At 42.7% G+C, this 144,179-nt stretch overlaps 1 protein-coding gene across 19 annotated transcripts; it reads left to right on the top strand.

The window, feature by feature from the left end:
- The first annotated feature begins 11,714 nt into the window (after positions 1–11,714).
- SPIN1 (spindlin 1) lies at positions 11,715–101,821 on the top strand. 19 transcript variants are annotated; one of them, XM_055350911.2, is made up of 8 exons: positions 12,681–12,801; positions 38,325–38,449; positions 40,757–40,930; positions 48,364–48,573; positions 72,080–72,128; positions 85,609–85,862; positions 91,477–91,710; positions 98,186–101,821. In XM_055350911.2, exons 4-8 carry the CDS (start codon positions 48,522–48,524, stop codon positions 98,383–98,385), a joined length of 789 nt encoding a protein of 262 aa, XP_055206886.1. In that variant the 5' UTR covers positions 12,681–12,801; positions 38,325–38,449; positions 40,757–40,930; positions 48,364–48,521; the 3' UTR covers positions 98,386–101,821. The 19 variants fall into 19 exon arrangements, with proteins under 19 accessions (XP_055206890.1, XP_063552603.1, XP_063552605.1 ...); XM_063696538.1 differs by having other exon boundaries at positions 12,698–12,801; positions 40,829–40,930; XM_063696536.1 differs by lacking the exon at positions 12,681–12,801 and adding an exon at positions 13,313–13,673.
- Positions 101,822–144,179: the final 42,358 nt, after the last annotated feature.

Genomic DNA, 144,179 nt, shown 5'->3' on the forward strand with positions numbered 1-144,179 from the left:
ATGAAGGTGGAAACCATCATTCTCAGCAAACTATTGCAAGGACAAAAAACCAAACACTGCATGTTCTCACTCATAGGTGGGAACTGAACAATGAGAACACTTGGACACAGGAAGGGGAACATCACACACCAGGGCCTGTTGTGGGGTGGGGGGAGGGGGGAGGGATAGCATTAGGAGATACACTTAATGTAAATGATGAGTTAATGGGTGCAGCACACCAACATGGCACATGTATACATATGTAACAAACCTGCACGTTGTGCACATGTACCCTAGAACTTAAAGTATAATTATATATATATATATATATATATATAGAGAGAGAGAGAGAGAGAGAGAGAGAGAGAGAGAGAGAGAGAGAGAGAGAGAGAGAGATCTAACCTAACTAGCTCCATCTTGCTTCTAACCTCCAAGCTGTCCTTGTTCATTCCTGGGGGTAGGCTGAACTAACTTTGGGAATAACTTAGTTTATAGTTTGAAGCAAAGATGTTAACAGCCCTTTCCCAAAACAAATTCTCTTCTTGCCTGGGAACTAGACTGTCTTTGTAGGACTAACGAATTAGTCAAAAGATTAGAAATTATGGTTTAGGAGTCATGCAGCTGGAGTCTACAAGATTCTGACCCTCCCCAGATTGCTCCTGGGGATAACAACACTATTGTAAAACCTAAGATCACTGCTTGAGATATTTTGCATATCCTGCACTTGATGGACCAGCCGGCACCACCCAGATTGATCAACTGGCTCATCTGATTTTGTGGCCTCCATTCAGGAACTGACTCAGCACAAGACTACAGCTTCAACTCCCTATGATTTCATCTCTGACCCAATCGGCACTCCCGAATCACTGGTGCCACCCCTCACTCATCAAATTATTCTTAAAAACTCTGATCCCCGGCTGGGTGCGGTGGCTCATGCCTGTAATCCCAGCACTTTGGGAGGCCGAGGCGGGTGGATCATGAGGTCAGGAGTTCGAGATCAGCCTGGCCAAGATGGTGAAACCCAGTCTCTACTAAAAATACAAAAATTAGCTGGGCATGGTGGCACACGCCTGTATTCCCAGCTACTTGGGAGGCTAAGGCAGGAGAATCGCTTGAACCCAGGAGGCGGAGGTTGCGGTGAGCCGAGATCATGCCATTGCATTCCAGCCTGGGCGACAAGAGTGAAACTATGTCTTAAAAAGAAAAAAAAAAAAAAAAGGCCGGGTGTGGTGGCTCATGCCTGTATTCCCAGCACTTTGACAGGCTGAGGCTGGCGGATCACGAGGTCGGGAGATCGAGACCATCCTGGCTAACACGGTGAAACGCCGTCTCTACTAAAAAAATACAAAAAAATTAGCCGGGTGCAGTGGCGGGCACCTGTAGTCCCAGCTACTCAGGAGGCTGAGGCAGGAGAATGGTGGGAATCCAGGAGGCGGAGCTTGCAGTGAGCTGAGATCGCGCCACTGCACTCCAGCCTGGGAGACAGAGGGAGACTCTATACCAAGAAAAAAAAAAAACAATTCTGATCCCCGAATACCTGGGGAGACTGATTTGAGTAATAATAAAATTCCCATCTCCGTACGGCTCTGTGTGAAATACTCTTTCTCTATTGCAATTCCCCTGTCTTGATAAATTGGCTCTGTCTAGTCAGCAGTCAAGGTAAACATTTTAGGTGGTTATACATTTATAAACATACACATTTTATAAACATTTATAAAATATCCTCCTTCTCAACATAACCATCATCCCACTCCCCAATAAAATAATTATCTGTGATCGTCAAGTACCCAGTTTACTTGCTGCTTGACAATTATTTTTGAGATGGAGTTTCACCGTTGTCACCCAGGTGGCGTGCAGTGGATGCTATCTCGGCTTACTGCAACCTCCACCTCCTGGGTTCAAGGGATTCTCCTGCCTCAGCCTCCTGAGTAGCTGGAATTGCAGGCGCCCGCCACCACGCCCAGCTAATTTTTGAATTTGTAGTAGAGGCGGGGTTTCACCATGTTGATCTCGAACTCCTGACCTCAGGGTGATCCACCGACCTAGGCTTCCGAAAGTGCTGGGATTACAGGTGTGAGCCACTGCACCCAGCCTGACAATTATTATTATGCTATCTTTTTCATGAGCACTCTATCAGGTCAAATCCTGTCCCCAAAAGTTTATTACAAGAGTCTTCTACATGGTCTCCTATCTCAAAATTCCTCCTCTACATTTTCCTCTAGACAGCACCAGATTGACTCAGCAAAGTTTACCCCACAAACCTGACCGAACAACTTAAATAGTTTCCAACTGTATGGTGAAACTCCTTTATAAAAGTGTAGTTCTGTATAGAACTTATTTTGATCCTTGACATAACTCTGTAAGAATGGGCAAGGAGAGTTTAAATTCCCCCAATATCCTGGCGCTTCACAACCCCAGTGTCCTAATAAATCCACATGACCCAGTATTCCCTGACCATGTCATGCGTTTATTCATAATAAAGTTGTTGAACCCTTACCGTGCTCTAGGAGTATACTGATAATGAAAACAAGAGTTTGTTGTGCCCTCTGGACTTGATAATGGGGTACGAGAACAGAGGATACACAAGTAAACAAACTGATACCTATGCAGTTACAAAAGGGATCTATGCTACAAGTAGAAACAATAAGGGTGTAAGTAAAAGGAAATAATAGTGGGCAATCTACTTGTGCGGGTGGTCAGGGGAGGCTTCTCTGAGGAGGTGACATTTAAAAGCATTTATTTGCCTGCTGTGCAGAAAATGACCTGTAGGGAGGTGGGGAGTCAGCCAAGGGAAATGGAAAGAAGCCTGGTAAGTTGACCAGATGGCTGAACTCTGCTCCTGCTGTTTCTCTCTTCAAGTTCTTCATTCAGTAAACATTTCCTGAGCACCATGTGATGTCTCTCCGCTCCCCGACCCTGTGACGTATAAATGTTCTTGTGGATATACACTTTGTGCCCCCTCCAGAGGCTAATGAATAATGATATCTGCTGAACCAGGGAATGGAAGGGCTGTTCTGGTTTTCTTTTCTTTCTTTCTTTCTTTTTTTTTGAACGGAGTTTCGCTCTTGTCACCCAGGCTGGAGTGCAATGGCGCGATCTTGGCTCACCGCAACCTCCACCTCCCAGGTTCAAGCGATTCTTCTGCCTCAGCCTCCCGAGTAGCTGGGATTACAGGCATGCACCACCACACCCAGCGAATTTTGTATTTTTAGTAGAGATGGGGTTTCTCCATGTTGGTCAGGCTGGTCTCGAACTCCCGACCTCAGGTGATCCGCCCGCCTCAGCCTCCCAAAGTGCTGGGATTACAGGTGTGAGCCACCGTGCCTGGCCTCTGTTTTTTCTTATACAGACAGGGACAGTTGTTTGAGAGAAGCCTGGAAGGGAATGGCACTACAATCTGTGATTTTGCTGAGGCTCCAGGAGCATGGCATTAAGCCACAGTATAAATGAGTATGGAAACGGGGTGCCTTCCGAGAGACACAGTTCCTGGATTCTGTTTGCCCCTTGTAGTCCCACAGCTGCCTGGCTTCCAGCGGACAGTGGCAGGCTAGTTCGGGGAAGAAAAAAATATTTTCCCTCAACCCTCTCTGAGTTCTTCGTTGAGATGGACTGCTAGAACAAAATACAGATTAACAAGAGAAAAGCAAACAAGTTTATTAACATGACTACCTGATAAATACAAGGGAGATAACTCAGAGAAATGAGACAATCTCAAGAGTAGATCTCAAAGAGGTAGCTTCAGACTTATGTACCATCATTCCCTGATACAAATAATGAAAGGTGTGGGCCAGACCACCCTCATCCTCTGCTAGGACTACCTGGCCAAGAGGTGCAGGGTAAACAAAAGCCAGGTTTGTGATGCAGATTGAGCTTGTGCTTTTTGCATTAGTAAGAGTTTCCAAGGCCGAGAATGGTGGCTCATGCCTGTAATCTCAGTACTTTGGGAGGCCGAGGCAGGCAGATCACCTGAGGTCAGGAGTTTGAGATCAGCCTGACCAACATGAAGAAACCCTGTCTCTACTTAAAAAAAAAACAACACAAAATTAACCGGGCGTGGTGGTGCATGTCTGTAATCCCAACTACTCGGGAGGCTGAGGCAGGAGAATTGCTTGAACCCAGGAGGCGGAGGTTGCGGTGAGCCGAGATCGTGCCATTACACTCCAGCCTGAGCAAAAAGAGCGAAACTCTGTCTAAATAAAATAAAATAAATAAAATAAGAGTTTGCAGTGATTTAGTCATCCTTTTCTTCCTGGCATAGAGAGGAAAACACCATTACAAACGCAGATTTTCTTTATAGAATAAGTTTCTCTTGCAAAAGGATAACTGTTGACCGTTTTCAGAGCTTCTCCTGTGTCTGCTGTTTCCCAAAATCACCAGTTGAAAGTAATCCTTTGTCAAAGAGGTTTATTTGGAATGGCAGTATACTGGTCTCCTACAGACATGTTTTGGGGTGGCATGTGCTGAACTCCACCATTGGCTCTCTCTCCCTTTAATAGAAATGTAAATAACATTTATAGGAGGCCATTGATTTCCACTGACCTCCCGCACCAGCTCCAACAGACCAAAGCAAGATGGAGTCCCTCCTGCTAAAGTTTGATGTCACCAAACTAAGTTAACTGACCTGAGAAATCAGGAGAGAGAGAGACAAAAGTCAGATTCCCAAACAGGCCAGTTTTAGCTGGCTTGATAAGGGAATCTCCTCTGCTTCAACCCTCACGAGGAAAGCAACTTTGAGTGTACCAATTTGCTTTTTGTTCTTTGTTTCTGCTTTCTTCATCCTTTTACCTAAGGATTAAGCTCTGATTTTTTTTATCTTGCCCAAATTCCTATCTAAGGGGTCTGCAGAATCATGCCCTACAAATCATATCAGATGGGTTTTATTTAACCCTGTATATCATGACTTACTTTCCAATCTGACTCTGGCATAACAAGGAAGAAAATCAAAATATTTTACCCCAAATCATGTTTCTCTGCCATATCTTGAAATGGCCCTGCCAAGCCATGTCTTATGGGAAACATCCACATTCTACAGAGAATCCCCTTTCCCCCTTTCCTTTATTTATTTATTTATTTATTTATTTTTTACCTTCCTTCCTTTCCAGATCCAGGAGATAATCCACTAAGAGCCAGGCACCCTTTTAGGTCCAGTAAGAAACATTTTACAACCTGCTCTCTCTGAATTCTACTATCTGAGAGCTTCTTCTGCACGATAAAACTTGGTCTCCACAATCCTTTATCTTAACCTGAACATTTCCTTTCTATTGATCCCAGGTCTTCAGATAAACTCAACCAATTGTCAACCAGAAAATGTTTAAATTTACCTATAGCCTGGAAGCCCCTTTTTTGAGTTGTCCCGTCTTTCAGAACCAAACCAATGTATTTCTTAAATGTATTTGATTGATGTCTCGTGCCTCCCTAAAATATATAAAATCAAGCTGTGCCCCGACCACCTTGGGCACATGTTCTCAGTGTTATAAAGTTTCAGTGCTGCAAAAGAAATAGCACTCGAATATTAAATTTTCTCTTAATTATCAGCAAGGCAAGGTACTTCTATAGAAGGGTGTGCCCTCACAGATGGAGCAATGGTGAGCACACACTTGGACAAGGGAGGGGAAGGGGTTCTTATTCCTGACACCTGCTGCTGTGTCGTTCCCCTATTGGCTAGGGTTAGACCGCATAGGCTAAACTAATTCCGACTGGCTAATTTAAAGAGAGTGACAGGGTGAGTGGTTTGGTGGGAAAAATGTTATCACAGAGCAGGTAATCGGAATGAGTCAGGGTGGAGCAGGTAATTGGAATGAGTCAGAGTGGAGTAGATAATCGGAATGAGTCAGGGTGGAGTAGGTAATCGAAAAAGGTTGATTTATGAGGAAGTTTAATTTTGTAAAAATACACAATTCACCGGGTGTGGTGGTGCACACCTGTAATCCCAGCTACTCGGGAGGCTGAGGCAGGAGAATCGCTTGAATCAAAAGGTTGATTTATGAGGAAGTTAATTTTAAAAGTAGAAGGCAAAGAATTGAACATACTGACATATTGACTGTTTGAAAAGAAATTTAGAACTCATATCTAACATCAAGACCACCTGAGGGCTGTGTCACTGGCCATGGTCACTCATATGCGGCTCAGAATAAATCTGTTAAAGGTTTATTCTCAACATATCCATCCAAAATACTCATTGCCCACATTGCGGAGATGAGCTCTCGAAACCCCTTCTTGTTCTGAGGGTTGCGTGATTGGTGAATTGTTCTTTGGTCAAATAAACTCTGTTAAACTTATCTTGTCTGATATTCTTCTTTATCAGGAAGAAGCTTTGGTGTCGAGTCCAGTAGTCTGAGGCTTCCTGAGAAGTAAACTAAACAGGCCCCCACCATTCAAGACTCACACTCTAGCAAGGTGATAGGATAGTGGGAGAAAGGGTCAGAGGATGGGGGCTGGGCCTAAGACTGGGTGTGGCTCCTCCACAGACCGCCTGGGTTTGTTTTTTTTAAATCAATTACTTCCCATGGAAGAATAACTTCTGTATTGAAGTTGTAGCGTGAACATGGGGAAGCCATCCACAGAGACTCTAAACCATCAATAAGCCCTGAGCCGGTATGGAACTTGCCCAAGCTGGTATGGAACTCCTGGGTTCAAACAATACTCCTGCCCAGGCCTCCCAAAGTGCTTGGGATTACAGGCGTGAGCCACAGTGCCCACCCTTATAGTGTCTTTATTGACCCCCTACTCTCACCAGACTTTTGTCTAGGCAGTGGAGATACGGCAGAGAATAGAGCAAAGGATGTATGCTCTGGGAGCTTACAAGACTATGATAATGTGACAGAGGGCTAGAGGAGGGATGGAGCATGCTCCCACCCTTGCCAGCCTCCTGGAACCCAGGTGAGCAGACAACACCCAGAGAGGCTCCCAGCAGGGCTGTGTGTGCTCAGTTTGTTTCTGACTCTGTCTCTGTTTGTGCTTTCCTTATTTGTTCCCCTCCTCTGGTCCTAATGCTGACCATCCAGGCAGGTGCTGGTGACTTCGGTTCTGACCGACAGCCTGGATGGACACCACACTTCCTCACGTGGAGTCTGTATCAGTTGTGGCTCTCAGTCAGAGATCTGGCCCCAGTGCCTCATCACATCCAACACAGAAGAGCTGTCTCTGTCTCAGTGAGGCCACCATCTTATCAGGATTCACATGTTAGGTGTCTTAGTCTATTTTCTGTTGCTTGAAACTGGGTAATTTATAAAGAAAGGAAGTTTCCTTTTTTCTTTTTTTTTGAGATGGAGTTTCACTTTGTTGCCTAGGCTGGAGTGCAGTGGCATGATCTCGACTCACTGCAACCTCCATCTCCCGGGTTCAAGCGATTCTCGTGCCTCAGACTCCCAAATAGCTGGGACTACAAGCATGTGCCACCATGCCCAGATAATTTTTGTTATTTTTAGTAGAGACGGGGTTTCACCATGTTGGTCAGGCTAGTCTCGAACTCCTGACCTCAGGTGATCCGCCCTCCTTCGCCTCTCAAAGTGCTGGGATTATAGGCATGAGCCAGCATGCCCGACCACAAGGGAAATTTATTTCTTACAGTTATGGAGGCTGGGAAGTCCAAGCTCAAGAGGGCCTTCTTGCTAGTGGGGACTCTGCAGAGTCCTGAGGCTGTGCAGGGCATCACATGGAGAGGGGGCTGAGTGCGCTCACTTGCTAGCTCAGGTCTCTCTTCCTCTTATAAAACCATCAGTTCCACTTTCATAATAACCCATTAATCCACTAATCCATGTATGGACTACACCTCTTAAAAGCCCCACCTCTCAATATTGCCACACTGGGGACTATATTTCAACATGAGTTTGGAGGAGATAAACATTCAAACCATAGCATTTAGAGCTGCCTAATCAGCACATCCATAAATCTATAGCCATGAGTGTGAGTGGGAGAACCAGCATGAACCTCAATCATATTAAGGGCCAACATGTTAATATTCACTCAACGGGAGAACCTAAGCAGTCCTAGCTCGATGACCGCTGCCTGACCCATCTGCGTATGACACAGACAACCACTGGGGAGACAGCATCCTTTCCTAAAGGTGGATCTTCAAGCTCACCCACCTAGAGGTTAAGCCAATCAAATAATTATCCATGTACTTGGGGTATATATTGGATATTGAATACTTTTCGCTGTGTTGAATAATTCTATAATAAATATACTAATTTGAAAAGGATCCCTAGGGTCAGTTTCCAGTTATTACATCAATGCCAGTGGGGTGAACATATCAAGGTTCACCGTAGATATAACCACCCCTCATGCCTTTGGTATCTCTTCCTTCTTCCACTCCAAATCACAAGCATATTCATCCTTGGGGCAGAAATCCTCCCAATTAGGAGCCCAGGAACCCAGAGTTAAAAGAGATATACATCTAGTATAGGCCAAGGCTTTTATTTATTTATTTATTTCTGAGATGGAGTTTGGCTCTTATTGCCCAGGCTGGAGTGCAACGGCGCGATCTCAGCTCACTGCAACCTCTGCCTCCCAGGTTCAAGCGATTCTTCTGTCTCAGCCTCCCGCGTAGCTGGGATTACAGGCGCCTGCCACCAAGCCCGGCTAAATTTTTTTGTATTTTTAGTAGAGAAGGGGTTTCACCATATTGGTCAGGCTGGTCTCGAACTCCTGACCTCAGGTGATCTGCCCACCTCTGCCTCCCAAAGTGTTGGGATTATAGGCATGAGCCACCGCGCCCAGCCGGCCAAGGTTTTTAACATGCCAATTTGTATTTAATAAGCTTGCTATAGGAGGAAAAATATATGTAGAACCTTTGATCCAATCTCTAGAAGTTGAGTATGGTTGAGAAACTGCAAAGAAATTAACTAAATGCCAGGGTTGGTGGTGCATGCTTGTAGCCCCAGCTATTCAGGAAGCCAAGGTGAAGGATGGACAGTTCAAGCCAGGCCTGGGCGAAATAGCAAGACTCCTTCTCCAAAATATAACAAAAGCAAAATAAAAGAAATTTGCTATATAGGTAAGTTTCTCAAAACATTTCATTAGCAAGTTGGAGGACAGCAGGAGCTGCCTGGCAAGTTGAATCAATGTGTCTTAGTATCCTAGAAATTCATAAATTAACTTGAATTCTATTTTTCCGATTTTTTATTTTGAAAAGTTCGTTTTCCAGAAAAGTTGAAAAAACTGCACAATACCACACCTAGACTCATCACTTAGATCCACCAACTATTAACAGTTTGTTACATTTGCTTTACCTCCATATAAAATACATCAGTCTCTGAGGCATTTATATGTCAGTTGTAGCCATCAGGTCTCTTGTCTAATGATTCAGCACTAACATCCTAAGAACTAGGGCATTCTTGTAAATAGCCACTGTCACACTGAAAAATCTAATGATGATACAATAATACTGTCTAATATATAGTCCATATATAACTACAAAGTTCCCCAGTTGTCCCTCAAATCTCTCTCAGTTTTTTTGCCTTCAATGCAGTGCTGCATCAGGGGTCACTTAATGGACCGACCCAGTTGTGTTATCTGTCTGGACCAATTCCCTAGCTTGACTTTTTTTAGAGTGTAGTGCAGGGAAATTGTTTTGCTGAATGTCTTCCAACCTGGATTTTTCTTTTTTTTTTTTTCCAACTTTGATTAGATTCACTTAAACATTTTTGGCAGCTATACATGGGTAATATAAAAACCCATTTGTGACATTCTAATGAGCTAATTAGCAAGGCCTTAGATGCAGCTGAGATATGTACCACTCTAGAGTGTGACCTTTACTGATATAGGGCTGGGTGACATTACTGGACTGTGCATTCTTTTATTTTTAATTTTTTTTTTTTTTGAGATGGAGTCTCACTCTTGTTGTCCAGGCTAGAGTGCAGTGGTGCAATCTCGGCTCACTGTAACCCCTGCCTCCTGGGTTCAAGCGATTCTCCTGCCTCAGCCTCCTAAATAGCTCGGATTACTGGTGCCTGCCACCACACGGCTGGCTAATTTTTATATTTTTAGTAGAAATAGGGTTTCACCATGTTGGCCAGGCTGGTCTAGAACTCTTGACATCAAGTGATCTGTCTGCCTCGGCCTCCCAAAGTGCTGGGATTACAGGCGTGAGCCATTGCACCTGGCCGGTCTTTTCTTAATTTTAAAAAAATTTATTTATTGATTGTACAGTTGGGGTCTTGCTATGTTGCCCAGGCTGGTCCTGAACTCCTGGGCTCAAGCCATCCTCCCACCTTGGCCTCCCAAAGTGCTGGTATTACAGGCATGAGCCACAATCCTGTGTATTTTTTTTTGAGATGGAGTTTGACTCTGTCACCCAGGCTGGAGTGCAGTGGCACAGTCTCGACTCACTGCAAACCCTGCCTCCTGGGTTCAAGCGATTCTCCTGCCTCAGTCTCTGGAGCAGCTGGGATTACAGGCGTGCACCACCACGCCTCCCTAATTTTTGTATTTTTAGCAGAGATGGGTTTTCACTGTGTTGGCCAGGCTGGTCTCAAACTCCTGACCTCAAGTGATCCACTTGCCTCGGCCTCCCAAAGTGCTGGGATTACAGGTGAGAGCCACTGTTCTTGTCCTTTTTAAAATTTTAAACAATTTTATTTATTTCAGAGTTGGGGTCTTGCTATGTTGCCCAGGCTGGTCTCGAACTCCCGGGCTCAAGCCATCCTCCAGCCTCAGCCTCCCAAAGTGTTGGGATTACAGGTGTAAACCACAGTCCTGTGTATTCTCAATAGCTCCCAATGTGATCATCACTAGTGGCAAATTTTAAATCAGGGGTTGGGGCATGGAGATGGAGGTGGGGCCACATATTTGACTTTGAAGACGTTTTCCGTGAATTTTGGAGGAGTGTCTGTGCTACTGGCATCTAGTGGGTGGAGGCCAGGGATGCTGTCAAACATCCTACAAAACATGGAACAGACCCCCCACATGAAAGGATTATCCCATCCCAAAAGCCAACACTGCTGAGGTGGAGAAACCCAGGGATCTCACCAATGAGATGAAATCTTCCAACCAGCAGACTTCTTGGCACCTACCTTCTTCCCATCCCTCTTTGTTTCGGAGATGACCCCACTATAAGACATTAAACAGGCCAGGCGCGGTGGCTCACGCCTGTAATCCTAGCACTTCAGGAGGCCGAGGCCAGCGGATTGCTGGAGGCCAGGAGTTTGAGACCGGCCTGGCCAACATGGCGAAACCCCGTCTCTACTAAAAATATTTTAAAAAATTAGCTGGACATGGTGGTGCGCGCCTGTAATCCCAGCTACTCGGGAGGCTGAAATGTGAGGATTGCTTGAACCCAGGAAGCGGAGGTTGCAGTGGGCCGAGATCATGCCACTGCACTGCAGCCTGGGGAACAGAGTGAGACTCCGTCTAAAAGAACAAAAAAGACATTAAATACACAAATGAAAGTGAGTAATTTCTCAACACTTGGTAACTTGTAAGTACAGCGATACACTTTTATATCTCAGTTTTGAAATTAGCCCTCTAGTTGGCCTGTGAACGTCCCATGCCTGCCAAGTGTGTCATCTGAGACAAGAACTTCAATTTGTTTGAGCAGGCATCTATCAATCTTATTTGTTAGAAAAGGTGCCAGTGAAACCCCAAAGAGTATTGCTAACTAATAACTGTGCTGCAGTTTAGAGTGTTCAAGGTGCTTTCCAGTAACATGTTCTGAAATTTGATCTGACAACGCTTTGGGAGGCGGTTTATTACGATGAGGCTGCGCTGTCGCACTCGAGGAACCGGGTCAGTGACCTGCTCCAGGACACGGGACTGGCGGGGAGGGGAGAGCGCCTGGACTCAGCCTCCAAGTCCCGCACTCGATTCTGCAGGAGTAAAAACTATTCTTGATCCTACCTCTCTCCCTTCTCCTGCAAACAAGCAACAAAATGCTTAAAAGGCATCTTAACTGAAACGGAAGTCAAATGAATTCGCGTGCGATCATGGGAATTTTTGGCTCCTAACCTTGCGAGTAGAGCTGGGTGAGTTCCATTTGTGGTGGGGGAGTGGAAACAGGTTTCTGGCCTTGCAGAAGCCACATCCCGTCCCCACACAACCTAGGCCAGGCCAGGTGTTTGTAGGTGAGGCTCCGGGGCTCCAGTTAACCTGAGCTACCTGGGCTGGGCTTTGTGCGGGGAGGCAGCAAGCGGGGTGAGCGGGCGACGACGCCGGCCTCTACGCAGTGCGGTGGTGAAGACGTCTCTTCCAGGGAGTCACAGGAAGCAAATCCATCCTTTTAAAGGGCTCGCGTCCCGCGGCCCTGAACCGGCGCGCTGGAGCAGTAATGCGACGTTCTCCGAGGTTCAAGGCTCACGGCCCAGCCCTGTGATCCAGTTTCCTCAGTCTTCGCGGTGTGCACCACTCTGGACGACTTGCGGCTTACGTCCAGGACAAAGGGGGCTTGTCCTTTCTTCAACGTCCTACTGCGCAAAAACGAAGCCCTTCTCAGGCTGCCTGCCTTCCGGGAAAAGCTGCGCCCCCTCAGGAACCTGTGCCCCGCGCGCCTGCCGCCGCCCATTGCCGGCGCGCACCTGGCAGTCCTCGGCTCGAGCCCCGCCCTGCCGCCAGCCAGGTGAGAAGGGCCAGGCCCCGCCCCCGCCGGCCCCGCCCCGCCCCACTGCGCCTGCGCAGTCGGCCGTCGGCGCCAGGCGCCGGGGCGGCGCGGCCGTCGCAGTTCGGCGGGCGCAGTGCGCGTGCGCCCTGACTGTTGGGGGGCGGGCGGCGTCCGCGGCGAGGGAGCGGGGGCGGGGAGGCGCCGTCTGGCTCAGGCTGGGGCCGGCGGGAGCGCGAACGAGCGACGGCGGAACCCGTGGGCCTGTGGACTGCAACCTCGGCGGTCAGCAGGTGAGGCCCGCGCAGGGCGGGCGTGGGTCGTGAGGGGGTGCGGGCTGCGGGTGGGCCAGCGGTTCGGCGGTCTGCCCGGGGGCGCAGGTGAGCGCGGCCCGCGCGGGGCCCGGCGGAGCATTGTCCAGCGGGCGGCGCCCGCATAGCGCCCCCTGCCGGCCGGGCCGCGGCGGGGACCCGGGCTGGGCGGGCCTGGGCCTCGGGGCGGGCGCGCGCTCCTTTGTTCGCCGGCCCCCACTCCTCCGTCCCCCCATCCCCGCCGCCCCCCGCCAACATGGCCGCCACCCTCCCGTCCCCAGTTCCCCGGCCACCGCCGGCCCCTTAGCGCGCGCTTTGTTTGGAGCCGGGCGGGGAGGCCGGCGGGCAGGGGGCGGCGGCGCTGCGCAGTCGGGCGCGGGGAGGGGGCGCTGCGCCAGAATGCAGGCGGGGAGGGGGAACGTTGCATAATCCCGGGCCGGCGACGGGGGCGGGGCGGGGGGAGGGGCGGGACCCCGGCGCGGCGGGTCGGGTCACTCCGGGGACGCGGGCCTGCCCTGGGGCCACCCCTCCCAGGCCCGGGGGATGGCCGCGGACCTTGTAAGTTGCAGGCTCCGCGGTTCGCGGCGCCGGAACGCCCACCGGCCAGTCCTCGCGCCCGCGCAGCCCCTTTCCTGATGCGCCGTCTCTTCGCCGCCCTCCGTGGGGGCGCGGCGAACGGGTTGCGTGCTCTGGAGAGAGACAGGCACTTTTCCACTCCGTCGTGAGTGACCTTGGGTGTATTCGTCAAGGAATGTGTTGAAACGAATTGTGCGATGCGGGAACTGCGCAGCGCCTCGGGTTTGGCTTTCTCGAGCATCTTATTGCATTGATTGTGCGTTCTCGATTTTACAGAGGTTCGTTTTGAGTAATGGCTTCAGTAATGTCATCGTATACGCATTTCAAAGTTTGTTTATGCAATTGTTTTTACATTTATTCTCTTTTTACTTATAATTTTTGAATCAGATTTTGTGTTTTGGAGAGATTTTCCGTACGTGGTGGAAGTGTTTTCACTCATGATAAATATGGATTGTTTGGCAGTTTTATCACGTTAATCACAAAACAATACCAGGAACATTTAAATGTCTTAAAGGATTTCACTCTACATGACTTGTGCCAGAGACGACACACGTACCAAAAGGCGAATACCTGTCTTAACTTTTTTTCTATTGGAATTTTCTGGAAGGAATTCTATGCAATCCGAAAGGATTGATGGAGGGTACAGTAATTGCTTTCTACATCGCTTTTGTTAAGCACTGAAAATTAAACTTGGAGATTTATACCTGGATATACTGAGTTTTTTTAACACTCTTTTGAAGTGAAATTTTGGAAAGGGCAGGTGAAATGAGGCTTCTTCCAACCTCCCCACTCTCCCCCCTCAGCTTTAGTTAAAAGGCAAACACCAAAATATTGTAGTACCTGGTAATTTACAGAACGTTCGTTATCAGATTTGATAATTATATATTAAGGTTGTAAAGAATGTGTATGCCAGAATTATACGTAGTAGATCCTAGATGCTTACGAAAAATAGAGTTTCTTTATAATCTTTTGAGTAGCGAAATGGTTACTTTTACAATGGTTATGAATTGGGTCAAGGCAAAAGGGCCAGTATATGTCTTCAGTCATCTTTTTATGCCTGAAATCCAGGAAACAGTGAAAATGGATGTTCCCTGGAACATCCATTGCGATGCCATATGTTGGTCATTGGTGTCCTTACAGTGTATCTCAGATAATTGTGTGTCTCCCTTACTTGTGAACTGACGGGTCACAATATTGATGTGCCTGATGTGTGCCCCTCTGCATTTCGTGGGTAGTGTCTCAAATTTGGCTATCATATTGATGAGAGTTATTAATTTGGTTTTAACTGCCAGAAGTTTAGGTGGTTTTCACTTCCAGTGACTTACCTGATTGCACATAGTTACAACGTTACTGGTTGCACTCCTTAATTGCTAGCATCTTTTTTCTAGTATATTCGATATACATTCTTTTGGTTTATCCTTTAAAATATTTGCTGAGAAAGCATTTAAATGTTAATGCTGTATTTATATTTGTTGGATGCTTAATTCAATGTGTCTTCTTTCCCTTTCCATGAATGAAAAGAAATTGGAAGAAGAGAATCAACTATTTCGTGCAAGTATTTTGTTCAGTTTAGAAGATATTATGGTATTGTGAAAACAATATTCTGGAGTTAGACATGGAGTCACAATGGCCTTCCAAGTCAGAACAGTCTGGGTTGAAATTGACTCCTTACTGGTCCAAAGCCACATAACTGATTCATCATGCAGCCTTTTTTTAAAAAAAAGTTTTTTTTTTAAAGCTACTCAAATATGTCAGTTTTATTTTCTCTATACACACATTTGTTACTGAAAATTGCAAAAACAGCACATTGAAGGTCCTCTTATTGGAGTTCACATTTTTGAAAACCAGAAAATTTAATAATTATGCTCTTGCCAAACTACCCATTGTTTTCTTTATATTCTTGCCCCACAAGTTGCTTTACTTGAATTCTTGGGTTGGGCTTCATCTCACTGACTTCAGGCTTCTAACACACATAGGACACTTAGGACCTACTGGCTCTTTGGGTCACATCAGGGAGGAGAGCTGAAGTATGTTGAAGTTACTCAGATACATTCAAGCTACATAGATCTCTGATAAATTATTGGTATCATGGTAGAAATGAAAATATACCCAAAAAAATCACAGAACTGTTTATCAAAATTATTGGTATACAGGCTGTTCTAACATAGATTAGCTTTCTCAACCTAATACATAAAATTACCAGCAAGAAAAAAAAGTACAAGAATGACAGTTTATGGTTGAATTGGCTTGGTGTCATGATTCCCTGTTCTAGCATTCTCAGGCTATCTATGATAACAGAAACTGCAGCCACATTTGAATGGTTCCCTTCTTGATTCATTCTGAACTCTCCCTTTGGCCCAGTGTCTACTAGTTTTTCAAGCCAAGAACATCTGTTGAGTAACAGGTATCTCAATTTTGCCATACTTCCTTTCTGCATAGGTAGCAGCGTTCTTACTTCTACTCCTAAGGCAAGCCATCTCTGATGTCCTGGAAGGTCGTTTCTCTTCTATCCAGTTGTTGGGATGAATCTTCTGGTAGAAGGAAAGGGAATTTGGTACTAGGGGTGAAAGTCACGCTACTGAAGTTCTTTATTGACATCTCTGAGCAGAAGAGAGGCCCGAATCGTCCTGGGGATTTTCTTCACTGAGCATTTGTGAAGATTCTGGGGTCAAGGTTGGGTTAAACTTTTGTGGTGGGTCCATCCGCGGTCTAGTCAACAGTACTAAGCTCTTCCTGCATCTTTGGGACCCAGCGGAAGGTGATGCCAGCTCTCAAATTGCTACAGGGTATCCTGGAAAGAAATCTATGACCCAGAAAGAGCCTGAAAACCCAAACTCCAGCAAATATTGGTGAAAGAGCCAACCCGCAAAGCCTTTTAAAACCTTGAATTCCTTAGCTATAAACTGGGATAAAACCTATGGTGTAAGTCTGTTCTGAGAATTACATGAAATGGATTTATAGAGTTCTCAGTACAGTTCCTGAAATACAGCAGCTGACGCCAGTAGATGTTGATTTCCTTCTCCTTTCTACTTTTGAACTTAGCTGTAGTTATTAGCATTTTTTTAATGTTGAGGTTAACAGTTGGCTTAGTTGTGCATCAGTATTCAGTCCAATTTAATGTTAAATTATGTCTTTACTGGGAGCCTGTTCATGACCTTAAAATTGCCGTAAACCCTTTATAGAACAAGTCGTGTTTGGCTAAATATATAAACACAGATGTATCCTTACAGACTTTATAGTCTGATAGAGGAGATACACATGCATATAATGAGGGAATTCTGTGCTGAAGGGTATCTGGGAAGAGAAGGTGATTCTATAGATTATCAGAATGGGAGAAGAAAGACATCTGGATGGAGGGGAAAGCAGGAACAGAGGCATGAGAGGAGTTAAGGAGGCCATCGGCGATTTCAATCCCAGCCAAAAGTTAGCCCCTTGTTACCTGTCTCCTCTCCTCTCCTCTCCTCTCCTTCCTTCCCTCCTTCCTTCCTTCTTTCCTTCCTTCCTTCCTCTTTCTTTTTCTACCTACCTACCTACTATCTTCTATCTGTCCTCCTTTGTGAGTGTGTTTATGTATAGCAGGGGACGAGAACACCTACCTCATCAGGGGTGAGCTTAAATGAAGTAAAATGATTCATAGGCTCCTGGTATACAGTAAAGGCCCAGTTGATATTGATGATGATGTCACCACTGCCTACACCACCTGTAGTTTCTTTCCTATGGCTCATCTGTCTAGGGATGAATTTGGGGGCCACCTTTTAAATTCTGCATGTAACATTAAGGTGGTTGGTGTTGAATTTGTAGGTAGAGGGAAACCATTGAAAGCAGGGGGCAGGATTGGACCTGTGTTTTAGAACAGTATGAAAGGTGAATTGGAGGAATCTGCCCATGTAGGGTCTTTAATCTCCAGAGTCTAGCCTGTTAGAGAAGCTGGTGAAGTCATTTAAGGCATGGGGTATTGGTCTGAACTCAGAATATTTAATGTTATGTTAAATGTGCTTTTTTTTTTTCCCTGAAGGGAGGGGAGGAGGAAGAATTTACTCAATGTAAATATTATTTTATCCAAATGGTGAGAGAATACATGAAAAGACTAGTAAGGCATCTTTATACCATTTGAGATGTTATAGTAGCGTGTTAACAAAATAGGCAAATTTTTTTTTTTAAAACTAGGTTGTATTTCTTTGTAGTTGTTTATGCTTGGGCCTGTCTGCAAATGATTTAACAAATCATATCATATATTTGAATTACTGTTACTTAACCTGACACAGGCAATAAGGAGAGAAAAGAATGTCCTTTTTCTTGCTTTTGGGTTTTTTTTTTTTTTGGGACGGAGTCTCCCTCTGTCACCAGGCTGGAGTGCAGTGGCGCAGCCTCAGCTCACTGCACCCTCCACCTCCCGGGAGTCAAGCGATTCTCCTGCCTCAGCCTCCTGAATAGCTGGGTCTACAGGCATGTGCCACCACACCTAGCTAATTTTTGTATTTTTAGTAGAGACGGGGGTTTCATCATGTTGGCCAGGATGGTCTCGATCTCTTGACATTGTGATCTGCCCGCCTCGGCCTCCCAGAGTGTTGGGATTACAGGCGTCAGCCATCTCTCCAGACCTGATTTTTTTTGGAGGGAGGGGTTTGAATTACTTTTTTCTTTCTCTCTTTAGCATCATTGTAGACCCATGGATTTTTATGTATCCAATGTGTGTTTTTGGTTTTTTAAATTTTGAGACAGTCTTGCTCTGTCACCCAGGCTGGAGTGCAGTGGTGTGACCTTGGCTTACTACAACCTCCGCCTCCCGGGTTCAAGCTATTCTCCTGGCTCAGCCTCCCAAGCAGCTGGGATTACAGGCATGCACCACCATGCCTGGCAGATTTTTTGTATTTTTAGTAGAGATGGGGTTTTTACCTTGTTGGTCCAGCTGGTCTCAAACTCCCGAGCTCAAGTGATCCTCTCACCTCGGCCTCCCAGAGTGCTGGGATTACAGGTGTGAGCCACCATGTGTGGCTTTATCCAGTGTGTTTTAATCAAATACTCACTGTTTTTCCTTAGCTTTTCACAACTTGGACATGTTGAGGTCCTTTCAACCTGGTTCTCTTTCCTTTGACATGACACGTAGTCTCTGAAGCTTTTCTTGCTTTCTGACACAAGATGTCTAAGGTTCACTTTGTGCTTTTCCTGCCAAATACCTATCAACCGAGTCTTTCAGCTTGCTTTATTGAGGAGTATAATTTAGATACAGAAATCTGGGTGTTATATGTTCTTACTGTTAGAATGCCCATGCTTTTATTGGACAGCCATGGGAAGCATACAGATTTTGATTTTTATATTGGTATTTCCAGTTCGAATTTAACATCACAGAGTTTTTACTATGAGCTTATCCTTTTTTCTCTAACGCTGAAAATTTACATTCTTAGCAACATTAATATAATTGCATTATCTTACAGTATAAATGTAGTTTGAAAATAACACTAATAACAAGCAACTGTAGGTTTATGTTTGGTTATGATTTTTTCCTTAAAATATATCCACATAAGCATGTACAGTTGACATTCTAATTTGGAAGGCCATTTGAAAAGATCTTCTCTGATTATGTTATATGTTTGATAATTAATTTGGTTTGTTTGCCTGAAATTCTTCCTTTAAGAATTGCTTTAGTTTTTTATTTAATGTATTTTTTTTTTTGAGACAGAGTCTTGCTCTGTCGCCCAGGCTGGAGTCCAGTGGTGCGATCTCGGCTCACTGCAAACTCCGCCTCCCGGGTTCACGCCATTCTCCTGCCTCAGCCTCCTGAGTAGCTGGGACTACAGGCGCCCGCCACCACGCCCGGCTAATTTTTGTATTTTTAGTAGAGACGGGGTTTCACTATGTTAGCCAGGATGGTCTCGATCTCCTGACCTCGTGATCTGTCCACCTCGGCCTGCCAAAGTGCTGGGATTACAGGTGTGAGCCACCGCACCTGGCCTATTTAATGTATTTTTTAACATGTAGAACATTTATGTGAACATTTATGTAGTTAAAAAATCTGATCTGTGTTAAAAAGTTATGTTCACAGCTTCACTTTAATTCTGTTCCTCCACGAATTTCTCTCCTGCCCCAGTTGTTTCTGCTTTATTTTTCTGATATTTCATTTTTGCAAATGTAAGCATATGTGTATATTTTTGTTTCCCTTTCTTACACAATAGGCAGCGTTCTGTGCACACTGCTCTGCCGTTCTATGCACACTGCTCCCTTTTACTTAATTTATTCTGGAGAGCGCTTCATTGAAGTGCGTGCTTGCAACTCATCTCCTAATTATGAACATTTGGGTTTATATTCTCTTGGCTGTTATAAATATTGCGGCAATGAATAACCTTGTGGGTATATTGTTTTTTTATTTCTGCAGATACAGCTTTAAGATAGATGTGGGGTGAAAGGTAAACACATTTTTAGTTTTGTTAGTGTCAAAATGTTACATTTTCTTTTTAAAACTTTTTAATTTTTTGTAGAGATGAGGTCTCACAGTGTTGCCCAGGATGATCTTGAACTCCTGACCCCAAGCAGTTCTTTTACCTGGGCTTCCCAAAAATCTTGGGATTACAGGCGTCAGGCATCAATACAGCCTAAAAAAATTATATTTTCAGGCTGAGTGTGGTGGCTCACACCTGTAATCCCAGCACTTTGGGAGGCTGAGGTGGGCCGATCATGAGGTCAGGAGTTCAAGAACAGCCTGACCAACATGGTGAAACCCCATCTTTGCTAAAAATACAAAAATTAGCCTGGCGTGGTGGCACGTGCCTGTAATCCCAGCTACTCGGGAGGCTGAGGCAAGAGAATCACTTGAACCTGGGAGGCAGAGACTGCAGTGAGCTGAGATTGCGCCACTGCACTCCAGCCTGGGCGACAGAGGGAGACTCCATCTCAAAAACAACAGCAACAACAACAAAAAAACCCGTCTCTACTAAGAATACAAAAATTGGCCAGGCATGGTGGCCTGCGCCTGTAATCCCAGCTACTTCTCATGAGAGTCACTTGAACTTGGGAGGTGGAGGTTGCAGTGAGCTGAGATCGCGCCATTGTACTTCAGCCTGGGTGACAGAGTGAGACTCCATCTCAAACAAAAAAAAAATTACATTTTTAAAAGGCAGATCTGACCATGTCAGCTTTTTACTTCAAACTCTAAATGGTGGCCAGGTGGGTGCGGTGGCTTACACCTGTACTGTACTCCCAGCACTTTGGGAGGCCGAGGTGGGCGGATTACCTGAAGCTAGGAGTTTGAGGCCAGCCTGGCCAACATGGTGAAACCCCGTGTCTACTAAAAATACAAAAATTAGCCAGGTGTGGTGGCGCATGCCTGTAATCCCAGCTACTCAGGAGGCTGAGGCAGGAGAATTGCTTGAACCTGGGAGGCGGAGGCTGCAGTGAGCCGAGATCACACCCCTGCACTCCAGACTGGGCAACAGAGTGAGACTCCGTCTCAGAAAACAAAACAAAAAAACTCTAAATGGCTTTCCAGTGCCTTAAGGACAAAAGTTTATAACGTAGCCTCAAGGGTATGCATATAGTTGGTGTACATATAGCTTTACATCCCTTAACAATGGGATACATTCAGAGAACCTCGTTGTGTACCTCATAGAGTATACTTACACAAACCTATATGGGACAACCTACTAGGCACCTAGGCTATGTAATATGGCTTAATACTCCTAGGCTACAAACCTGTACAGCATATGACTGAACTGAATACTGTAGACTATTGGAACACAGTGCTGTGTAGGTATTTATGTATCTAAACATATCTAAGGACAGAGAAAGTACAGTAGAAACGTGGTATAAAAGATAAATGGCATGCCTGTGTAGGGCACTTAACCATGAATGGAGCTGTCAGGACTGGAAGTTGCTCTGGGTTGAGTCTGTGAGTGAGTGGTGAGTGAATGTGAAGGCCTAGAACATTACTGTACACTACCGTAGACTGTATGTAAACACTACAGTTAGGCTACACTAAATTTATAAAAAGTTTCTTCAGTAATTAACCTTAGCTTACTGTAATTTTTTAACTTAATAAGCTTTTTAACTTTTTTTTTTAACTTTCTGTCTTTTTAAATAACACGTAGCTTAAAACAGCCTCATAATATGGATCCACTGTGGTATATGTGGTCTGCTGTGTTGACAGAAACGTCATTAGGTGGTGCATGACTAATTACTTTTGGGCCTCAGCCTCATCTTGTACTGTTTTTCCCCTTGCTTTCTTTGCTCCAGCTGTGTGGGGCCTCCTTTATTCTCCTGTGCTCACCATCTTCTCCACCAGGAATCTTGGCACTTGTTCTTTTCCTCTGCCTGGAATGCCTTTCTTTGTTAACAGTTATTCCTGGTCTTTAGAGTTTGGCTCAAGCATCACTTTTAATGAAATTTTCTGTGTGCGTGCTTGCACATTTTCATAAGATAAAGAGATTGGACTGTACTGATATTCATCACCGACTCCAACAAGCATCAGTTGTCTGAAGTGTTTTTTTTTTCCCCAGACAGTCTTGCTCTGTCTCCCAGGCTGGAGTGCAGTGGTGCGGTCTCAGCTCACTGCAGTCTCCACCTCCCAGGTTCTAGCAATTCTCACTCCTCAGTCTCCCAAGTAGCTGGGAGTACAGGTGCGTGCCACCATGCCTGGCTAATTTTTTTGTATTTTTAGTAGAGACACGGTTTCACCATGTTGGCCAGACTGGTCGCCATCTCCTGACCTCAAGTGATCTGCCCTCCTCTGCCTCCCAAAGTGCTGAGATTACAGGTGTGAGCCACCGTGCCCGGCCTGAAGTTGTTTTTTTGAGACAAGGTCTCACTCCAGTTGCCTAGGCTGTAGTGCAGTGGCACAGTTTTGGCTCGTTGCAGCCTCGACCTTCCCGGGCTCGGGTGATCTTCCCATCTCAGCCTCCCGCGTAGCTGAGACTACAGGCATGTGCCACCATGCCTGGCTAGTTTATTTTTGTATTTTTAGTAGAGACGGGATTTTGCCTTGTTGCCCAGGCTGGTCTCGAGCTCCTGAACTCAAGCAGTCTACCTGCCTCAGCCTCCCAAAGTGCTGCCTCAGCCTCCCACCTGTGCCACTGCACTACAGGCATGAGTCACTGTGCCCGGCTGTCTGAAGTTCTTGAATTTTTTTCTTGACCTTTCTGCAGTCAAGTCCTCTTGGTGCTTATCAGAATTACAGTGTTATATTAGTTTATGTGATTTAATTAATTTTAGTTTTCCCACAAAGGCTGAGTTTCATGAAAGCAGAGCCATTCCTGTTTTTGCCTGTAATTACTTTTCTGGTATCTAGCTCAGTGTCTGAATTGTGAGGGCTCAAGCTACCCTGTGCAGTAGCTAGAATTAAATAATAAGGAAATTGAGGGTGTCCGGTTGGTTAAATGCCTTGTCTGCACAGGTGTTTGTCATACAGTGATTATTAACAATTTGTTGACTTTTATTTATTTATTTTGAGACAGAGTTTCGCTCTTGTTGCCCAGGCTGGAGTGCAGTGGCGCGATGTTGGCTCATCGCAACCTCCGCCTCGTGGGATCAAGCAATTCTCCTGCCTCAGCCTCCTGAGTAGCTGGGATTACAGGCATGCACCACCACACCTGGCTAATTTTGTATTTTCAGTAGAAACGGGTTTCTCCATGTTGGTCAGGCTGGTCTCGAACTCCCCACCTCAGGTGATCCGCCTGCCTTGGCCTCCCTGGGATTACAGGCGTGAGCTACCGTGCCGGCCTTGTTGACTTTTAATTGTAATATTTTTTTCAGGATCACATAACATTTAGAAAAATGAAACCCCTAGGATGGATAAAGAAAAACGTGTATGGGATATGTGTGTGTATGTATTAAGGCATTTGTTACAGTGATTTGAGTTCACACAGTGTAGGAGGAGCTGGCTTAAGCAGTTTCTGTTTTTTTGAGACAGAGTCTCCCTCTGTTGCCCAGGCTGGAGTGCAGTGGCACAATCTTGGCTCACTGCAACCTTCACCTCCTGGGTTCAAGCGATTCTCCTGCCTCAGCCTCCCGAGTAGCTGGGACTACAGGCGTGTGCCACCATGCCCGGCTAGTTTTTTTGTATTTTTAGTAGAGACGGGGTTTCACCATGTTGGCCAGGCTGGTCTTGAACTCCTGACCTCGTGATCCACCCGCCTCGGCCTCCCAAAGTGCTGGGATTACAGGTGTGAGCCACCGTGCCCAGCTGTTAAGCAGTTTCTGTCAGGCTGTTGTCTTTGTGATTGATGCTGGAGTTTGAAGTCCACAGGGCAGTCATTTGAGAAAGGAAGATGGATGTAAAGTGGGGAAGAAGAGGACACAGGAAGCTACAGGCAAGGTACATGGAAACCATGCTAGTTCTAGTTGCCTTTGTTCCTGCTTGTGTGGGTGGCCTGTAAGAGTTGGATCCTTGGCAACTCCCAAAGTGCTGAGATTACAGGTGTGAGCCACCGTGCCCAGCCTGAAGTTGTTTTTTTGAGACAAGGTCTCACTCCAGTTGCCTAGGCTGTAGCCCAGGAGGCAGAGAAGCTTAAGGAGAGCCCAGAGGAAGGTGGAGTGGATGCAGCTGCAATTCTAGGCCAACCACTGCCTCACACGAATGGGGTGAGTCAGAAGATGAGCAGCAACAGTGTGTGCAAGCTGCAGGGTGGTTGCTTTATCTTCTGCACCCTTCAGTTGCTGCACAAGAATCTCTTGTGAGCCATGCACGTTGGAAACATAAAGGAAAGGAAATTCTGGGGAATGTAGTTCAGCTCAGCCAAGTTCAAACCATACAAAGCAGAATGATCAGCTCAGGCTTTTAAATTTTTAGCTCAGGTTACACGTAAGGGACCCGAAGGTTTCTGTGACTGCTCTAAAAATGCAAATGTAATTCCTAATTTGTGGGTGAGACCATTGATTGGTAGGAATGGAATCCTGAAAATTGGATTGGAGGCATATGGTCAGATTCTGTTTAAGCTGGAGACCTTAAATCCTTAAATGCTGCTCTGCTGCCTTTCCCGGAGAAGCAGCCTTTCCAACCCTTCCCAGAGGAACTTAATCTCCGTTTGCCTGAAAAACCTGTAATTGGCCTCCCTTTGGGTAGTTGCCGAGCACGGTACTGTCTTCCTCAGAATCTGCCCTGTAATCCTTCTTTCTTGTAGATCTGTGGCTGGACTATAGTTGCAGCAGGCCCCAGAGAGTGAGGTGACCCATGAGAAAGGTATGCTACACTCTAAAAGATTGTATAGTTTTGCCACTGTGTAGTCAGGAGCCTGGAGGAGTATTTGATTTGTGGCAATGGATCTTAGGGGTATAGTATAACAGTGGAAGGAACATAAAGTTGGATCAGGCAGAATTTATTGATATGGGCTCACTAAGCAGAGATTCTGGGTTCAGCGTTATAGTTCAAGGGGATAGAAAGGACTCTTAACAGTTGGGTTAATTGACTGAGGCCCGTCCACAAGGCCTGATGCCTCAGTTAGATTTTTTCTGGCCTAACAAGGAACTCCACTGACCATTCACTCACCTTCTATGAGAGTCTATATTTGGCCTGGCATGATGGATAATACCTGTAATCCCAGCACTTTGGGAGGCCAAGGCAGGAGGATCACCTGAGGTAAGGAGTTTGAGACCAGCCTGGCCAGCATGGCGATACCTCATCTCTACTAAAAATACAAAAATTAAGCGGATATCATGGTCCATGCCTTAATCCCAGCTACTCGGCAGGCTGAGGCAGGAGAATCGCTTGAGCCCAGGAGGCAGAGGTTGCAGTGAGCCAAGATCATGCCACTGCACTCTAGCTGGGGTGACAGAGCGAGACTCCGCCTCAAAAAAAAAAAAAAAATTAGCCGGGTGTGGTGGCTTGTGCCTGTAGTTTTAGTTACTCAGGAGGCTGAGGTGGGAGGATCAGTTGAGCTGGGGAAGTCGAGGCTGCGGTGAGCCATGATCGTGCAACTTCACTCCAGCCTGGGCAACAGAGTGAGACTCTAATAAAATATTAGTTCATAAGGAAAGGTTCACCTAAATGCATAGCCCTTAAATAACTTGCATTGTTGGTGGAACTGTACTTTGCTAGGACCTTTTTGGAGGATGGCTTCACTAAAACAGAATTTAAAATGCATGTGCTCTGTTGATCCAGCAGTTTCACTGCTAGGATTTTATTGTATAGATGAATTTGGACAGTATACAAATACGTTATGTGTAAGGTTTTTCATTATATCTGTGTTTGTGATCGAGAAAAATTACAAACAACTGTCCAATAATGGAGTTAAGGTAGAGTAAATGACCATTATATCCATACACTGGAATATTGTGCCACTGTTAATAATAAGAGGTTGATAGGAAAAAAAATTCATACAGCCATCCCTCCATATCAGGGAATTGGTTCCAGGACCCACACTCCGCCCGCCTCCCCCCCTGCACCCCACCCCATGGATACCAAAATCCATGGATGCTCAAGTTTCTTATATAAAATGGTGTAGTATTTGCATATAATCTATGCATATCTTTCTGTATACTTTAATCTCTAAATTACTCCTAGTATGTAATACAGTGTAAATGCTATACAAATAGTTATACTGTATTGTTGAGGGAATAACTACAAGGAAAAAACTTTATGTGTTTGGTACAGATGAAACCATCATTTTTTTCCCAAATGTTGAAAATCTGAGGTTAGTTGAATCCACAGATGTGGAGCTGAAGGGATAAGAGGCCAAGGGCCAACTGTATTACACAAAAAATGTAACATTTAATAAGAGAAGCAAGTTGTGGAACTGTATGTTCTTGCTTATGTTGAGATGTTATGTATCTGTTTTAAGCCTTTGCCTAAAAATACTTTGCTAAATTCCTAACAATCTTTTCCTTTTATTAATACATAATATTTTACATCTTTATGGGATGCATATGAATACTTGTTACATGCATAGAACATATAATGATCAATTCAGGGTACCTGGAGCATCCATCACCTTGAGTATTTTATCTTTTTGTTTTTGAGATGGAGTCTTGCTCTGTTGCTCAGGCTGGAGTGCGGTGGTGCGATCTTGGCTTGCTGGAACCTCTTGCCTCCTGGGTTCAAGCAATTCTCCAGCCTCAGCCTCCTGAGTAAGCTGGGATTACAGGTGTGCGCCACCATGCTGGGCTAATTTTTGTAATTTTAGTAGAGACAGGGTTTCACCATGTTGGCCATTCTGGTCTGGGTCCCCTGACCTCAGGTGATCCGCCTGCCTCAGCCTCCCAAAGTGCTGGAATTGCAGGTGTGAACTACTGCGCCTCGTTGAGTATTTATCATTGCTGTGTGCTGGTAACATTTCAAGCCTTCTCTTTTAGCTACTTTGAAATATACAGTATATATTTGCTAACTATGGTGACCCTACTCTGCTATAGAACATTAGAACTTTCTAACTGTATGTTTGTACCCATTAACCAACCTCTCTTCCTCACCCTTCCCAGCCTCTGATACCTGTCATTGTATTTTCTATTTCCATGAGGTCAACTTTTTTTTTTTTTTTTTATAGCTCCCATGTATTTGTTAGAACATGTGTTATTTGTCCTTCTATGCCTGGCATGGCTTATTTCACTTAACATAATGACCTCCAGCTTCATCCATGTTGCTGCAAACATTTTATTCTTCTTTCTGGCTGAATAGCATTCCATTGTGTATATATGCTACGTTTTCTTTATCTCTCTGCTCATTGATGGATACTTAGGTTGAGTCTATATCTTTGCTTTTGTAAATAGTGCTGTGGTAAATAGGTGAGTGTATGTATCCCTTTGATAATACTGAATTCTTTTCCTTTGGATAAATAGCCGGTAGTGGGATTGCTGAAGTATGTAGTAGTTCTGTTTTTAGTGTTTTGAGAAATCTCCGTACTGTTTTTCATAATGGCTTTACTAATTTCCATTCCCAGTGTATAAGAGTTCCCTTTTCTCCGCATCCTTGCCATCTTCTGTTGTTTGTGTTTTTAATAATAGTTATCCTAACTGTGGTAAGGTGCTATCTCATTGTAGTTTTGATTTGTATTTACCTGATGATTACTGATGTGAGCATATTTTCATATATCATTTGGCCATTTGTATGTTTTTTGATGTCCTTTGCCCACTTTTTAGTGAGATTATTATTATTTTTTAATTATTGGTTATTTGAGCTTGTTGCATATTCTGGATTTTAGTCCTTTGTCATGAATGGTTTGCACACATCATTTCCCATTCAACAGGTTGTCTCTTCACTCTGTCATTTGTTTCCTTTGCTGTGCAGAAACTTTTCAGCTTGTTCTGTTGGTTATTGAAAGAGATGTATTAATACTTTGATTTTGCATTTGTCAGTTTTTCCTTAGTTCCGATACTTTTTGCTTTATACATTATCTTATGAGGGTGTGTTCTTAGATGCATTGGTATTTAGAGCTATATATCAACCAGGTCTTTTAAAATCACTGTAATCCCAGCAGTTTGGGAGGCTTGAGGTGGGAGGATCACTTGAGTCTAGAGTTTGAGACCAGCCTGGGCAACATAGCAAGACCCCATCTCTACAGAAAATTTAAAAAAATTAGTTGTGTGTGGTGGCACACACCTGTAGTCCCAGCTACTCGGGAGGGTGATGTGGGTGGATCACCTGAGCCTGAGAGGTGAAGGCTGCACTCAGGAACCCTGATCATACCGCTGTACTTAGCCTGGGTGACAGAGTAAGATCCTGTCTTCAAAGCGGGGGAAAAAAAAGAAAACCACTATTAAGTGTTCTTTTTAAGGGGCCAGTATTATTAGAGGTAAAGTTTATTTAGCTTGATATTAATGTTGCTGCAGTGTTTTCCTTTGGTTAGTATGTGTAGGGTATATCCTTTTTTACCCTTTAATTTCAGTCTTACTTATTTTTCAAGCATGTGTTGCTTAATGATGAGAATATGTTCTGAGAAATGCGTTGTTAGGTGAGCATTATAGAGCATACTTGCACAAAACTTACATGGTGTAGCCTTTGACACACTTAGGCTAAATGGTAAGCCTATTTGTTCCTAGGCTGCAAACCTGTATAGTATGTGACTGAACTGAATACTGTAGACAGTTGGAACACGATGGTAAGTAATTATGTATGTAAACACAGAGAAAGTACAGTGAAAACCTGGTATAGAAGATACAGAAATGGTCCACCTGTATTAGGGCACTTACCATGAATGGAGCTTGCGGGATTGGAAGTTGCTCTGGGTGAGTGAGTGGTGAGTGAATGTGAAGGCCTAGGACATTATTGTGCACTATTGTAGACTGTGTATAAACACTGTACAGTTAGGCTACACTAAATTTATAGAAAAATTTTTCTTCAATAATAACCTTAGCTTACTCTCCCCTACCCCCCAATTCTTCAATCCAGTCTTGGCTGCTACAGTCAGACAGCGAAGACACTTTTTTCTTGCATCTATATTAGAAACCGTGTAGCTTTTTTACTTTATGAACTTGATAATTTTTAAATTTCTTGACTCTTATAGTACTTAGCTTAAACCACAAATACATTGTACAGATGTATAGAAATACTTTCTTCCTGTTATTTTGTAAGCCTTTTCTATTTTAAAAATTTATTACTTTTGTTTTTACTTTTTAAACTTTTTGTTAAAAACTAAGATACTTGGCCAGGCGCAGTGGTTCATGCCTGTAATCCCAGCACTTTGAGAGGCCGAGGCAGGCAGATCACCTGAGGTCAGGAGTTCAAGACTATCCTGGCCAACATGGTGAAACCCTTTCTCTACTAAAAATACAAAAAGTAGCCGGGCGTAGTGGCAGGCGCCTGTAATCCCAGCTACTCGGGAGGCTGAGGCAGGAGAATCGCTTGAACCCAGGAGGCAGAGGTTGCAGTGAGCCGAGATCGTGCCATTGCACTCCAGCCTGGGGGCAAGAGTGAGATTTCGTCTCAAAAAAAAAAAAAAAAAAAAAAAAAAAACTAAGTTACTCAGGATCATCTGTATCACTGTCTTCCACCTCGGCATCTTGTCCAGGTGAAAGGTCTTCAGGTGCAATAACACATATGGAGTTGTCATCTATGATAACAGTGCTTTCTTCTGGAGTACCTCCTGAAGGACCTGCCTGAGGCTGTTTTACAGTTAACTTTTTTTATAAATAAGTATGAGTACAGACTAAAATAATGATTAAACATATGGTTAATACATAAACCAGTAACATAGTTGTTTATTATCAAGTACAATGTACTGTACGTAATTGTGTGTACTATACTTTTGTTTGTTTTTTGAGACAGGGTCTCGCTCTGTCTCCCAGGCTGGAGTGCAGTGGCAGGATCTCGGCTCACTGCAACCTCCACCTCCCGAGTTCAAGCGATTCTCCTGCCTCAGCCTCCCGAGTAGCTGGGATTACTGGCATGTGCCACCATGCCCGGCTAATTCTTGTATTTTTAGTAGAGACGGGGTTTCACCATGTTGGTCAGGCTGGTCCAGTACTCCTGACCTCGTGATCCGCCCACCTCGCCCTCCGTAAGTGCTGGGATTACAGTCGTGAGCCACAGTGCCTGGCCTGTACTATACTTTTTTTTTCTTTTTTTTTCCTGAGACAGAGTTTCGCTCTCGTTACCCAGGCTGGAGTGCAGTGGCGCGACCTCATCTCACTGCAGCCTCCGCCTCCCGGGTTCAAGCGATTCTTCTGCCTCAGCCTCCTGAGTAGCTGGGATTACAAGTGTGAGCCACTGCCCAGCCTGTACTATACTTTTGTATGACTTTGAACACAGTAGTTTTGTTTGCAGCACTGTGGGTTTGTTTACACCAGCATCACCACAAAGACGGCTGTGAAATCACTAGACAATAGGAATTTTTTAGCTCCATTATAATTTTTTTTTGTTTGTTTTTGAGACAGGGTCTCGCTCTGGCCAAGGCTGGAGTGCAGTGGTGCGATCTTGGCTCACTGCAACCTCTGCCTCCTGGGTTCAGGTGATCCTCACACAATCTCCCTAGTAATTGTGACTACAGGCGCATGCCACCATGCCTGGCTTGTGTGTGTGTGTGTGTGTGTGTGTGTGTGTGTGTGTGTACGTGTAGAGATAGGGTTTTGCCGCTTGCCTAGTCTGGTCTCCAACCCTTGAACTCAAGTAATCTGCCCACCTTGGCCTCGCAGAGTGCTGGGGTTACAGATGTGAGCCACTGTGCCTGGCTCTATTATAATATTATGGGACTACCATTGTATATGTGATCCATTATTGACTGAAATGTCTCTGTGTGGGGCATGACTGTACTTAAGTTTTGAAAGATTTTCTTGCCAACAGTATATACTAGAATTTTTTTTTTTTTGAGTTGGAGTCTCGCTCTGTCACCCAGGCTGAGTTGCCGTGGCACAGTCTCGGTTCACTGCAAGCTCCGCCTCCCAGGTTCACACCGTTCTCTTGCCTCAGCCTCCCCAGTAGCTGGGACTACAGGCGCCTGCCACCATGCTCAGCTAATTTTTTTGTATTTTTAGTAGAGACAGGGTTTCACCGTGTTAGCCAGCATGGTCTCCATCTCCTGACCTTGTAATCCACCCACCTCGGCCTCCCAAAGTGCTGGGATTACAGGCTTGAGCCACTGTGCCCAGCCAGTACATACTAGAATTTTAAAAAATCTTGTGTGTTTCTTATGATTAGAGCATCTGTCTATTGGCATTTGACAAAGTAACTGACGTTTAGGTTCAATCTGTTAATAAGTACTTTCTGCCTATCAAACCTGTTTTTTACTTTTTCCTGTCCTTTCTTGCCTTCTTTTAGATGCTTATTTTTTATGTTTGTTCTGCTGTTCTAACTTGGAAGTTACTTAAACATGAATCTTTTACTATCAAAATCTAATATTATTTGATACTTTCCTCCTCTCCTGGATACTCTGTTGAGCTCATTTTTATTCCCATTGTCATTATTGCGTTGTTTTAATTCTGTCTGTATTTTATCTTAAGACAGGATTAATTTGTATTTTCAATAGCCATTTAGATTTACCCACAAAATTTATCTTTTTCATTTCCTAACTAGATCATCTTGTAACATTTTCTTCTGCCCGAAGAACACCCTTTATGCTTCCCACCTTTTGTGTAACTTCTAGTAGTGAATTTCCTATGTTAGTCTAGACATGCCTCAAATTGATCTTCCTTTAAAAAAAAAAAAAAAAAAAAGATGGAGTCTCACTCTGTTGCCCAGGCTTGAGTGCAGTGGCGTGATCTCGGCTCACTGCAACCTCTGCCTCCCAATTCAAGCCATTCTCCTGCCTCAGCCTCCCGAATAGCTGGGACTACAGGTGTGCGCCACCATGCTTGGCTAATTTTTTTTGTTACTTTCAGTAGAGACAGGGTTTTGCCATATTACCCAGGCTGGTCTTGAACTGCTGATCCCTAGTGATCTATCTGCTCGGCCTCCCAAAGTCCTGGGATTACAGGTGTGAGCCACCGGCCTCATCTTCCTTTTTGAAGGATACTTCTGATGTGTACAGAATTCTAAGTTGTCAGTTTTCTTCTAAGGTGTTAAAATAAGCTGTTGAATTGTGGTCAGGTGCAGTGGCTCACATCTGTAATCCCAGCACTTTGGGAGGCCAAGGCAAGAGGATTACTTGAGCTCAAGAGTTCGAGACCAGCCTGGGCAACATAGTGAGACCTCATCTCTAATTTTTTTTTAAATTAAAAAAAAGCTATTGAATTGTATCTTCAGTTTTCATTTTTTTTTTTTGTAAGAAGTAAACTGTCAAGTTATAAAAATCACTCCTATGACTGGAATCTCTCTCTCTTTTTTTTTTTTTGAGACAGAGTCTTGCTCTGTCACCCAGGCTGGAGTACAGTTGTATGATCTCGACTCACTGCACCCTCCACCTCCCAGGCTCAAATGATCCTCCTACCTCAGCCTCTTGAGCAGCTGAGACCACAGGCCTGAGCCACCCCATGCTTGGCTATTTTTTGTAGTTTTTGTACAGACAGGTAGGGTTTCGCCATGTTGTCCAGGCTGGTCTTGAACTCCTGGGCTCAAGGGATCTGCCTGCCTCCGTCTCTCAAAGTGCTCGGATTACAGGCGCAAGCCACTATGCCCAGCCTGGAATCTCTTGGTACTGCAGGCTTTATGTTTTTTTTTTCTGCCTTTGGTTTTCAACAGTTTTACTGTGATGTGTTTGGTTATATATTTCTTTATTCATTCTGCTTGGAATTCTTAGGTTTTATTGAACCCATGATGGGATGTCTTTCATTAGTTTCGAAAAGTTGACAGGCAATTTCTGCTATTCCCCCTTTACCCCCTCCCCCCACCTTCTGAGAGCCCATTTAAGCACTTTAGATCTTCTCAGTCCCTTACCCTTGTCATGCTTCATCCTGGATATTTTTGTTTTGGTTTGGTTTCTTTTCTTTTCTTTTTTTTTTTTTTTTGAGATGGAGTGTTGCTCTGTCACCCAGGCTGCAGTGCAGTGGTGCGATCTTGGCTAACTGCAGCCTCCACCTCCTGGGTTTAAGCAATTCTCTGCCACAGCCTGCCAAGTAGCTGGGACTACAGGTGCCCGCCACCAGGCCTCATTCATTTTTGTATTTTTAGGAGAGACAGGGTTTCACCATGTTGGGCAGGCTGGTCTTGAACTCCTGACCTTGTGATCCACCTGCTTTGGCCTCCCAAAGGGCTGGGATTACAGGTGTGAGCCACCATGCCTGGCCCTTTTTTTTTTTTTTTTTTTTTTTTTTTTGAGACAGAGTTTCACTCTTTTTGCTCAGGCTGGAGTGCAATGGCGCGATCTCGGCTCACTGCAACCTCTGCCTCCCGGGTTCAAGCGATTCTCCTGCCTCAGCCTCCCAAGTAGCTGGGATTACAGGTGCCTGCCACCATGCCCGGCTGATTTTTGGTAGAGATGGGGTTTCACCATGTTGGCCAGGGTGGTCTCGGATCTCGACCTCGTGATCTGCCCGCCTGGGCCTCCCAAAGTGTTGGGATTACAGGCATGAGCCACAGCGCCTGGCCCTTTTGTGTGTGTGTGTGTGTGTGTGTGTTTGTGTGTGTGTGTGTGTGTGTGTGTTTGTGTGTGTGTGTGTGATGAATTTTTGCTCTTGTTGCCCAGGCTGGAGTGCAATGGCGTGATCTCAGCTCACCGCAACCTCCACCTCCTGGGTTCAAGAGATTCTCCTGACTTAGCCTCGGGAGTAGCTGGGATTACAGGCATGTGCCACCATGCCCGGCTAATTTTGTATTTTTAGTAGAGATGGGGTTTTTGCATGTTGATCAGGCTGGTCTCGAACTCCTGACCTCAGGTGATCTGCCCGCCTCGGCCTCCCAAAGTGCTGGGATTACAGGCGTGAGCCACTGCGCCCGGCCTGCTTTTCTTTTTTCTTGTTTTTTTTCTGCTGGTTTTTATTCATTTTGTCTCCTTGTTGGCTCTCTGTGTGTGTGTATACACACGTGCACATCTAGTAGATCACATTGTAAATATCGTTTGAATAATTTCTGGTCTAGGATGATATATCCAGAGAGGATTTATGCTTGTTTCTGTCTCAGGCATCTTAGGGAATAGGCAGTCTGGGATCACCTTGGTTCAGTTTTAGGGATAAAGATGAGTTGAAATTGAGCTACACGATGGCCAGGTGCGGTGGCTCATTCCTGTAATCCCAGCACTTTGGGAGGCCGAGGCGGGCGGATCACGAGGTCAGGAGATGAAGACTGTCCTGGCTAACATGGTGAAACCCTGTCTCTACTAAAAATACAAAAAAAAATTAGCTGGGCATGGTGGCGGGCCCCTGTAGTCCCAGCTACTCAGGAGGCTGAGGCAGGAGAATGGCGTGAACCTAGGAGGCGGAGCTTGCAGTGAGCCGAGATCATGCCACTGCACTCCAGCCTGGGTGACTGAGCGAGATCCCGTCCCAAAAAAAAAAACCAAAACAAAAACCGTTTGTTTCCTTAACACAATTCCAGTAGTCGTTGATAGAGCTTCCTTGCTTCTGATATGACAAGATATTCCAGGCTCCTCTAATATCCTTCTCCTTATCTGGAATTGGTTATTTCTCTAAGAAACTCTGGTTTCTGATAGTTTTTACTAGGGATGTCCTTGTAAATTTTACTTTAATTTTGTAGCTGTTGGGAGGATTGTTTAAATTACCAGTCCATTGTTCCCAAGAGTTGGCCATTTATATTGATCCTTGCGGGTGGCCTTCAGAAACCCATCAAAGACCCAGAGAGACTGCTTATTGTCCATAGTTTTGGGCAGAGGGGGTTGTGCCATGGACCGTTTGCCAGTTTTATGAAACCTGTGGATGCCTTTTCAGAATCTTCTGAACACAGTGAATGAAATACATAGGATCACAACAGAAACCAATTATATTTAAGTTATACAAATATTACTACGCTGTTATACAGAAGACCATGGTGTCTTTCTTTGTCAGTAATTTTTTTTTTTTTTTAGACAGTCTCACTCTGTCACCCAGGCTGGAGTGCAAATGGCACGATCTCAGCTCACTGCAACTTCCACCTCCCGGGTTCAAGTGATTCTCCCACTTTAGCCTCCCTAGTAGCTGGGACTACAGGCGCATGCCACCACACCCGGGTAATTTTTGTATTTTTAGTAGAGACAGGGTTTCACTATATTGGCCAGGCTGGTCTCGAACTCCTAACCTCGTGATCTGCCCGCCTTGGCCTCCCAAAGTGCTGGGATTACAGGCGTGAGCCACCGCGCCTGGCCTGCTTGTCAGTAATTTAAGTGACAAGACAATATTGTTGGTATATAGATAATTCAGATTTTGTTTTTTAAGATATTAAAATTAAGTTTTTTTTTTTTTTTTTGAGATGGAGTTTTGCTCTGTTGCTCAGGCTAGAGTGCAGTAGTGCGATCTTGGCTCACTGCAGCCTCTGCCTCCCAGGTTCGAGCGATTCTCCTGCCTCAGCCTCCTGAGTAGCTGGCACTACAGGTGCGTGCCACCACATCTGGCTAATTTTTGTAGAGATGGGATTTCACCATGTTGGCCAGGCTGGTCTCAAACTCCTGACATCAGGTGATCTGCCTGCCTTGGCCTCCTAAAGTGTTGGGATTACAGGTGTGAGCCACTTCCCTGGCCAAGGTGTTTTTGTTCTGTTTTTTTTTTTTTATTTTATTTTTAAGGCAGTCTCCCTGTATCGCCCAGTCTGGAGTGCAGTGGTGCGATTTTGGCTTACTGCAACCTCAGCCTCCCAGGTTCAAGCGATTCTTCTACCTCAGCCTCCTGAGTAGCTGGGACTACAGGTGTGCACCACCACACCTGGCTAATTTTTTTTAGTAGAGACAGGGTTTCACCATTTTGGCCAGGCTGGTCTCAAACTCCTGACCTCAAGCAATCAGCCTGCCTTGGCCTCCTAACGTGTTGGCCTCCCAAGGCCTCACACTCTACAGGTGTGAGCCACTGCGCCGGGCCAAAATTAAGGTTTTGATGTTTAATAAAAATAAATTGTGGGGTGGTGTTGCTTACCTCCTTTTATATAATCATTAACAAATAATTGTTGATGGGGAATTTTAGTGAGCATTATGGATGTATGATTTCGATACAGTTTGACTTAGATCAAAGTTAATAGGTTTTCACAAGACTGCCCTCACTTTGGATACCAGCTGCAAACTTCGGGGGCTCCCATGTTACTTTTATTTCTGACCAAGTACAAATGTGGAGGTTTCCATCACACTCAAGTTTGATAATTCAGTTAGGATGACTCACAAAACTCAAGAAAGTCCAGTACTTATAGTTTATTATAGCAAAAAAAAAAAAATACAAATTAGGACCAACCATAAGAAGTGACATATAGGGCAGTGTCTGGGAAGGTCTCAGATACGAAGTGTTCATGCCCTCCTATGGAGAACAGGGTATTAATCAGGAAAGCTCATGTGAGCCTCTGTGTCCAGAGTTTTTATTGGTGCTTAATTACATCAGCATGATCCATTGAATCATTGGCCTTGAGCTTGAACGCAATTTCTTGCTCCCCTCTCTGAACTTTGGACTGTTATCCTGGGGCTCAGAGCCCCAACCTTCTAATGCCATGGTTGGTCTTTCTGGTTTGGCCAGCCCCCCACCTCCACATTCTGAAATCTTGTTAGCATAAACTAGGTGCTCACTGTGAATCACGGAGATGCCCTGTCCCTCTCAGGACATTTCAGGGATTTAAAGGGCACCAACTGGAGCTGGGACAAAGGCCATCCAATCTCTTTGTTATACCACAGTCAGCAATTCTGTTTTCAGTTTGATGCCTAAGGACCAGGCCTAGTGATATCACGTGGCTGACCTGAGCTGTGCCTGAGTGCCTGCATGAGAAGACTATGTGCTCTGTCCTGGTGGCAAATCTAGTCAAGTGTCAGTTGATGAGTTTAAGTGGTATTTTGAGCTACAACAAATGCAATGGGATGGAAATATATGTGATTTCTATTGTTGAGAAGTTGGAAGTACTACTACTAATACTGTGGTTTGTTGCATGCATTCATGATAGAATGAAGTGCTGTACTTCAGGTAGAGGTTAGGAAAGATGAAGATAAAATTTTTTCTCCTGTCCAAATCCATGGTCCTTATAAATTTTGACCACGTATTACACTTGTATTAAAACTTGGTGTTTAGATATTTAGTGGTTTAGGGTGTTTAATAATTTTTTTTGTTTGTTTTTTGAGATGGAGTCTCGCTGTGTCACCCATGGTGGAGTGCAGTGGCATGATCTCGGCTCACTGCAACCTCCACCTCCTGGGTTCAAGCAGTTTTCCTGCCTTAGCCTCCTGAGTAGCTGAGACTAAAGGTGCACGCCACCACGCCTGGCTAATTTTTTGTATTTTTGGTAGAGACGGGGTTTCACCGTGTTAGCCAGGATGGTCTCAATCTCCTGACCTTGTGATCTGCCCGCCTCAGCCTCCCAAAGTGCTGGGATTACAGATGTGAGCCACTGCGCCTGGCCTGATAATTTTTATATTGATAGAGAATTTGGGCTCTGAAGGCCTTCAGATATCTACTTGGTATATATGATAGCTGCTTTGCCAGGATCCTTAAGTAGCTGAACATTGTGTAATTAGCAATACTTTATAAGGATTGAGCCCTTTATTTTAATCTTTGAAGTTTTAGCTAAAGGCAGAACCTACACCAGAGGCCCCTAGAATATTGTCCTTAAGTTCCATTCATTGTAACATTTATTTTTTGAGAAAGGTCTTGCTCTGTCACCCAGTGCAGTGATGCCATCCTGGCTCACTGCAACCTCTGTTTCCCAGGCTTAAGTGATCCTCCCACCCCAGCCTCCCAGTTAGCTGGGACTACAGGCATGCACCACCACACTTGGCTAATTTTTATTTTTTATTTTTTTATAGCAATGAGGTCTTACTGTGTAGCCCAGGCTGGTCTGGAACTCCTGGACTCAAGTGATCTTCCTACCTTGGTCTTCCAAAGTGTTGGGATTACAGGTGTGAGCCCCACCCTGCCCATTGTAACATTTTAAATAAGAATATTTAATAATTTTTTTTTTGAGATGGAGTCTAGCTCTGTCGCTCAGGCTGGAGTGCAGTGGTGCATCCTCGGCTCACTGAAAGCTCTGCCTCCCGGGTTCATGCCAGTCTCCTGCCTCAGCCTCCTGAGTACCTGGGACTACAGGCGCCTGCCACCATGCTCGGCTAATTTTTTTTTTTTTGTATTTTTAGTAGAGATCGGGTTCACTGTGTTAGCTAGGATGGTCTCAATCTCCTGACCTCGTGATCCGCCCGACTTGGCCTTCCAAAGTGCTGCCATTACAGGCATGAGCCACCGCGCCTGGCCCAAGAATGTCTAATAAATTCTTGTAGTTACCTGGGAAGGTTTTGAGTTGTACTCTTGAGTATTTTTTCTTTCCAGAACTATAAAACCTAAAACCATTGACCCTAAATTTTTGTTGTGAAACATTTCTAACATAGAAAAGTTGAAACAGGCAGTTAATATCTGTACTCAACATCTACATTCAGGAATTGCAGATATTTTGCTGTCTTTTCCTCTTTTTTGTTTTTAAATTTCTTCTCTGCTAAACCATCCTTTCTTACCCTATTTTTGTTTTATTTGTTTATTTTTAGAGATGGGGTCTCATTCTGTCACCTAGGCTGGAGTGCACTGTGACTTGATCATAGCTGTCTGCAGCATCAAATTCTTGGGCTCATGGGATCCTCCCACCTCAGCCTCCTGAACTGGAACTACAGATGTATACCACCACATCTGGCATTTCTCTCCTTTTAATAATAATGTCTTAGTTACAAACTTAACTGGTAAACTCTTGTGATGCTGCTGCTGGTTCTAAACTTAGTTACTACTTTCCCCTGCTGTTTTTTCCCTAAACTTTTTAAATGAAATTTTCTTTTTCTTTCTTTATTTTTTGAGATGGAGTTTCGCTCTTGTTGCCCGGGCTGGAGTGTAGTAGCATGATCTCGGCTCACTGCAACCTCCACCTCCTGAGTTCAAGTGATTCTCCTGCCTCAGCCTCCCGAGTATCTGGGATTACAGGCATGTGCCACCACGCCTAGCTAATTTTGTATTTTTAATAGAGACGGGGTTTTTCCATGTTGGTCAGGCTAGTCTTGAACTCCCAACTTCAGGTGATCTGCCCACTTCAGCCACCCAAAGTGCTGGGATTACAGGCGTGAGCCACCGCGCCCAGCCTTGAATGAAATTTTCTACACATAGAAGAGTTGAAACGATAGCAGAGTGACCTAACCTGTCTACCTGATATCAAGATTTTAATTTGCTAACATTTTGCTCTACTGTTTTTTATTATTGAACCATTTGAAAGTTGCATTAAATTGCAGACATCATGACACTTCTTAAAGTAAGGTTGTTATTCTTTGTAACTACATGCCATATTTAAGAAAGCTAATTAGCCCTTCATAATATCTATGCTCTGTATTTAGATTTTAGCTATATGTTTTTTCCGTATAAATGTCTGTGATAATTTATGTAATCCCCACTAAGTTATAAAGGAGAAACAAATTCTTATTCTCTATGCTCATACTCAGCACAACACTTCTGTGATCAAATGTGTGTGGGTTTTCCCTACATTATCTGTGTCTCGTTTTCTCTGATGACTCCAGTTGGTTGTCCTACAGTTTAACTTCTCAGAGTATCCACCTGGAAATAGCATCACATCCCACAAGGCTGCCCCCACTTCTCATGCCAATTGCAAGTCCAGGTTATTTATTTTATTTATTTACTTATTTATTATTTGTGAGATGGAGTTCTCACTCTGCCACCCAGGCTGGAATGCAGTGGTGTGATCTCGGCCCACTGCAACCTCCGCCTCTCGGGTTCAAGCAATTTTCCTTTCTCAGCCTCCCCTGTAGCTGGGACTACAGGCGCGTGCCACCATGCCCAGCTAATTTTTGTATTTTTAGTAGAGATGGGGTTTCACCATGTTGGCCAGGCTAGGCTCGAACTCCTGACCTCAAGTGATCCGCTGGCTTTGGCCTGCAAAGTGCTGGGATTACAGGCATGAGCCACCACACCCCAGCCAAGTCCAGGTTATGTTATGTGCTTCTGACACACTAGCTATAAATTGGAGACTCCTGTGATTCCTCTTTCAAAGAGGTTTTGTAATTTGCTAGAATCACTCACAGAACTCAGGGAAACAGTGTATTTGCTAGATTACCATTTTATAATAAAGAATACAACTCAGGAACAGCCAGATGGAAGAGAGATGCATAAGGCAAAGGAGGAGTGTGGAACTCCCCTGCCTACTCTGGGCTCATCACCCTCACAGTACTTCCATGCGTTCACGAACCTTAAGTTTCTTGCAGCTGTCCTTTTGGGTTTTTCTGTAATCTTCAGTAAGCCGGCATGATTGATTATGTCATTGCCCACTGGTGATCAGCTTAGCTTTTAGCCCTCTCCTCTACCCGCCTCCCTTCCCAGGGTAGGGCTGAAAGTTCCAACCCTCTAACCACTGGTGGGTTCCCCTGGCAATCAAACCGCTTCCTGAGGCTATCCAGAAGCCATCAGACATCATTCATCTCATTAGCATAAAAAAGACACTGGTATTCCTAGAGTTTTAGGAATTTGGGTACCAGGAAATGGAAGAACAAAGTATATATTTCTTCACATGTTTAACCTTGTGTGACAACAATTTTTTTTTCTTTTTTGTTTAAATCTTCTTGCATACCAAGGTAACAGTTTTAAGACAACTTGTTGACAGCCCAAGCTTCAGTTTACACTTGACATGTTTCACTATTAGTGCTCCTGTATACTTTTTCATTAGTGGTCCTGGTGTTAAGATTTGGGAACTTAGTATTTTTGCTTAAACAGTTTTAGGAGTCAATTTTCTTTTTATAAATAGTACTGTTCAGTGATAGCAGCAGGCAACAAATACTTTGATATGACTCTGTTTCCTGAGAATTACTGCTTTTATATCTGAAATGTTGAAATATTCATGTTTTAGCCTTTTTGGAGACAATACGTTGTCATTGATTTCGTGATACCCTATTCCTTTATTGAAGCAATCTATGTGTTTATTTTTAAATAGGACGTTTATCTCGACAATGCTAGTTGCAGTCTGTGTGACCTTGACCAAGTTATTTTAATGTCTGTGCTGCAGTTTTTCAGTTTCCAAGATGGAATAGTTATAGTGCATATCTTCCTCATGGTTGTGAGGAGTGCATGACACATAGCGAGTGCTCAGTGAACGGTCATTTTTCTGGTAAGTAGTTGGAGAATTTTTTGATCTCCTTTGAGATTGCAATAGAATGAGAATTTTGAGTTTCAGAATTTAAGTTCATGACACATTTTTAAGATTAGTAAAATTGCAAGCCTGGATACTGTTAGATAAGAGTTCTAAATTTCTCTTCAAAGAATCAATATGTCAGTATGTTCAATTCTTTGCCTTCTACTTTTAAAATTAACTTCCTCTTAAAGCAGCCTTTCCCACCCTCATTCCTATTACGTGCTCCACCCTGGCTCATTCTGATTACCTGCTCCACCCTGACTCATTCTCCACCCTGACTCATTCTGATTTCCTGTTCTGTCATAACCATTTTTCCCGACAAACCACTCACCCCGTCACTCTCTTTAAATTAGCCAGTTGGAAATAGTTTAGCCTGTGCAGTCTAACCCTAGCCAGTAGGGGAACGACACAGCAGCAGGGGCCACGTGCGTCAGGAATAGGAACCCCTTGCTCTCCCTTGTGCAGGTAGTGTGCTCACCATTGCTCCATCTGTGAGGGCGCACCCTTCTATAGAAGTAAATTGCCTTGCTGAGAAGAAAAAAAAAAAAAAATTTTGTATTCGAGTGCTATTTATTTTGCAGCACTGAAACTTTGTAACAATACTTAACTATATTTAATAAAGATGGACTTAGCAAAGGAAAATCCAGCATCTTTTTTTCTCTTAATTTCTTATGAAAAATTTGAACTGAAATAAAAGTTCAAAGAATAACATTAGTGAACACTAATATTCTCTTCACCTACATTAAAAAATATTTTGCCATGTTCATGTTGAATGGAAATTGTAGGTGGTGCCATTGTTTTGAGCTAATCTTCTGCACTGGGCCACAATAGACCAGACTAAAATCTAAATGGAGCCACTCATGCTGAGGTTCCAGACTACCAAACTGAGGTGTTATCGGACCTTTCCAGAAATCAAGAGAGAGGAATAGCCTTAATTTCTCAAACCAGGCAGTTCCAGTTGGCATGATAATGCAGTTCCCAATCAGTGATTTCTCTATTGTCCTGTTTTTTCATTCCTTCCTTACAAGGAAAGTAACTTTGAAATGACCAGTCCGCTTTTTGTTCTGCCATCCTGAAATAATCAAAAGGATCACAGTCAAGTTTAAAAGAGTTTTATTCAGGCCAGGCGCGGTGGCTCATGCCTATAATCCCAGCACTTTGGAAGTCCGAGGCGGGTGGATCACTTGAGGTTGGGAGTTCAAGACCAGCCTGACCAACATGGAGAAACCTCGTCTCTACTAAAATTACAAAATTATCTGGATGCGGTGGCGCATGCCTGTAATCCCAGCTCCTCGGAAGGCTGAGGCAGGAAAATAACTTGAACCTGGGAGGCGGAGGTTGCAGCGAGCCGAAATTGCGCCATTGCACTTCCAGCCTGAGCAACAGAGCGAGACTCCGTCTCAACAAAACAAAACAGAAACAAAAACAAAAGAGTTTTACTCAAGTGCAAAACTGAGAGTAGCCAACTGGGTAGCACAGAATCCAGAGGAATGGAGCCAGTCAGTCCTCCGAAGCTGAAAAGTTTAAGGTCTTGCTTATGTAGGCAGAAAACAAATTTAACAGGATTGCCACATTTTCCATACAAGGTTGGTTTATGAGTTATAGCAATTTGATTAGTTACAGTTCTTTTCTTTTCCTTTTCCAATTTAAAAGAGTTTATTTAACATTCCATCTTAGTGTGGTAGTCTTGAGGTCTTTGTGTAAAAGAAGGAAGTTAATCTACAATGAAGATTAAGTTTAGAGGGATGGGGGTCTTCTCTGGAGCCCTTTAGTCTTTTCCAACATTTTACAAAACAGTGTAGGTAAAGAGGCTAATTCATTATCAGAGGACTAAAGCTGCCTGTCATGTGACTCAGATCCCATTATCACATTTCTTTAAGGCTGAAAATAATTTAAAAACTTCCAGCAGATTTGATTTTGAATTATTTTCACAGTTCTTTGTTTCTGCTTTCTTCAGGCCTGTTCTGTCTGTACATGTAGCCTCTGCTCTGCTCATTGGATGCTCATTCTATTTTATGGAACAAAGTGTTGCTTGATTCTAGAATCGTAAATAAAGCTGTTTAAGATCCTTAAACCACATTATTGTAATTTTGTCTTTTGATATTTGTGTTAACCCTCATGTATGTATTGTTTTCTTTCCCTGAATTATTTGAAGTTAACTTACAGAAATTGTGAGTCTACCTCTTTAAGCATTTCAGCATGTTTCCAAAGAATATATTCTCAGGCATAACCACAATGTCTTTGTCGTGCTTTTAAAATTTAATGATAATCTTACAATATCTAATGTTTAGTCTGCATTTAAATTTTCCCAGTTGTCTTAAATGTGTGTGTGTGTGTGTCTGTGTGTTTTTTCTTTTGATACAGTGTCTCACTCAGTTGCCCAAGCCGAAGTGCAGTGGCTCGATCATGGCTCACTGCAGCCTTAACCTCCTGGTCTCATGTGATCCTCCTACCTCAGCCTCCTGAGTAGCTGGTAGCTGGTACTACAGATGTGCACCACCACCCACAGCTATCCTTACTGTGTTGATCACTTGAACTCCTGGGCTCAAGTGATCCACTCCTCAGCCTTCCAAAGGATTAGGATTACAGGCATGAGCCATTGTGCCTGGCCTTAAGTGTCTTTTGTAGCTTTCTCCAGCCCCCTCCCCCCGCCCCAATAAACCGTGTGTTTAGGGTTTATTCATTGTGTCTTATTGTTGAGTCTTTAGTCTCTTTTAGTCTAGAGCAGTATGTCTACCATTTTTCTTTTTTGACACTGACTTTTTGAAGAGTATGGCCCACTTTTCATGTACAAAGTCCACCTTTCTAATTTGTCTGTTTCCTCATGGTGTTGTCTAAGTTGCTTCTGCATCACCTGTATTTCTGTAAACTAGAAATTCGATCTAAAAGCTTGACTAGATTTTTTTTAATATATTTTATATTGCCACATTTCACCTGGAGGTAAAACATTTTTGACGAGTATTTTATAAGTGATATAGTCTGCTTTGCGTCATATCACATTAAGAAGTGAATAAAGCGAGGTTGATTCCCTTTTAATGATGCCAAATTGTTTTATCTTTCAATTCCGTTGTAGTGAAGCGTCAAGATTGCTCCATTGTAAAGCAGTAACATTTTCCCCTTTATAATGAACGAGTAACCTGTGGAGTTACTTGTTTTGATACCATATAATTATTGTTCTCTAGCAACCTTTCTCTTGATAGATTTAGCAACTATTGATGGGTCTCTCTGAATGCAGGACCTTCTTTTTAATGGCCTTATAATTAAGCTCCATTTGACAATATTTTCCGTAACACTTGAAGGTTCTGCTAACCTAGAAATAATGCTAACTGTGAATCTAAAATTTTTTTGTTTCCTTCAGTTTTTTCCTTCAGTTTTCATTTACAAAGTTAATCACTTAGTAGAATAACTTAAGGTGAAGATGGTATATCTTTAAAAAAACCTGAGCAAATTAAGTTCAACCTTTTCCAGTCAAAGAAGAGTGGGATTTGTTTTAGAAAAGCTCTAGTCCATCTGAATTTTGAAAGCCTTACGTGGCAGCTGTTAAAACCAGGGTTTCATTAGTTAGCACTCATTAGTTTTTTCCTTTTGATCTGTCTCTGCATTTCTTTCTGGTCTTAACAGGAGTTAGGATAAGATCAGGTGGTTGAACTATTTATTACTTGCAACTCAAAAAAGAGAAAGGACTCTAAAATTTTATTTTATTTTTTAGATTACATCTCAACATGAGGGAAGGACTCTTTTTTCTTTCTTTCTTTCTTTTTTTTGAAATGAAGTCTTGCTCTTGTCGCCCAGGCTGGAGTGCAGTGGCACTATCTCAGCTTACTGCAACCTCCGCCTCCCGGGTTCAGGCGATTCTCCTGCCTCAGCCTCCCGAGTAGCTGGGATTACAGCTGCCCACCACCATGCCTGGCTAATTTTTGTATTTTTAGAGGAGACCGAGTTTCACTATGTTGGCCAGGCTGGTCTTGAACTCCTGACCTCAGGTGATCGTCCACCTTGGCCTCCCAAAATGCTGGGATTACAGGCGTGAGCCACCACACCCAGCCAAGGGAAGGACTCTTATCTGGAGTTTTGCGTTCTAATATTATTCAAATAGCCACCGTGTATCCTTCCCCCACTGCAACTCTTCCTTCTACTCCTGTCTTAAATTTTTAGTTTATTAACAAGTTCAACTTGAAATTTTAATGAAGTGGAAAACAGCAGAAAATACTGCTAAGATAAGCTTAAATCTGATAGGAGGGTACATACTTCAGAATATCAGTAAGTTAAAATTTTCATTTCATTGAATGAATTTGTTAGGATAAATTGATTTTATGTAGTTTTAAAATTTCTTTAATCTGGCTGGGTGCAGTGGCTCAGGCAAAATTTTTTTTCTTGATCTTTGAAGTCATTCTGTAAAGAGCACAGAAAGGGAGTGGAGTCATGGGATGTTTTTTAAAATTGGGAAATACTACATTATGGTTTGTGGTTTTTTTGTTTGTTTGTTTGTTTTGTGACAGTCTTGCTCTGTCACCCAGGCTGTAGTGCAGTGGTGCAATCTCGGCTCACTCTAACCTCTGCCTCCCGAGTTCAAACAGTTCTCCTACCTCAGCCTCGTAAGTAGCTGGGGTTACAGGTATGCACCACCACACCTGGCTAATTTTTGTATTTTTAGTAGAGACCGGGTCTTGAACTCCTGGCCTCAGGTGATCTGCCCACCTCGGTCCCCCAGAGTGCTGGGATTACAGGTGCGAACCACTGTGCCCAGCCTACATCATGTATTTTTTTTTTTTTTAAATAAAAAGCTCTTGATCTTCTTTATTTATTGTACTTTTTTGAGATGGAGTCTCACTCTGTCATCCAGGCTGGAGTGCAGTGGTGTGATCTTGGCTCACTACAACCTCTGCCTCCCGGGTTCAAGTGATTCTCCTGCCTCAGCATCTCGAGTAGCTGGGATCGAGGGCATACGCCATGTTCAGCTAATTTTTTTTTTTGTTTTTTGTAGAGACGGTTTCGCCATGTTGGCCAGGCTGGTCTCGAACTTTTGAGCTCAAGTGATCTGCCTACTTTGGCCTCCCAAGGTGTTGGGTTTACAGGTGTGAACCACTGTGCCTGGCCTTTACATCGTGTGTTGTATGCTGATGGGACTATGCTAGTGGTAAATGTATACAGAGAAAAAGGATGGGATTGATTAGGCAAGTGACAGGGTTGAATGTGGCTCAGAGATATTGCATCTTTTATTATGGAGACAAAGGGTACTGATCAGTTAGTCAATTTGGTGGTAAAGTGATGAGTAGTTGAGTAGTTCTCTTTGGTTCTGTTTTCCTAGCCAATAGCAAGCCTATCTGCTGAGGCTGTGGGTAGTATTGTTGAATGCACAGTTGAGATATGAGATTACAAATTTGAAGTGAAATTTTTGTATGTTTTTCATCCATGTTTAACCACTTTACGTTGTAAGCACTCTAGGAAGGGATTTGGGTTAGGGTTTTGCCGTACAACAATGACAAGAAGAGAAGGGAAGAAAATTGAGAAAAGCAATGGAATAATAATCATCGTGATGTGATTGACCATCCATGAAAATCTAAGCAGAATAATAAGGGAAGTTAGTCCCTGAGGGAGATAATGCGATATTGGAAAAACAGTAAAGCTGTACATTGGTACTGGTTGCATCAAAGAATTGTTGGAATGGGAGTGTCAGTGTAAGAAAACTAGAATGATCAGAGATGGTTTTGAGTATGAGATACTTGAAATAAAGGTTTTGGGATTATTGCAGTTATTGTTGATAAAAAGGTCTATGTTGAGACTGTGAGAATAGATGAAGTGTAGGGTAAGTGGTTTGAAGGGAGGGTGTCTAAGAGCCAGGCGGGAGGTTGAATGGATCATATGTGTGGATGTTGAGGATGTCAGGAATGTTGATGGGATCATGGAGGAAAAGAAGTAAAGCCGATACCATAATCTTCAACAAATGTGTGCCAATGACGGAAGATTCACAGGTAGAAAAGTAACAAAAAGGGATAGCTGTTATGACTAGTGTTATGGCATGTGCTTCTAGGGTGAGCATTGGGGTAGGAGAGATTGTGTCAGGGTGTGTGGTGACAAATGCAAACCATCTTTTTGGGGGAGCTATTGGTGGTAGGGTCATGTGGTCAAAGTAGACTGCACTTTGCTGAAGAACGACTTTACCTTCTGGAGAGGTTTGGGCAGGCTGGGGGAAGAGAGTAATAGGGGCCCATTCCATAGGTCTGAGTGGGAAGAGAGTTTAATGAGGGAAAAGAGGGATATGAGATTTGATGTGGCAGCTGGATAGGCTCTCAGGGAAAGGTGAGTAAGCAACCAGTTGTCCTGATAGCCTTCATCTTAGGCCTAGTCTCTCTCCATCATTGAGTGGTGAAACAGACCTGCTATATCTCTAGGAACTAAATTTGGTTTAAAAGATAACACTGCTTCTGGCAGGGTGCAGTGGCTCACGTCTGTAATCCCAGCACTTTGGGAGGCCGAGGCAGGTGGATCACAAGGTCAGGAGGTTGAGACCATCCTGACCAACATGGTGAAACCCCATCTTTACTAAAAATACAAAAATTAGCTGGGCATGGTGGCGCACACCTGTAGTTCCAGCTACTCTGGAGGCTGAGGCAGAATTGCTTGAACCCGGGAGGCGGAGGTTACAGTGAGCCAAGGTTGTGCCACTGCATTCCAGTCTGGCGACACAGCGAGACTCTGTCTCAAAAAAAAAAAAAAAAAAGACACTGCTTCCATAAAATGACTTTGGCATTTGCATGGGTGAGGAACTTTCTTTGAGGCTCCGCTGATATTTCTCGACCTTTTTCTTTAGTTTCTGGAAGCTTGTGAGCAGAAAGGGAAACTCAGAGACGTGTTTGGCTGTAATTCTTTCTCTTGCCCAAGACCCTGGCCTGCTGATCTTAAGCCTCGCTGTTACTCTGTCTTGAACATGATTTCCTGTGCTGCCCCCGTGCTGTCCTTCCACTCTGCCTCCCCAGTAACCTCACACCCGTCTCCCACCCCCATACTCTGATTCTTTGTGTCCCATTAGAGAGATGGGCCATGCTGTCTAAATCTTCTGTGAAATCCCAGCATCCACCCTTTTCTGGTTTCTAGCAGCAGGATGCTTTAGGATAATAATGGGGATGCCAGACAGCAGCTGTATTGTGTTCCAGTTGATCGTGGAAGAGCTTCACTTTTGGGTCTTGCACATGTCCCAGGCCTCTTTTTTTAAAGAGTCTATCACCTCTTTTTCTCCTTTCTACTTTGTCATGTCCTAAGAACCCAGGTCTTAGGAAATAAAGTTAATTGCTTTGGGACAAAATGCACTTTAGCTAATACTTTTGCTTAAAATTTTATGTTTAATGGCTGACTAGGCATAATTTTGCTCTCTTGATGCTCTAGTAATGAACTGTTTCACTGTTTTACAGAGTGCTTGTGATTTCACGTATTTTTGCTGAACTCGTAAAAGAGACACTTGGATGGTGGATTAACCAGAACACTAACATTCTGTGAAAAGTTTCAAATTGGAGAATATTGAATTTTCACCCTAGTCCAGCAGCTCCGCTGCTCACTTAAATACAGATGAATGAAGACCCCATTCGGAAAGACACCTGGCCAGCGGTCCAGAGCTGATGCAGGTAGGCATTGCGGTTCTACACATATTTAAATATATACTTTAATATAATTCATTTCAAACAAGTGTAAAATTTGGGTACTTTCACATAATAGCTAGCGAAAAACTTTGTCATTTCTAGTATGTTATACACATATGCATATATTAAGCAGATTTAAGTTTCTTGAAAGGGAAGTAGTCACATGAAATTTCTGTATAATCCTTTAGCAGGTTATAAATGTCTAGTAAATTTAGCAAGTGAATTGTAAATATCTGTTAATAGGATTATAGTAAAAGGAGTTTTTTTTGGAAGAGTTAAAGTGAGGTGACAATGAGTTGGATTTAGTGAGATTTAGTGTACTGAGAGCAGCTTTTAGGAAGAAAGATAAACTTGGAATTTCTTGTGTTTACTTGAAAAGTTTACTGGCGTGGAAATTTTAATAAAAATTACATTCATTCTTATTTTTGTGGCACATAGCTAGTATAACTTGAATAGAAGTTAGTCTTTGCCTGATTTTTAGCGTGCCTGCCCCAATAAAGATAAACAAAATCTTATAGAATACCCTATAAAATAGGTAAGTCATACTTTCTTTGGGACTTGAAAAGCATTCTTCTCCATTTCAGACATATATTTGAATGTTGAAAAAGAACATTTTAGGGTTCTTTGACAAATGAATCAATTATTCTATAAAAATTATTATTAATAGTACAAACTTAAGTGATTTAGAACAATTTCTTCTATTTATTTACTGTAGTATTTGGAGTTCCGTTGTAGAAAAACCACAAGAATTAAGATTTCTAAGTACCCTTTATCTTTATTTTAGGTTCTCTTTTATAAAGATAATATTCATTTAAATATTTAATATTTGTCAGTAAGATTAATTTGGGTTGGTGATGACTGAAGTTTAAGGTATATGAGAGCTTACTCAGAATCCTAGCCGTTATTAGCTGTATAAAGATGGGCACATTTCTTAGTCCTCTTGAGCCTTAGTTTTTCTCATCTAAAAAAATGGGACTTTTTTTTTCTTTTTCTCTCTTTTTTCTTTTCTTTTTTTTTTTTTTTTTTTTTTTTTTTTTGAGACGGAGTCTCGCTCTGTCGCCCAGGCGATCTTGGCTCCAGGTGATCTGCAACCTCTGCCTCCTGGGTTCAGGCGATTCTCCTGCCTTGGTCTCCCCAGTAGCTGGGATTACAGGCATGAGCCACCATGCCCGGCCAGTTTTTTTGTATTTTTAGTAGAGATGGGGTTTTGCCATGTTGGCCAGGCCGGTCTTGAACTCCTGACCTCAAGTGATCCTCCCGCGTCAGCCTCCCAAAGTGCTGGGATTACGGGTGTGAGCCACTGCGCCTGGCCAAAAAATGGGACTATTAATGTAACTATTGGGGTTAAGGACTAAATGAGATGTGAGTCAAATGTTTAGGTAGTTGCCTGGCACTTTTAATAGTGTTATTATTGATCATAATGTTTAGAATAAGATATTTTTATTTCTTCTCATTAATTGAAAAAATTGCTGCCAGGTGTTTATTGACCGGTGAAACCTCCCAGGTCTCTGTCATTTGAAATAGTAATTCCTTTTCTAAAGTTCATATATGTACAGCATACAGCATTCCAAATTCAACGTGCATTCTTCTTTTAAATTTCCATTTTTATTTTAGATTCAGAGGTACGTGTTCAGGTTTGTTACAAGGGTATATTGTATGGTGCTGAGGTTTGGGTTTCTATTGATGCTGTCACCCAGATAGTGAACATACTAGTTCCAGCAGGAAGTTTTTCAGCCCTTGCTACGTCCCTCCTTCCCTTTGGAGTCCCCGGTGTTGATAGTTTCCATATTTATGTCCACATGAACCCAAGATTTAGCTCCAACTTATGAGTGAGAGTATGCAATATTTGGTTTTCTCTTTCTGCATTAGTTCACTTAGGATAATGGCCTCTAGCTGCATCCTTGTTGCTGCAAAGGACTTGATTTCATTCTTTTTAATGGCTGTGAACATTGCTATTTTCTTTATCGATTTTGAAATCATCTTGTGAGGAACCTGGCAGGCTGAGTAAAGTGATGTGTAATATGGTATAAGTAACTGAAGGAACTAAACCAAAAGATTTTATTTTTTTTTTAAGGGTGAGATTGTTAATCCTAACAAGTACTTTGATCTTACATTTTCTTATTCTTTGATTTTTTTATGGCATATGGCATAGGCTTAAAGACAAAATAGGTTCTGTGTAAATCCTAGTTGGTGTGTTAGATATTTTAGCATAAGAGTCCGTGAGGTTATTTTTTAATGTTGTGTAAGAAGATACAAGAAAAACAAACCAAAGTGTTTTTTCCTGCCTATTCTCTCTCTTTTTTAAAGAGACAGAGTTCCTCTCTCTCACATAGGCTGGAGTGTGGTAGTATGATTATAGTTTACTGCAGTCTTGAACTCCTGAGCTTAGGTGGTCTCTGCATCAGCCTCCTGACTAGCTGGGACCACAGGTGTGTGCCATCAAGCCTGGCTAATTTTTTTGTAGAGACAGGGTTTCGCAGTGTTGCCCAGGCTGGTCTTCAACTCCTGAGCTCAAACGGTCCTCCTGCATCAGCCTCCCATAGTGTTGGGATTACATTTAATGAGCCAGTGTGCCTGGCCTCCACCTATTCTCTTATGTAATTCAATACAACACAGCACCTCTGGTCACCCAAATGTGGGAAGGGGAGGAGTTGCTTCCCACCAGCAATCAAACAGTTCTGCAGCAGACATCATTTCACTTCAATCCAATTCTGATACTCTCCACCTGGAGACAGCATCAAATCTCATAGGTTGAGGGCTCAGTCCCACAAGACCGCTGCTTGCTTCTGATGCCAGTTCAGATGCATATCTGGGCCTCTGGAACTTCTGGTCTGAACAGCCATAAATTGGAGTTTCCACAGCCCTGTCCCTGGGCTCAATTAGTTTGCTAGAGCAACTCACAAAACTCAGTGAAACACTTAACTTTTACCAGTTTATTATAAAGGGTATTACAAAGGATACAGATGAACAGTCAGATGGAAGAAGGAGAGATGCATAGGGCAAGGCACGCAGGAAGGGGCATTGGCGCATCTACCCCCCTCCAGGAACCTTCAGATAGTGTTGCGCTATCTGGAAGCTCTTCTAAACCCTGTCTTTTGTGGTTTTTATGGAAGCTTCATTGTGTAGGCATGATTGATTACATCAGTGGCCATTGATGATCAGCTCAACCTTCAGCCCCTGTCCTGTAACAGTGGGTGGTTGAAAGTCCTGATCCTTTAGTCATGCCTTGGTCCTACTAGAGACCAGTTCCCATCCTGAAGCTGTCTCTGGTTATCCCATTAGCATACAGAAGACACTTACCACTCCAGAGTTTCCAAGGGTATTGGAAGCTGTAAGTCAAGAGGAGGAGGAAGGCCAAATATATATATTTCACAGTATTACAGAAGTATACCCTATTTTGGAAAGATTGCTGACCCCAGGATCAGTATTGTTTATAAAATAGAGTCTTAATCATTCTTCCTGTTAGCATAGACAAATGCTCTGCTGCTTCTAAGTCCCTGTATCAGTTACCAATGTGTCTATTTGCAAATGAAAGAAGAATCACCAAAAAAGGGTTTTGTCTCAGGCAGCAAGAAGCCCAGGTAGGCATTTCAGAGTTGGTTAGGTAGTTCAGCTATGCCCTCAGGCAGGTGTCATCTCAAAGGCTTCTTCACTCACATGGGCTGATAGGACTTAAATAGCCTGGAGCTTTAGCCACCCGGCCTCCTGGGGCATCTCTTTTCTTATGGGGACCTTTACATGGAGGCTTCCAGATAGTATCCCTAAGAGAAACTGTCACAGCTGTGTGGCCTTTATCTAGCCTTGGAACTTGCACAGGTTCACTTCTACTGCATTCTATTCATTGAGGCAGTCACAAAGGCTCACTAAGTTTCCGGGGAGGGAGCATAGACACTATACTTGATGGGAGAAGTAGCAAAGAATTTGTGGCTGTGTTTTAAAACTGCTACAGTGGTAAATAGATTGGGTAGGCAACTTCCAACATCTGCCATGACCCCCAGTACCTGTCTTTAACATAGAGGGTGAATGATTGAGGAAGTATTTGAAAGTAATAATTTTATATTTTCTTTATCTCATTCACATATCAGGAATTTCTATTTTGAAAATAACTTACGTTTATCTGTGATTATGTTGAAATTTAACTGGTTGCTAAGTAGCAGTTTATGCCTAATGACATTGGGTAACAAGTACTATTAGGGTATATGGTAAAATTTTTTTTCACGTTTTCCCCTGGTGTTAGCCTCCATTTTTAGTATTTTAGCAAAGGTTGCAGTATTTTCCTTTTATGATATATTTTTTCTTTTTTTTTGTTGAGATGGAGTTTTGCTCTTGTTGCCCAGGCTGGAGTGCAATGGCACGATCTTGGCTTACTGCAACCTCTGCCTCCCAGGTTCAAGCGATTCTGCTGCCTCAGCCTCCCAAGTGGCTGGGATTACAGGCATGCACCACCACACTCGGCTAACTTTTTTGCATTTTTAGTAGAGACGGGGTTTTTCCATGTTGGTCAGGCTGATCTCGAACTCCTGACCTCAGGTGATCTGCCCGCCTCGGCCTCCCAGAGTGCTGGGATTATAGGTGTGAGCCACCATGCCTGGCCCCTTTTATGATATATTTTAATCATATTGATGGTACAAGGAATGTTAGTCATAGATGCTCATGTACCTACTACTCAAATTTAACAAATATTTCTCCCTCTCTCTCTTTTTTTTTTTTGAGGTGGAGTCTCGAGAGCTCTGTCGGCCTGGGCTGGAATGCAGTGGCATGATCTCGGCTCATTGCAACCTCCGCCTCCTGGGTTCAAGTGATTCTCCTGCCTTAGCCTCCCTAGTAGCTGGGATTACAGGCATCCGCCACCACGCCCAGCCAATTTTGTATTTTTAGTAGAGACGGGGTTTCTCCATGTTGGTCAGGCTGGTCTTGAACTCCCAACCTCAGGTGATCCACCCGCCTCGGCCTCCCAGAGTGCTGGGATTACAAAAGTAGGTCACTGTGCCCAGCTTTGAATGGCATTTTTATTTCTCATTCTTTGTGTGTGTCCAGTGGGTTTTATTCCCCATTCTTTGGAAACTTTTAGAATTGGCTTTTTATGTCTTCTGAAACTTTTATGATAATGCCTGTTAGTGTATATCTTTTTCATTTATTGTTCTAGGCTTTCAATCTTCAGATTAATCCTTTAGGTCAGGTACAGTGGCTCATAAACTATAATCCCAGCGCTTTGGGAAGCTGAGGTAGGAGGATCATTTGAGGCCAGGAGTGTTGAGACTGCCTGGGCAACATGGTGAGACCCCTTCTCTACAAAAAATTAGCTGGGTGTGATGGTGTGTACCTGTAGTTTTAGCTACTCAGGAAGCTGAGGTGGGAGGATCACTTTGAGCTCAGGTGTTGCTGCTGTGAGCTGTGATTGTGTCACTGCATTCCTGCCTGGGTGACAGACTGTCCAGAAAAAAAAATAGATTTATTCTGTAACAGTGTGGAATTTTGTGTTTCTTCTTTAACCGTCTCCTGTTTTTCTTCTTCTCTCTGAAATGCATGCTACTTGGATATTTGGCCTCTTAGATTGATCTCCATCACCCTCCCCTGCGCCCGCCCCGCCCCCCCGCTCCCAGTTTTTTTTTTTGAGACAGAGTCTTGCTCTGTTGCCCAGGCTAAGTGCAATGGCATGATCTCAGCTCACTGCAACCTCCACCTCCCGGGCTCAAGCAATTGTCCTGTCTCAGCCTCCCAAGTAGTGGAATTACAGGCACGCGCTACTGCCCCGGCTAATTTTTGTATTTTTAGTAGAGACAGGGTTTCACCATGTTGCCCAGGCTGGTCTCAAACTCCTCACTTCAGGTGATCCATCCGCTTCTGCCTCCCAAAGTGCTGGGATTACAGGCGTGAGCCACCCTGGCTCCTTTTTTTTTTTTTCTTTGAGACAGAGTCTTGCTCTACCACCCAGGCTGGAGTGCAGTGGTGCGATCTCGGCTCACTGTAACCTCTACCTCCCCTGTTAAGCTGTTCTCCTGCCTCAGCCTCTGGAGTAACTGGGATTACAGGCGCATGCCACCATGCCCAGCTAATTTTTTCTTTTTTCTTTCAGTAGAGATGGGGTTTCACCATGTTGGCCAGGCTGGTCTCGAACTCCTGATCTTGTGATCCACCTGCCTCGACCTCCCAAAGTGTTGGGATTACAGGCATGAGCCACTGCTCCTGGCCCATTTTCCCATTCTCTGGGGGAGCTTATTGACTTTATATTTTCCCACCTTTTCTGTTTTGTTTTTTGTTTTTTTTTATTTCAGTCAGCAACTTAATTTCTAAGTGCCTTCCCTCTTCCTCCCCCATTTTCTTTTACACAGGCTGATTTCAAACTATTGGGCTCAAGAGATCCTCCCACCTCAGCCTTTCAGGTAGCTGGGAATACAGGCACATGTACCACTGCACCCAGCTTTTTTATTCTCATACTTGTTTATTTCATAGATACAATTAGCTTATGTTTCTGGGGATATAAATTACTTTTTGTTTGTTTTGAGATAGGGTCTCGCTGTGTCACCCAGTCTGGAGCACAGTAGCATGATCTTGGCTCACTGCAGCCTCAAACTCCCAGGCTCAAGAGATCCTCCCACCTCAGCGCCTCCTGAGTAGCTGGGACTACAGGCGTGAGTGCCACCACGCCCTGCTAATTTTTGTATTTTTTTGTAGAGATGGGATTTCGCCATGTTGCCCAGGCTGGTCTTGAACTCATGAGCTCAAGTGATCCACTGGCCTTGGTCTCCCGAAGTGCTGGGACTACAGGCATGCACCACTGTGCCTGCTTATAAATTGCTTTTTAAACAGCCTTTCTAGTGTTAGCCTTGTTGCTGACGAGTTTCTTTGTGTCTCTGCTATTAGTCTCTGTTTCATTTGGAGGCTTTCCTTGAGTCTCTTGATCCTAGGATGATCCTCTAGGAAGACATCAAGATGATGGCAAGCTGTCTGTGAGGAAATGGCTCTTGTTGCCTGGACTTCTCCTGCCTTACTGGGGAGTCTGTGAAATGTTTTCTTTGGAGATGGATTGTCAGGTGTCCTCCATAGATGATGATCACTCATCTCTCATATTTTCTTATTTCTCTTTTAAGTTTACATAGTCATATTTCCTTACCTGCTGCATCCCCAGACACGACTGTCTGTCATACCAAGCTGAGCTTATAAAATCTGCAGAGCAACAAGGAGAGTATCACCTTGGTGGACTCTCAGTGAAATTTTCAAAGAAAGAAAGATACGGTAAGTCCTCACTTAATGTCATCTATAAGTTCTTGGAAATTGTGACTTCAAGGAAAACAAAACCAGTTTTTTGTTTTTTTTTTTTCTCATCAACGTTATAAGGAAACAACTTTGAACATTGAACTGACAGCATTTGAGGACCTCCTTTACGTTGTTTTGTGTAAAGTCTCAGTTTCCAAGAACCTATCGATAGTTAAGTGAGAACTCAAGGGGAGGAGTGAGTCATAGGGTTGGAAGTCAGGAAGTATGATGTAGATGAGGATTGGTTTAGAATTTCTAATCCAAATGAGCTGCTGGATCAGACATTGATTGGTCTTTATCATTGGAGCATCTGAGTCTACACAAAGTTCACTTAAAATAGTTGGTCTTTGGAACACGTGCCTGAGTAAGCCTCTGTGAGACAGTTTTGGTTGTATTTTGTTTCTCTTGCATATTATAGTTTAGTATAGTTTAACTGTTTTAGAGTCAAATAGAATAGTTTATTTTATAAATTCATTTTATAAATTAGTTTATTTTATAAATTACGGTTCTGTTTTCTTCAACAAATAGATATAATAAAGCTATATATTAAAGAAACTTCTGTTTTCCACTGGAAAGTCAGTGATGGGTTGATATAACTCCCCATTTGGCGACAAACTGATAGCAGTATCCAGTTAATATGTACCCATTAACTTTTCTTTACTTTTTCTGCTTAACAATGTGTGTTAAGCAGTATGTAGAGCTCTAGCAGTATGTAGAGCTCTTCCTCATTGTTTTTTTACAGATGAATAGTACTCCATTGTGTGGCTGTACCATATTCATTTGGTATCCATTATTACTGGACATGTGAGTTGTTTCTACTCTTCTGCTCTTACAGATAATAGCTACAATGAGCTGGGCGCGGTTGCTCATGCCTGTCATCCCAACACTCTGGGAGGCCGAAGCGGGTGGGTCACTTGAGGAGTTTGAGACCAGCCTGGCCAACATGGCGAAACCTCACATCTACTGAAAATGCAAAAATTAGCTGGGCATGGTGGTGGGTGCCTGTAATCCCCACTACTTGGGAGGCTGAGGCGGGAGAATTATCTGAACCCAGGAGGCGGAGGTTGCAGTGAGCCAAGATCGCACCACTGCACCCCAGCCTGGGTGAAAGTGTGAGACTCCAGCTCAAAAAAAAAAAAAAAAAAGCTTATCTTTGTCAGTATGTCTTGCTGTTGTGTCACTGGATAAATTTCTGGAAATAGAATTGAGTCAGATCTTCAATTAATGTATAATTTTGTGAGATCTCACCAGATTCCCCTCCATCGACTCTGTATTATTTTGCATTCTTTTTTTTTTTTTTTCTTTTTTCTTTTTTGGAGATGGGATCTCACTCCGTCACCCAGGCTGGAGAGCAGTGGCACGATCATGGTTCACTGCAGCCTCGACCTCCTGGACTCAAGCGATTCTCCTACCTCAGCCTCCAAGTAGCTGGGACTACAGGCATGCACCACCACACCCGGCTAATTTTTGAATTTTTTAGGGTTTTACCATGTTGACCAGGCTGTTCTTGAACTCCTGAGCTTTGTGGGCCATGGTGCCAGCCCCATTTTGTATTCTTACCAGCAATAAAATATGTAAAGAGTTTCTCTCTTCTCACAGTCTTGCCAGTGACATATGTTGTCAAATACGTGGTTTTGTCTGTCTTGTGGGTGAGAAATGGTGTCTCTGTGCAGTTTTATTTGTGATCTTGGCTTGTAAGGGCCTACTTGGCCTTCCTTTCTCTGATATTACATCTATTTTTCTTCATTACTTGCATAAGGTTTTTTTACATCAGAGTTACATTAACCTTTAATCTGTGATAGGGGTCATTTACCTTCTTACACTTCTGTTGTGTGGAGTGAGTTTCTTGGAAACAGCCTTTCTTGAGTCCCTAGTCTCTCACTCCCACCTGTGTGGGTCTGTCAGCCTATATCACATAAGTCTTGCTTTGGAACCTTCTGCTCTTCTAGGTTATATCTATGGTTTCTCAGATCCTATGTGTTTATGTTGCTTTTCTTATTTCCTGAAGGGTATCCTTCAGTAACTTCCAAAGAAGATGTGTATGAAATATAAATTTTAGCCCATATATGTGTGGAAACGTATATACTGTCAGTTAATAATTTACCCAGGTACGAAGTTCAGAGATCAAAATCATTTTGCTTCAATACTGACAATATTACTCTCTTGTCTTATTGTTTTCTAGCCCAGTTTTGTTTGTTTTAAAGAGATGGGGTCTAACTGTGTTGCCCAGGCTGGACTTCAGCTCCTGGGTTCAAGTGATCCTCCTGCCTCAGCCACCTGAGTAGCTGGGACTACAGGTGTGCTCCACAGTGCCTGACTTTCTAGCTCAGTGTTGATGACAGAAGAATAAGTTTAGACTAACAGTTTTTAAACTTACAATCTTTCTACAGTTTTAGAGTTGCAAAGAGATAACGGGCTTTATTTTTTTAGAGCAGTTTTAGGTACTCAGGAAAATGGAGTGGAAAATAACCGAGTTCCCATATATTCCTTTTTTTTTTTTTTTTTTAATTGATCATTCTTGGGTGTTTCTCGCAGAGGGGGATTTGGCAGGGTCATAGGACAGTAGTGGAGGGAAGGTCAGCAGATAAGTGAACAAAGGTCTCTGGTTTTCCTAGGCAGAGAGGACCCTGCGGCCTTCCGCAGTGTTTGTGTCCCTGGGTACTTGACATTAGGGAGTGGTGATGACTCTTAACGAGCATGCTGCCTTCAAGCATCTGTTTAACAAAGCACATCTTGCACCGCCCTTAATCCATTTAACCCTGAGTGGGCACAGCACATGTTTCAGAGAGCACAGGGTTGGGGGTAAGGTCACAGATCAACAGGATCCCAAGGCAGAAGAATTTTTCTTAGTACAGAACAAAATGAAAAGTCTCCCATGTCTACTTCTTTCTACACAGACATGGCAACCATCCGATTTCTCAATCTTTTCCCCACCTTTCCCCCCCTTCTATTCCACAAAACCGCCATTGTCATCATGGCCCGTTCTCAATGAGCTGTTGGGTACACATCCCAGACGGGGTGGTGGCCGGGCAGAGGGGCTCCTCACTTCCCAGTAGGGGCGGCCGGGCAGAGGCGCCCCTCACCTCCCGGACGGGGCGGCTGGCCGGGCGGGGGGCTGACCCCCCCCATCTCCCTCCCGGACGGGGCGGCTGGCCGGGCGGGGGGCTGACCCCCTCCACCTCCCTCCCGGACGGGGTGGCTGCCGGGCGGAGACGCTCCTCACTTCCCAGATAGGGTGGCTGCTGGGCGGAGGCGCTCCTCACCTCCCAGACGGGGCGGCTGCCGGTCGGAGGGGCTCCCCACCTCCCAGACGGGGCGGCTGCTGGGCGGAGGGTCTCCTCACTTCTCAGAAGGGGCGGCCGGGCAGAGACGCTCCTCACCTCCCAGACGGGGTCGCAGCCGGGCAGAGGCGTTCCTCACATCCCAGACGGGGCGGCGGGGCAGAGGCGCTCCCCACATCTCAGACGATGGGCGGCCGGGCAGAGATGCTCCTCACTTCCTAGATGGGATGGCGGCCGGGAAGAGGCACTCCTCACTTCCCAGACGGGTTGGCGGCCGGGAAGAGACGCTCCTCACTTCCTAGATGGGATGGTGGCCGGGAAGAGGCGCTCCTCACTTCCCAGACGGGTTGGCGGCCGGACAGAGACACTCCTCACTTTCCAGACTGGGCAGCCAGGCAGAGGGGCTCCCCACGTCCCAGACGATGGGCGGCCAGGCAGAGACGCTCCCCACCTCCCAGACGGGGTGGCGGCCTGGCAGAGGCTGCACTCTCGGCACTTTGGGAGGCCAAGGCAGGCGGCTGGGAGGTGGAGGTTGTAGCGAGCCGAGATCACGCCACTGCACTCCAGCCTGGGCACCATTGAGCACTGAGTGAACCAGACTCCGTCTGCAATCCCGGCATGTCGGGAGGCCGAGGCTGGCGGATCACTCGCGGTTAGGAGCTGGAGACCAGCCCGGCCAACACAGCGAAACCCTGTCTCCACCAAAAAAATACGAAAACCAGTCAGGCGTGGTGGCGTGCGCCCGCAACCGCAGGCACTCGGCAGGCTGAGGCAGGAGAATCAGGCAGGGAGGTTGCAGTGAGCTGAGATGGCAGCAGTACAGTCCAGCTTCGGCTGGGCACCAGAGGGAGACTGTGGAAAGAGAGGGAGGAGACCGTGGGGAGAGGGATAGGGAGAGGGAGAGGGAGAGGGAGAGGGCTCCCATATATTCCTTTCCCTCACAAATGTGCAGCACACCCTGCCCCATTCCTGTCCCAGCATCTCACAGTGTGGTATATTTGCTGGAAGTTGATGAACCTTCTTTGACATGTCATTATCACCCAAAGTCCATAGTTTACATTAAGGTTCATTCTTGATGTTTCACTACCCTGAAAATCCCTTGTTTTCCCATTGTTCTTCTCTCTCTCACCCTTAACCCCTGGCAAGTGCTGATTTTTTATTGTCTCCCTAGTTTTGTCTTTTCCAGAATAACGTCATAAAGTTGGAATCATACAGCGTGGAGTCTTTTCAGATTGGATTCGTTCACTTAGTAATTAATATGCACATAAATTTCCTCTGTGTCTTTTTATGGCTTGATAGTTCATTTCTTTTTATCACCAAATAATCTACTGTTTGGATGCACCAGTTTATTTATCCATTCACCTACTGAAGAAACATCTTGGTTGCTTCCAAATTTTGGCAGTTTTGAATAAAGCTGCTATAGGCCGGGGGTGGTGGCTCACACCTGTAATCCCAGTATTTTGGGCGGTCAAGGTAGGCCGATCTCTTGAGCCTGGGAATTCTAGATCAGCCTGGGCAACATGGCAAAAACCTATCTCTACAAAAAATACAAAAAGTAGTGGAGCGTGGTGGCTCACACCTGTGGTCCTAGCCACTCGGGAGGCTGAGGCGGGAGGATGGTTTGAGCCAAGGAGGGAGAAGCTTCAGTGAGCACTGACCATGCTACCACACTCCAGCCTGGGCAACAGAGTGAGACCCTGTCTCAAGAAAAAAAAAAGAAAGAAAGAACACAACAAAATGAATGAAGCTGCTATATATATCTGTGTGCAGATTTTTGTGCAGGGATATTTTCAACTCTTGGATAAATATTGAGCACAACTCCTGGTTTATGGTTAAACGTATGTTTACGTTGCAAGAAATTGCCAAACTGTCTTCCAAAGCGGCTGTACCGTTTTGCATTTCCACAAGCAACTAGCTTTTGGTTTCATTGATTTTTCTCTATTGATTTTGATTTTCAATTGTAGTGATTTCTGCTCTAATTTTTAAAAGTTTATTTGCCTCTCCTCATCTTGGATTTAATATTCTCTTCTTTTTCTAGTTTCCTAAGACAGAAGCTTAGATTATTGACTTTAGATCTTTCTTTGGCTGGGCGTGGTGGCTCAAGCCTGCAATCCCAGCACTTTGGGAGGCTGAGGGGGGCAGAGGCCAGGAGTCCAAGACCAGCCTGGCCAACATGGTGAAACTTTGTCTCTACTGAAAATAGAAAGATTAGCTGGCGTGGTGATGCGCGCCTGTAATCCCAGCTACTCGGGAGGCTGAGGAAGGAGAATCACTTGAATCTGGGAGGCAGAATTTGCAGTGCATCGAGATCATGCCGCTGCACTCCAGCCTGGGCCACAGAGCAAGACCCTGTCTCAAAAAAAAAAAAAGATTTTTAATTGCTGTAAATTAATTCATTAATTGCTGTAAATTTCTCTGTAAGCACTGCTTTTGCTCAGTGTTGGTAAGTTATGTTTTCATTTTCACTTAGTTCAAAATATATTTAAATTTCTCTTGCAGTTTCTTCTTTGACCCATGTGCTTAGAAGTATGTTGTTCAATCTCCATGTATTTTGAGATTTTTCAGCCATCTCTCTGTTACTGATTTCTAGTTTAATTACGTTGTTGTATGACAGCATGCACTGTATGATTTGTATTCTTTTAAATTTGTGAAACTGTTTTACAGTTCATAATGTCGTCTGTTTTGGTGTATTTTCCGTGTGAACTTGAGAAAAGTTTGTATTCTGCTCCTGTTGGGCGAAGTAGTCTTTAGATTTGACTATAGATCAAATATATAGATTAGATTTGATCTATAGTCAACTAGATTTGATGGTGCTTGTTGAGTTCATCTATATCCTTACTGATTTTATGCCTTCTGGATCTGTCCATTATTGATAGAAGGATGTTGAAATCCATAACCATAATATAGGTTGAGCATCCCTAATCCAAAAACCTAATATCCAAAATACGTCAACATCTGAAACTTTTTGAGTAACTCACGTGATTCCACAATTGGGTGATAAAGATGACATTAATACTAAAGAAAAAGTGCCTGTTGATGACATGGGGAAAATGTGTGATGGACTTATTGGAGGACTAGAGCAGGGTGCATTTGTAACACAACAAGAAACCATGTCAATTTATACGATCGAAGAGAGACTTTTAAGACAAAAACTTGTTCATGAGGCAGTTGACTAGAGGAAACACTTTAAAAAACCATCCAGTAGAATGCTTGCTCATTCCTAAGGACCTACTTCCTGGCCCCTCAACTGCTTCTGATATTTTTTTCTCACCTAAAAAAATAAAACACACAAAACACAGAATTGTAGGTGGAGAGTAAAGGCAAGCTGTTGTTTGTTGTTGCTGTTAATAACTGATACAGATATTCTGGTGCTGCTACTGTGCTGCTTAGATATCCTGAACACATTATTTTTTCAGTGTATTAATGGTATGCTATATTTTTTACTGTTAAGAACTTATGTGTGAATTCGTGTAAGAGAATGGTTGCTGTTGGTAGCATATAAATTCAGTGTCAGGAATGATGATAACAAACACAGATTGTCCACATGGGTTGAGCTAGTGACACCTTTGCTTTCTGATACTTCAATGAGTATAAACTTTGTTTCATGCACAAAATTATTTAAAATATTACATAAAATTACTTTCAGGGGGTATATAGAAGGTTTATATGAAACATAAATAAATTTTGTGTTTAAACTTGGGTCCCATTCCCAAGATACCTCATTTTATACGCAGATATTCTGAAATGTGAAAGACTTCTGGTCCCAAGCATTTTGAATAAGAGATACTCGACCTTTAGTGGAGTTAATCTGTCTCTTTCTATAGTTCCATCAGCTTTTTTTCCTCACATATTTTGATGCTCCATTTTTAGGCACATACACATTAAGGATTGTTTTGTTTTCTTGGAGAGTTGACACCTTTGTTTTATGTAATGCCCCCCTTTATCTTTGATAACTTTTCTTCCTCCAAACTCTGCTTTTTCTAAAATTCATATAGCTTCCCACTTTCTTTTGATTATTGATAGCAAGCTGTATCTTTTCTTCATCCATTTACTTTAAATCTGTGTATCTTTATAGTTAAAGTGGATTTCTTGTATCTAGCATGAAGTTGCATGTTGTTTTTGATCCACTCTGAGTCTGTCTTAATTGGTATATTTAGATCAGTAACACAGAAAATGATTATGTAGGTGGAGTAATACCGTGTCATATTTATGTTACTATTATCTGTTCTTTGCCCTTGTTCTTTTTTCCAGTTTTTGCTTTCCACTCTTTTCTGCCTTCTCTGGTTTTAATTGAGCGTTTTATATGATTCCACCTTTTTCCCTTCCTTAGCATATCAAGGATATTTTTTGTTTTTAATTTTTTTTTAATTTTTAAAAATAGAGACAGAGTTTCACCACGTTACAAAGGCTGGTCTCGGACTCCTGAGCTCAAGCGATCCGTCCACCTTAGTCTCCCGAAGTGCTGGGATTACGGGCGTGAGCCACCGTGCCCAGCCAGTTAAGTTTTTAAACTTTTTTAGTGATTGCCCTGTAGTTTGCAATATATATTTACAAGTAATCCAAGTCTACTTTCTTTCTTTTCTTTCTCTGTCTCTGTCTCTCTCTCGCTTCCTTTCTACCCTTTTTTTTTCTCTGAGATGGAGTCTCGTTCTGTCGCCCAGGCTGGAGTGCAGTGGTGTGGTCTCAGCGCACTGCAACCTCCGCCACCCGGGTTCAAGCCCACCACGCCCAGCTATTTCTTGTGTTTTGTAGAGATGGGGTTTCACCATGTTGGCCAGGCTGGTCTTGAACTCTCAACCTCAGGTGATCCACCTGCCTTGGCCTCCCAAAGTGCTGGGATTACAGGCATGACACCGCGCCTGGCCTCTTCTTCTCTTCCCTTTTCCCTCCCCTCCCCTCCCCTTTGTGTTTTCTTACAAAAAACAAAAAACTCCCCCTCCCCAAACCTACTTCGAAATAATAATATATTGCTTTAGGGGTAGTGCCACGTACTTTATGACAATAAAATTTAGTTGGCCCTCTGTATCCGTGGGTTTTACATCTGTGGATTCAACCAAACACAGATTGAAAATATCCAGAAAAACATCATTGTGCCTATACTATAAACATGTACATTATTGTCATTTTTTTCTAAATGATGCATTATAACAACGATTTACATAACTTTTGTATTTGGCATTATTAGTAATCTGGAGATGATTTAAAGTGTATGGGACAGGATGTGCCTAGGTTAGATGCAAATACTACACCATTTTATATAAGGGACTTGGGCATCCATGGAGTTTGGTGTTGAAGGGGGTCCTGGAACCAGTCCCCCGTAGATACGGAGGGACGGCTGTATTCCTGATTCTCTCTCCAGTCTGGTTGTATCATCATTGTTGCCATTCGTGTGTGTGTGTGTGTGTGTGTGCACGCACCCATGTGTGTGTACATACATTGTTGCTCAATTAAGAAAAATAGGCCAGGCCAGTATGCTGTGGCTCATGCCTATCATCCCAGCATTTTGGTAGGCCTAAGTGGGAGGATCACTTGAGCCCAGGAGTTCGAGACCAGTCTGGGCAATGTAGTGAGACCCCATCTCTATGAAAAATAAAAATGGCTAGGCATGATGGTGCGTTCCTGTAGTCCCAGCTACTTCAGAGGTTGAGGCGGGAGGACCGCTTGAGTCTTGGGACGTTGAGGTTGCAGTGAGCCATAATCGCACCACCGCAGTCCAGCCTGGGCCACAGAGTGAGACCCTGTCTAAAAAATAAATAAATAAAAGTTTTTATATTATATTTTTATTATATTTTTTGTATTATAAAATATAAAATAATATAAAATAAAAATGTTATATATTTATTATAATTGTATATTCTATGTTGTTATATTATTTTCACGTATTTCTTCTTTAATGTTTTTCCTTTATATAGATCTCAGCTTCTGACCTATACTTTCCTTTTTTTTTTTTTTTTTTTGGAGATGGAGTTTTGCTCTGTCACCCAGCCTGGAGTGCAGTGGTGTGATGTCGGCTCACTGCAACCTGTGCCTCCTGGGTTCAAGCAGTTCTCCTGCCTCAGCCTCCCAAGTAGCTAGGATTACAGGCGCTTGCCACCACACCCAGCTAAATTTTCCTTCTTTCTAAAGATTTTCTTTTTAACATTTTTTACAAGGCAGATCTGTTGGTGACAAATTTCATCACTTTTTGTTTGTGTGAGAAAGGCTTTTATTTCTCCTTCCCTTTGAAGTAATTCTGCAGGATATAGAACTGTAAGTTAGTAGTTTTTTTCCTCTCAACACTTTAAATAGTTCCCTCTACTGTCTTCCTTTTTTGCATAGTTTCTGAGGAGAAACCTCATGTAATTGTTTATTCCTCTGTGGTAAGGTGGTTTCTTTCAAGATGTTTTTGTTTTTCTTTCCTTTTTTTTTTTGAAGACAGTCTTGCTCTGTCACCTGGCTGGAATGCAGTGGCCTGATTTCAGCTCCTGCAACCTCTGCCTCCCTGGTTCAAGCAGTTCTCCTGCCTCAGCCTCCCGAGTAGCTGGGATTACTGGTTAATTTCTGTATTTTTAGTAGAGATGGGGTTTCACCTTGTTGGCCAGGTTGGTCTCAAACTCCTGACCTCAAGTGATCCACCCATCTCGGCCTCCCAAAGTGCTGGGATTACAGGTGTGAGCCACCATGCCTGGTGAAGATTTTTTTTTCTTTACCTTTGATTTTCTACAGTTTGAATATGATACTCTTTGGTGTAGTTTTTTTCTGGCATTTATTTGGCTTGGCATTCTCTGAGCTTCCTGGATTTGTGGTTTGGTGTCTGGCATTAATTTCTGGGAAATCTCAGTCTTGGCCGGGTATGGTGGTGCACGCCTGTAATCCCAGCACTTTGGGAGGCTGAGGCGGGTGAATCACGAGGTCAGGAGTTCAAGACCAGCCTGACCAACATGGTGAAACCCTGTCTCTACTAAAAATACAAGAATTAGCTGGGCGTGGTGGCACACGCCTGTAGTCCCAGCTACTTGGGAGGCTGAGGCAGGCGAATCGCTTGAACCTGGGAGGCAGAGGTTGCAGTGAGCCAAGATGGCGCCACTGCCCTCCAGCCTGGGTGACAGAACGAGACTCCATCTCAAAAAAAAAAAAAAATCAGTCTTTGCGTTACATTGATTCTATTCCTTTCTTCCTTTACCTACTTGCATTTCCATAATGTGTAAGTTATGCCTTTTGTACTTGTCCCATAGTTCTTGGGTATTCAGGGGTTTTTCTCTCTGCTTTTCAGTTTTGGAAGTTTTATTAACATGCCATTAAACTCAGAGCTTCTTTGGTTAGTCCTGTCCAGTCTACTAATAAGCCTGTCTCTGAAAGGCACTCTTTGCTTCTGTTAAAGTGTTTATCTGTAGCTTTTATTGATTGTTAGAAGTTCCATCTCTGTATATATTGTCCGTCTATTCTTTCATGTTGTCTGTATTACTCTTTAGAGATTTAGCATATTAATCATAGTTCATTTAAATTCCTGGTCTGGGTGGAATTAACAGATGTAGTTGGTAATTCCCTACCTAGTTGAGTCTGGTTCTGATGCTTGTTTTCTCTGTTAATACTGCTTTTTGCATTTCAATAAGCCTGTGATTTCTTGTTGAAAGGCGCAGATGATGTCTGGGTAACAGGAGCTGTGGTAATAGGTCTTTAGCAAGGTAGTGGTAACGTATACTGGAGAGGGGAAGCAGTCTGTAGTCCTATGATTGCTGGTCAATCTTTTCATGAGGCTTGTACCCCTGGGTTGTGACCTTTGCTTGTACTTCTCAGTTTCCCCACCCCTACCCCTTGTGGGACGGGATGGCTTGATCAACTTCTCCAGCTTGTAGAGGAAAAATTCAGGAAAGTGTAGGGGTCCTCTTAAGAGAGCCCCTAACCCCTGGAGTTTTTGTCAGACCTGCCCATGCTGATCCTCTAGCAATGTCGGTTGCAGTTTAGGTTTTCTTACCATGGCCCTGGTTCCTGTGTAGAGGTTTCTGATCTAGTAAGTTGTGATTCTTTATCTCCGCCTGCCTCTCCAGTTTTGGGGACAGTTGTTTGTCTTGTGACCTCAATTCTCTGACTAGTCTAAGAAGTTGTTGATTTTTTAAGTTTGTTTAGCTTTTTATGGACAAATTAGTTAACTTGGAAGCTTTTTAAATGCCAGATTATCTTCATTTATTTTTTAATTTTCAGGAGCTGCTTTCCCTTTTCATAGCCTCTTGTTCCCACTCTTTTTTTTTTTTTTTTTTGAGACGGAGTCTCGCTCTGTTGCCTAGGCTGGAGTGCAGTGGCGCGATCTCGGCTCACTGCAAGCTCCGGCTCACTGCAAGCTCCGGCTCACTGCAGGCTCCGCCTCCCGGGTTCACGCCATTCTCCTGCCTCAGCCTCCCAAGTAGCTGGGACTACAGGCGCCCGCCACCACACCCGGCTAATTTTTTTTGTATTTTGTAGTAGAGACGAGGTTTCACCGTGTTAGCCAGGACGGTCTCGATCTCCTGACCCCGTGATCCACCCGCCTCAGCCTCCCAAAGTGCTGGGATCACAGGCGTGAGCCACCGTGCCTGGCCCCCATTCTGTTTTTATAATATCTTCAGTTTCCTTGGAGATGCCAATTCTTTATAATCATTTTAGATCTCAGATCATTTCAGGGATAGTGGTGGTGGTCACTTTCATTTTTCTCAATTCTTTGATGATGAATGGTTTACCTTTTCTTTTTCTTTTTTTTTTTTTTGTGATGGAGTCTTGCTCTGTTGCCCAGGCTGGAGTGCAGTGGCATGATCTCGGCTCACTGCAAGCTCCATCTCCCAGGTTCACACCATTCTCCTGCCTCAGCCTCCCAAGTAGCTGGGACTACAGGTGACCACCACCATGCCTGGCTAATTTTTTTGTATTTTTAGTAGAGACGGGGTTTCACTGTGTTATTAGCCAGGATGGTCTCGATCTCCTGACCTTGTGATCTGCCTGCCTCGGCCTCCCAAAGTGCTGGGATTACAGGCGTGAGCCACCGCGCCCGGCCCCTTTTCTTGAGTGATAAATAGCAAGATTCTGTTTCTTCTAAATGGGAATGTTGACTCTGGGGACATAGGGGGATGTTTGGCATTTGAGGCACCCTTTCCTGGAACCCAGCACTGAGTACATCCAGTGTGGGGTTGTGTGTAGGTTGGGGATTGAAAAGGGTTCTTGACAAGGGTGCAATTCCAGTAGATGTTGAAAGACTTTTTACTTTTCTTTTTTTGTTTTTCATTTCTGACCTCCTTCCATCCTTGTCTACTCTAAGCCCAGACATGCTCCAGGGATGCTTCAGGTAGACTTGCTCCTGCTTCCTGTCTGTGTCTTGTCTTCACTATTCGAGGCCATCACATACTTAATTCTTCACCCATTAGCCATTATCAAGCCTCTGTCCACGTCTCAGTGCGTATGAACGTGCTGGGTGAAGTGGGTAGAGTGGTTCTTGGCAGTCAGGCCCATCTCCCGGTTTTAGTCTCCAAGGTAGTACAGTAAGCTTTTGTTTGATTTCAGATTGTCTTAAATGTATTGAGACTTTTATTATTATTATTATTATTATTATTATTATTATTATTATTATTATTTTGAGATGGAGTCTTGCTCTGGGCTGGAGTGCAGTGGCGTGATCTTGGCTCACTGCAACCTCTGCCTCTTGGGTTCAAGTGATTCTCCTGCCTTAGCCAGAATTACAGACGCCCACCACTATGCCCAGCTTCCCCCCCCCCCCCCGTATTTTTGGTAGAGACAATGTTTCACCATGTTGGCCAGGCTGGTCTTAAAATCCTGACCTCAAATCATCCACCAGCCTTGGCCCCTCCCAAAGTGCTGGGATTACAGGTGTGAGCCACCGTGCTCCGCCTGAGACCTGTGTGATTCAGAAATGTGTATCTGAGTGAATATTTCCATGTGAACTTGGAAAACTATTTTGGCATTCTTTTAGTATTCTTTAAATGTCAACTAAGTAAGGTTGGTTGTTCGGGTCTTCTGTATTCCTTTTGATTTTCTTTTTTTAATTTTTCTATTATTTTGATTGGCATATTCATGATGTATCTTTCTGATTTTCCTGTCTACTTGTTGTATCAACTGCTGAGAGAAGAGAGTTGTATAATTAAGTATAATTATGGATATGTCTTTGTCTTTAATTATGTCAGTTTTGCTTCATGTGTTTCATTACTCTGTAATTGGGTTCATATGCATTTAAGATTATTATAGCTTTTTAATTAATTCACTCTTAGAATTTGGAATTGTCCTTTGATTTGTGGTAATATTGTTTGTCTTGAAGCTAGTTTGTTTGGCTTTTCCCTTTACAGTCTTAATTGGTACAATTAGACTGTTTCTATTTAGTTTAATTATCAATGTGTTTCAAGTGGAAGGTATTTTTTGCTGGATATAGTATTTTAAGTCCATAGGTTAGTTGGTTTGCTGTTTTTTTTTTTTTTGACGGAGGTTTGCTCTTGTTGCCCAAGCTGGAGTGCAGTAACACAATCTTGGCTTACTGCAACCTCCGCCTCCTGGGTTCAAGCGATTCTCCTGCCTCAGCCTCCCGAGTAGCTGGGATTACAGGTGTGCGCCACCACACCTGGCTAATTTTTTGTATTTTTAGTAGAAACAGGGTTTCACCATGTTAGCCAGGCTGGTCTTGAACTCCTGACCTCATGTGATCCGCCCTCCTCCGTCTCCCAAAGTGCTGGGATTACAGGCATGAGCCACTGCGCCGGCCTGGCTTGCTTATTTTTTACCACCTTAAAGATTTATTCCACTGTCTTCAGGCTTACGTTGTTTCTGACATCAATTTTGGAGCCAGTTTTATTTTTGTTTTCCTATGTTTAATGTATCCTCTGTTCTTTAGCTATTTAAAAAAACTTATTTGTATCAATGGTTTTTAGAAATTTGATGAAGAAGTGCCTTGGTGTGGTTTCCTTTGTTTTTGATCTTACTTTGGCTTTGTTGAGCTTGTTAGCTCTGTGGTTATATGCTTTTTATCACATCTGGACAACTTTGTATCATTATATTTTCCCCTCATTCCTCTCTCTGCTCTTTGTCTTTGATTCCGCTTTCCTGTGTGTTAGGCTGGTTGATATTGTCCTAAAGGTCACTGAGGTTGTGCTCATTGTTTTCTTCCAGGTTTTTCTTTGTGTGCTATTTTGAGTAGTTTGTATTGCTGTGTGTCAAGGTCACTGCTCTTTGTATCTCACATTCAGTGAATTTTTAATTTCAGATTATGTATTTTTCACTAATTTCATTTTTCTTTATATTTTCCATTTTGTATTTTAAGTATTTTTATTTTCCTTTAAATATTTTAACATATTTATTAATGTTATCAATGTCCTTACCTACTAAATACTTTATTTCATTCACAGTCTACTTGCTTATGGAGTTACAATCTGCTACTTTTTTTTGTGTCTAATAATTTTTGTTGGTGTTGAACATTTGAAACCTTGTGTTGTTGAGTGTTGGGACTTTGTTGATGCCCTTTCGAGACTGTTGGAGTCTATTTTGGCAAGCAGGTGCTGAGCTTTTGTTCCAGGCTTCCTCACATTTCCTAGTTAGGGCCATCTTTTGCCATTTTTATTGATTGCTCCAAGTGTTAAGGGGTGGCGATGGAATCTGAACAGCTGTCCCTTTGTGACTTCTCAGAATTATGTGCAGATTTGTGTTAGCCAAAGACTTAAGACATCCTCCCCCAAATGCAGACTTTTCGAGCTTCCCTTCTGAGTAGATCCCTTCTTGCCCACATGTACATGTAGTCCACAAATTCCAGCCAGCCCACCCTTCCCAACGCCACACTGAGTCACAACATGGTAAAAGGGTGGTGTTCTTGGTTCCCCCTTCATACACCATTGCCCAAAAATTGCTTCCAGGAATGAGGTCAGGGCCTGTGCAGGGTTCTCGTCTGTGTTTTCTGCTCCCAGGTCCCACACACCTGTGCTGCCTATCAGCCAGCATCTGAAACCAGGTGTTGCATATATTTCATCCTGTTTTTCAGTTGTTTATGACAGTAAGACAGTTCTGTACCATTTAGGATTTTATGGCTAGGATTGTCACTTAGTCTTGTTTTGGTCTTTTTTGTTTTTTTGGAGACAGTGTCTCACTCTGTTGCCCAGGCTGGAGTGCAGTAGTGCAGTCTTGGCTCACTGCAACCTCCGCCTCCTGGGTTTAAGTGATCTTCCCACCTCAGCCTCCCAAGTAGCTGGGATTACAGGCATACGCCACCACGCCTGGCTAATTTTTGTATTTTTAGGAGAGACAGGGTTTCACCATCTTGGCTGGGCTGGTCTCGAACTCCTGACTTCAAGGAATCCACCCGACTTGGCCTCCCAAAGTATTGGGATTACAGGCGTGAGCCACTGTACCCAGTTTAGTTTTTTTGTTTGTTTGTTTTTGTTTTTTGAGACAAGGTCTTGCTCTGTCACCCAGACTGGACTGCAGTGGCACAAACACAGCTCACTGCAACCTCGACTTCCTGGGCTCAAGCACTCCCCCCACCTCAGCCTCCTGAGTGGCTGAGACCACAGGTGCATACCACTACACCTGGCTTGTTATTTTTTTGTAGAGACAAGGTCTTGCTATGTTACCTAGGCTGGTCTCGAACTCCTGGCCTCAGCCACCCTCCTGCCTTAGCCTCCCAGAGTGCTGGGATTACAGGGATGAGCCTCCACACCAGGCTGACACGTAATTTTTCTTGTAGTTCTTGTCCATGCAGTTCTGGTTTTGTGCTTTTACGGCTGATTTGAGGGGATAGAGAACTGTTGCCTCTGCTGTTTTGTCTTTCAAGAGTCTCTAGTGTGTATCTCTTTTTTAAAAGTTCAGTAAACAAATGGCTTTCTTACATGTTTGCTGGTAGTGGTGTATTTTCTTTTCATATTCTGTATAGCAGTTTTTCAGAAGTTAAGATTTCCTGCATTCTGAGGTATTCTTTTATCTGGTTTTCATTGACTATATACTCATCTCTCTTACAGGCCATGCTGGAGTATCTGCCAACATGATGAAGAAGAGGACATCCCACAAGTAAGCAGTTCTGAAACTGGTTCTAGATAGTGTTTTGTGACCTTTTGTTACGCAGCATACAAGATCACCTAGGTAAGGCCTCCTCCCCTGTGATCAAGGGCTTCCTAGCTCATAGGAGATGTAGTGTGCGATGAGGAATAGTATGTAGTCATCTTCCCTTCCCCTTGGCCTGGCTGAAGTGTGCCAGGTCTACCCTTCAGCCTTTAAAAGCCTTTGGGAACTGGGCCAATGGAAGGAAAACTGTTAGGGTAAGTGTGGCAGGTGCATGGTGAACCTCTCCCTCTTCTCTCCTTGGAATGCCTGTGTGAGCCTTGCGTGCAGGCTTCCTCTCCTGGTCTTGGTCCACTGTTTGACAAGGAGCTCCTTTTGGGCAGAGACCGTGTCTTAAGCTGGGAGGGCCTGCCTAGCATGGTGTCACATGCTCACTGTTTTATAGCATTTTTAAATGAAGGAAAAGCTTACGAATTTAGGGAAAGCATATCCATGTTAAAAGATAATGCAATAGCCATGTACGTAAACCGACAGTGTGTTCTCAATCCTAAATTCTGTAGATACCAGCTTACAGAAGCCACTTTTTTCCCTAATTTTTTTTGTGTGTGACATAGTTACATCCAAAAAAGAAAATTAAGATTCTATTGTTTTCAATTATAATATTCACTTTTACTTCATTATATTTAATAGATTTCACAACTATCTATCCTATACTGGTAACTATGCCACTTCAAACTGGAAATGTCACTTGAACAATCTGTTCTGATTGTGAGACTCTTCTTAGTCATAGATTATTAAATATGGAGGAGACACGCCTTGACCATCGTGAGGCACTCTTAAAAAACATTTTTCCCCCAAAATACTTATATTGAAAGTGTATGCCCCTTAGCCACCACACTGTAATAGCTGAAGAAGATGTGAGGCCTCTTGGCTCTCAAGGAAGGGCTGGATGAATGCCCTTCAGTAATTGTTAGTGATTGGGCGAAACAAAAGTCTCCAAAATGTGTACGTGATACATAATACAAATATTTGTAATATTTAGCTTAAGAAACTACCTGGAAAGTATAAATGTGAAGGTAAGCTACATAAGTTCTTGTTTCTCTGAGGTTTAATAGTTTCTCAAATTTTATCCATGTGCTCATCATCTTCATGGTTTTGCCATATCCAGTGATATGTTTCTGCTCATTATCATGTCATTACTGTAAATGGTAAGCCGTGTCTTGCCACAAATAAAACATAGCAATAAAAACAAATGTAAGCCATAAATATTAGGTAATGATGAAAAACTTAAATACAGTGGGGACAAAGGCAAGTTAAACCTTAACTTTGCAAGACCAGAACAGTTCATTCAAAATAGAATTTGCAAGTTAAGTTAAAGGCTTATAGAATATTAATGTGTGTTCTAATCATTTTTCCGTATTTTCTAATCATCTATGATTAAAAGTTCATTTACTTAGGATTTCAGATATTAATAGGTTTGAGCTCTTGGGCATGTTATTATAATGCGTTTTGTGCAATAAGATTCCATCTGCCTCATCCTGATAAGCCATACTGTTCATTAATTCATAGGTTTGATTCCCTAAAGCATAAGAAACGAAACACCTAAAGTTCATATACATAGTAACTGAAAAAATCTCTCATCCTGTATGTTCCACATTTGGGGACCTTAATTTAGTGCTTTCACAAGCATACATAGTTGTCATGAAGACTGGAAGCCTTGAGCATATTACTATCTAGCAAAAGGGAGAAATGGAAAGGAAAAGTTGTGAGTCCCGTTTTCCTATTCTCAATGTGAATCTGAAGATGGGTAGAAGGAAAGGCTGAAACAGAAGTTTCCGCATTCACGAATAATGATTATTAATGTTTTTCACATGGAGTGAGTAGGGATGGCTGCATGGAGCTTTGAAGAGGCTGCCTGGTGGGGAGGCAGGCTCTCCCAGGTGCTGGTTTTGGAGTTAGGAAGCCTGATGGAACCTGGCTGTTAGGCCTGTGGAAGTTCCTTAATGTATCTAAGGTTGGCTTAATCCTGTCTAAAATCAAGGTATTGGACTAGAACAATGAGGTTTGCAGCTTTTTAGCATAGATTCCTTTCTAAAATGCAATTTTTATGGAAACCAAATATAAAAAAAAAAACAGAACTATAGCATCCCTCTCCCCTTCACTTTTTCCACTTCTGACTCAACGGGAGTTGCAAGGAATAAGGGCCACCTGGCTTGACACTGGGGCTCAATGACGGTGGCCCTTCTTCTGTCTCTTCCCAAGTCAGTATGGGGTGCCCGAGAAAGAACCTCTGGTTGCTTGAGGGAAAAGTCACAGAACTGCACTGAGTGAGCAATAGCACCTGTCCCTGAAGATGTTAGGAAGGTTCAAGGAGTCTGGTGTGAAGTACTGAGACCACACAGGAAACATTATATAGCTGGGTTTTTGTTTTTTAAGAAAATAGAAGCAAGCTTTTTTTTTTTTCCTATAGGCTGAGCACCTTGCGGTGTTTTGGGTGAAACTGGTGGATACACCTTTCTGGGCTGTCCGTGATTTGGGACAAACATTTGCATTAAAAGTACATCTGTTTTTTTGTTTGTTTGTTTGTTTTTGAAATGGAGTCTTGCTCTGGTTGGAGTGCAGTGGTGCAATCTTGGTTCACTGCAACCTCCACCTCCTGGGTTCAACTGGTTCTCCTGCCTCAGCTTCCTAAGTAGCTGAGACCACAGGCGTGCCGTAGCACGCCCAGCTAATTTTTGTATTTTTAGTATAGACAGGGTTTCACTGTGTTGGCCAGGCCAGTCTCGAACTCCTGACTTCAAGTGATCCACCTACCTCAGCCTCCCAAAGTGCTGGGATTATAGGCGTGAGCCACCGTGCCCGGCCTAAAAGTACATCTTGGAGGGAAAATGTAGTTGGGGGAGTGTCTAAGACAAATTTATTTCTAGCGGTTCTTTGTTTCAGTTTTCAAATGTAAATTCCCTCCCTCCTCCTGCAATTTGAATAGGGAATAGATTTCCATTCCATGCTACTGTTGAAAGGGGTGATTGGGTTTTGGTATATTTTTCACTAACTTAGAAAGTGGACTAGAATCTACTAAACACTAAATAGAGGTATTTCCAGGGATTTCTTTCCTCCCATTTTATAAGACACAAATATTAGTCACTGACAAAAGTGTCGTTGTACTCCTCCTTGTCCCTGGTGTGTTCTCATGTAGTTTTCATGATAGCCCTGTCAGGTAGGAACTGTGACCCCTTACTGCACATGAGGAAACTGATGCATGGAGGGATTAAGTAGCTTGTCCAAGGTCATCCAGCTAGTAGGTGATTGAGCTAGGACTCAAATAGGTCAGTCTGATTCCAGAGCCCATGTTATTAAGTACCACCCCATATTTACTGAACTGCAGGTTTTGTTTTCTCTTCTCAGAAATTGGTTATTTCAGTCGTGGACATGAAGACTGGGTAACTCTTGGTGCGGGCATCTATGTGCACCATGGTGTATACAGTCTTAAGTTGGTCAGAACATTGAATGCTTTTTAATCATCTTGCAGTAAGTCATTCATGCCAGCAATGAGAATAGCACTTGGAGACCCTAAAGCTGTTTGAATGTTTGCTGTGGACATCTCTGGTATTCCCAAAGTGCGTGCAGTGTGTAGACAAAGTAGTGAAAGGAAACATGCTAATGTGGATGGAGAACTGACTTTTTTAGGGTCTATCTTGTTTTATTGTTGACATTTTAATCTGGGAAGTGACAGTACTTGGCATGGAACTTTTATTGAATAACAGTTACCTGCAAAGCAGGTTTTTTTCTCTCTTTCTGGTTTGCATCTTGCAAAAAGACAGTTATTTTGATTTAACCAGTCTTTTCTTCTAAAATCTACTGTAGCCCAGAGTAGGAGAATTGCTTTATTACAATACCAAATAGACCAAGAGTATCAGTAATTAATCCTTACAACCTAGTATACAGTGTATGACAGGCATTTACTGGTATGTGGTAGAATTGTGATTGTTGAAAATTTAACATGTATGATGTCTGTAAATGTTGGCTACCAAGATTAGATATTTAAATGCTGGTTAGGAATAGGAGTTAATTCAAGCCATTAAGGGAGTCTAGGTAAAAAGATGAAAGGTCATTTTCCTTTCCTTTCCCTTTCCCTTCCTTTTTTTTTTTTTTTAATTTTTTATTTTCCCAGTAAGCCTTTTGCACTCCTAAAAAGGTTTTTCAACACATGACTTCAGCACAAAGTGATGGTACTTTCAGAACTTCTTTGAAGTATTGAGAAGAGTACATAATGTTTCCTACAATCTCAGTTTACTTTTTTGGGAACATGAACACATAGTGTTTGTTCTATATCAGTGCCACCCAAGGTATGGTTCGTGGATTGGCTGCAGCATCAGTTCGGCACTTGGGAGCTTATAGGAATTCTTTTGTTCCTCTTCATGCCGCTGAATCCAAGAGGATTTGGGGGCTGGTCTGGGGAATCTCATTAGAGGATCTTCAGAGGATTCACATGCATGCTGAAGTTTGAGAAGCACTGGCCTTAAATCATTGTTGGAATGGTATCTTTTTTTTTTTTTTTTTTTCGAGATGGAGTTTTGCTCTTGTTGCCCAGACTGGAGTGCAGTTGGCTCACCACAACCTCCGCCTCCTGGGTTCAAGCGATTCTTCCGCCTCAGCTTTCCGAGTAGCTGGGATTACAGGCATGCGCCACCACGCCCGACCGATTTTGTATTTTTAGTAGAGACAGGGTTTCTCCATGTTGGTCAGGCTGGTCTCAAACTCCCGACCTCAGGTGATCCATCCGCCTTGGCCTCTCAAAGTGCTGGGATTACAGGCAGGAGCCACCGCGCCCGCAGTATCTTAAGCACATCGGAGAACTAAGTTAAATTGTGGTTGGAAATTAGTACACTAAATTATGGCAATGAAAGGTCATTGCAGTGCTTTGTAATTGTTCACCATAAACTCAAATTCAAACTACAAGAAAAGTTTTTTTTAGCCATTACACAGATACCAGTTTATCCCTAATGATGCTAAATACCTTTCAGTTGTTTTATTTTTTTCTGGAATTGTTTCAAGAAATAGCTTCTGGAGTTACGAAACAAGAAAAGAGGTTATAGATGTTTAATTCTGGCTGCATTTCAAGATGTCCTAGGTTGAATGAAGTATGTTGGTATTTGTTTTACAGTATTGCTCTGTGAGGGGATGTTACTAACTGGTAAATGAGAGTAAGAATATTTTAGACTCTTTCCCAAGAAAATATAAGAGATTGAAGGGCTTTTAACAATACATATATTGAGAGAGTATTTAAATAAAAATCACTATATTCAAAGAACCTTCATTTTAAATCACATTTAAGTTGCTAATCACTTTTCTCTATTTGGGATATTCTTAGACTGAATGATCCAGATATGACCAAAGGGTGTTTGATCATTTTATTCCCTTTCTAGTAATTCCTAATAGTTTGCTTTTATATACACTATTTCAACTTATGTAAGTAAGCTTTAACTTTTGTTATTAATAGTGTTTATTTTATTTTATTTTTTAGAACTCCAAATAGGTGATTAGAAATTAAAATTTCTTTTAGGAACTTGTTCAATATATAAATAACTTTTTACTGTGGGCAATTTTAAATATACATAAAAATATAGAGTAGTGTATCATAAATCTTGGCATTCTTCACCTAGCTTCAATAATCTACATCAAACATCAGATATTCTTAGTGTATCTAAACCTGTCTTAAGTAGGTACTAGTTGGAAGAACTGAAATTTATTAACAGCTTCCATATTTCAGTGCTCTTAGTAGTGAGCACAGTCTAGGTTTGTTTAAATACTCTTCCTTGTGAACTTTGGCTGCTGAGCAGCTTGTGCATTCAAGCCCCACAACTGGAAAGCTGGACTCATGATTTTAGCAATTAGTATATTATTCTAATTACTCGTTTTTTGCCTTCAGCCTTGAGGGGAAAATTACCGTTGTTTCCTTTGCCTTTAAAGAAATTGGACAGAAATAGTATCTATAACAGATATTCTTTAATCCTTCTTTTGGAAACAATAAAATTACATTCTGAAAGAATTGCTCTTGAATCACAAAAAGGCAATAGAAATAAATGTAGGAATTGCCATCCTTAAAATATGCAAATCTGTTTTTATATATAATTTCTTGCCGAATTAGTATACGCATTGCGTTAATGTAGCAGTAATTAAAAATTGTGTTCTGCCGAGCGCGGTGGCTCACACCTGTAATCCCAACACTTCAGGAGGCCAAGGCTGGCAGATGACCTGAGGTCGGGAGTTTGAGACCAGCCTGATCAACATGATGTCTCTACTAAAAATACAAAACTAGCCAGGCGTGGTGGCACATGCCTGTAATCCCAGCTACTCAGAAGGCTGAGGCAGGAGAATCGCTTGAACCCGGGAGACAGAGGTTGCGGTGAGCTGAGATCACACCATTGCACTTCAGCCTGAGCAGCAAGAGTGAAACTCCGTGTCAGAAAAAACAGTTGTGTTTTGTGTGGCTGCAAAAGTGAAATACTTAAGTTGTAGAAAATTTTGAAAACATAGGTAAACAGAGAGGAAGAAAACTTACTTATAATGCCATCACCCAGAGATTGTTAATAATTTAATGTATATTTTAAAAAACTTTTTCCTACATACCTGTAAGGATTGTGTATAAAAATTTTTCATGTCATATTTTTTACACTTGTGGGTTTTTAAAATAAAAAGTTTTTAAGACTGGGTACAGTGGTTCACACTTCTAATCCCAGCACTTTGGGAGGCCAAGGTGGGAGGATTGCTTGAGCCCAGGAGTTTGAGACCAGGCTGGGCAACATAGTGAGACCCTGTCTGTACAAAAAATTAAACATTAGCTGGGCATGGTGGCAGGCACCCCTACGTAGTTCCAGCTACTTGGGAGGCTATAAAGCAAGAGGATTGCTTGAGCCCAGGAGTTTGAGGACAATTTGGGCAACAAAGCAAGACGCTAGTTCTTTAAATTCTTTTTCATGATTTTTAATACATATATAGTTCATCATAGAGATAACGCTCTGAGCTTTTAAATTAATGGGGCCTATTGTTAAACATTTTGTTTAGTTTCCCGTATTAGCAATATCTTTGTGCACATCCATTATTATTTTCTTTTGATAAATTTGTAGATGTGGACTCACGGAACAATGGAAACTCCAAATGGTAAGGCTTTGGTCAGATATTGCCAAACTAATCACTAGAAAGGTTTTATTCATTTTATACACAGATAGAAAATAGTACTTCATCATAATTTGTACTAAAATTATGATGAAATTATCAAAATTCTAAGTTTTTGTTACTGTTAATATAAAAAGGTCATCCTACTGGCAGACCAGAACACTAAGAAATTTCTAGATCTCAAGCAGATAGGAACAAGTTTATGTCAAGACTCCACTGAGGAACTCTGGTGCCAACAAGTAAATAAACTAGATTTAGAATACTGCCAGGATCAGAGATAGTAAGGGCTGGACAATAGAATGGCTTGAGTACAGTTACCAAATATTAAAAGGGTAAGAAAATTGATTGTACAGAATTGGCATTGGAACAGAAGATGCTCAGCTTACCTCCTCTTGATTTAAAGATACATGTCACTTCTTAGCCTCTGTGCAGCTACCAGGGTTGTGGCTTCTGTCATCAGAACCTGCATTTACTGCTCAGAGGCCAGAGAGTCTGACTTGAGCTGAAGACATACATTGTATCTACAAATGCCACTTCATCTTGACTTGCATCTACAAATACGAACACCAAGAATCATGAGGCATCTTAGAGCACTAAATGCATAAAAGACAGTCACTAGTCAAAACAGAAGAACAAGCCAGGAATCACCATGTGTGTGTAGAAAACAGAGGAGACTTGATCCTAAAGAGTTCCTAGAAGAATCAGGAAAAAATGAAACTTATCTTCAGATATCAGAAAGCATGTTCATTAAAAAGAAAAACCATTCGAGATATGACAAAGACATTAAAAATATTATGCAAGATATTCAATAGGCTGAAAGTAGAGTTTACTTAATTCACTAACAATTGAGCTAAAAATTTCTTCAAGATGAAAAGTACGACAGGGCAGTTGAATCATGGAGAATTGATCTAGAAGTGCTAACATTTGTCTGATGACATTTCAAAAGCGGGTGGAGGAGGAGAATAATCCAGACTACAAATGGGTGATAATTTTGCCTTGCTCTCTCTAGGTTGACCAACTTCTTGTGAGGGATAATTAAAAACACATGTCACAAGTCTTTGTGACATTTTAGAATCTAGGAACAAAGAAAATTCTAAAACACCTTGAAGACCCAGCACTTTGGGAGACTGAGGTGGGGCGGATCACTTGAGGCCAGGAGTTTGAGCCAGCCTGACCAACATGGTGAAACCCTGTCTCTACTAAAAATGGAAAAATTAGTCGGGTGTGGTGGTGCACACCTGTAATCCCAGCTACTAGGGAGGCTGAGGCACGAGAATCACGTGAACCTGGGAGGTGGAGGTTGCAGTGAGCTGAGATCGCACCACTATACTCCAGCCTGGGTGACTGAGTGAGACTCCCTCAAAAAATAATAATAAATAAAATAAAACACCTTGAAGAGAAAATTGCCCCTCAGAGGAACGAGGATCAGATTGGCTTCTATTGTCTGTAATTTTAGATGATAAAATGAAAGTTTTTTTTTTTCTCTCAAAGTACTGAGGGGAAAAAGACTTTGAACCTGATTTGTATACACAGGCAATTCAGGGATAAGGGCAAAATAATAATTTGAGGCTTGCAAAAATCTAGCAAGTTTGTATTCCTGAACTTTACCTGAAAGAATTACCAGAGGATGTATCTAGAAAGACAGAATATACATGAGAAAAAAAATGTGAAAATACTACGCAAAAAGCAACCAAAAAACCTTTCTTGTTTCTAAATTAAAAAGTTACTAAGATAGTAGCAAAATGAAAAATACCAATTTGTAACAAAAGTCTACATTTCAGCAATGCAGTAGAATTAGCCAGGTAAGGTTTTAAGTTTTTCTTTTACTAAGGATTTTTTCTTGGGGGATGAAAAGTATAGGTTTTGATTAATCACAGATTTTAATAGAAAAATGAAAGTTTAGGTATAATATATGGAAAGTTAAAGATAATTGTTGGAAGACTAGAAGCAAGGTACATCATTTGCATTAGAAGCTTTATTTAGTGAAAAGAAACTTCAATCATTCTAGTGGCACAGATGAAGGAAGAGAGGAAAGTGAGGAAATGAAAACAGAAGACAGGTAGACAACACAGAACAAGATGTTAAATATGAGACTCATAGTATCATTTACCACAGCAAAAGCTAACTCTTAATAAGAAGATGAGGAAATAAAATCAGTTCAAAAGGGAGGAATATGCATTCTCAGAATTAAAGGACCCCGGGTCCAGTTTGAGGAGGACTCTTGGCCAGATACAAGCCCCTTGTATAATGCTCAAGAGGGAGGAGACCTTATTTGCTCCTTGGAGGTGTCTAGTATGAAAACTGCTTATTTTGAAATGTGATTGTAGCCATTATCAGGAGCAACTGCAGATAATTGCCATTTACAGAGGAATGCTGCTAACAGGTGTAGGAGGGAGCAGCAACAACGAAAAATTCTGCTGTCATAGGTCACGTTTATGTTGGTTTTCTTGAAAATCAAGGGTAGAAAATTTCATGCCTCTAGAGAGAGAGAGAAAAACACATGGGGAGGGAAGCGGGGAAGATTTATATTAAGGAATTGGCTAGTGCAGTTGGGACTGAACAAGTTCAAAATCTATAGGGTAGGCCAGCCATCTAGAGTCCCAGGGAAGAGTTGAAGCTGCAGCACAAACAGCCAGTCTGGAGGCAGAATTCCTTCCTCCTCCGAGGAGGCCAGTTTTTTTCTTGGATGAGGTCCACCAACATTATGAGGGCAGTCTGCTGTGCTCATAGTCTGCGATCCAAATGTTCATTCCAGCTAAAAAATGCTTTCACAGAGACATCTAGAGTAGTGTTTGACCACATATCTGACTACTGTGGTGTAACCAAATTGACACACAAAGTTAACCACCATATGGGTGAAGATGCTGTATTTGCTTATAATTTTGTTAGTAATCATGGAATGTCTGTGTAAATTACAAAATGGGACACATGACTGAATTCTATCCTTAGTGAGGTTTGGGAACTAACCTTAGCCTTTGCACTAAGTATGAAGAAAGCCTGATCCTGTACGGGGAGTAACTCATTGGATCTTTGGCTTAGAAATCAAAAGAAGATACGTAACTGGTTGTCAGTTTAAGAAAAAAAGTATTGCTACAAAGGATTCTTGTATTCTAAAGTGGAAATGTAATCTCCTTCACCAGCTGTTTTCCCGTAGAGGCCAATTCGATGTTACTGTATATTCCTAGAGATTATGCAGATGTCTAGAAGTCAACTTTCTTCTACCTCTGAGTAGTAAAGTTACAGACTTTTTGTTTATTTTTATGTTATATATATATATATTGGTTCCTTACTGTGAACAATACTGAATTTAGCTCTTTGTCATCTCCTTTCTCTCTACAATCCTAATTTTAATTCTTTATTGATCTAAGTTTATAAGACACTCACTATACTTATTCTGCTTTGCATATTCTTTCCTCCTGTTTTTGAGAGTTGTGTTAAATTTGAAATATCAGAACAGATAACGGTTACACACTATTGTCTCTCCTTGCTGCCATTTGTTCTACAGTTAAATGTATTCATTGCTTTCTCTCAGTGCTGTACTGAACCTTTTCTGTGAGTTCCTTGATTATCTGAAGCTCATTGTCATGTAACTTTATAAGAACAGTATCCCCTGCCTTCTGACATGTTCGTTACAGTTTTGTTTGCGGCCTTTATACTGGAAGGTCAGTGTACCTTCTTGGCTGATGAACAAATCCTTGGCTCACATTTTCTTTTCCTTGAGAACCTTAAGTTTATTACTCTGTTGCCTTCTGGCATAGAGTGTTGCTGTCAAATTCTGAGTCTATCCCTTACACATGATTTGTTCCTTTTGTGTAAATGCCCAAAGGGTGTTATTTTCTTTAAAATTCGTTTATTTGACTTGGATATGCCTTAGCGCCAGTCATTCTGGGTTTTCCTTTGGGGTGCATTAGTACATTCAAGTGTTTTGTTTCAGGAACGTTTTCTTCAACTACGATTTTTAGTACTCTCTTCTGTGAACTTTTATTTTAGTTTTTAGGTTCTTCTGTTACACAGAAGTTGGAATATTTGTTACCATCTCTTAATTCTTTTTACTTTTGTCCCCGTCTGTCCCCTTTTCATCATCCACTTTCCTCACATGCTCCCGTGGTGTCTGTTTCTTCTCATGTTCTTCTAGTCTTAATTTCTGAAAAAAAATGTCAAATTATTGATTCTTTACTTTGTCTGGTAGTTCTTACATCTTCTCTTGTCTAGCGATCTCATTTCTCATCTTTTCTGTTTCTGATATATGTTCTTACATTAGGGTTCTCCAGGGAAATAGAAGCGTTGGGAAATAGATAAAATATGAAGGAGATTTATTATGAGGAAATTGTTTTATGCTATTTTGAAGACTGAGAAGTCCCGTGGAGTGCTGTCTGTAAGCCAAGCCTCGGGAAAGCTGGAAGTGGAATTCATTCTGCAGGTCTAGAACCAGGGGACCCAGTGGTGTCAGTTCCAGTCCAAGGGCAGGAGAAGACTGATGTTCCAGCTCAGGCAGGCCAGCAGGAAGAAAAAGGGGTAAATTCCTCCCTCCTCTACCTTTTGTTCTATTCAAGCCCTTGACAGAATGGATTATGGCCACCCACGTTGGTGATGGCATCTTCTTTGTTCAGTCTGCTGATTCAGATGCACAGACACACCCACGAACAGTGTTTAATCTAGGCACTCTGTGGCACAGTTAAGTTGACACATAAAATTAATCATCACAGTTTCTATTTCATGGCTTCTGTCATTTGCTCAGTGTTAGATAGTAGTTTTCATCTACTTAATGAGTCTGTTTTTGAGGCCTGCTCCTACCTGTCAGAACATCTGTCACATTGTTAGTCTTTTTCCTCCTCGAGATACTTTCGTATGTTGTCCAACCATGATGCTTCCAGACCCATGTAAATGAGAGGATTCCAAGAAGGCTTTCCTAGCTTAAGACCTCTCTGGGTAGCCACCTCTGTCATACTTTCTGAGACCTGCCACCCTCATTTCTGCCTGAATCCTGCTTTCCTCACCCTGTGGTCCTGTCCTGGTCAGTAAGGATTGTGTACTCAGAAGGGCTTTGTCTTTCTGGAAGGAAGGTTTGCTGGGTTTTTGCACAGTCCCAAGGGGCTTAGGCAGACCTGGGTTTTCTGGCCTTACACTCTTGTACTTAACCCTGTGAATCTCCTCCCAGTCTCCTTGGTTAGGTTCAGACCCCCTTGCTTAGTTTTTCACCCCCAGGGGAGAAGCTTCCCTTCTGCGGCGAGTACTCCTTATTGTCTCTTATGGCCTGTTCCCGTCTGACTTAGCTAGATATATGTTATCAGTCTAGAGTAAATTATTTCTATTTAGAAAATATATAATTTTAGTTTTAACTGTTACAACCTACAATAGTTTCTTTAAAACTTGTTTGTGTTATATGTCAGATATTAATCACTTTTATTCATGGTGTACGAAATGAGAGCTTTATACCCATAAAACTGTGGGAAGGGAATTCCTTTCAGCTCTTTTTGTTCTTGGCGTATATCAGCATCTGTTATCTTGGTTTTGGCCTTCAGCTTGCATCCAAGAAGCCAGGGTTTTAAGGTGAAATGAAGATTTTTTCCTGATATCAAGAGCCAGGTGTATTATTTATAAACATTCTATGTAGATTTTTCAATTGCTAATAATAAACCAGAAAAAAAGTAGTTTGATATTTCAATAATTTTTAATATTACATTGTTACAAACTTCAGTTTTAAGATTATATGTTTTCTAGACAAGTAATGTTTCTATAGTGCATTGATATAAGCTAGTCTGGACTTCAGTTTAAGAGAAAATTGTCTAGTTTATTTTTATTAGTTAAGCTTGTACAGGCAGAATTATTTGGGCACGGGAATGGGTGAAATTGAATAGTTACACATTTCTTTTTAACTTGAAGTAGATATTATATAAAACTATATACCTGTGTGATTATTGATAACATGTATTTCACGGATCAGTCCTTCTTTCATTAACTTGGAAAATTTTGAGTTGATTGAATTAAAATAAACTCAGAAAGCTGATGACCTGATGCTTAATAGTAATAGTAGGGCTTAAGTTGCTATTGACTAGTAGTTTTTTCTGCCTATACACAGTTGAGGTGCACAACAAGCTCCTATTACTAACATACCATGTTACACACTCACCACCACTGGTACAGGGGTAGAGGACAACCACTTTGAGTCACCTGAAGCAGGAATGTGGCAAACATGAGTTTGTACATATTTTGGGACTATCTGTAATGAGATCATGCTAGCCAGTGGTTATGTTAGATCTAGGCATGCATACTTTTGAGATAATACCTTATGTGTGTATATGTGTGAATACAGAAAACATCGGAGCAGTGTGGGTCCGAGCAAACCTGTTTCCCAGCCCCGGCGGAACATCGTAGGCTGCAGGATTCAGCATGGGTGGAAAGAGGGGAATGGCCCTGTTACCCAGTGGAAAGGAACCGTTCTGGACCAGGTGCCTGTAAATCCTTCTTTGTATCTTATAAAATACGATGGATTTGACTGTGTTTATGGACTAGAACTTAATAAAGATGAAAGAGTTTCTGCGCTTGAAGTCCTCCCTGATAGAGTTGGTAAGTTCTTTTTATAATTTGTGCATTATATACTTTAAAAATGATATTGAAATGGATGCTTTTTTTATTTTACATTATTAATACTTCACTTTTATTGGAACACAAGCACCCTTCTTGATAAACATTATATTAAATCACCGAAAACCACAAAAATGGATCCTAAGCAGTTCAGGGAACTGTGTGAGGGATATAGAGATGTGTATTTTCCCCCCAAGAAGTTTGCCACGTAATAATTTATAATAGGTTATTTCTAACATTTTTGCTCACTGTTTTCTGGACTCTGATGGGTAAGGGTATCAGTAGCTGAAATATCCTATGTGTTAATCTCATCTCATCAGATACAAAAGATAAGAGAATGCTGTGCCTTTAGAATCTTTCTGTGAAAGTGTATCTTTGTGTACAACGTAAATGGTAATTGTACTTTGAGCCAAAATGTAAACAACCAAAACGTGGTCTTTATTATACACAGAGCTTGATTGAACAATGTTTGTGGAAATGAATGGCTCTTTTTAAATGTCATACAGTGCCAGTTTTGCCTTGCAAGTGTTCCTTAAGGCATAAGGTCTAAGGTAAATAATAATTACTGATTTTATTAGTAGGGTGGGATACACCCAAACTAATATTACTTTTTTTTGTAGTATTTATTTTGAAATATTTTATTACAGTGATGCTGCTCTTGTTTAAAATATTGGTTTATACTTTTAGAATTGTCTTTATAAGTCTATACCATTAAATAATAAAGTTTCCGCAGATCTAGACTTGGGAGGTAGGAATTTTGGGATCAAATTGTCACAGGAAGAAATTAGTTCAGTCTCCTTGCTTTGTTTTTCTTCAGACTGTGCCATTGTGTCCCTGGGATATAACGAGTTTCCTTAGGAAGTTAATTCTGCTTTAGTAGCAAGTTATTTTGTTTTACTCTTCTCTTTAGATATCAAATGCTAAATCTTTGCTCATCTGTATAAATATGGTTCAGTTTTCAAAGAAATCTTTCTTTAAATTTAAATCTTTATTATTACTCCTAAAAGTAATATTAAGTCTTTGTTATTTTCAACATTCTCATCTGTTCTTAAGTGTGACTGATCACCTGCTCTTCCTCTTGATGCACATCCTACATTTCTTCTTGATCATGGCATTAATCCATTTCCCATATAAGAAACTTTAACATATTAAAAATCTTAACAGCAGAATTTTAGTCTCTGCCCCTTCTGAGACGACAGGTAGCTCACTTGAAGGTTCCTGCATATTGCTGCATGACCTGTGGTTGTTGGTCCTTTTGTCATCGAAGGATAGAAACTGTACAAGTATCTCTGGTGATGGGACTAAGAGTTCCATGTTGTTTGTAGTTTGGTATTATCTCTGTTTCCAACAATAGTAATTTTGTAAACATTCAAGCAATATAAAAAGAAACCCAAGAGCTTTTCTGTAAATCAACAATATATATGCCTAATTCAGCTAATAGTTGCTATTAATTTTAGTATTCGTGGTATTAGGTTGGTGCAAAAGTAATTGCGGTTTTTGACATTGAAAGTAATGGCCAAAACAGCAGTTACTTTGGCATCAACCTACTTTAGTCTAAAAAATTACTTGCTCTTCACTTACGTTTTATGTCGGAAGCATTTGCTTCAGGCAGTACATTAGAGTATAATTAAAATTATGTTTTTCTTAAGCTAAAGTTAGAGAAAAAAGTCAGTCAGCCAGAATGCATGTGATGTCACAGAGCAGTGGTTCCCAAAGCAAGGCCTGGGGACCCTTGGGTTCTCTGAAGCCCATTCAGGAGATTTGCAAGGTCAGAAATATTTTCATTTTGTTAAGCTGTAATTCGTGCTTTTCACTCTCTTTTTTTCTCAATTACACAGTGGAGTTTCCCACTATCTATTTGGAAGATTTGCATAACTTAGTGAACACAATATTTTCTTTATGAGCAGTGCATGGTACCACATCATGCATTGGTGAAAGAGCTATTCAAAGTGCAAGACTAACTACTTTTTTTTAATTGTAAAAAAACACATAGCATAAAATTTACTGTCCTAACCATTTTTTAAGTGTACAGTTCAGTAGTGTGTTAAGTACATTCCCATTGTTGAAACAGATCTCCAGAACTTCTTCATCTTACAAATCTGAAACTCTACCTGTTAAACAAAACAACCTACCTTTCCTCCCATTCCCAGCCCCTGGCGACCACCATTCTACACTCTGTCTCTATGAATTTGACTATTCTAGATACCTCATAGAAGTGGAATCACACAGTATTTGTTTTGTGAGTAACTTATTTCACTTAGCATAATGTCCTCAAAGTTCGTTCATGTTGTAACGTTGTAACGTGTGACAGGATTTCCTTTAAGGCTGAAAAGAACATTCCATTGTATCTATATACCACAGTTTGTTTATCTGTTCACCCATTAATGGACATTTGGATTGCTTCTACCTCTTGGTAGAATGTAAAATTGTGAATAGCGCTCCTGTAAACATGGATATGCAGATATTTCTTTGAGATCCTGCTTTCAGTTGTTTTGGATATAGGCACAGGAGTGGGATTGCTGGATCATATGGTAATTATAATTTTAATTTTAATATCATAATTCTAATTTCTTAGGTAGAACTACCATACTGTTTTCCACAGCAGTTGTACCATTTTCCAGTCCTGCCTACAGTATACAAGGGTTCCAGTTCTCCATCCCTTAGTCAGCAGTTGCTATTTACTGTTTTTGTCATAGTGGTCATCCTGATGGGTGTGATACGATACCTCATTTTGTTTTGATTTGCATTTCTCTGATGATTAGTGATATTGAGCATGTTTTTATGTGCTTGTTGGCCACTTGTAAATCATCTTTGGGGAAATATCTACTCACATCCTTTGACCATTTTTTAATTAGGTTATTTTGATTTTTGTTGAGTTGTGAGAGTTCTTTATATGTTCTGGAGACATGAGTTTTAATGTAACAGTATGACAGATTTATTAATGGTTTCAGATTCTGCATTGTAACTAACCTTTAAGGAGCTAACTGTTGAATTCTGTGGTTTCATATAAGAATATCTAGAATTATCTGAAAGACGATTAGAATATTCTTTTCAGTATCATATCTTTGAGAGGCTGGATTTTATACCTGAACTGAAAGAGCAGATCATAACAGATTGAGTGCTAAAGCAGATATGAGAATCTACTTGTTCTTTTTAAAACCTAGACATTAGGAGATTTGCAAAAATGTAAAATTAAGCCACTCTTAATGTATTTTGATAGGAAATAGTTATTTTTAATTTAAAATACATTGATATATAGGTATTTTTAAATAAATGTTTCTAGATTTGTTTTTCATTTTCTGAAGTAGTAAATATTGGTAGGCATTATCTATGTAAACAGATGCTTTTTTTAGGTCTGTAGTAATTTCCATTTATGTTTTAATTTTTTTTTTTAGAGACAGGATCTCGCTTTGTCACCCGGGCTGGAGTATAGTGGTGTGATCAGGGCTCACTGCTGTCTCAACACGTTGGGCTCAAACAGTCCTCCTGCCTCAGTCTCCTGAGTTGCTGGGACTACAGGCACTCACCACAGTACCCTGCTAATTTTTAACTTTTTGTAGAGATGAGATCTCATTATGTTGCCCAGGCTGGTCTCAAACTCCTGGCCTCAAGCAATCCTCCTGCCTGGGGCTCAAAGTGCTAGGATTATAGACGTGAGCCACTGTGCCCAGCCAGTAATTTTTAAGAATGCACATGGAGTTCTGAGATCTAAGTCTGAGATCTACTGGCTTTAAGAAACTAGTGGGGTTTTTTTAGTGTCATACACGGGGGGAATTCTATGTAATTTTTTATTATTACTGCGTACTTAAAACCAGCCATATATGTTTAGGGTTTGCTGATAAAATTAAATAGCAATATATTTATCAAGAAAATCTAACTTTTTTGTTTCTTTTGATTTAACAGAAATAGAAGTTTGTTGAATGAGGAAAATAGGAGAGCTAATTGTTTGTTGTTGTTGTTTTTGTTGTTGTTAAGACAGGGCCTCACTCCCGTAGCCCAGGCTGGAGTGCAGTGGCGCCATCTTGTCTCACTGCAGCCTCGACCTCTGGGTTTAGGTGATTCACCACCTGAGCCTTCTCAGTAGCTGGGACTACAGGCCTGCACTGCCACACCTGGCTAATTTTTTGTATTTTTAGTAGAGGCGGGGTTTTGTCATGTTGCCCAGGCTGGCCTCAAACTTCTGGGCTCAAGTGATTTGCCCGCCTTGGACTTCCAAAGTGCTATGATTACAGGCGTGAGCCACCGTGCTTGTCTCTAATTGTTTTTTTGTTTGTTTGTTTGTTTTTTAAAGATAATTGTTTAAATTTGGTATAAAGACAGTTATCTAAAATTGTGGACTGGAGAAGTCTTAAAACCAATGGGATCCTTCATAGTTTTTCCAGTATTAAAAAGATGAAGGTGATAATTTTCACCACTTTTGAAAAATATTAAGGGCTAGGACCGTTAATCTATCATTTCAGAGACCTGAGCTCCCAACCACATGGGGTATCTGATTAAATCATACAAAATACTGACCTGCTATGATCTAGGTATAAAACAAGAAAGGGAAGGTCTCTGCTTTCATGGGGATGTACAAGCAACTAACAAGTACACAAATAACATAAAGTGGGATAACTTTAGATCATGGTGAATGTTATTAAGAGGTAAAATTGGGTAATGTGACTGGGATTTGTGGGGCTACCTTGTTGGTCAGGAGAACTCCAAAAGGAACCGGCCTTCTGAAGGTATGGGGAAGAGCTTATCAGGCAGAGGAGAGTGTGTCCTAATGGGAGAGGAAGAAGAGCAGAGTAGAGAACGCATGAACAACAAGGAGGAAGATGGGAAACCTGAGGGCAGAGGCGTGAAGGCTTAGGGCTTGGGGGCCATGGTGAGCAGTTTGGTTGTTTTTCAAATTATGAAGGGAAGGCATGGGAATATTTTAGATCACACAATGTGGTATCAGTGACACAGTGATTACTTTGGTTGCAGTGAAGAATAAGATTGTAGGAGCAAGAGAGTAAAAACCTATGCCTTAATAAAAAAATGGAAATAAGACTGAAGGAAAACAAACACCAATTTCTTTAAAAAAAAAAAAAAAAAACAAAAACCTCTGTGCCTTGAATAAGTTAGTTCTAAGTTTTAAATAAACGTTCTGTGGTTATGTAAGATGCTAATACAGGAGAAGCAAAGTGAACTGTATACAGGAACTCTACTAGTAATTTTTGCAGTTCTTCTGTAAGTCTGAAATTATCTCAAAATTTAACTGTTAAGTAAACAATAACAAACAATATTTTATACCTTAAATGAACAATTAAAACTTTTGATTTGGGTACAGAACCAAGAGCAGATGAGTCCAGAAAAATAAAAAATCATATTTTTTTCAATTAACTGACTTGGGACAAAATACTTCTATTCTGTTGAATCCATCTCTGAGCTGGGGCCCAGTAGTTTGTCTTTGGTTTTTGTACTTTTTAAAGCTTTCCCAGATTCTGATGCTTGCTAATAGGTTGCATGGACAAAATTTCAGGTGTAGCCTTCTTTAGTAAATTCAGTCTTCATAGTCGGTAATCAGTGAAACAGTTTGTCAACTTTTTTTTTTTTTTTTTTAAATCCCCAGCAACATCTCGAATCAGCGATGCACACTTGGCAGACACAATGATTGGCAAAGCAGTGGAACATATGTTTGAGACAGAGGATGGTTCTAAAGATGAGTGGAGGGGAATGGTCTTAGCACGTGCACCTGTCATGAACACATGGTTTTACATTACCTATGAGAAAGACCCTGTCTTGTACATGTACCAACTCTTAGATGATTACAAAGAAGGCGACCTTCGCATTATGCCTGATTCCAGTAAGTATATATTGGCAACTTTTATATTTGATAATTAGAAGGGATTTGGACTTCAGTACAAGATATTTGATTGGCTCTTTTACAGATACATTTTTATTTTTGGATATATGATTATTCTTTTAGTCATGCACAAACACAGCCTTTGAAATATTTCATCCAGTTGTTATGAATGTTAGATAAGAAAATATTTGATAATCAGTTCTGCTTGGCTTCTGTAATAAGATACAAGTTGTTTTATAATTATTAACACTACTACATATTACTTCTTGCTTTTATTTAAAAACATGATGGAATAGGGATCAGTAAAATACGTCCCCGTGTACCCTGCTCAGCTTTAACAGTTATTATCTCATCGCCTCTCTAGTTTTATGTGTTAGTCCCCCCAATGCAATTATTTTGAATCTAATCCCAAGACATTGATTATTTCATCTGTAAATACTTGAACTTCAGAGCAGCGATCTTCAGCCTTTTTGTCACCGGGGACCAGTTTCATGGAAGACAGTTTTCTGTGGATTGGGGGTTGGGTGTGGATATGGTGGTTTTGGAGGCATTAGATTCCCATAAGGAACACACAACCTGGATTCTTCATATGCGTCGTTCACAATAAGGTTTGTGCTCCTGTGAGAATCTGATGCCTCTGCTGATCTGACAGGAGGCAGAGCTCAGATGGCAGTGCTCTCTTTGCCGCTGCTCACCTCCTGCTGTGCGGCGTGGCCCCAGGTGTCTGGGACTCCTGATTTAGTTAGAGAACATCAATTTCAGAAAACGGTTGACTGCTAACTTTTCAGTAGCAAGTGGAGTACAGAGTCAGTGAGACAGATGATTTAGCTATTTCCACAACCAGTCTGTTCACACAGGTAAGGTAGAAGAGGATGTGACCTGGGCTAATTTCATTAGGCCTAGCAAAGCTTTACTGTGGTTTTTGTTTTTGGATGGAGTCTTGCTCTGTTGCTCAGGCTGGGCTGGAGTGTAATGGTGTGGTCTTGGCTCACTGCAACCTCTGCCTCCCAGGCTCAAGCGAGTCTCCTGCCCCAGCCACCCAAGTGGCTGGGACTGCAGGCACCCACCACCACGCCTGGCTAATTTTTGTTTGTTTGTTTGTTTTGTTTTATATTTTAGTAGAGATGGGGTTTCACCATGTTGGCCAGGGTGGTCTCAAACTCCTGAGCTCAGGTTGTCCACCAGCCTTGGCCTCCCACAAGTGTTAGGATTACAGGTGTGAGCCGTTATGGCCATGTTAGTCCATATAGTTAGTCCATTTAAAATGTGCATTTCTGTACTTTTTAATATATGCACAGATATGTACAGTCCTCACCACAGTCGATTTTAGAACATTTTCATCACCTCAAAAGAAAACTTTGTATCTATTAGCTGTCAGTCCTTTATTCCTCCAACTCCCTGGCCTTAAGCAACCAGTAATACTTGCTGTGTAAATTTCCCTGTTGTGGACGTTCATATGAATGGACTATATGGTGTGAGGTCCTTTGTGCTAGCTTCTTTCCCTTAGCATATTTTGAGATTTGATTCACGCTGTAGCATATATCAGTACTTCATTCCTTTTAATGGCCAAATACGATTCCATTGTATGGATATACTACATTTTGATTGGCCATTCATCCAATAAAGCACATCTGAGTTGTTTCCCCACCTCTTGGTTATTATGAATAATGCTGCTATAAACATTTGTGTACAAGTTTCTGTGTGGACATGTTTTATTTCCTTTGGGTATATACCTAGGAGTGGAGTTGCTGGGTCATAATGGTAACTCTATGTTTAATCATTTGGGGGAACTGCCAGGCTGATTTTAAAAATGGAAATACCACTTTACATTTCCAGCAGCAGTGTATGAGACTTCTGATTTCTCCACATTCTCACCAACTCTTACTGTTACTTTGATTGTGGCCATCCTAGTGGATGTGAAGTGGTATCTCATTGTGGCTTTGATTTGCATTTCCCTGATGAGTAATGATGTTAAGCATCTTTCATATGCTTATTGGCCCCCCTTTTTTTTTGAGACAGAGTCTTGCTCTGTCGCCCAGGCTGGAGTGCATTGGCGTGATCTCAGCTTACTGCAGCCTCCGCCTACTGGGTTCAAGCCATTCTCCTGCCTCAGCCTCCCCAGTAGCTGGGACTATAGGCGCGTGCCACCATGCCTGGCTAATTTTTGTATTTTTAGTGGAGATGGGGTTTCACCATATTGGCTGGGCTCCTCTTGAACTCTTGACCTCAAAGGATCCACCTGCCTTGGCCTCCCAAAGGGCCGGGATTACAGACGTGAGCCACCATGCCCGGCCTATTGGCCCTTTTAATATCATCTGTGGTGAAATGTCTATTCATATCCCCTGCCTATTTTTAAATTGAATTATCTGTCTTTCATTATTGCATTGTGACAGTTTTTTAAATACAAGACCTTTATCAGATGTATGTTGCAAATATTTTCTCCCATTCCATGGGCTGTTTTTACTTTCTTGATGATGATCTTTGCACAGAAGTTTTAAGCTCTGAAGTCCGAGTTATGTTTTCTCTTGCTGAGGTATGCTTTTTGTGTCCTAAGAATCTTTTGCCAAATCTGAGGTCATAAAGATTTACCCTTGTTTTCTTCTAAGAGTTTTATAATTATAGCTCTTACTTAGAGGTCTTTGATGCATTTTCAAGTTAATTTTTGTTTGTGGTTCAAGTTAAGGGTCCAACTTCGTTTTTTTTTGCTTGTGACTGCCTATCTAGTTGTCCAAGCACCATTTTTTGAAAAGACTATTCTTTCCCCCATTGAATGGTTTTGGCATCCTTGTTGCGCGGTGGCTCACACCTGTAATCCCAGTACTTTGGGAGGCCAAGGCGGGTGGATCACGAGGTCAGGAGTTCGAGACCAGCCTGGGCAGCACGGGGAAACCCTGTCTCTACTAAAAATTAGCCAGGCATGGTGGCAGGCACCTGTAATCCCAGCTACTCGGGAGGCTGAGGCAGGAGAATCACTTGAACCTGGGAAGCGGACGTTGCAGTGAGCCAAGACCACACCATTGCACTTCCAGCCTGGGCGACAGAGCGAGACTCCGTCTCAAAAAAAAAGAAAAAAAAAAGAAAATCAGTTGACCACAGATACGTGGGTGTGTTTCTGGACTCTCAATTCTGTTGCATTAGTTTGTATGTCTGTTGCTGTGCCAGTGCTGCATTGTCTTGATTACATTGCTTTGTGGTAAATTTTGAGATCAAGAAGTTTGAGTCCCGCTTTTTTTTTTCCTCCTTTTTTTGAGACAGTCGCACTCTGTTGCTCAGGCTGGAGTTATAGTGGCACGATCTCGGCTCATTGCAACCTCCGCCTCCCAAGGAACTGGGATTACAGGCATGCGCCACCACATTCGGCTAACTTTCGTATTTTTAGTAGAGACGGGGTTTTGCCATATTGGCCAGGCTGGTCTCAAACTCCTGGGGTGAAGTGATCTGCCCACCTCAGTCTCCCAAAGTGCTGGGATTACAGGTGTAAGCCACTGCGCCCTGGCCCCTCCTTTCTTTTTTCAGGAGTGTTTTGGCCATTCTGGGTCCCTTGCAATTTCATATAAATTTTAGAATCAACTTGTCAGAACAAAGAAGTCACCTGGGATTCTGACAGGGACTATGTTGAATTTGTAGATCAGTTTTGAAGAGTATTGCCCTCTTAACAATGTTAACAAGACTTTATAAGTCTTCTAATCCATGGCTTGATCTCAGCTCACTGCAGCCTCTGCCTCTCAGGTTCCAGCGATTCTCCTGCCTCAGCCTCCCGGGTAGCTGGGGTTGCAGGTACATGCCACCTCGCCTAGCTCATTTTTGTATTTTTAGTAGAGACGAGGTTTCACCGTGTTGACCAGGCTGGTCTCGAACTCCTGACCTCAGGTGAGCTGCCGCACCTGGCCACTTTTTATTTATTTATTTTTTGAGATGGAGTCTTGCTCTGTCGCCAGGCTGGTGAGCAGTGGCACAATCTTGGCTCGCTACAACCTCCAGCTCCCAGGTTCAGGCAATTCGCCTGCCTCAGCCTCTCGAGTAGCTGGGATTACAGGCACACGCCACCACGCCCATCTAATTTTTGTATTTTTAGTAGAGACAGAGTTTCACTGTGTTGGCCAGGATGGTCTCGATCTCCTGACCTTGTGTCTCTCGCCTCGGCCTCGCAAAGTGCTGGGATTAAAGGCGTGAGCCACTGCTCCCGGCTCCACATTTCTTTTATTAAATTTACTTCTAAGGATTTTATTCTTTTTGATGCCATTGTGCATATGAATTGAATTGTTTTCTTAATTTCACTTTTGGATAAGCTTGTTCCTTTAAAAACTACTCAGTGGCCTTTCTTCAAACACATGAATCTCTGGCCTTGGACAGATGTAACTGGTAGGCCCTCTCCATACATTAGCCATGCGTCAGTCATCTCTTTCTTTTTTTAAAAAAATTCTTCCTATGAATAATTTAGTTAACATACTAATTTGCTCATCTGGCGTTGAATTTCTACTTCTTCAATACATATTTTTAAAATTTTTGGGCTGGGCATGGTGGCTTACGCCTGTAATCCCAGCACTTTGGGAGGCCGAGGCGGGCGGATCACCTGAGGTCAGGAGTTCGAGGTCAGCCTGGTCAATATGGTGAAACCCCGTCTCTACTAAAAATAAAAAAATTAGCCAAGTGTGGTGGAGGGCGCCTGTAGTCCCAGCTACTCGGGAGGCTGAGGCAGAAGAATCGCTTGAACCCGGGAGGCAGAAGTTGCAGCGAGTCGAGATTGCACCACTGCACTCCAGCCTGGGCGAGAAGAGCAAGACTCCGTCTCAAAAAGAAAAAAAAAATTGTGTACATTTGTTATAAAGGGGTAATGCAAATTACATACTCAGGAATTTGTCATGAGAACATTTCTTTAAAAAGCATTTCTCCAACCTGTATGAGGTGACTTGAACATTTTTTTATAGATAAATAGAGCAAGTCCTGTTAACCTAATCATAGGAAATGCAAGGGCGTCTGCAATTCTGCATCGCTTTTCCTAGTCATTTTTTGATCTTCCCTCTCCTTTAATTCTCCAAACTTATATTTGTGTGTGTGTGCACGCACGTGCGTGTGCTATGGAAGCTTATTACCTTTAGAAACAGTGGTGATGCTCTGATCTAATGATTTCTGAAAGGGTCCTGGTCGCGTACCCGCTCTGATGCTAAAACAGGCCTCTACATGACTCCCTTGGTTAGCTGAGTTACTATAAAATTCACGTGCGATTGTGTATTTGTAATTCCTTTGTAAACGTGCCACAAAAATGTGGCAGTATGATGATACTGCTTAAGGGAAGAGAATTTTTAAAGAAAAGACTTCAGCTTATATTTCTTTATTTCTTTTAAAAGAATTGATTATGCTCAGATGTTTTATTTTTATTTCTTGTGACTCTTAGTACCAGAGATCACAGTAGCAGTTTTTGGGTTGTCATTCAGTGAGAGAATTTATTGTAACCGAAGAGGCAGACTACTATTAATACATGTACATTATATGGTCCACACCAGGATACCTGTGAGAGTAAAATGACATTACTACCAATTGTGCCAGGATAACATGGACTGTCTTATGTAGCTGGATCATCTGGTTGCCCTACCTGAAGGCCACCTGCTACTACGAGGAAAAGAGCTTTGAGTTTTTCAGAACCCATGCAGAGTTTCTTAAAATAGAATTATAACTGCCTAGCAAACCCCCTCTCTTTTTTTTCTTTTACTTTGTTTTTTTGTTGTTGGTGGTGATGGTTTGCTGTTTCTGTGTGTTTTCTTAGAGGCTAGAGGCAGTACATTAATCTTGGGGACCTTTTAAACAGTACAGATGCCTGTGCCATCCTCAGAGATTCCCTTGTAGTTGTCCTGGGCTGAAGTTCATTCAGCACCAATTTTTAAAGCATGGAAAGCTTAAATTTTGGAACTGAGTTAGGAAGATGATGTGAAATGCAGTGAAGTTGAGGGGGAAGAAGCTTTAAGGATTCACAGAGTAAAACCAATGGTATTTAGGCATTTTAAATGTGTGCCATATTCTCAGTAATCCCTGTAGGAATTGTCTGCTTTCAAATTATATTTCAGAGCCACTCAAACTTATTTTCATTTAAGTACAGCTACAGATTAAACATGGGCCAAAGAAATTTTTGGTTATGATTTTCAAAATTGTTCATATATCTAGATGGGGATCGGCAAACTATGAAAAAAAGTTTTATTATTGGAACACAGCCACATCTGTTTATATACATACCATCAGTGGCTGCTTTTGTGCTACAGTGGCAGAGTTCAGCAGTTGGGACAGAGACCATATGCCCCTAAGCCTGAAATATTTACTGTCTTGTCTTTTACGAAAACGTTTGCTGACTCCTGGTCTAGATAATCATGAATTCAGGCTATTAAAATTTTTTTTAAGTTATGAAAATAAATATGTGAGTTGATTTATATCTAAAAATTGACTTAGAAATTTTCTTTTCTTTTTTTTTTTTTTTTAAATATAGATGATTCACCTCCAGCAGAAAGGGAACCAGGAGAAGTTGTGGACAGCCTGGTAGGCAAACAAGTGGAATATGCCAAAGAAGATGGCTCGAAAAGGACTGGCATGGTCATTCATCAAGTAGAAGCCAAGCCCTCCGTCTATTTCATCAAGTTTGATGATGATTTCCATATTTATGTCTACGATTTGGTGAAAACATCCTAGATGTCATCACAAACTCTGCCAAATTTGTGGAACTATGAAATGTATTATTTGTAGACATAAAGACTTGATTGCTTTCCAGTTTAATGAAAGCTTAAATGTCCCTGCGAACCCACAATCTCTGCCAGCAGAACTGGTTTTGTTCTGAATAGTACAGATTGATGTGAACACAAAGCATTTTGTGTAAGGAGAACCCCTTTCTTTTAAAAGAAGTCTGTCTATTTCGAGGGGAGTTACAGGCAAGTTTGGTAAAAGTTAAGCTAGTATCATAGTCATTTAAAATTGTAATAGATCTTAACCATTTTCCCCCTCACCCTAACTCTCTTATTCTGCCGCCACAATGCAAGCATAGTTTGATGTTTTCGTTATTGCCTTTTTTGAGATATATGTATCTGTATCTACCTATATCTATATGTGTGTATACATATATAATATATATACACAGATACAAATGTACACACACACACCACACACCACACACCACACACACCCCACTGGCAGTCTTTGTGGATTAGGATGGGGGTGACATAATTTTCTTGAGTTTAACAGGAGTGCTTTACCCAAGTCAGTCATGGTTATGATATCACTGCTCTTTATTTAAAAGTAAACTTTGGGCACAGGAACCATATGGGAACATTCAGCTTGTTTAAAAAAAAAAAACCAGAAGTTCAGAGTACCTTTTCAATCTGGAGCCCTTAAACCATAAGTCCAAATATGAATTATTTGTGAACAGTTAATGACCCATATTAGAATTTTACAGTCTGGTGAAAAATCTGGGTAAAAGGCTACCTTTAATTCTAAGCTTTGTTTTTTGTTTTTTGTTTTTTTTTTTTGGTTACATTTTAATCATAAATTCTTTTTTGCAAAGCCCAGGTTCTTGTTCCACACAGTGTAATGTAGGTGTATTTTGGACAGCACATATGGTCCATTGTGTGCAAGTCAGTAATCTGGATTTCAGTACATGGATTTAAAAGGCAACAATCCATCACTGGTTTGTGTGTTTTTGGTAAGTTTCTGGAAGAATACAATGCTTTTATATTGGAAGTATAAGTTTTGAGTGGCATTGTTGCCTTCTAACAAGCTCTCTGGGACTTTTAAAGTTTTATTACTATTACTGCTAATGTATGATTATGGTCAGAGACTTTCAACCCATCCCTTCCTGCCTACCCCTGGCTTTTCCTCACAAAGAATGTCTAGACAAATAGCAGCTTAGTCTCCTGACATCTCTTGTGGGGTGCATGTTCCTGCTCCAGGTATGCTGTTCATGTGGATTCATTCCATTCAGTGGCCCCTTGGGGTTTGCATGCCAGTGAAGCGTTACCATAGAAGAGCCAGCCGTTTGTGTTCGCTTGGTGGGTGTAAGTAATAGCAGCCCTTAGCCACGGAGTCTTTATGTGGTTTATTCCTGCAAGGTTGTTTTAAACTGAAATAGAACTGCTAGTGTGATTGGTTGATCAGCAAAACAGCTGCTCTCATTTTGTTTTGGAGGAACCCTGGTGGTTTGACAGCCAGGAGAAAGGCCATATGTGAAACCAGTCTCTTGTGGAGATTGGAAATCCTCCCTGATATTTGGGCAGAGCCTAAACGTGCATGCTTGTCACTCAAACACCAGAAGTTTGAATCAGAGGTCTGAGTGACCTCTTTTGTGGCTGTTCTTGATGGTTTCCAGGCCTCGTTATGCATGGTTTGCTTGATGCCCATTTTTTGTGCCTTGTGCTGTTGGATGGTAACGACCACTCACCATGTAAACACAGTACCTCAGTTTTCTGTCCACAGCTGCAGTCGCTCTGTCCCTCGTGCTTCACTGTGGGCAGCCAGGGACAAGCTTCTGAAAGCAGTGTGATACCCAAGTCATAGGTGCTTCTCGTGTGTGAACAGGTGTCATTCTGCAGATCTGTTATGTGTTTTCCTGTTGACTCTTAAGAGTCCCTGCATGTAAATCTCAAAGCTGAGCCTGGCTCCCAGAGTCCAGACTGACATTACAGCGCAAGAGTTTGCAAGTGTGTCCAGCATGCACCAACTGTGCAGAACTTGGCTCGGTAACTTTGGGTGGAAAAATAAAGTACATTTTGAAGTATCTTGAGGGTTGGGTCAATTGAGACATTTCTAGCATTACTTAATGACTTGCATTGTGGTTTTTCTGCAAGCAACTTTAATGACTTTTTTTATACCACATGGTCTCCCAGTTTCTAGATGAATGCAACATGATGATGGTGATGATGACGATGAGTTTAATCATTGTTCATTTATTGCCTTTAGGGCTGAGGGAAAGGGAAGGTTTGTGTTTTTTTTCTCCCCATTTTCCCCCATTCTGTCTTTCTTTTGGTGACTTACACCACATGTAATGACGCTATGACTAATTCTGCTCCCAAGCCCTTGTATCTTGGGCTTCATTTTAGGCTCATGTGTCAGATCTGCATGCATTGCTTGCATTTTTCTGGTATCTGAATGTTGGTTCCTTGTTCCAGGAATTCAACATTAATTTCCAAAAGTATCATGGGACTTGTGACAACACAAGACATGAATCTATGTATAAAATTTATCGGCCTTTCTCATTTACCTGCTCTAGTATTATTGTATTGTGTGTGCGTGCGTGTGTGATGTCAGGCTGCCACGTAAAACTTCAGAGAAAAATCTTAAAAGCAGACCATCCTTTTTTGCATGCTCTATTCTAAGTAGAATGTTCAATGTAACTGACTAAAATTGCATGTTAAAGATATTTAGGTTTTTTTGTTTTCTTTATTTTTATTTGTTTTCAGTTTCCTGTATATTTGCTTACTGTGCCGTTTTAGTGGTTTTAGGATAAAAATGCACTGGTGAAGCAAATGTAGTGCCAACAGAAGGTGATTTTCCAGTTGTAAATGTCATGCAGCATTTGAAGGGACTGTGTTTTCTTAAAAAAAAAATCACAGTTACTTCTAAACCAGATTTCATTTCTTTTATTGTTTTATGTGCCAAACCACGAAGTGCATTGGGCTTCAATCTCTGAACACTGTAGACCCATTAGAAGACTGTTCCGATTGTCACAAATTGTAGTGCCTGAAAACACTCTTAAGCTGATTGTCTTAACAAAATGAAAGTTCTCCAAAGACAAAATAGGAACAATTATTATAACAAAATAATTATGGTTGAAATGTCTGTGGTTCCTTGGAAATGCTGCGCTCTTTGTGTTTTTCCATCATTAGTGCAGTTGGAATGAATGTGTATAGGTCAGAGGTCTTCGTGTTCACATTTTAAAATTAGGTAAATGACCTCATCTTTCAAGCTTGAATTCATTTTTAATTTTAATTTTATTTTATACAATGTGTAGACAGTTCCCTGTTCTCTGCATTTAGAAGTATACACAATATAAATCTGTTAATTCTGTAAGTAATTTTTATAATTATGATGTAACTCTATCTTATCCTTAAAACATTTAAAATAAACCCTTTATGTGCAACTCCTGACTGTAAAGTTTGTGCTGATGAGCAACATGTGATGTGTTAAACTTGATTCTGAAAAGTTTTTTGGGCCAAGTAACCTTTTCACCACATGTAAATGTCAGATATGCATAGAAAGAAATAGAATTTTTATTTGATTGATAACATTCAATAATACCTGAAAGAAGAGGAGGTAGTCATCAATATCACACATATATTAAATATTGAAGTTTGCAATTTGACATTGAGAAAGTTTAACTTACAAGATCTTAAACTTAAAAAAATTCTTTTAAATATAATTAAATAATGGGTATTTTATACTTTTCACATGTATTCTTGCTTTGAATATTTCTTATAATGCTTTTACTCATACTTAAATAATAAACAATGGGATTCTATAGTGAAAAATCACTATTTCTCAATGCTAGGATACAAAAAAATGAAAGTAATATAGGCTGGTGCAAAGTAATAGCAGTTTTGCCATTGCTTTTATGGCAAAAAATGCAATTACTTTTGCACCAACCTAATATTAACACCTATGTATGTTTTATCTTTCTTGATTATTTTAATCAATGAGGTAAAAAGTGGAATTTATGGCATGCTTTAATAAGATTTTTTTTTTTTTTAATGTTTCCCAGTTCATTTTGGCCAAAGGATCTCGTGCTTAAGTGTGGGATATTTACCTGCCTTTGGGAGAATGGTTGATACTTGGTGAGGGATGAATGCAAACTTGGGCTTTGGGACGCTGGGCTTCTAGGTTTGTGTCAGTGCAGTGCCTGTGCTCCAAGTCCATGGAGGTTACCGAGGTGGACTGAAGGCAGGGTCTACTCCGGCTTTGGTGGAAGAAGGCTGCAGTTTAAGGAGGAAATGAGCCATTGGGAAGCACAGGTGCCCCTCTTGAGTCTGGGTTTTCTGACCTTCCTTGCTGAAGGCAGATTATTTGTTGTCTGTGTTACCTGTCATGGGTACAGCTCTGTAAATATTGCCCCAAAAGTATAACAAAGCAAGTTTCGTCTGAAGTTTGAAACTTGATAACTAGTATTTGTAAACTAATGAATCAGCTCCCCTATTTAAAGCAGTCATCACTCTGTTGGAGAATTTTTGTTTTTTCTCTTGGTACAATTAAACTCTGTGATGACAAAAGGATTTGATACTAATAAAGCATTCATAAATGCTTAATAAGTACCTTGCCAAGCACTTTCCACACTATTTTGTTTAGTTCTTAATGGTCTTTTGAGGAAGAGGCAGAGATTGAGTATCTCACGCAGGATTATAGAGGAATGAAGACTCAGATCTCTATTTTGTGCCCAGACTCTGAGCTGCTTTATGAACACCTAAATTAAATTACTTCATTGGAGTGATTTGAGTAATCTATCTATAGTGTAATATTTTCTGTGAATAATTTTCTGTAACCTTATTTCATAAGTTAATATCTAAAAAGTGTTTATTTCCAAATTGCCAAATAAAAGGTTTTATATTAGTCATTAGAATGTAGGCATCTGTGTCTCTGTATGCTAAGAATTATAACCCAAAATTATTTTTGTGCTTAAAAAATAAATGATGTCTCCGCGATGGCACGCATATACTTATGTAACAAACCTGCATGTTCTGCACATGTATCCCGGAACTTAAAAAAATTTTTTTTCCATAACTAAAAAAATAAAAATAATGATGTCTTTTTTGGAGAGAAAGTATGCTGAAGAAATTTTAATAATTTTTCATCACAAGAATATAGATTATTTTAATTTTTAAATCTATTCATTTGCTTATTTATTTTGAGACTGGGTTATGAGACTGGCTAATTTTTGTATTTTTGGTAGAGACAGGGTTTCAACCATGTTGCCAAGGCTGGTCTCGAACTCCTGGGCTCAAGCCATCCACCCTCCTCAGCCTCCCAAAGTGCTGAGATTATAGGCGTGAGTCACGGCACCCAGCCAGATAACTATATTTTAAAGACACTTTCAATATATCATGAAAGTAATATCTTCATAAACCTAATTTTTTTAACCACACAGGAGACTTAAAAAGCCTAGATTTCTTTTGCTCATAATCTACAATCTTATGTTTACTTTTTATAGTAATTAGTTTGTTCTGTGTCATATACTGGTAAGATTTTAGGCAGCATGCGGAGTTGAGAGAATTCATTGAGTCTTTAAGTTACTTCTCCAGCCATTCCTAGAGTCTTCGTCTGCCCTTGTGATTGGTTTTGGTAAACCAAGTAGCAGACGGTTTTTTAATAATGTCATGGCACATAAGTTTGCCTAAACATGACATTGGCATTCTTTCTGCTTAATTTTCAAGTGAGGGCCCTGGACCAAGTAGTGCGTCGGCCCCTGCCAGCTCTGAGGTGACACACAAGTGCGGGGCCTTGCTGTGCATTTGTTTTTTTAAGTTGACTTCAGTGAGTGAGGAGGCTTACTCCTGGCTCTGCTTTTACCATCCTCTTTCTCATTATTTTCAATGTATGCTTTCTGGGGGGAAAGTTAAGAGCTTTATGTACCACACAAACTACCTAAAATCCTTAATAGGGTAAGCAGATTATACATAACTTTAAAATTGTCTGTTTCTATGTTGGAATTACTGAAGCAGATTATAATGTGAAAGGACAGAAAGCCTTTTAAAAACCTTTATGTTGGGCTGGGCGCGGTGGCTCATGCCTATTTTAATCCCAGGACTTTGGGAGGCCAAGGTGGATGGATCACAAGGTCAGGAGTTCGAGACCAGCCTGGCCAATATTGTGAAACCCCGTCTCTACTAAAAATACAAAAAAATTAGCCGGGTATGGTGGTGCACGCCTGTAATCCCAGCTACTCAGGAGGCTGAGGCAGAAGAATAGCTTGAACCCCGGAGGCAGAGGTTGCAATGAGTCGACATCGTGCCACTGCACTCCAGCCTGGACGACAGAGTCTGTACAAGACTCTGTCTCAAAAAAAAAAAAAAAAAAAAAAAAAAAAACCTTGATGTTAACATAAGTAACAGTTGTTAACAACCCAGGGTTGAGTGGCAGCATTGTGAATTGTCTTCAGATACAGATCGTGAAAATAACTCTAAAGCTTTTTCCTCGAACTTACCTTTCTATGACTTTGTAAAAAATTGGATAGCTGCTTTCCTTGGTCTTCCCTGCACCTGCACACTGTGTATACAAGTGTGAGCCTCTGGCCTTCTCATAGAAAAGTCTGATGACTGTTAGAGAAATGACATCAGCAGTAGCTCTTTTTCCTAAAGTCAGTCTTTATCCTGTAGTGTGTTTACTCTCTGTTTTATTTATTGGGGACCTGGTTTTAACAAAATGTTACTTCCAGTTTTTCTGTAATACTATGGTAAAGTAGCTTTAACCACTAGATTAAGGTAGCCACTAGATTCTTAATTTAATCTAAATCTGATGGATGCTACTAAGGACAAAACTGGTCATTTTCAGAGCAGTCCTGTAGGGGAGAGCAGTGTGTCAAAGACAAGCACAGTGCAGGCCTATGCCTGGCACAGGGCATGCCACTGTTCTGCTGGCCTGTCATCATTGGGTGTCACTTAAGGCCTTACAATGTTTTGCTTTGTTTTTTTCTTTCTTTCTTTTTTTTTCCATAGAAGGGGTCTCACTGTGTTGCTCAGAGTCATCCTAAACTTCTGAACTCAAGTGTTCCTCCCGCCTCAGCCTCCCAAGTGCTGGGATTACAGGTGTGAGTAACCACGCCCGGCTGGCTTTATTTTTGATGTTTGAGATTATGCTTTCAGTTCCACACAGTCGATTTTGCTTGTTATATAATGTTCGTTTTTAGGAAGATTTTAGTTGTTACATTTTTTTAAGAACACTAGCATCTTCCAGCGTATATAAAAATTGTAATAAGCAGTGTTAAGTTTCACATTTTCTACTTTATTGTGATTGAGAAGACTATACATCTAACTTTTATGAATAAAGTGACACATCTGTGTGTGTTTGTTTTTTCTTGAGATGGAGTCTCGCTCTGTCACCCATGCTGGAGTGCAGTGGTGTGATCTCGGCTCACTGCAGTCTCCACCTCCTGGGTTCAAGCTATTTTCCTGCTTCAGCCTCTCGAGTAGCTGGGATTACAGGTGCTTGCCATCACACCTGGCTAATTTTTGTATTTTTAATAGAAACAGGGTTTCATCATGTTGGCCAGGCTGGTCTCAAATTCCTGACCTCAGGTGATCCACCCGCCTTGGCCTCCCAAAGTGCAGTGGACATGAGCCACTGCGCCCAGTTCAAAGGGACAAATCTGTGTTTTACGTTTGCTTTTGCATTGTCTTAGTGTTCATGAACACTAAATTGTCTTCTTAGTTCATTTGTAAAACATGGTGCTGGAGTTTGCAGTCTAAGCTCATGGCTAGATGAGTAGTGACTTAAACAGCAGGTCTGCTTTCAGAATGTATTCCTGCAGAGAGGTAAGCTGCATTCTTTTAAAACGGACAGTTGTGCCCAGTAAAGTTTATCTGTTGAATACTACAGAAAAATAACCATCATTATATTCGTTTCTACCTTTAGGCCTTAGATGCATGATGTATTTAATTAGTCTTTTTCTTTCAAATATAACCTGAAATAGTTGGTCTTTGGAAAAGTTTTAAAAGTTGATTGTGTTTCTAGAGGGAGAAATTTGCAGATGTTAAAATTCACCTTGAATTTTTGGACATTCCGGCCTGGTGCGGTGGCTCACACCTGTAATCCCAGCACTTTGGGAGTCCCAGGCGGGCGGATTACTGAGGTCAGGAGTTTGAGACCAGCCTGGCCAACATGGTGAAACCCCGTCTCTACTGAATATACAAAAAAAATAGCCAGATGTGGTGGCACACACCTGTAATCCCAGCTACTCGGGAGGCTGAGGCAGGAGAATTGCTTGAGCCTGGGAGATGGAGGTTGCAGTGAGCTGAGATCACACCACTGCACTCCAGCCTGGCCAACAGAGCAAGGCTCTGTCTCAAAAAAAAAAAGATTTTTTTTGACATTGCATCACTAATTCAGTTTCTGGTATGGATTTATAACATTGGTCCTCACATTCTAAGTAAAGCTAGCTGCTTTATCAATTCCAACAGAATCTCATTCTCTTAATGTGTGCTCAAAAGAAATAACTATCAAGATTGCGGGAGTGATTTCTAAAGGCAAGTGGGTCATTGTATGTTCTTCCATGTGGAGCTTTGTGACGTAGCAGAGAGTGTGAGTGGTGTCAATAGTATGGCAAGAAAACTTGCATATTTTGGTTCTGAGAAAGTGAAGGTAGTAGGCTGCCTTCCTAAAGGATTAGCAATTTAAGGGACATTCTAGACCTCTAGTCTAGAAAATGTAACTGTTGGCTGGGCGCCATGGCTGACACCTGTAATCCCACACTTTGGGAGGCCGAGGTGGGCAGATCACCTGAGGTCAAGAGTTCGAAACCAGCCTGGGCAACATGGTGAAACCCCCGTCTCTACTAAAAATACAAAAATTATCTCGGTGTGGTGGCACGTACCTTTAATCCCAGCTACTCAGGAGGCGGAGGCACAAGAATTGCTTGAACCCGGGGAGGCAGAGGTTGCAGTGAGCCGAGATCACGCTACTGCACTCCAGCCTGAGCAACAGAGGGAGACCCTGTCTCAAAAATAAAACAAAAAAAGAAAATGTAACTGCAGGTGAAGGTTTAATTAAACTTCTTTAGACTGGAATTTCACATGTTTTATCTATCAACTTTTGTTAAGAGGTAGGATCTCTTTTTGTCCCAGGCTGGAGTGCAGTGGTACAGTTACAGCTTACTGTAACCTTGAACTCCTGGGCTCAAGTGATCCTCCCAAGTAGCTAGACTACAGACAGGTGCCGCCACAGCCAGCTGATTTTTCAGAGACAGGATCTCTCTATGTTGCCCATGCTGGTCTTGAACTCCTGGCCTCGAGCCATCCTCCCACCTCGGCCTCCCAAAGTGCTGGGATTTGAGGCATGAGACACCCACACTCGATCTTCAGGTTTTTACTGTAACTTATAAGCAAGTCAGTTCCAACTTAAATTGGTTTCAATGCTATTTAGATAGTAGCTAAAGTATGTATTTTCTTCTAGTATATTTTTAAAATGTGGGTATATATAAATAACTTCATAACCCACCTAAAATATTTTATAGGATAAAGTGGATATAAATAATTTTGTCCTTAGAAAGTTCTTTGCCATCTAATTATCATTTTTTAACATCTATTATTCCATAAATTCATAGGGACTAGGTTCCAGCAGCCCAGGCTCCTTTCCATTGGTTCTCACAAAGTGCGTTTCTCTGGGTAGAGCAGGCTGGCGTTTAGTGGAACCCAGGCACCTTTCTCTGGCTTCCTCCTTTTTTCCAATCATTTTCCTTCACGAATTTCAGGAAGCTGTCCTGGCTCTTAAGAGTGCTAAGTATACTCTATACATAACACACATTAATTGTCTTAAGAATCTTGCCCTTACCTTGTTTACAACAATACCAACAGCATGCTGGGTAACATTATAGACTGCTCTAGTTTTGCCATGGTAACATCTGTGGGCATTCCTTCTTGAACAGTACCCATTCCCTTAATGTCTACAATATCACCTTTCTTTACAGATACGCATATATATGGGCAAAGGAACAACTCCAGGTTTTCTAAAAGGTTTAGAGGAAATATATCAGGTGCCTCTCTTCTTTCCTTTTGTTCATAATTTTGGCAAATTACTGGAAGATGGTGGTTGGGGCCAAAAGGAATAATTACAAATTTTTGAACTGTCATGTTGAAGAATTCTTTCTTCCTAGATAAATGTAAATTGACATGGTGTTCCACCACCTATCCTCAGAGATGCAGTTAGCAGAAATGGCTCCTAAAATTAGTGGTCACTGTTATGTTATAAAAATTTGTCAGGCCAGGCGCGGCGGCTCACGCCTGTAATCCCAGCACTTTGGGAGTCCAAGGCGGGTGGATCACTTGAAGTCAGGAGTTGGAGACCAACCTGGGCAACATGGTGAAACCCTGTGTCTACTATAAGTACAAAAAAAATTAGCCAGGCATGGTGGCAGGTGCCTGTAATCCCAGCTACTTAGGAGGCTGAGGCAGGAGAATCGCTTGAACCTGGGAGGTGGAAGTTGCAGTGAGCCAAGGTGGCACCATTGCAACGGAGTGAGCAACGGAGTGAGACGCTGTCTCAAAAAAAAAAAAAAAAAAAAAAAGCCTGTAAATGAACTTATATGGTGGTTATGATTTGGGGCATTTAGGGAGTACTGTGCCAGGTGGCAGTTGGACTTAGATTCTGGTAAGAATCAGCCTTCGGCAGAGATTTTGGAGTCTGTTCTGTTCACTATTTTAAAATGTCTCTGTGCCTTAGTTTCTTTTCTTGCATGATTTTCTTAACATGTTTGAACTTCTGATTTATCTAGAATAACAGTATGGTTTCCTATTTTTTTAAAACACTCTGGAAAGATTAATTTGGTTTTGCGAAGTGTCACATTCAGTGACAGTACATTGCCTATAAAACTAGCAACATAATTTGAATCACTAACATGTTTTTTTCTTTTTTTTGAGACAGAGTTTCGCTCTTGTTGCCCAGGCTGGAGTGCAATAGCATGATCACGGCTCACTGCAACCTCTGCGTCCTGGGTTCAAGTGATTCTCCTGCCTCAGCCTCCCGAGTAGCTGGGATTACAGGCATGCACCACCACGCCTGGCTAATTTTGTATTTTTATTAGAGACGGGGTTTCTCCATGTTGGTCAGGCTGGTCTCGAACTCCCAACCTCAAGTGATCCGCCCGCCTTGGCCTCCCAAAGTGCTAGGATTACAAGTGTGAGCCACTGCGCCCAGCCACTAACATGTTGTTGTCTATAAATCATTTGTGTCTATTCTAAGTGTGACTAGTCATAAGCTTTCCATTGCTCAGTTTTTTGGGGGGTTTGTTTTTTTTTGAGACGGAGTTTCACTCTTGTTGCCCAGGCTGGAGTGCAGTGGTGCAATCTCAGCTCACTGCAGTCTCCGCCTCCCAGGTTTAAGCGATTCTCCTGACTCTCAGCCTCCTGAGTAGCTGGGATTACAGGCATGTACCCCCATGCCCGGCTAATTTTGTATTTTTAGTAGAGACGGGGTTTCACCATGTTGGTCAGGCTGGTCTCGAACTACTGACCTCAAGTGATACACCTGTCTCAGCCCCCAAAGTGCTGGGATTACAGGCGTGAGCCATCGCACCCGGCTGCTCACTTAGTTTAGATACTTTCCACTGTTTATGTCTTAAAACTAACGATGACATCTGGGCTTTGGACTAGAAACGTCAAGCTGATGAAGTCATTTGTTCTTGTGTGCTTCTGTGATGATCCATTGAGGAGCTTAGGTCTAAAGATTGCCATTTTGCTATAGCTTTCAGGAAGAGAAAATAAAAAGTAAAATACAAATTGAAGCATATTCTCAGTTTACAGTCATAATTCTAGCTGAGCATAGCGGACAGAATGTTAATACTTTGGAGTCCACCAAGGCCATTTCTGCATCTGCCCCAGAACAACACAAATGCACAGGATTTTTGTTCCAACATGATTCATTTAGCTACAGTCAAGACCTTTGGCTGGTCAGGCATTGTATCTGTTACTTCTTATGTTTTATGTGCACAGTATTCTATAGTTTTATCATGAATTGAAAGGTTAAGTTTCAAGTTCCTTCCCATTCCACAGAAAAATATCCAGAAACTTTCCTAGTTTCTATGTCTTTATACTGTAAAATTTCCTAAGATCATTTTTATGTTTTTTTTCTACTCTTTAAAAATAGCTGTAGTTACAGTGTCAAATTAGAACAGGGGAACAAGGTGCTGATGTGATTCTGGTTGGACACTGTCTTGAAGGATCTGGGTTAATCACCAACTTAAAATCTCGTGTTCTGAGCTCTACTTCCATGGAAAAAATACCAGCTTTATCTTTCCGATGGGCATATTGTGGGATTTAATGGATTTCAAAAATGTTCATAAAATTTTGGGGAAGAAACTATTAAAATGGGACTTTAAAGTTCCTTTTATAACTAACCATAATATCAACTGCCTTTGCACTTTGTAAAAACCGGAATGTCTTAAAGTAAAATTGTCGTGCTTTTATTGAGGATTCTTGTGATAGTATAATTTTGTGTTTTTTTGTTTTTTTTTTTTTTTTTAGTATTTAAAGGAACAATTTTAAGAATCTCATGTCATGAAGAATGTTTTTCAGATTAAGTTCTATTTCAGTGTTTGGGAAGTACTATCTAGTGAAAACATTCTGGGTTTGAATGAGTTTGAGAAGAAAATTCCCGAAAAAGAAACGTATGACAGTACCTAATTGAAAAAATGAGGAAGTTAATTCATATAGTGCCTAAGGTACCTTTAAGCATTAGAAGAAATGCTCTGAGCAAGTTCCTCTCAAGTTCAGCAGAGTCAGTCTTTAGGTCGGTCTCCATGTCAGGCTTTCACATGCTGAGACCCAGGTTGTGGTTAAGGGGCACCTCCAGCTGTGCTGATCAAGGCACCCCAGGTCCCCTCCATCGTGGTTCTCTGGCCGACTGCTGAGTTGGTTAAGTACAGCATTTCCTATGATGTGATGATTGGTGTTACAGGCCGCCTGAGTGGTGCTGGTGTCACCTACAGAAGCCTCTGTAAGATCCAAGAAGTAGTCTAGGCCCGGTGCCCAATGAGAATTATAGTCCCTGGTGAAGAAATGCAGCTCTTAACTGATAATTTCCTGTCAGCTGGATGCAGGGATGACTCTTACACCTCAGAAAGTCAAGATATCTGCTTGTCCTGGAGCCTGTGCTGCCTGGCCGCCCCTCAGGCTACTTTCTAGTGGGAGAAATGGTGCCCATTGAGTCATAAACGGAAGGCTGGACCTTTCCGTGGTTATGCTCCTGTTGTGGATGGTCAGGACTGTAGAAAAGGGCCTCACAGTACAGAAAGAAGAGCCAAATCTGAATCCTAATGGACCAGGCTGGATTTATAGCCTCAGAGGTTGCCTTGGTTTAATGTTGTAGCAGAATGAGTGGTAGCAGGGAAGGCCAGTCAGGGTCTAATTGGCTGCTTCTACTTTAACCACTTCTTGGAGACAGGATTGCAGGGCAAAGAGCTGTTGGCCAGCCTCAGGTTGCTTGTTGGGAGTCAGCAACTAGCTAGGTATCACATAACTTAATTAGCTGATGGCTGGCATGACCATTTTCTCTTATACAAGTTATTCCCCAGTCTTTTTTTTTTTTTTTTTTTTGAGACAAGAGTCTTGCTCTGTTGCCCAGGCTGGAGTACAGTGGCATGATCTTGGCTCACTGCAACCTCTGCCTCCCGGGTTCAAGCAATTCTTCTGCCTCAGCCTCCCGAGTAGCTGAGATTACAGGCACATGGCACCATGCCCGGCTAATTTTTGTATTTTCAGTAGAGATGGGGTTTTGCCATATTGGCCAGCCTGGTGTTGAACTCCTGACCTTGTCATCTGCCCGCCTCAGCCTCCCAAAGTGCTGGGATTGCAGTTGTGAGCCACTGCGCCCGGCCTCCCAGTCTTTTCGTACCTTTATTTCCCTTGCCTTATCAACAGTTAACACTTTTTAAAAGGTCATGAGCCCAAATAACCCCTTCCAGAAAATTCAGTTGCTACCTTAGATCCTTAAAAAGTGGTGTTTTTGCTTTTTGTTCATCAGTATCTGCCATTGTGCTTCTAAGTCACCATTAAGTTACTCCTCTGGGGCAGAAAGAAATTAAAGATCCAAGAGACAGGAATTTATTGCACATTAAGTTTGTTACTCATCAGAGATGGATGGTCTTTAAGAGTGATCAGTAAGAATGTGAGATTGTTATTGCCATTAAAGACAAAATTACCAACTTAGCTTAGATCTTAACAGGCATTTATTCATGATTTTAGAATCGGATAGCCCTCCAAACCAGGATAGGTTCAAAGAACTTCCGTCTGTCACGTGGCCAGACGGCATTTATGAACAGAAAACAGAAATGAGGTAGAGAAAAACAACTGATATACAGAGACAGCTTGATTGATAACAACTCGCTGTGTACCTTTTTATATAATTTAAACAGTGCCTGTGTTGACTGGCTGCTATGATTGTCTGAGACTGTTACAAAAGTATGAAAACATATACTGTTATGCATTGTAATGTTATTCATCGCTTTTGATGGGAACACTTTTTGCAAAATTTTATATTTCATTGTAGGAACATCTTAGAGTATACTTACACAATCCTAGAAGGTATAGCCTACTACACACTCAGGCTGCCTGGGATAGCCTGCTGCTCCTAGGCTACCAACCTGTCCAGCGTGTCACTGTACTGAATACTGTAGGCAGTTGGAACACAATGGTATTTGCATGTAAACACACCAAACAGAAAAGGTGCAATAAAAATACAATATTATAATTTTTTTTTTTTTTTTTTGAGATCGCCCAGGCTGGAGTGCAGTGGCGCAATCTCAGCTCACTGCAACCTCCACCTCCCAGGTTCAAGCGATTCTCCTGCCTCAGCCTCCTGAGTAGCTGAGATTACAGGCATGCGCCACCATGCCCAGCTAATTTTTGTATTTTTAGTAGAGACAGGGTTTCACCATGTTGGTCAGGCTGGTCTTGAACTCCGGACCTTGTGATTCGCCTGCCTCGGCCTCCCAAAGTGCTGGGATTACAGGCGTGAGCCACTGTGCCTGGCCCAGTATTAGAATCTTATGGGACGACTGTCTATGTGCTGTCTGCTATTGACTAAAATGTCATTATGCCATGCATGACTGTATGCCTAAATTGGGCATTCAGTTACATACTAAGTTAGGTTGCAGTTCATTACCCTAAGGACTTAAGTACTGAGGTGTCCTCAGGCCAGATACTTTTAACCCACCTCAGGCGAGTGCTGAATGCAGTGCGAGTGCCAGCTACAGCAACTGTTTGAGTGGTGTTGAAAGTACAGATTCTTGAGCTTCACCCAGACTGAAATTAGGGCCCAGGAAACTGCAGTTTAAGAAACACGTTCCCCCCACCCTTAAGTAATGTTAGAGGCACGGACCTACCATCACTCAGGTTTAAGAACTACCATTTTAGATTTTAGAGGTAGTTCATGGAGTTTTTTTATTTTCTAATATTTGCAAGGCTGTATCTCAGGGATGAGGAGAAAATGATTTTATGCTCCTAATGACCCGAATCTTCCTGTTTTAAACCTGCAGATTAAGTTTTATATCAATATATGAATCTTAAAAGACTTTGGAACTGTGGGATTGATTAAAGTTGTTGAGTTTGGAGTTCTGTGAATGTGCCCTCCGGATTGCTGAGATTATCAGCACATAGTGTTAAGTCGTCCTTCAGTTTCCAGGACCCCTACAGATGCCAAAAACCATGTAGACTTAAGTTCCTTATATAACATGGTGTAGTATTTGCATATAACCTGCACACATCTTCCCATATACTTTAAATCATCTCTAGATTACTTATAATGCCTAATACAATGTAAATGCTATATAAATAGCTGTTCTACTGTACTTGTTAATGAATATTATTTTTGTTGTTTTTTTTTCCAAATATTTCTGATCCATGATTGGTTGAATCCACAGATGCAGAAGACCAGCTGTACTTGTGACTTGCCCATTCATGAGCCAGGCTTAGTTTTACCTATAGCCCCAGCCAGGTGACCCTTATCTGCCTTTGGCTATTAAGAAGGGACTGTTCTTGATGGGGAAAAACCTTCAGGCATCAGTACAAATGATATTGGTAGTTTAATCAGCAATGAAGCTCAGTCACTTTTAGATGACCTCTGGTTTATTCCTGAAAGCATACAAAACAAGAAGAATGCTGCCAAACATTTAAAGAAGAAAACATACCATGTTTCACAGACTCAGGAAGAAGAAGAGTAAGGAATACTTACCAACTCATTCTGTGAAACCACTATTACCCTGATAGAAAATCCCTCATGAAAATATTAATAGTTACAAAAAACCATGAACAAGTCAAATAACATATAGAAAGATTTAGCTACATGGCCAGGTGAGACATGTTTAATACTAGAAAATTAATGTATTTTACCTATTAATAGACAGAAGGCAGGAGTCATCTCAAATGATGGGGAAAGAGCATTTGACAAAATCTAACCACATGTTCATGATAAAAATGGAAAAAAATTGGAATAGAAGATAATTTTTTCAGTCTGATAAAAGGCATCCATAGGCCAAGTGCGATGGCTCATGCCTGTAATCCCAGCACTTTGTGAAGCCGAGGCGGGCGGATCTCTTGAGGTCAGAAGTTTGAGACCAGCCTGGCCAATATGGTGAAACCCCATCTCTACTAAAAATACAAAAATTAGCCAGGCGTGGTGGCAGGTACCTGTAGTCCCAGCTACTTGGGAGGCTGAGGCAGGAGAATCGCTTAAACCCAGGAGGCGGAGGTTGTGGCAAGCCAAGATCGCGCCACTGCACTCCAGCCTGGGCGACAGAACAAGACTCCGTCTCAAAAAAAAAAAAAAAAAAAATCCATAAAAAGAAGTTACCGATAACATTATACTTATGACGAGAGAATATACCCCTAAGATCAGTAGTAAGTCAAGGGTGTCTATACACACCACTCATTATTGACATTGTACTGCAGTTTCTAACCAGTGCAATAAAGCAAGGAAAAGCATCCAGATTGGCAAGGAAGAAATAAAATTGTCTTGCTTTGCAGATGACATAATTCCGTATGTAGAAAATCCTAAAGGGTACATATAACCACACTCGTGTGCACACAATGGAGCTGATGAGTTCAGCAAGGTTGTAAGATACAAGATGTATATGCGAAAATTAGTTGTATATGTTTATATGCAATATAGCAATAAATTGTGAAAACAAAACTAAATACTATCCACAGTAGCATCAAAAAGGTCAAAATAGGGCCGGGTGCGTTGGCTCTAGCCTGTAATCCCAGCACTTAGGGAGGCCGAGGTGGGAGGATCACGAGGTCAGGAGTTCGAGACCAGCCTGGCCAACATGGTGAAACCCCGTCTCTACTAAAACTACAAAAATGAGCTGGGTGTGGTGGTGTATGCCTGTAGTCCCAGCTACTTGGGGAGCTGAGGCAGGAGAATCTCTTGAACCTGGGAGGCAGAGGTTGCAGTGAGCAGAGATCACGCCACTGCACTCTAGCCTGGGCAACAGAGCAAGACTCCATTTCAAAAAAAAAATCAAAATACTTCAGAATAAATTTGACAAAAGTGCAAGATTTGTACACTGAAAACTGCAAAATATTGCTGAGAGGAATTAGTGACTACATAAATGGAGAGACATCCCATGTTCATAGGTTAGAAGACTCAAGATGGCAGTCCCTATCAAAATACCAGCAGGTTTTTTTTCAGTAATTAACAAGCTGATCCTAAAATTTTTATGGGAATGCAATGGACTCAGAATAGTCAAAAAAAAATCTTGAAAAATAACAAATTTGGAGCATTTCCAAATGATAAAATTTACTATAAAGGTGTAGTAATCAAGACAATGTGGTATAAGGATAGACATATATATGTATATATCAATTGAAGATTTGAGGGTCCTGAAATTAGCCCTTAGATTCATTCTTAATCAGTTTTGCTCACAGGTGCCAAGGCATTTCAATGTGGAGAAGATTTGCCCTTTCGACAAATGAGGCTTGAAGCATTGGATATTCACATGCAAAATGATGGATTTAGATCCTTATATTTTCCACAAAAATTAACTCAAAATGGACCAAACACCCAAATGTAAGAGTTAAAACTCTAAAACTTAGAAGAAAACATGGGCAAGAATTTTCATGACTCTGGGTTTGGCAAAAATTTCTCATGTGACACCAAAAGCACAATCTTTCAAAGGTAAAATTGATGAATTGGTACAGTGTGGTGGCTCACACCCGTAATCCCAGCACTTTGGGAGGCCCAGGCAGGTGGATCACGAGGTCAGGAGTTGGAGACCAGACTGGCGAACATGGAAGAACCCCATCTCTACTAAAAGTACAAAAAAATTAGCTGGGCATGGTGGCGGGTACCCGTAATCCCAGCTACTCAGGAGGCTGAGGCAGGAGAATCACTTGAAACCACGAGGCAGAGGTGTGAGCCAACATTGCGCCACTGCACTCCAGCCTGGGCGACAGAGCGAGACTCCGTCTCAAAAAAAAAAAAAAAATTAATGAATTGGACTTCATCTAAGTTAAAAACTTGTGTCTCATAAGCCACCATTAAATGAAAAAAATTACAGATGGGAAAAAGTATTTGCAAATCATATTGATAAAAGATTTATATCTAGAATATATGAAAAAATCTTCAAGAAGTAATTCATGTAAAAGACAAAGGATTTGAGTAGATATTTCTCTAAAAGAAGATATAAAATGGCCAATAAACATTGGAAAGATGCTCAACATCTTTGGCCATTAGAGAAATACTAATTAAAAGTACGAGATACCACTTCTCTCACACGAGGGTGACTAATAAAAGAGATAGTAAGAAGTGTTGGTCAGGGTGTTGAGAAACTAGTTGCAGCCCCTTTGGATAGCAGTTTGGCAATCTCCTATGGTAAATACAAATTTACCATATTCGTAGGAATAGACCCATGTGAATTTTAAAATATATGTCTATAGGAAACTTGTAAACTAATACTTGTAGCTGCATCATGTAGTTCATATAGATCTTTGTATCTCTATTCTTGGTGCCAAACTGGAAATAACCCAAATTTCCATAAGCTGGTGAATTGATAAACACAGTAGGTTATATACGCACAATGGAATCTTGCTCAGATATGAAAAGTGACGAAGTACATGCTACAACATGGATGAACCTCAAAAACTGATAAAATGAAAGAAGCCAAGGGGAAAATACCATGTATTGTATGGTTCCATTTATATGAAATGTCCTGAAGAGGGAAAACTGTAGGGACAGGAAGTGGATTAGCAGGGGGCTGGGACTTGGGCTGGCTGTGGACAGTAGCTGCGAATGGGCACAAGGAGCCCTTTTGGGATGAGGGGAATGTTTAAGATTGGTTAAAATTTACTAAAATAAGTAGAATAGGTGATTTTATGACCTGTATGTAAATTCCACCTCAATAAAGCTGTTCAAGGCTCCTGAGATTAGACATGAATTCTAAAAGGAAAGTGTGGGAAGAAGTTTATGACTGTGGTTGTGGGCTGGTGCCTTAGAATTTGTTTTTTGTTTTTGTTTGTTCGAGACAGGGTCTTGCTCTGTCGCCCAGGCTAGAGTGCAGTGGGTCAGTCTCAGCTCCCTGCAGCCTCTGCCTCCTGGGTTAAAGTGATTCTCCCACCTCAGCCTCCCAAGTAGCTGGGATTACAGGCACACGCCACCATGCCTGGCTAAGTTTTGTATATTTAGTAGAGATGGTATTTCACCATGTTGGCCAGGCTGGTCTCAAACTTCCAACCTCGGGTGATCCTCCCATCTCAGTCTCCCAAAGTGCTGGGGTTACAGGTATGAGCCACCGGGCCAGGCCTTAGCACTTGTATCGCTAACAAGCTCCCAGGTGGCATGTTGCTTCCATTCAAAGCCCTGGGACTAGACCCAGTGCCCTGTGTGATAGGATATCCACTTGTGTCTGAATGAGGTGAATGCCTGAGGGGGGCCCTGATCGCCATGGTGCTCCGGGTAAAATCTGGTGACCAGTGACAGGGTTGAAGTCCTGAAAAGCTAAAGGTTTCCCTTTTAGGGAAGAAAATGGTGAAAACCAAAAGATCCTGAGGAGGAGGCTGTCATGAGTTGCAAAGCTCTTGTTGAAAAGCGCGGGAGGAGTGGCTGAGATCAAGAACAGGAACACAAGAAAAGAAACTACAAGTGCTGGCTGAGCTGGGCATCCAGGCACAGCCACGGAGATGCGCTCCCGGAGGCAGCTTGTCACTCAGCCTGTGGACACTGCAGGGGACAGGGCTGAGTGAGCGAGACCGTGCTGCAAGGCCCACAAGTGACCAAGCGCTCAACGAAGTACCTTGGCCCTGGGCAGGCCCTCCTGATGCTGGAAATCCGGTCCTGCCTGGAGACTAGGAAGGGCTCAGTCTCAAGGAAGGTTAGCCAGTGAGAAAGGCAGATCCCAAAGACACAGCCCACAGACCAGAGTGCAAAAGGCCAAAACCAAACCCCAAGAATACAAGCAAAACAGTTAAGCTGAGTATAGATTCTCATGCAGTTTATTTTCACTCCCTGTAGTTCTTTATCTGAAATCTGCTTTAGGTGAGTTTAGCTGGGAATTAAGTTGGTTGTGCTAGGGAGGGCACTGCCCTCAGGGTGGGAACTGTGAGGAGGTGGACTTGGGTCATCGGGCTGTGGCCAAGAGCCCCCTTTTTGTTACTATTGAGAGGTCTCACCAGGATTTCCCTCCATCAAAATTCGGGCTGGACGTGGTGGCTCACGCCTGTAATCCCAACTTTGTAATGGGGAGGCTGAGGCAGGAGGATAATTTGAGGTCAGGAGTTCGAGACCAGACTGACCAACATGGTGAAACCTCATCTCTACTAAAAAATACAAAATTAGCCCAGCATGGTTGTGCATGCCTGTAATCCCAGCTACTTGGGAAGCTGAGGCAGGAGAATTGCTTGAACCTGGGAGGCGGAGGTTGCAGTGAGCTGAGATCATGCAATTGCACTCCAGCCTGGGCAACAAGAGTGAAACACTCTCAAAAAAAAGAAAAAGAAGTTCAAGACTAGCCTGGGTGACATGGTGAAAATACAAAAATTAGCTGGGCGTGGTGGTGGGTACCTGTAATCCCAGCTACTTGGGAGGCTGAGGCAGGAGAATCACTTGAACCTGGGAGGTGGAGGTTGCAGTGAACTGAGATCACGCCACTGCACTCCAGCCTGGGCAACAAGCAAGACTCCGTCTAAAAAAAAAAAAGAATTCAGGCTACTGCTGTGAGAAACCGGCTCTGCCACAGAACCTTCCAGAGCCCACTTTGGGGATGGGAGGAAACTCGTTTGTGCATGCTCCATGCATATATGCCCTGCACCATGTTTGTGTGGATTTGAAATGTGCTGGCTGGAGCAAATGTGAGAGCACACAGATGATAGTGTGGAGGGCCAGAAGCAGTGGTGGTCATCTGACATCTGTGGTTCTGTGGGGTGTTTTGAAAGTTTTTTTGAGGAAAATTAGCTATGGAGGCGATCTTACAAGTCAGCCCAGCACCAGGGTCAATTTATATGGGAAAATATCCCATCAACGCCCTGCACGGGGCCGGGTGCACTCCGTAGCGCGTCCACTGACACCAGACCGTGCATGGGGCTCGCCCGAGAGTCAGGCCTGGCTCTTCACGTTCCCTCGTGCTGCCTCCTTCCTGTGTCCAAAATGGACATGGATGAGAGAAGGAAGCAAAAGGTATGTTTAATCGTTTGCTGCCAAAGTCCCTGGACTTTGAGGGAGAAACAGATCAAACATGTCAGAGGCCTTTGGGGTGGGGAAAGGGAAAGTCATTTGCGAAACAGAATGCCATCCAGGAGCAGATGCTAGCAGGGACAGTCTGGAGGTGAGATGTTACGGAGGCTGTTTGGGATAACAATTCATATGGATTTCAAGAGTCTCTTCTACTGGAATCCCTCGCTGGAGGGAGCACCTTATTTTTGCTGTTCTAATGCCTTCTGTGTGTGTTTTTGGTCACAAGGTTTCTCCATGTCAGGTTCCACTGCTGTCATTCAAGGGATATTCTCGCTTTACTGGTGTGACTGGGGATCCCCTCTATATTTCCCTTTTGGTGTCCTTTGCAAGCCACCCTAGGCCCTCCCACTGTTTCCGTGGACTGCATCATCTTTGTGTGAGCTAGCGGTCAGTCCATTGCCAGCTCCAGCCTTGTCCCCACAGGCAGTGACTGCCAGGGCCCTGTCTCCTCTCAGGCTTGGGACATGCATCTTTCTCCAAGATCCACCCAAGAATGATAGCAGGGGTCCAGATCTAAAGGGAAGATGTGCCTTTGGGGCTCCAATGGGCCTCACTCTCCATTCTTATGTGTCCATGTTTGCCCTTTCTCAGTTTTTGAGGAGAGCAACTCAAGGTCATGCCAACCACACTCATTCTGTTGTGAGAGCTGTGCTTTCACCTGAATGCTCTGTATATATTTGAAAATCTGTAGTGTCATGTGCAAATTCAAGTTTTAAGAATGCCTGTACTACAGTGAAGGTGGAGTGGCTGCGCTTGGGAACTGGTTACTCTCTTTGTACAGCAGAAGAACTGTGAGATGGGCTTGAGGCCAAGGGAAAAGGCAATTAGAATGATGCCACTGTCTGCCTCTGACAGGGAAAACCTTAACCTGGACGTTATACCCCGTGTCACAGAAGACTCAGGCAGCAGCCATTCCAGACCTGCTTTGGTTGATTTTATGTCTGTGTGTGTGTGCTAGCCCCACTGAGTATCAGTGATATTCTTATCTAAATTACATGCCAAAGAATAAAGCCAAGTGTCTGGCCTAGGCAGGGTGTTTTCCTCTCTATTTTGGAGAAATTGTGGTTATAGCAGTAATGAATAACAGTTAATGGATACACAGCAGCCATGCTGGATTGGGAGGCTGCCTCCGAAAGTGCACCCCCGCCCCCAGAGACTTTGTTATAAGTTTGAGATTGCCTTTTTAAATCTCCATTTGATAACTGATCCAAAGAAGTTCTTAGAATTGCTAGGCATGGTGGCTCACGCCTGTAATCCCAGCACTTTGGGAAGCCAAGGCAGGCGGATCACCTGAAGTCAGGAGTTCAAGACCAGCCTGACCAACATGGAGAAACCCCTTCTCTACCAAAAATACAAAATTAGCTGGGCATGGTGGCGTGTGCTTGTAATCCCAGCTACTCGGGAGGCTGAGGCAGCAGAATCGCTTGAACCTGGGGGGCACAGGTGGCGGTGAGCTGAGATCGCACCACTGCACTCTAGCCTGGGCAACAAGAGTGAAACTCCGTCTAAAAAAAAAAAAAATTATTAGAATTATGATTACTTGATAGTTGCTGTTGAGAAGTAGAATCTAATCTACCAGGGTATCTTTGAATGAAAGTCTCTTAAGAATAAAGCATTGTTTGGATTTGTGGGTGTGAGGACCTAGAGAGACGCTTGGAAACTCTCACTTAGGGGAGACGGGCACAGAAATGTCTTGACATGGAGCATACACGTGGGGATAGGACCTTATGCTCGGTTATAATTTCCTCCCTTGTGTTGTCTGCGGATAGCTACTATCAAGACAGTGCCGCTCATAAACACTCTCCAAGTGAGTACCAAGCTGGCTGGACCTCCCCAGGATCAAGCTGCCTCAGCTTGGAATTTTAGAAGCACCTCTTGGAAGAAGCCAAGATGGAGAGAAATTTTGTGTAGGCCAGGAACGTTCCAAACACCTGGGAGCCAAAGTAAGATTAGTTGTAAAAGTAAGGTTCCAAACACCTGGGAGCCAAAGTAAGATTAGTAAGATTAGCTGAGCACATCTTACTAACACCCAACAAAATAAGGACTCAAGGAGAACTGTGCCTGCCCAAGGGCACTGGGCAGGAGCCCAAGTCATGCCCTTCTCATTGCAGTAAGAGCTCAAATTTAATGAACCACGGAACACAGGCACACACAGGGACTTCGATCCATGTGTATGTTTTCTATATAGAGCATAAAATTCTTCACAGTCACCTTACCCTGACAGGCATTGTTACCACGCCCATGTTACAGAAGGGGCAGGCTGAGTGTGTTGGGGGGGAACTTAGCCTGTGGTCTGAGAATCTAAGGAAGCTCCACAGAGCTCCCTGTGATGGAGAAAATATTCTGTCTGTGCTGCCCAGGATGGTAGCCATGAGCCACACATGGCTTCAGAGGGCTGGAAATGGGGCTTATGAGATGGCAGAACTGAATTTTAAGATTTATTTCACTTTGGACCGGGCGCGGTGGCTCACGCCTGTAATCCCAGCACTTTGGGAGGCCGAGACGGGCAGATCGCGAGCTCAGGAGATCGAGACCATCCTGGCTAACACGGTGAAACCTCGTCTCTACTAAAAATAGAAAAAATTAGCCGGGCATGGTGGCAGGCGCCTGTAGTCCCAGCTATTGAGGAGGCTGAGGCAGGAGAATCACTTGAACCAGAGAGGCAGAGGTTGTAGTGAGCTGAGATCGCGCCATTGCACTCCAGGCCGGGCGAAAGAGCGAGCTTTTGTCTCAAAAAAAAAAAAAAAAAATTTATTTCACTTAATTTAAATAGCCATGTGTGGCCAGTAGCTCTTGTGTCAGTGCAGGCAAGGTGCCACTCTGTGTCTTAACTTGGGGGTCGTCTGTTTATTGCTGTTCTTTAAGCTGTGCAGCTAAGTGTTAATACTCAGTAGTATGCATGGTAAATCCCACACTTTGAAAGGTTGTGGTCCGCCTCCTCCAGTCTCTCCCATTAGTGTCTGAGTATGACTTTTCCGGTGGCTTCTGTTCAGATCAGTCCAGGCCATCTTGCTTCTCTTGCTCAGCAATGCCACGAAGTCAGTCACATATATAAGAGGGTCTCTGACTGGGGCCTTGTACCCCAGCCAGCTGTCTTTAAGATTGTCACTGTTTTATTTATCCGTTGATTAGATCACACGATCGCCAGTGGATCACTCTTTCTAATTTGCTGCAACAAATGAAGTTGCTCTGCCGGGTACAGTGGCTCATGCCCATAATCCCAGCTGCTCGGGAGGTTGAGGCAGGGGGATCACTTGAGGCCAGGAGTTCAAGACCAGCCTGGACAACATAGCAAGACTCTGTCACTACAAAAAACAAAACAGAACAAAATTAGCCAGACATGATGCTGCATGTCTGTCATCCCAGCTACTTGGGAGGCTGAAGTGGGAGAATCACTTGAGCCTAGGAGGTCGAGGCTGCAGTGAGCTATGACTGCACCACTGAATGCAGTGTGGGTGATAGAATGCGACTCTTTCTCAAAAAAAGAAGTATCTCTATTGCTAATAGGAGCTTATTTCAAAGTAATAGTAAGAAGAAACAACAGTTTACTGTTTGCAGGCACTTTTCAGGATGGTTTACATATGTCATCTCATTAATTCCTCATTTAACAGATATTACTGTCACCTTTTTATAGATGTGGAAATTGAGGCAGAGGGATGGTAAATAACTAGCACAGTCCTGTTAGTAGGAATTGGTCTGCCTCACCCGTGTGTCCACACCTCTTGAGCCACAGCACTTGTGGGGCATTAGAATCTGTTTATTTTATTTATTTATTTATTTGGAGACGGAGTTTCGCTCTTGTCACCCAGGCTGGAGTGCAGTGGCATGATCTCGGCTCACTGCAACCTCTGCCTCCCAGGTTCAAGGGATTCTCTTGCTTCAGCCTCCCAAGTAGCTGGAATTACAGGCATGCGCCAGCACATCCAGCTAATTTTGCATTTTTGGTAGAGATGGGGTTTCTCCATGTTGGTCAGTCTGGTCTCGAACTCCCGATCTTAGGTGATCCGCCCGCCTCGGCCTCCCAAAGTGCTGGGATTACAGATGTGAACCACTGCACCTGGCTGGAATCTGTTTATTATTATGTGTACTGAAAGGGTTTTTAAAATTTTGGGATGATAGGAGAGATATATTTGCTCTCAAAAGATATGTATTCATACTCACTCCATACCCTCTAGAATGACTCTAGTAAAAAAGACAATAACAGGTGCTGGTGAGGAGGTAGAGAAATTGACACCCTTCTACCCTGCTGGTGGGAAGCAATGCAAAGGGGCGCAGCTGTGCCGGGTGCAGTGGCTCATGCCTGTAATCTCAACAATTTGGGAGGCCAAGGTGGGTGGATGGCTTGAGCCCAGGGACTGGAAACCAGCCTAGGCCACATGGCAAAACCTCATCTCTACAAAAAAATACAAAAATTAGCTGGGTGTGGTGGCGCATGCCTGTAGTCCCAGGGAGGCTGAGGGGGGAGAATCATTTGAGCCTTGGAGGTCAAGGCTGCAAGAGAGCCATGATTGTGCCACTGCACTCCAGCCTGGGTGACAGAGCGAGACTCCATCTCAAAAAATAAAAATAAAATAAAGATTCAAAAAATAAAAATAAAGTGGTGCAGCTGCTGTGGAAAACAGGAGGTTCCTCAAAAAGTTAAGCACAGGATTACCATGTGACCCAGCAATTCTTTTCCTCAGTGGAAATGAAAAGACATATCCACACAAATGTTCACAGCAGCATTATCCACAATAGCCAAAAAGCAGAAACAAGCTAAATGTCCGTTGGCTGACGAATGGATATGTAGTTTATCTCTAGCATGGAGAATTATTTGGGCCATAAAAAGGAATGACATTCTGATACATCCTATAAGATAAATGCATTTTAAAAATGTACTAAGTGTAGCCAGGCATTGTGGCTCACGCCTATAATCCTAGCACTTTGGGAGGCTGAGGCGGGTGGATTACCTGAGGTCAGGAGTTCGAGACCAGCCTGGCCAACATGGCGAAACCCTGTCTCTACTAAAACTACAAAAATTAGCCAGGCGTGGTGGTGTGCGCCTGTAATCCCAGCTACTCAGGAGGCTGAGGTGGGAGAATCTCTTGAACCTGGGAGGCAGAGGTTGCAGTGAACCGAGATCATGCCACTGTACATACTACAGCCTGGGCAACAGAGCAAGGCCTTGTCTCAAAAAAAAAAAAAAAAAAAGAAAGTACTAAGTGAAAGAAGTCACAAAAGGCCACATTTCATGACTCCACTGATATTAAATGTCCAGAACTGGCAAATCTGTAGAGGCAGAAAGTAGATAAGTGGTTTCTGGGGCCTGGGAGGGGCAGGTGGGAAGGGAGTGTAACTGTTCAGTGGGTCTGGGGTTTTTCTTGGGGACTATGAAAATGTTCTGGAGATCATTGGTGGTGATGGGAGTCTGACTTTGTGAATCTACTAAAACCCATTGAATAATGCTCTCAGTGGGTGAATTTTACAGTGTATCAATTATCTCTCAGTTTTTAAGATCTCCATGATCTAGCCTGGAGGACAAAGGCTGCAGGCCCTTTGTCATGCCAGCATCCTGACCTGGTGCTGCCTGTGTCCAGGCGACCTGAATAGATTCACACTGTGGCCTGGATAGCCGTGGCAGCACACAGGAGGCTGCCATCCTCCTTGTGTCCCCCAGGCCACACCTCCTCCCCTTGTTCCTCACTTCACTGCTCCATTTACACTCATATGTGCCCACCCACAGTTCCGGGTTTACCGGCGCCTTCCTGTGTGCTGGGCTGTGCGTACACGGTGAGTGGGATGTGGGCTGGCCCTTGAGGCTTATGGTCTGGCGAGGAGACAGTAAGTCAGCAAGTCACAAGCAAGATGGACAGGAGGGCAGCGGGCCCGGGGTGGGGACGGTACTTTGGAATGTGCGTTCTCAAACATCCTGGGGAGGTGACATCTGAGCCGAGACTCTTACTGGGAGCCCCAGAGGCTTGCTCTGAGACAAGGCTGTCCTCTGATTTATTGCCCCATTACAGTGAGACTGAGGGAGACTGCTCACTAAGAGAACTTCTGGCATCTTTAGGAAATAGGAAGAGACAACCCTTCTAGGACTGGGGAGAAGGATGGAGCTGGGGTAAAGTTAAGTGCAGCAATGTATTGATAGGCCTGAAGCAAAGCAGGCCTATGTGGATGGGGCCACAGCAGGACTGGACTGCAGAGTGGCTAAGGCCGGTTTCTCTGGAAACAGCAAAGTTGAGAGTGACACGAATGTCCAAGCCACTGTCTGAGGCTCTCGCCTCTGACGGTGTCTGCATCTTCCTGACTCAGGCCCTGGGCGACCGTGGGCTGCTTCATCCTCACTGCTGTCATTTCAAATGTTTGAGCTCTGTAGCTGGTCTTACCTGGATGTCCTCAGGCAGAGGAAGGAGAGGGGGGCCCGTCCGCTTTCACCGCAGGCTCTACAGCAGGCCACCCGGCCAGCACTTAGCGACAGCCACCAGCCCCTTCATGATGCTCAGAGCCATGGGGGGATGAATGTCACACTCCTCATTATGCTGCACACGTGGGAACCCTTAGACAAATACATGTAACATAGAGATTTGGCTGCTTCGCTCCACGTGCAAAACATGCTGAGTGCCAGTAGTACAGGGCACCATTTGAGCTAAACCGGCCTGACAGAGGCCGGGAAGAAGGATCCACCTGTGGAGAGGACACTGCAGTGAGGCCCAGGGAGCAGGAAGAGTGGGTTAGAGAAGGGGCAGAGGCCCTGGGCCAGACAGCCGCAGCTGCTTCCGTTAGAGGGACAGAGTGCCAGGAGAAGGGTAGGGCCAGCCCGGTGAGCCTGGCCTCACCCAGCGCTGGAGGCAAGAGTCATGCGTGGTGTGTGTGTGTCATGTATATGCACTCAAGTCCTTGTATCCTCTCCTCCTTGTCAAACACAGGCACATGCACACAGCATGCATGCACACACACTGGTGTTTGTCTTCATTCTGTCACCAACAGACTTCCCTATGAGGTCTTCTCATGCAGGTGTCCCCACTATGTCACACCGTGCAGTTGTGTCCACCAGAGAGGACCCTTTATGCGCTCTGCCACCTCATTCAAGGGCCTCACAGGGATGTGAACTTGCCATCACAAATGTGGGGGACTGGGCCACCCATTCTCTTGTTCGGAAAGTCACCACCCCAGCTGACAAAGTCATTGCAGTGGGAGACTCGAAAGCTGGACCCTGTGAGCAACAGGGCAGCTGAAGAACCCACACTCTGTGCAAGCAAAGCACTAGCGAGATAGCGCAGCCACGGGGATGCCAGGACAGGCCCTGGGCCCTGCTCCTGGTGTGTGGTGTGTGTGTGTTTGGGTGGTGTGTGGTGTGTGCTGTGTGTTTATGTTATGTGCAGTATATGTGGTGTGAGTCCAGTGTATGTGTGCAGTGTGCGAGGGGTGTGTGTGTGTGGTGTGTCTGGTGTTGTGCGTGTGGTGTGTACGTGGTATGTGTATATGTGGCATGGTGCATGTGGTGTTTGTGGTATGTATATGCAGTGTGTGGTATATGTGGTGTATGGTGTATGTGGTGTGTGGTATACGTGGTGTGTGTGTGGTATGTGTATGTGGTGCATGTGGTGTGATATGTGTATATGTGGTGTGTGTGGTAGGTGTGTTGTGTATATTGTGGTGTATGTGTGGTGTGTGTGGTGTGTATGTGGTGTGTGTGTTGTGTATGGTGTGTGACATGTGTGTTGTGTGTGGTGCGTGTGTGTTTATTGTGTGTGGTGTCCTCTGTTCCCGCCTGTCCTGTGTCATCCTGGGATCGGGGAGCCTCTCCCTCAGGGAAGGAGCTCACACCACAAACCGAAGCATGAGCCGGGCTTTCACAGTGAGGCTGGGGACCCTGCTGGGTCCTGTGTGGGTTCAGTAGACCTCAAGCCACATTGAGAAAACACCCCAGAGCCTCACAGACAGCACATGACTGAGAGCTCAGAAGGGCAGAGAGTCCCTACCAAAGTTTATTACCTACTTATGTGTTTGGGATTGACATAAAATAAATTCTCATTGGGGTCATGTTCCAAAAACCTTTGAAAAGTTCTACTTTAGTTGAATCATTGTGCATGGATTGAACGTGGTTGGGTCTACCACAGAGACTCTCACCCACAGATCATTAAATAAGTATGTTTGGTCTTGGCTATTTCAGAGAATTATGTAACAATGTATGTGGACGGTGCATGTGGACGCCGTTGATGAGCAGTTGATCTAGTTGGTCTAGTGGCCGTATCCCATAAAGAGAAATAATTTTGTTGGGTATGATAACCAGTTCATGCTGCCTCTAGACCCGCCTCATCCGTCATGGTAGCCACAGCCACGTGTGGCAGTGAGCACTGGAAATGTGGCCGATCTCAATGCAGACATGCTACCAGTGTGAGAACTGGAAGACTCGGCACACAAAATATCTCAGTAATTATGTACTGTTGGTTAGACGTTTAAATGATAGTATTTTTGGCACATTAGTCTCACTGTGCTATATTTTAAAAATCAGTGTTACCTGTGTATACTTTCTGTGTTTAATGTGGCTACGGGAAAATTTAAATTTCCATTTGTGGCTTGGATTCTCTTTCTGGGGGCTGTGCTGGTGTCCATATAACTGGGTGCTGTTTGTCCGCTAACAGATAGGCCCACAGGCACACTACTGTCCTGGTTTGCAGCCCAGTGCCAGCCCCTTTGTGGCTTTCTCATTCATCTGGTACACAAACCCTTCCCAAACTACTCCTCGTCCAGCCCACGCTTCCTTAGGAGGAGCTAACCAGAGCCCCAGTTCCTTCACTTCATTTGCTTCGGTTGCATGTGGCTTTGTTCAGCTGGAGACCATGACCCTGAAGAGGGTCTCTGCCGGGGCTGCGGAGAGGGGCCTGCGTGGGGCTGTGCAGCTATGTCTTCCGTTCCCTCTGGCCTCGCACCACCTGCAATCTTGCCTTTCCTGCCCCTTGATGTTGCAAGAATGCAAATGTATACTCCCTCCCTCCTCCTCTTGCTGACCTAGTCTAGGATGTCTAGGTGACCTGGGCATATAGCCTCTTGAATTCTGACTGTTCACCTTCCATTTTTACCAACTCAGGCATTTTTCTGCCGAAATACAATAGATTTCTCTTCTCTTCTGATCAAAACTCTGTGATAGGCCAGGGGTGGTGGCTCACGCCTGTAATTTCAGCCCTTTGGGAGGCCAAGGCAGGCAGATCACCTGAGGTCAAGAGTTCGAGACCAGCCTAGCCAACATGGTGAAAACCTGTTTCTACTAAAAATACAAAATTAGCCGGGCATGGTGGCATGTGTCTGTAGTCCCAGCTACTCAGGACTCTGAGGCAGGAGAATCGCTTGAACCCGGGAGGCGGAGGTTGCAGTGAGCCGAGATCATGCCATTATACTGCAGCCTGGGCGAGAAGAGCGAAACTCCATCTCAAAAAAACAAAACAAAACAACTCTGTGATAGTGTGAATGGATGCTCCTCCCCAAATCTTTAAACAGTTTCCCACTAATAGACATTTAATTTTGTTTATTATAAAAATGCTTCAATGAATGTCCTTAGGCACAATTTGGGGCATTTGTGAGTAGATCTGCAGAATAAAATTAGAGATGAAGGATTGCTTGATCAATATGTGTGTGTATATATATTTTGAGACAGAGTCTCGCTCTGTTGCCCAGGCTGGAGTGCAGTGTCAGGATCTTGGCTCACTGCAACCTTCGTCTCCCGGGCGCAAAACATTCTCCTGCCTCAGCCTCCCAGGTAGCTAGGATTACAGGCATGTGCCACCACTCCCGGCTAATTTTTCTATTTTCAGTAGAGATGGGGTTTCACCATGTTGTCCAGTCTGGTCTCGAATTCCTGACTTAAGGTAATCTGCCCACCTTGGCCTCCCAAAGTGCTGGGATTACGGGCGTGAGCCACCGCGCCTGGCCATGTGTGTATAAAAAGTTGTTAGATATAAGCTACCCACTGTGACTTCTAAACGACCTTTGGAAAATATTCATAATTTTAAGAAATCTGGTCATTTTCTCAGTAACTTCAAATAGTTTTCTGGAGAATGAGGATCATAAGAACAAATACTTCCTTTTAAAAATCTACTTCATATTTTTATGATAAGGACAAAATTGTCAACTCTTGTTTAATTTTACCACACATGGACAAAAATGGCAATTTTGCAAGGAAATCCTAAAATAACCTGACCCTAAAACACTTTTTCTCATCTGAATATTTAAGTGTACTTTGATTTTATAAAGTGCCCTATTTGTCTTTTCACTTTGTTAGTTAAACGTTATAACATCTGCACGCTTACGAACTGGTCTTAACAACTGTTATTTCAATTTAGGTTTTCCTGTGCACTTAAGAAGACCCCTAGAGGAGAATTATCTCTGTGTTAAAAAAACAAAACAAAACAAAACAAAAAACCTGTGTCATTTGGCCGGGCGCAGTGGCTCACGCCTGTAATCCTGGCACTTTGGGAGGCTGAGGTGGATGGATCATTTGAGGTCAGGAGTTCGAGACCAGCCCGACCAACATGGTGAAACCTCGTCTCTACTAAAAATACAAAAAAATTAGCCAGTTGTGGTGGCGCATGCCTGTACTCTCAGCTACTTGGGAGGCTGAGGCAGGAGAATCTCTTGAACCCGGGAGTTGGAGGTTGCAGTGAGCCAAGATTGCACCACTGCACTCCAGCTTGGGCAACAGAGAGAGACTATGTCTCAAAACAAACAAACAAAAAAACTGTGTCATTCAATGCACTTCTTTTCCATCTAGAAGCCCCTTCAAATGTGCAGAAGCCCCTGGGTGCATCCTGAGGCACTGGGATTGTGCAGTGGGCTCCCCCACAGTGGACACAGTTTAGGGAGTTGGTTAGCCTTGCGCTCTGTTTTTGGAGCTTTGCAAATTGAAAGAAACCCTGTTTATTTTCATGACTTGTTTAAGAATAAAGACACTCAGGTCATTTTTGTTAACTTTACATCTAGCATCCAGAGAAATGTGTCACTGTTTTTAATCTCATTGTGCTGTTAATCATGGTCTTATACAAAAAGGATTGGGGAGGTTGGGTGCAGTGGCTCATTCCTATAATCCCAGCACTTTGGTAGGCCAAGGCAGGTGGATCACTTGAGGTCAGGAGTTCAAGACCAGTCTGGCCAACATGGAAAAACCCCATCTCTGCTAAAAATACAAAAATTAGCCAGACGTGGTGGCATGTGCCTGTAACCCTAGCTACTCAGGAGGCTGAGACAGGAGAATCACTTGAACCCAGGAGGTGGAGGTTGCAGTGAGCCAAGATCACACCACTGTACTCCAGCCTGGGCAACAGAGCGAGATTCCATCTCAAAAAAAAAAAAAAAGTAAAAGGAGCGGGGAAAATCAAAATCCCCAAAGTATGTTAATACCACAAAATAGTAGTGATTTTAAATATACAGAAGGGAAATTTTTATAGCAACTGTCACTGAGTCATTTTACAAACAGAAGAATATGAAATTACCCTAATGCACATGCATAGTAATCCAGTGTTTTAAGAAGAAACCACCATTTTAAAGTCCTAATGCTATGTATGGTATTTTCAACAGGAATGAAAATGGAATGAAGCCAATAAGAGTTAAATTGATGGCCAGAATGAGTGTCCTGGTTATTTTTATTAATAAAAATCCCCATTTGTGACAAAACAATTGAAATTCAGTTTAACCTCCAGCATGAAAACACTGCTGGCCTCTCCCACTGGGCTGCCAGTTGTCTGGCCTATGTCCTGGTCATCAAAGCCAGCAAAGTGTGACTTCGCTTTCTTAGGGCCAGGTGGTTTGTGAGTTAGTGAAAAACTAAGGATGGGGATAGAGGAACAGGTTAAAGTCCACCTAGAGGAAGTAACTGGCCAGATTCCTAGTGTGAACAAGGCTTTTGGGCAACCACCAAGGAAGTGTCCACAAGTCTGTGGCATAAAAAACTGGGGGCAGGAATGGGGGCAGTGGAGACTCTTATAGATTACAAACCTAAAAAAAAGAGGCTTTGGAGGTATACAAACCAAACACAAAGGGTGGACCTTGTTTGAATCCTAATTTGAACAAATCAATTGTAAAAACATATTTCACAGACAGTTGGGGCAATAATATAATATTACGCTCTGTTTTTGGAGCTTTGCAAATTGGCTATTTTTGTTATGTGTGAAAAGTTAATTTTATAAGAAGTATCAATGGGTGGAATGACGCCATGTCTGGGATTTGCTTTAGAATGTTCCAGCAAAATGTTGGCATGTGCCTGTAATCCTAGCTACTCGAGAATCCAAGGCAGAGGGGCCTGGCCTCAATTCTGCTTGAGCCCAGAAGTTCAAGACCAGCCTGGGCAACACAGTGAGACCCTGTCTCAAAAAAAAAAAAAAGAAAAGAAAAGAGAAAGAATGTTCCAGCAAAATGCATCAATAAGCAGATACTTAAATGGTGCAGGAGTACTCAAGAGGAATCCAGGATTGGCGGGGGTAGAGCAGATGAAGCCATATAGCAAGGTACAGTTGGTGGTTGAAGCTACGGAAGGGATAACTGGGATCCCTGCCCTCTGCTTTTGTGCATTTTTGGAAAATTTGTAAATAGCCTTAACAACCCCCATTTATTAAATGCCTGCCAGGTACGGAGCACAATGCCAGCTCCCGGGATACCTCCCACCCAGTTCTTCAATCCCCAGCCATGTTCCCAAGCCAGATGACCCTGGAGGGCTCTGCTGGCTGGGACTGGGGTGAAGAGGATTGAGGGATAGCAGGGTGACCCAAAATTAGCATCAGGAAAAGTGTATTCCTTAAAGGAAAAAGCATCAATAAGCATAAAAGAATGAAGAAAGTAATGACTTCATTAGTTGATGATAAAAAGGAGCACCTTTTAAAGAATATATAATAATCCTATCTGTAGATACAAAATATACCTTCAAAATATATAAAACAGGTCAGGCGCGGTGGCTCACGCCTGTAATCCCAGCACTTTGGGAGGCCGAGGTGGGCAGATCACTAGGTCCGGAGTTTGAGACCAGCCTGGCCAATATGGTGAAACCCCATCTCTACTAAAACTACAAAAATTAACCAGGCGTGATGGTGGGTGCCTGCAGTTCCAGCTACTTGGGAGGCTGAGGCAGGAGAATTGCTCGAACCTGAGAGGCGGAGGTTGCAGTGAGCCAAGATCTCAGCACTGCACTTTAGACTGGGAGATGGAGTGAGACGCCATCTCAAAAAAAAAAAAAAAATTCTGATAAAATATATAAAACAAAAAAGGACAGAATACAAAGAAATTGCCAAGTCCTCTATCACAATGGGAAAATGGAACATAATTCTTTGAGAAATTGAGAGATCAGCAGAGAGAAATCAAAAAGGGCACAGAAGATTTGAACAATATAATTAATGAGCTTAATATAAGGACAGGCATAGATCCCTGCACCAAAAGGGATCTATGCCTGTCCTTATATCAAGCTCATTCATTATATGTAGCTCATATATTAATTATATGTAGGTAACATACACAGTTGTCCCTGTTGTTAGATATGAGTTCTAAATTTCTTTTCAAATAATTAATATGTCAGTATGTTCAATTCTTTGCCTTCTACTTTTAAACTTAACTTCCTCATAAAGCAACCTTTTTCGATTACCTACTCCACCCTGACTCATTCCAATCACCTGCTCCACCCTAACTCATTTCAATCACCTGCTCCACCCTAACTCATTCCAATCACCTGCTCCACCCTAACTCATTACGATTACCTGCTACCTGCTCTGCCCTGACTCCCACCAAAGCACTCACCTTGTCATTCTCTTTAAATTAGCCAATCGGAATTAGTTTAGCCCATGCGGTCTAACCCTAGCCAGTAGGGGAAGGACACAGCAGCAGGGGCGACATGCCTCAGGGATAAGAACCTCTTCCCCTCCCTTGTCCAAGTGTGCGCTCACCATTGCTCCATCTGTAAGGGCGCACCCTTCTATAGAAGTACCTTGCCTTGCTGAGAATTAAAAAGAAAATCTTATATTCGAGTGCTATTTATTTTGTGGCACCAAAACTTTATATATAATAACACTCAGTATCCACAGGGTACCAAAGTCAGGCAAGCTGGTAGAAGAAACAAACAATTTAAAGCAGAGTATCCAATTATGGATAAAGTAAATATTTTAAAAGTTATGAGAGAATACTATGAATATTTTATACCTTTGAATTAAAGCCTTAGACAAAATGGACAGCTTTCTAGAAAAATCAGTGACCAAAACTCATTGAATAAAACAGAAAACCTGAATAGACCTTTAACTGTTAAATGAACGGAATCACCAAAAATGTATCCACAGAAACAAAACAAAAGGCAAGCCAAGATGATTTTGCAGATGTGACCTACCAAACCCTTCAAGGAACAGATCATCTCTACTTTATACAGTTGCACCTGAGAAGAATAAAAGAGAGAAAGCCCTTCAATTTGTAACCGCCCAAGGGGTTCTCCTTGCCGGCTGCCTAGACAGGGGGATTGTAATAGAGAAAGACGTTTTTTGTTGTTGTTGTTTTTTTGGGACGGAGTCTTGCTCTGTTGCCCAGGCAGTAGTGCAGTGGCGTGATCTCGGCTCACTGCAAGCTCTGCCTCCCAGGTTCACGCCATTCTCCTGCCTCAGCCTCCTGAGTAGCTGGGACTACAGGTGCCCGCCACCACAACCAGCTAATTTTTTTTTGTATTTTTTAGTAGAGACGGGGTTTCACCGTGTTAGCCAGGATGGTCTCGACCTCCTGAGCTCATGATCCGCCTGCCTTGGCCTTCCAAAGTGCTGGGATTACAGGCGTGAGCCACTGTGCCGAGCCCTGAGAAGAGTTTAATTCACGCAGAGCTGGCTCTACAGGAGACTGGAGTTTTATTTTTATTCAAATCAGTCTCCTGATTTGAATCGGAGTTTTTAAGGATAGTTTGGTGGATAGGGGGTGGGAAAGTGGGGAATGCTGATTGGTTAGGTTGGAGATGAAATCATCGGGGATTGAAGTGAGTTTTTCTTGCTGTCTTCTATTCCTGGGTGGGATTGCAGAACAAGTTGAGCCAGATTACCAGTCTGGGTGGCCTCAGCTTGTGCATCGGAATGCAGGGTTTGCAAAATATCTCAAGCACTGATCTTAGGTTTTACAACAGTGATTAACATCCCAAGAGCAATTTGTGGAGGGTCCGACATTGCAGCTGGAGGCTGCCTGGCTTCTAAAATGCAATTTCTAATTTTGTAGCTTAATTTGTTAGTCCTACAAAGGCAGACTGGTACCCAGGCAAGAAGGGGGTTTATTTGGGGAAAGTACTATTATCTTCTTTGTTTCAAAGTTGAACTATAAACTAAATTCCTCCCAAAGTTAGTTCAGCCTTCTCCCAGGGTTGAACAAGGACAACTTAGAGGTTAGAAGCAAGATAGATTAGATTAGGTCAGATTTTTTTCACTGTCATAATTTTCTCAGTTATAATTTCTGCAAAGGCAGTTTCCAATTCATTCCATGAGGCTAAGATTTTCTTGATGCCAAGTGAATAGTGACAGTCTAGGGGTACCTCTTATGTTCCTGTTACTTATAAACAGAGGTGCTAATAGCCTTTGAACATCTTTGTTTATAGAGAATGAAGGATTTGAACCTAAGGGTTGAGGAGAAGGTGTAGGGGAAGAATAAATGAGTAAAAGCATTTTAAAGTTTTTAATTCAGTTGGGTTAGATTTTTTTTTTAAGTAAAAGATTTCTAAAGTCTTATCTCTTGAAAACAATATTTTGATCTGCAGTAGGATAGATCCTAAGGACTAAAGAACCACAAAGAAATTTTAAGTTGTATTCCAATGACTTAATTTTAGTAGTAAGATTGCTATTGTTATTTGGAAACTATTACATTTATACTGTAGAATAAAATAAATCAGTAATTTTTGATCATTTAGAACAAAACTTTACAGTGTAAAAGAAGACAGATACAGGTATAAAATTTTAAGTTTAGGGCCAGGCGTGGTGGCTCATGCCTGTAATCCCAGCACTTTGGGAAGCTGAGGCAGGTGGATCACCTGAGGTCAGGAGTTTGAGACCAGGCTGGCCAACATGGTGATGTAGCAGGACAAGCCACAGACGAAACCCCTCAGAGACTGAGTTAAAGAAGGAAGGGCTTTATTCGGCTGGGAGCTTTGGCAAGACTCATGTCTCCAACAACCAAGCTCCCCGAGTGAGCAATTCCTGCCCCTTTTAAGGGCTCACAACTCTAAGGGGGTCCGCGTGAGAGGGTCGTGATCCATTGAGCAAGCAGGGGGTACGTGACTGGGGGCTGCAGGCACTGGTAATTAGAACAGAAGAGAACAGGACAGGGATTTTCACAGTGCTTTTCCATACAATGTCTGGAATCTATAGATAACATAACCGGTTAGGTCAGGGGTCTATCTTTAACTACCAGGCCCAGGGTGTGGCGTCAGGCTGTCTGCCTGTGGATTTCATTTCTGCCTTTTAGTTTTTACTTCTTCTTTCTTTGGAGGCAGAAATTGGGTATAAGACAATATGAGGGGTGGTCTCCTCCCTTAGTGAAATCCCGTCTCTACTAAAAACACAAAAATTAGCCGGGCATGGTGGCATGTGCCTGTAGTCCCAGCTACTCAGTAGGCTGAGGCAGGAGAATCACTTGAACCCGGGAGGTGGGGGTTGCAGTGAGCCAAGATTGCACCACTGCATTCCAGCCTGGGCAACAGAGTAAGACCCTGTCTCAAAAAAAAAAAAAAAAAAGAAAGAAATTAAGTTTAATAAAACCTCTATAATTTTAGATCTGAGTTAGAAATATCAGAATGAACTCAGGATTTATTTTTCTCTTTTTACAACATAAATGTTTCCTAGTTCTGGCCATGAAAACACCTAGAAGCCATGATAACCCAGTAGCAATGAGCACTTCTGTCAGAGGTGTGTGAACCAGAGCAACTCCATCTTAAACAGGAGCTGGGTGAGATAAGACTGAAACCTACTGGGCTGCATTCCCAGATGGTTAAGGCATTCTGAGTCACAGGATAAGATAGGAGGTCAGCACAAAATACAGGTCACAAAGGCCTTGCTGATAAAACAGCTTGCAGTAAAGGAGCCGGCCGAAACCCACCGTCACGCGCATCCGTGTGAAGAGACCACCAAACAGGCTTTGTGTGAGCAATAAAGCTTTTTAATCACCTGGGTGCAGGTGGGCTGAGTCCGAAAAGAGAGTCAGCAAAGGGAGCTAGGGGTGGGGCAGTTTTATAGGATTTGAGTAGGTAGTGGAAAATTACAGTCAAAGAGGGTTGTTCTCTGGCGGGCAGGGTCAGGGGTCACAAGGGACTCAGTGAGGGAGCTTCTGAGCCAGGAGAAGAAATTTCACAAGGTAATGTCATCAGTTAAGGCAGGAACTGGCCATTTTAACTTCTTTTGTGATTCTTCAGTTGCTTCAGGCTATCTGGATGTATACGTGCAGGCTTGGGCTCAGAGGCCTGACACCCACTAAAACCAAAATGGCTACGAGAGTGACTTCTGGTCATCCTCACTGCTATGCTCCCACCAGCGCCGTGGCATTTACAAATGCCATGGAACATCACGAAGTTGCCCTATATGGCCTAAAAAGGGGAGGCATGAATAATCCACTCCTTGTTTAGCATATCATCAAAAAATAACTATAAAAATGGGCAACCAGCAGCCCTCGGGGCTGCGCTGTCTATGGAGCAGCAATTCTTTTTTTTTTTTTTTGAGACAGATTTTGCTTTTGTTGCCCAGGCTGGAGTGCAGTGGCATGATCTTGGCTCACTGCAACCTCAGCTTCCCAGGTTCAAGACATTCTCCTGCTTCAGTCTCCCAAGTAGCTGGGATTACAGGCGTGCCACCATACCCAGCCAATTTTTGTATCTTTAGTAGAGATGGGGTTTCATCATGTTGGTCAGGCTGGTCTCGATCTCCTAACCTTGTGATCCGCTCACCTCAGCCTTCCAAAATGCTGGGATTACAGGCATGAGCCACGGCGCCCAGCCATTGGAGTAGCCGTTCTTTTATTCCTCTACATTCTTAACAAACTTGCTTTCAGTTTGCACTGTGGACTCGCCCTGAATTCTTTCTTACATGAGACCCAGGAACCCTCTCTTGGGGTCTGGATTGGGACCTCTGTCATGTAACACTTCTAATTCTCTAATGATTTGGTTGCTAAATACCGTATTCCTCTAAAAAAAGAGTAGGGCTCTTTGGAGCAATGGCTGATTCCAGTCTGGGGCAGGAAATGCACAAGACAAACCTGGGGCACATTTTGTGCCAAACAACAAAAACTACGAGGGTCATTTTATTATTTATTTATTTATTATTATTTATTTATTTATTTTTTTGAGATGGAGTCTCGCCCTGTCACCCAGGCTGGAGTGCACTGGCATGATCTTGGCTCACTGCAACCTCCGCCTCCTGGGTTCAAACAATTCTCCTGCCTCAGCCTCCCGAGTAGCTGGGATTACAGGTGCGTCCCACCATGCCCGGCTAATTTTTTGTATCTTTAGTAGAGAAGGGGTTTCACCATGTTGGCCACGCTGGTCTCAAACTCCTAACCTTGTGATCTGTCTGCCTTGGCCTCCCAAAGTGCTGGGATTGCAGGCATGAACAACCGCACCCGGCTCTGGGTCATTTTAGAAGGACACAGCTAATTTGAAAGGAGTCCTACTGGCCAAAGAAATGACAATTTGAACATTAGAAAGAAAAACTGCTACAATGGATCAAAGCACATCAAATTTATGAAATTCCATATGTATTAATAAAAATATTTAATAAAATGCATTAGCTCCCTTTCAAGGTTGGTGGGTGTCACTCATTTTGAAAATTCATAAAGAATCAAACATGTATCCAGCTTTTTCTGCATAAACGGCACCTCAGGGAAACCATACCAGAGGAGGGAAAGGTCTTCTTTATGGAAAAATGTCAGCGCAGAAAGCTAAAGGGAGGATTGGATTAGGAAGTCACCATGTTAAACAGGCTGAAGTAACAGATTGAGACAAAAATAATCAGTGGATGCTAAAGCCATAGGTGAAATTTTGATGGAAAACTTAAAGGACAGAGCAGGTTGACAACACCTGAAACCACTGATCAGTTTTGATGGAAGCGATGCTGTGGGAAGCACTCAGCATCACCTAAGAGGTAGCTCACCAATAAAAGAAAAAAAAATCAACCCTCTAGTTTATTTTTTTAATTTAAATTTTATTTTTTTTTGAGATGGAGTTTCGCTCTTGTTGCCCAGAGCTGGAGTGCAATGGCGCAATCTCTACTCACAGCAACCTCCAGCCCCTGGGTTCAAGCAATTCTCCTGCCTTAGCCTCCCTAGTAGCTGGGATTACAGGCATGCACCACCATGCCCGGCTCATTTTTTATTTTTAGTAGAGACGGGGTTTCTCCATGTTGGCCAGGCTGTTCTCAAACTCCCAACCTCAGGTGATCCGCCTGCCTCGGCCTCCCAAAGTGCTGGGATTACAGGCATGAGCCACCATGCCGGCCGACCCTCTAGTTTAAACCAATGTCTTACAGGAAACCAGGCATGGAGGGATAAATTAATGACACCACAAGTAAACAATCTGCCAAATCCAGACTGGAAACTTCTCTAAGCTAAACAACTTGGCTTCTTCAGTGAGTAAACAGTATGGGGAAAAGTAGCGGGAGGAGGCTTTAATACATTGAAAGAGGCGTGGAGACTGATCAACCACATTTTGTTCCTTCCTTCCTTCCTTCCTTCCTTCCTTCCTTCCCTCCCTCCCTCCTTCCTTCCTTTCTTTCTTTTTGAGACAGGGTCTCAGTCAGTCACCCAGGCTGGAGTGCATTGGTGCAGTCTCACTGCAACCTCTGCTTCCCAAGTTCAAGCCATTCCCCCGCCTCAGCCTCCTGAGTAGCTGGGACTACAGGCATGCGCCACCACACCAGGCTGGTCTTGAACTCCTGACCTCAAATGATCCTCCCACCTTGGCCTCTCAAGGTGTTGGGTTTACAGGTGTGAACCCAACCTAGCCAACCACTTTTTTTTTTTATACTCTAAGTTCTGGGGTACATGTGCAGAATGTGCAGGTTTGTCACATAAGTATACACATGCCATGGTAGTTTGCAGCACCCATCAACCCGTCATATACATTAGGTATTCCTCCTAATGCTATCCCTCCCCTAGTCCTCCACCCCCCGACAAGCCCCAGTGTGTGATGTTCCCCTTCCTGTGTCCATGTGTTCTCATTGTTCAGTTCGCACTTTTGAGTGAGAACATGCGGTGTTTGGTTTTTTGTTCTTGTGTTAGTTTGCTGAGAATGATGGTTTCCAGCTTCATCCATGTCCCTGCAAAGGACATGAACTCATCCTTTTTTATGGCTGCACAGTATTCCATGGTATATATGTGCCACCTTTTCTTTATCCAGTCTATCATTGATGGGCATTTGGGTTGGTTCCAAGTCTTTGCTATTGTGAACAGTACCACAATAAACATACGTGTGCATGTGTCTTTATAGTAGAATTATTTATAATCCTTTGGGTATATATCCAGTAATGGGATTGCTGGGTCAAATGGTAATTCTAGTTCTAGATCCTTGAGGAATCGCCACACTGTCTTCCACCATGGCTGAACTAATTTACACTCCCTCCAACAGTGTAAAAGCATTCCTATTTCTCCACATCTTCTCCAGCATCTGTTGTTTCCTGCCTTTTTAATGATCGCCATTCAAATTGGCATGAGATGGTATCTCATTGTGGTTTTGATTTGCATTTCTCTAATGACCAGTGATGATGACTTTTTTCATATGTTTGTTCAACCAACCACATTTAATGAGTGGTTTGCTTTGGGTCCTCACTTGAGCAAACCAAGTGTAAAAAAAAAAAGACTTTTTAACGTTTTAACCTTTGAAACTTGGGAGAATTTGAACATGAGGAATTTCCATTGAGTAAACTGGAACCTACTTTGCCACTGGATGTTATTAAATAATTATTTTACTTTTTAGTAGGTGTGGTAATGGCACTGTAGTTAAATTTTTTAAAAGAGTCTTATATGTTTAGAGATAACATACTGGAGCAGTCATGTGTCAGTTAATGACAGGAATATGCGCTTTTTTTGGTTGTTTTTTTTTTTTTTTTTTTTTTTTTTTTTTTTGAGGCAGTCTTGCTCCATCGCCCAGGCTGGAGTGCAATGGCGCGATCTCCCCTCACTGCAACCTCTGCCTCTTGGGTGCAAGTGATTCTCCTGCCTCAGTCTCTTAAGTAGTTGGAACTGCAGGCATTGCACCACCATGCCCAGCTAATTTATTTATTTATTTATTTTGTGATGGAGTTTCGCTCTTGTTGCCCAGGCTGCAGGAGTGCAATGGTGCCGTCTCGGCTCACCACATCCTCCGCCTCCTGGGTTCAAGTGATTCTCCTGCCTCAGCCTCCCAAGTAGCTGGGATTACAGGCATGTGCCACCATGTCTGGCTAATTTTGTATTTTTAGTAGAGATGGGGCTTCTCCATGTTGGTCAGTCTGGTCTCAAACTCCCAACCTCAGGTGATCCGCCCACCTCGGCCTCCCAAAATGCTGGGATTACAGGCGTGAGCCACCACACCTGGCCATGCTAATTTATTTATTTGTTTTTTAATGTTTTATTTTGTAAGCAGAGATGAGGTTTCACCATGTTGGCCAGGCTGGTCTTGAACTCCTGACCTCAGATGATCCACTCACCACAGCCTGACAAAGTGCTGGGATTACAGGCATGAGCCACCATGCCCGGCAGACAGGAATATGTTCAGAGAAATGTGGTGCTAGGCGATTTTGTCATCCTGTGAATATCATGGAGTGTACTCACACAAACCTAGATGGTATGGCTTCCTACTCACCTAGGAGGCCATATGATAAAGCCTATTGCTCCTAGGCTACAAAACTGTACAGTGTGTGATGTACTCAATACTGTAGGCAGTTGGAGCACAGTGGTAAGTGTGTATCTATCATATCTAAACATAGAAAGGCACAGTAAAAATATGGTATCATAATCTTATGGGACCACCATTGTCTATGTCACCTGTAGTTGGCGGAAACATATGGTGCATGAATGTGTTTATGGATGGTTAAAAAAGGGCTCATCTCAATTGAGAAGACGTGTCAGGTGAATAAAATATCTTGTGGGGGGCAGGTAGCCAATCCCTTGCTTGGATCCAAGAGTAGAGAAAACGTGGGTTAGACACAGCCATCAGGAAAGGGATCATGGAACATTCAGGAACATCCCTGCTTTCTGGTGACAGGATGTCCCCACTAGTGGATCCCAATTCTGGCCTGATCACTGGCATCCAGAGGCCGTCTCAGCAGAAGCACAGAATAGGGGCTGGTTACCCACTATGGGGCCTCTTTCCCCTTCAGAAAAGTCTTCAGTTCCATAAGAACTAAAGTCAGCCACAGATGTTTAGACACCCATGTGCAGGATTTCTGAGCCTGAATTCTCCAGTGACCCTAGCCGTGGATGCTGACTCCCGACCTGAATTCCTTTGGGGGCTCAGATGTGGGGCAGAGCTGGTTTCTGCCCCTTGCTATGATCTTGAAACTGCTTTTGCAAAAATTGTATCAGTGAGAAGAGTATGACAGTGAAAGAGATCTGAGCTAACCCACCCTGCGTCTTGCCTTCCCCTTAATTATTCCTGGGTTATTGGGCTGAGCTAACTTTGAGAGACTTTTAGGATATAGTGTTAATAGGTCTCCCCCCAAATTCAACCGCTTTTGTAAAGCTAATGGGAGGCCATCAGGCTGGGAGGTGGAGAGGAGCCTGCGTCCTGCTAAGGCGCAGACATAAACGATTGTCAGCCATTATTCTTGAGGTTTTAAGATATGCAACTTCCCCAATTACTCCTGCAAATAATATCACCGTTGTAGAACCTAAGATATCTTTTCAGTTTTATTTTCATGTCTGACATCTATGGCTCCACCTGGACCTACCAACCCCACTCCTGTGGCCCACCAGAAGCTATTGAGCTCGGAGGAGGGCAGCTTCCACCTGCTATGATTTCATCTCCACCCCAACCAATCAGCAGCCACCCACACCCCTTCCCCCAAACTGCCTTTGAAAAACTCCTGGCCGGGCATGTTGGCTCATGCCTGTAATCACAGCACTTTGGGAGGCCGAAGTGGGTGGATCACCTGAGGTCAGGAGTTTCAGACCAGCCTGGCCAACATGATGAAGCCCCATCTCTACTAAAAATACAAAAAATTAGCCGGGTGTGGTGGCGGGCACCTGTAATCCCAGCTACTCGGGAGGCTGAGGCAGGAGAATCACTTGGACCCGGGAAGCAGAGGTTGCAGTGAGCCGAGACAACGCCATTGCACTCCAGCCTGAGAAACAAGAGCAAAAAACTCCCTCTCAAAAAAAAAAAAAAGAAAAAAAAGAAAAGAAAAGAAAAACCCCTAACCCTTGGTTGGGGATGGTGGCTCACGCCTGTAATCCTTCCTAGCACTTTGGGAGGTCTAGTCAGGTGATCAGCCTGGCCAACATAGCAAAACCCTGTCTCTACTAAAAATACAAAAAAATTAGCCAGGTGTGGTGGGGGGTGCATATAATCCCAGCTGCTCAGGAGGCTGAGGCAGGAGAATTGCTTGAACCTGAGGGCCTGAGGTTGCAGTGAGCTGAGATTGCACCACTGCACTTCAGCCTGGGCGAAAGAGCGAGACTGTCTCAAACAAACAAACAAAAACAAAAAGCAAAAAACCCTAACCCACGAGCTTTGGACAAGATGATTTGAGTATAAATTCCATCTCCCATGGTCATGAACGGCCTTGTGTCTATTAAACTCTTTCTTTACTGCAATGCTATGGTCTTTCTTTATACAATGGGCAGGAAGAAACACCTGGGTGCTTACAACCTGGTTGCGGGATCCCCAGGCCCTAGTGCCCATGGGGTCCTGGTCTCCACTCCTCCCCATACCCCCAACAGTGGGCCATGCTGATGGTTATGCTATACGCTTTAGGACCTCACTGCACCCGGGGTCAGGACTTAAACATCAGCTGTTTGTCTGGTGGAATGAACAAAACTTTTCCATTTCAGGTGGTAGCACATAGACAGAAATTCTTGTGATTTAATGTTTTTCATCCTGCCAGGGAAAACCATTTTCCCCTTAGAGACGCTTGTCCTGACAACCTATTTGT

This window comes from Gorilla gorilla, chromosome 13, assembly GCF_029281585.2.
Source record: "Gorilla gorilla gorilla isolate KB3781 chromosome 13, NHGRI_mGorGor1-v2.1_pri, whole genome shotgun sequence".
NCBI lineage: Eukaryota > Metazoa > Chordata > Mammalia > Primates > Hominidae > Gorilla > Gorilla gorilla.

Bases quoted from the DNA above. Each gene is read 5' to 3' on its own strand.
- SPIN1 (XM_055350915.2), top strand. From the start codon at position 48,522: ATGAAGACCCCATTCGGAAAGACACCTGGCCAGCGGTCCAGAGCTGAT. The intron at 48,574-72,079 runs GTAGGCATTGCG...TCTCTCTTACAG, and splicing joins GCGGTCCAGAGCTGATGCAG to GCCATGCTGGAGTATCTGCC. The intron at 85,863-91,476 runs GTAAGTTCTTTT...TTAAATCCCCAG, and splicing joins AGTCCTCCCTGATAGAGTTG to CAACATCTCGAATCAGCGAT.